Raw genomic sequence first — 144,179 nt, 5'->3', positions numbered from 1 at the left:
GCTCAACTTGGTCATGGGCTCATTCCTGAAGCAAGCACTGTGGGAATTTCATGGAAAAATAATGAAGGTTAACATTGATTGAGTACTTAATGTGTGTCAGGCACTTTTCCAAGCTCTTTTTCTATGTGATAAATATTATTTTGTCTATTTTACTGAAGAAGAAAATGAGGCATAGAAAGACTATATCCCAGAGCTAATAAGTGATAGAATGAAAAGTCAAACCAAGGTAGTTTTGCCCCAGTCCCCAATTATAAACCATTATACCCTGTTCTCTGTATAGCTTAGACCTGTATCCAGTGTTTACCTCTGGAATCACCTTTACATAAACCTCAATGGACTTGAGGTGGTGGAAGGATACTCACAAAGAAAACGTTACCCAAAAATTGGGAATGAATGCCTGCCGGCTATAATCAGTAAATCTCTGCTTTATCAAGTCATGATATTTTGTTAATATAACAGTTCTTATTTTTTCCCAATCAACACACCTTAAAGCTACTCTGTTACCATCAGTAAGAATCAATCACCTTTAGGGGTACCCATAAAATACTATGTGCTAAAAGGTAATTTTCAGGAAGAGGTAAAATCATGACTCATAAAAATATAAAATGAACATGTACTAAAGTCTTTATTTTACTCACGAAGAAACTGCAGATATTAAAAGTGGTACAAAGTAACAGTGAAGAAAGCACAAATTTATATGCAACAAAGAAATGTTTAATTGAATGTGCAGATGGGCACAAAACTTGTTTTTCTACAAGGGACAGAGAAGTCAGACCTCTATCAGAGAAGACAAAATTTGCATCTCTATAGGGGTTATTTTACATTGGTATCACTTAACTACATTTTGTAGAATGGTGAAATAGTTCAAAGATAATGAAAGGCTAGAATCTGATAACTGGGAATGGTGATCTCTAGACAATGTATAGCTGTGCACTGAAATAGTATTTTTCTATACATTTTTAAAAGTGTATATTTTTGTTGTAAGAACACTTAACATGAGCTCTACCCTCTTAACAGATTTTTTAAAATATGTTTTTATTGAATTTTATAAAGAGGGCAAGGGAGAGGGATAGAGAAATAGAAACATTGATGAGAGAGGAACATCATCGATTGACTGCCTCCTGCACACCCCCTACTGGGGATCGAGCCTGCAACCTGGGCATGTGCCCTGACCAGGAATTGAACTAGTGGCTTCTTGGTTCCTGGGTTGATGCTCAACTGCTGAGCCACACCAGTAGGACTTACAAATTTTTAAGAGTACAATATAGTATTGTTAACTATAGGCACAATATTGCAGGACAGAAAGAACTTATTCATCTTATATAATTGAAACATATGCACTTTGAATAGCATCTTAACATTTTCTCTTCTTTCCATCCCCTGACAACCACCAATCTACTCCCTGATCCTCTGTCTATTTCATATGCCTCATATAAGTGGAATCATGAAGTATTTGTCCTTCTTTGACTGGTTTACTTCACTTAGCATAATGTCCTCAAGGCTCATCCACGTTGTCACATATTGCAGAATTTCCTTCTTTTTAAAGGTTGAATAATATATCATTGTATAAAATATATTTTTAAAAAGCTTTTTTATCTATTCATCTGTCAATGAACATTTAGGTTATTTCTACCTCTTGACTGTTGTGAATAGTGCTACAATAAACATGAGAGTGTTAATATCTCTTTAAGTTCCTGATTTCAATTCTTTTGGATAAATACCCAAAAGTGAGATTTCTGGATCATATAGTAGTTCTATTTTTAATTTTTTGAGGCACCTCCATACTGTTTTCCATATGGTTATACCATTTTGCATTCCCGCCAACAGTGTACAAATGTTCCAGTTTCTCCACATCCTTGCTAACATTTGTTGTCTGTTTTTTATAATAACTATCCTAACATGTCTGAAGTGATATTTCATTGTGTTTTTCAACTGCATAGGGCAGATATCAGGAAAAGTACCAAATGTAGAACTTCCATTGTTCTCTCCCTGTAGAGTCATGGGCAGGATTACTTTCCCAGCATTAATGTGTGATAATATATATGGAAAAATTTTATTGGGGCTTGATTACATACTGCTCGTGTGGCTGACCTTATTTTTGAGCCCCTCCAGAGATAGAGCTGATACTTCATAATCCAAAGCTCCGACCATAAATAGTATTATTAGACTGTCTTGTGGCCAAGGTCTCTGGGCAAACAAAGATGTTCCAATGAGGCATGAGATTCCAAGGGCCTAGAGATCACCTCCTAGTAGCCAAAGGCAAAGGTTAGACCACTTTTTGGGTAAGGTTAATTCTTCCCTACACACAGGGTATAATCAAATTGTTTTAACTACTTTAACTTTCAGATCTGCAAATTACAAATATGAATAACAATATGAAATGCCCACACATATTGTATGCTTACCAAGTGTGATGCCCAGAATAAAAACTTTCATATACACTCTATCACTCAGTTTTGGGTTATATCATTCAATCCTGTGAGGTGGGCACTGTTAGGCCTGATCTATACATGAGAAAGTGACACTCAAGAGAGCTTGGGTAATTTATCAAGGACTCATAGGCATTGATAGAGTTAAATTCCAGCCTTTGTTGGATAGACTCCAAACCCTTTCTTTTAACCACAAGACTTCTTGCCTTCTAGTTAGCATACTTTGAATGAAATAATCCAGGCAAAGTATTGACATAAAATAGATTTTAAAAACTAAATAATTATACTGGTAGAATGGCTCTTTATACTATCAACAGTTAGAAAGAAGATGGTTGATCACTATTTTTGCCTGGGGCAACAAAGAAAACTTCAGAATAGAAATATCAGCCTTGGGAGAATAGGTAAGGAAAGCATGTTGGTGATGAAATGTTTTTCTTTTTTCCTAAGCTGTTGGCAGAGTCTCAATCATTACAAAGATGTTGAAATCTAATCTGTCTTGTGCAGTGGCTATAGTGAATATTTGTCTGTCTCCATTTGGGAAATTTCAATACTGTAATTTTCACCTGCCAAACTTCTACAGGAAGATTATGAGAATTAACAATGTGATTTGAAAGAGTTTATAGCTATTGCTCAAAGGTGAGGAATAAGAAACAAAGTGTTCCCAGAGAAACTAGTAAATATGCATGTTACTCAAAGGTGAATTTGCTCCACTAACTCCTGGGCTGGTAGAATTATTTTACAGTAGTGTCCCTTTCAATGTCATCTGAATAATACATGATTTTTATACTTTTGTTGTCTGCACAATTGTTTATCTAAGAGTTTTTAAAAATTAGTTATTTTTCATTTTTTAAAAAGAAATAGTGTGAAGAGGCAGGCTAATGAGTTGCGCAACCACAAGAATGGATCAGAAATGAGGAAAGCTTATATTGTATTTAAGTACTAATTATGGAGACGATAGAAATGCTACTAGAACCTAAAATCAACTTCTCATACCAGGACATTCTCTGTTTTCCATAAAGAGCAAGTCAAACTAAATCTACAATAATCTTGGAATATTCAATAATACCCTTAGCCTAAGTAATGGGCCATTCTTACAATGGTCAGTACCATCACTAATGAATGACTCCGTTTTAATATAGAACAATGTAAGCCCATATTTTGCTGTGATTGAAAACTTGTATTCAAATGCTGTCTATTCAGATACTGATTATTTGCCATAAACAGCCTCCTTTCTTGTTTTGAGGGGAACACAAACTAAGACGAGCATCAGCATTCAAAGAAAGGTCAGCAAAAGAAACAGTGATCCAGCAACCAGAAGGAAACACAGGAGAGTGATGCTCTGAGTCAGAGGACATCGGGCCCTTGAATGCCATCACGCCTGGTGGCCCAGCCTCTTCTGACAGCCCAGTAAACCATTGCTGTGTCTGATCAAGTTTAGTGCCAGGCCCCGCTTCTGTGCAACCACAAAATCTGCCTGCAAGGTTTGTGTAAACCCACAGGCCTCATTAAGTGGTCTTGAAAGTTGGTACCTTGGGGGTTGTGGGCAAAGAAGAGAGTGACTCTTCATGGCATGACCTGGAAAATTTCATTGGGAAAACGGAAAATGGGCAGGGGCTTGAGATGAGTAGGACTTCCACTATTGGGTGCATTTCCTCTAAAGCTGTAAGAATCCATTGAAAATATACCCATCATTTCTCTCTTCCCCCCCTCTGTTCCCCATACCTCTGTTAGAAATATTTAGGTGTTTCCAGAAGCCTTTTATGGTAAAGCACTTAGGTTTCCAGAAGACCAAAGCAGCTTTGAAGTCACTTGGGAAAGAATTGCTCTCTGTCCTGAAGTAAAGGGTTATCCCATGATAATGGTTTTCATTAATCTGAATTCTTAGAACGTGAAAAATTGTATGGCATTTCTTTCACAAGCTAACACTTTGGGGTTTTACTTTTATATGCAAATATTCAGCTTTGGGATCTGTATTCAACTTCACAATTAAATTTTTATGCAGAGCCAAATTAGATGTGCAAACTTATAGTATATTTTTAATTTTTGCTTATTTTAATTATGATTTTAGTCATCTCTGAAATAGAACATTTGTTTTCCTATAGATAGTTTGCAAAACAGAAAAAAAGAAATTTCAACATTGTTGATAGCACTTATAAGTTGCCTGAAAAAAAATATGGTAGAATTACCTTATTTCATTTTTTTTTCCTTTATTGATTAAGATACTACATATGTGTCCTTATCTCCCCATTGCCCCCCCCATACCCTTGTACTCATGCCCTCACCCCCCTGGTGTCTGTGTCCATTGGTTAGGCTTATATGCATGCATACAAGTTCTTTGGTTGATCTCTCACCCTTACCCCCACCTTCCCCTACCTTCCCTCTGAGGTTTGATGGTCTGATCGATGTTTCTCTGTCTCTGGATATGTTTTTGTTCATCAGTTTATGTTCATTATATTCCACAAATGAGTGAGATCATGTGATATTTATCTTTCTCTGAGTGGCTTATTTCACTTAGCATAATGCTCTCCAGTTCCATCCATGCTGTTGCAAATGGTAAGAACTCCTTCTTTTTAACCACAGCATAGTATTCCATTGTGTAGATGTACCACAGTTTTTTTAATCCATTCATCTGCTGATGGGCACTTAGGCTGTTTCCAAATCTTAGCTATGGTAAATTGTGCTGCTATGAATATAGGGGTGCATATATCCTTTCTGATTGGTGTTTCTAGCTTCTTGGGATATATTCTTAGAAATGGATCACTGGGTCAAATGGGAGTTCCATTTTTAACTTTTTTAGAAAACTACATACTGTTTTCCACAGTGGCTGCACCAGTCTGCATTCCCACCAGCAGTGCACAAGGGTTCCATTTTCTTCGCATCCTCGCCAGCACTTGTCATTTGTTGATTTGTTGATGATAGCCATTCTGACAGGTGTGAGGTGGTGCCTCATTGTCCTTTTGATTTGCATCTCTCTGATGATTAGTGACTTTGAGCATGTTTTAAACAAAATCAGAAATGAAAGAGGCAAAATAACAACAGACTCCACAGAAATACAAAGAATTGTTAAAAAATACTATGAACAACTCTATTCCAACAAACTAGACAACCTAGAGAAAGTGGACATATTCCTAGAAAAATAGAACCTTCAAAAACTCAATCAGGAAGAATAAAAAAAACTGAATAGGTTGATAACTACTGAAGAAATTGAAGTAGTAATCAAAAAGCTTTCAGCAAACAAAACCCTGGGCCAGACGCCTAAACAGGAGAGTTTTACCAAACATTCAAAGAAGAACTAAAACCTATCTTCTCAGACTATTCCAAAAAAATTCAAGAGGAAGGAACACTTCCAAGCTCATTCTATGAAGCCAGCATTACCCTAATACCAAAACCAGATAAAGATAACACAATGAAAGAAAATTACAGCCCAATAACCCTCATGAACATAGATGCCAAAATCCTCAACATAATTCTTGCAAATTGAATCCAGCAGTACATCAGAAAGATCTACACCATGACCAAGTAGGATTTATTCCAGGGATGCAAGGATGGTACAATATCTGCAAATCAATAAATGTGATACATCATATAAACAAAAACCACATAGTCATATCAATTGATGTAGAAAAAGCATTTGACAGAATCCAACACCCTTTATTCATAAAAACCCTCAGCAAAATGGGAATAGAGGGATCATACCTCAACGTAATAAAAGCCTTATATTACAAACCTACAGCCAACATCATACTCAATGTGCAAAAACTAAAACCATTTCCCATAAGAACAGAAACAAGACAGGGATCCCCACTTTTACCACTCCTGTTCAACATAGGACTGGAAGTGCTAGCCATAGCAATTAGACAAGAAGAAGAAATAAAAGGTATCCAAATTGGAAAAGAAGACATAAAACTGTCATTATTCGCAGATGACATGATACTGTACATAAAAAACCCTAAAGACTCCATCAAAAAATTATTAGACTTAATAAATGAATTCAGCAATGTAGTAGGATACAAAATTAACACCAAGAAACCTATGGTATTTTTATACACCAACTAGAGACCCCGTGCAGGAAATTCGTGCACAAGGCGGGTCCCCTCAGCCTAGGCTGCACCCTTTCATAATCTGGGACTGCTGGCTCCTAACTGCTCACCTGCCTGCCTGCCTTATTGCCCCTAACTGCCCCCCTGCAAGCCTGATCACCCCTAACCGCCTCTGCCTGCCAGCCTGATCGCCCCTAACTGCCCCCCTGCCTGCCTGGTCGCACCCAACTGCCCCCCTGCCTGCCTGGTCGCACCTCATTGCCCCCCTGCTGGCCTGGTCACCCCACCCCCAACTGCCCCCCTGCCAGCTGGGTTGCCCCCAACTGCGCCCCCCCCCTCCGACCAGGTCTCCCCCAACTGCCCTCCTGCTGACCTGGTCTCCCCCAACATCCCCCCCGCCAACCTGGTCTCCCCCAACAGCCCTCTCTGCCAGACTGGTCACCCCTCGCTGCCCCCTCTGTTGGCCTGGTTGCCCCTAACTGCCCCCCCCCCCCCGCTGGCCTGGTCACCCAATGCAGCCTGCTATTCTGTCATTTGTCATCCCTCACTAACCCCCCTGCTGGCCTTGTTGCCCCATGCAGCCTCCTGTTCAGTTGTTACTGTGAGGGCGTCCTGACCAATTTGCATATTATCCTTTTATTAGTATAGATAGTGAACTTACAGAAAGAGAGATTTAAAAAACAATCCCATTTACCATCTCACCAAAAAAAAAAAAAAATTAAGATGCCTAGGAATAAACTTAACTAAGGAGGTAAAAGACCTGTACTCACTCAGAAAACTATAGGACACTGAAAATAAAAAAGATAGAAGAAGACATAAACAGATGGAAGAACATACTATGTTCATGGATTGGTAGAATCAACATCATTAAAATGTCCATACTGCCAAAAGCAATCTATAGATTCAATGCACTCCCCACTAAAATACCAACACATATTTCACAGACCTAGAACAAGCTCGCCAAAAATTCATGTAGAATAAAAAAAGACCAATGCTATCTCCAATAAGGGTTTAATCTCCAACATTTACAGGGAACTCATACAACTTAACAGAAGGAAGATAAACAACCCAATCAAAAAATGGGCTAAGGACCTAAATAGATACTTTTTGAAAGAAGACATAAGGAAGGCCAAGAGACATATCTTATTTCATTTAAATTGAATGCTTTCTTTTGATAATTTTCTATGGGAAGACATACATATACATATGCTGTTTTAATAAAAATTTTCAAAAATATTTCCACCAAATTTCCCCACCTCCCTTTAAGAGGAAATAACTGTGCTTGAAGGAATCAAATATAAATTCACTATTTTCCATCAGTTTTTTCTTTTTCTTTCTTCCATTTTTATTTTTTAAAGTATTACATATGTCTCCTTTTTCCTCCCATCGACCCCTCCCAGGCCACTTCAAACCACCAAGACAAGCCCCCACCGCCCCAGTGTCTGTATCCATTGCATACAAGTTCTTTGGTTGATCTTTTACACCCCTCCCTCACCCTCCTCTGCCTTCCCTCTGAGGATTGATGGACTGTTCAGTGTTTCTCTGTCTCTGGATCTATTTTTGTTCATCAGTTTATGTTCATTATATTCCACAAATGAGTGAGATCATGTGATATTTATCTTTCTCTGAGTGGCTTATTTTGCTTAGCATAATGCTCTCCAGGTCCATCCATTCTGTTGCAAATGGTAAAAGTTCCTTCTTTTTTATAACAGTATAGTATTCCATTGTGTAGATATACCATGGTTTTTTAATCCGCTCATCTGCTTATGGGCATGTAGGCCATTTCCACTTCTTAGCTATTGTAAATTGTGCTGCTATGAACATAGGGGTGCATATGTCCTTTCTGATTGGTGATTCTGGTTTCTTGGGATATATTCCTAGAAGTGGGGCAGGGGTCCTCAAACTTTTTAAACAGGGGGCCAGTTCACTGTCCCTCAGACCATTGGAGGGCCGGACTATAGTTTAAAAAAAACAAAACTATGAACAAATTCCTATGCGCACTGCATAGGACGAGTCGGCTGCTAAGCAGGACAGGCATCGGCACCCAACGGGCTGGATAAATGTCCTTGGCGGGCCGCATGTGGCCCGTGGGCCTTAGTTTGAGGACCCCTGGATTACTGGGTCAAATGGAAGTTCCATTTTTAGCTTTTTGAGGAAACTCCATACTGTTTTCCACAGTAGCTGCACCAGTCTGCGTTCCCACCAGCAGTGCACAAGGGTTCCTTTTTCTCCACATCCTTGCCAGCACTTGTCCTTTGCTGATTTGTTGATGATAGCCATTCATTGTTGTTTTGATTTGCATCACTCAGATTATTAGTGTCATTGAGCATGTTTTAATATGTCTCTTGGCCTTCTGTATGTCCTCTTTAAAAAAGTATCTATTTAGGTCCTTTGCCCATTTTTTGATTGGGTTGTTTATCTTCCTTTTGTTAAGTTGTATGAGTTCCCTGTAAATGTTGGAGATTAAACCCTTATCAGAGATAGCATTGGCAAATATGTTCTCCCATGCAGTGGGCTTTCTTGTTGTTTTGTTGATGGTTTATTTTGCTGTGCAGAAGCTTTTTATTTTGATATAGTCCCATTTGTTTATTTTCTCCTTAATTTCCATTGCCCTAGGAGCTGTATCGGTAAAGATATTGCTACGACATACGTCTGATATTTTGCTGCCTGTGAATTCCTCTAGTATTTTTATGATTTCCCATCTTATGCTTAAGTCCTTTATCCATTTTGAGTTTATTTTTGTCTGTGGTGTAAGTTGGTGGTCTAGTTTCATTTTTTGTGTGTGTATCTGACCAGTTTTCCCAACACCATTTATTGAAGAGACTGTCTTGACTCCATTGTATGCTCTTGCCTCCTTTGTCAAATATTAATTGAGCATAAAGGCTTTGGTCAATTTCTGGGTTCTCTATTCTATTCCATTGATCTATATGTCTGTTCTTGTGCCAGTACCAGGCAGTTTTGAGAACAGTGGCTTTGTAATACAGCTTGATATCTGGTATTGAGATCCCTCCTACTTTATTCTTCTTTCTCAGGATTGCTGTGGCTGTTCAGGATCTTTTTTTTTTTATTCCAGATTAATTTTTTGAGCATTTGTTCTAGGTCTGTGAAATATGCTGTTGGTATTGTAATGTGGATTACATTTAATCTGTAAATTGCTTTGGGTAGTATGGACATTTTAATGATGTTGATTCTACCAATTCAAAAGCATGGTATATTCTTCCATTTATTTATGTCTTTCTCTATCTCTTTTTTCAGTGTCCTGTAGTTTTCTGAGTATAGGCCTTTTACCTCCTTAGTTAAGTTTATTCCTAGGTATCTTAATTTTTTTTTTTTTTTGTAGGCGTAAATGGGATTTTATTTTTAGTTTCTCTTTCTGTGAGTTCATTATTGGTGTAAAAAAAAAGCCATGAATTTCTGGGTGTTAATTTTGTATCCTGCTACATTGCCAAATTCATTTAATAAGTCTCATAGTTTTTGATGGAATCTTTAGGGTTTTCTATGTACAATAGCATGTCATCTGTGAATAATGACAGTTTTACTTCTTCTTTTCCAATTTGGATACCTTTTATGTCTTCTACTTTTCTGATCTTATGGCTAGCCCTTCCAGTACTATGTCGAACAGGAGTGGTGAGAGTGGGCATCCCTGTCTTGTTCCTGTTCTTAGGGGAAATGGTTTTAGTTTTTGCCCATTGAGTATGATGTTGGCTGTAGGTTTGTCAAAGATAGCTTTTGTTATGTTGAGTTAGGATCCCTGTATTCCCACTTTGCTGAGAGTTTTTATGAAGAAAGGGTGTTGGATTTTGTCAAATGCTTTTCTACATCAATTGATATGATTATATGATTTTTATCTCTCAATTGGTTTATGTGATGTATCAGGTTTATTGATTTGCAGATATTGTACTAGCCTTGCGTCCCCAGAATAAATCCCACTTGGTCATCGTGTATGATCTTTCTAATGTAATGCTGGATTCAACTTGCTAGAATTTTGTTGAGTATTTTAACATCTATGGTCACCAGGAATATTAGCCTGTAGTTCTCTTTTTTTGTAGTGTCTTTATCTGGTTTTGGAATTAGGGTAATGCTGGCTTCATAGAATGAGCTTGGAAGTGTTCCTTCCTCTTGAATTTTTTGGAATAGTCTGAGGAGGATAGGTTTTAGTTCTTTGAATGTTTGGTAGACCTCCCCTGGAAAGCCGTCCAGACCAGGGCTTTTGTTTGTTGGAAGATTTTTGATTACTGTTTCAATTTCTTTGGTAGTTATTGGCCTATTCAGTTCTTTTTTTATTCTTCCTGATTGAGATTTGGGAACTTGTATTTTTCTAAGAATATGTCCATTTCATCTAGGTTGCCCAATTTGTTGGAGTAGAGTTGTTCGTGGTATTTTTTTTTCCAATCCTTTGTATTTTTGTGGAGTCAGTTGTTACTTCACCTCTTTCATTTCTGATTTTGTTTATTTGGGTACTCTCTCTTTGTTTCCTGGTGAGCCTGCCTAGAAGTTCATCAATCTTGTTTATCCTTTTAAACAATCAGCTCTTGGTTTTATTGATTTTTGTATTGCTTTTTTATCTCTATGTCATTTATTTCCACTCTAATCTTTATTATTTCCTTCCTTCTGCTTACCATGGGCTTTTCTTGTTGCTCTCTTTACAATTCTTTAATTGTAGTGTTAGGTAATTTATTACCATGTTTTCTTTTCTTTTTTTTTTATTTGAGGTAGACCTGTAGAGCTATGAACTTCCCTCTCAGGACTGCTTTCACTGTGTCCCATAGATTTTGGATTGCTGTGTTTTCATTGTCATTTGTTACCAGGATGCTTTTTATTTCTTCTTTAATCTCTTTGGTAACCCAATCACTGTTGAATAGCATGCTATTTGGCCTCCAAGTGTTTGATTTTTTTCATTGTTTTTATTGTAGTTGATTTCTAGTTTTATGCCATTGTGATTTGAGAAGATGCCTGATATGATTTCTGTCTTCATGAATTTGAAGAGACTTTGCCTGTGTCCCAATATGTGTCTATCTTTGAAAATGTCCTGTGTGCACTTGAGAAGAATGTATATTCTGTAGCTTTGGGATGAAATGTTCTGAAGATGTCAATTAATTCCATCTGATCTAGTGAGTCATTTAGGATTCATGTGGTTTTTTTTTGCTGATTTTTTGTTTAGAGTATTTATCCAGTGGTGTCAGTGGGGGTACTAAAGTCCCCTACTATGATTGTATTGCTGTCGATATCACCCTTGGTATCTTCCAGAAGTTTTTTTTTTTTTAAGTATTTGGGTGCTCCTATATTGGGTGCATATATGTTTACCAGAGTTATATCCTCTTGTTGAATTCCTCCCTTTAGTGTTATGAAGTGGCCCCCTTTATCTCTTGTTATGGCCTTCATTTTGAGTTCTATTTTGTCAGATTTAAGTATTGCTACTCCAGCTTTCTTTTTTTTTAACTTCCATTTGCCTGAAAAAAATTTTCCATCCCTTCATTATCAGTCTGTGTGAGTCCTTTGTTCTGAGGTGGGTCTCTTGTAAACATCAGATATATGGGTCATGTTTTCTTGTCCATTCATCCACCCTATGTGTTTTGATTGGAGCATTTAATCCATTTACATTTAATTTTTTTATTGATAGGCACTTGCTTGTCCCGTTTTTATTCTTTATGCCTGTGTGCCTTCTTCCCTTCCTATTTCTTCTTTATATAGCAGCCCCTTTAGCATTTCTTGCATTGCTGGCTTGGTGGTAATAAACTCCCTTAGCTCCCCCCCTTTTTTTGTCTGTGAAGCTGCTGATTTCACCTTCAATTTTGAATGATAGCCTTCCTGGGTATAATATTCTTAGATTTAGTCCCTTGCTTTGCATCACTTTGTATATTTCATTCCATTCCCTTTCAGCCTGACGTGTTTCTGTTGAGAAATCAGTTGATAGTCTAATGGGAGATCCCTTATAGGTAACTTTCTCTCTCTCTCTCTCTGGCAGCCTTTATGATTCTTACTTTGTCATTGGCAGTGGTCGGCAAACTGCGGCTCGCGAGCCACATGCAGCTCTTTGGCCCCTTGAGTGTGGCTCTTCCACAAAATACCACGGCCTGGGTGAGTCTATTTTGAAGAAGTGGCATTAGAAGAAGTTTAAGTTTAAAAAATTTGGCTCTCAAAAGAAATTTCAATCATTGTACTGTTGATATTTGGCTCTGTTGACTAATGAGTTTGCCGACCACTGGTCATTGGTATTTGCCAATTTAATTATGATGTTTCTTGGTGTCAGTCTTTTTGGGTTCATCTTGTTTGGGACTCTGTTTCTTGGACTTGTTTGAGTTTTTCTTCCCAATATCAGGGAAGTTTTATGTCATAATTTCTTCAAACAGGTTTTCTATTCCTTGCTCCATTTCCTCTCCTTCTGGCACCGCTATTAATGTGGATGTTGTTTCATTTCTTGTTGTCCCAAAGCTCCCTTAGGCTCTCCTCCTGCTTTTTAAGATTGTTTTCCAGTTGCTGCTCTTCTTGGTTGTTTTCTTCTATCTTGTCTTCTGGCTCGCTGATTTGACCCTCAGCTTTTTCTACTTCACTGTTGATACTTTCCATTATGTTCTTTATTGTAGCTATGTCATTCTTCCTTTCTTCTTGGTTCTTCTTCATTTCCTTTTACACATTTTGTTTAATTTGTCTTCCATCCTTTTCAGCATCTTTATAACCATTGCTCTGAATTCTTTCTTTGACAAATTGCTTGCCTCCATTTTGTTTACTTCCTTTTCTGGTGATTCCTCCTTTTCTTTTGTTTGGGGGTTGTTCCTTTGTCTCCCCATTTTTGCTGTTCCTTTGTGGTTGTTTCTATGTATTAGATCCAAATTCTATGTGACCCATATTTTTTTGAGTTTTTGAGTAGATGTTTTGTGGGACCCAGTGGTGCACTCTCTCATGTTTTTTGGGATGGGCATTCTCGGGATGCCCCCTACTTGGGATATTTGGGTTCTCTTGGTGCAGTTGGGTCTTGAGTGTTATTGTCCCATTCGTGGTTGGACTCTTGTCTCAGGATGTCTGGTTATGTGGCTCACTCTCTACTATGTTGACCAAATAGCACAAAATACATCTCGACAAGACACGACACATAGGGAACAAAACACAAATGCACTCACAACACTGATAACCCCAATGAAAGTGCCCACCAGAGAAAAGAGAATTAGGGGAGAGAAAAGAGAGCAAAAATAATATTGAGAAAAGGATAAAATATAAGAGAGAGAAAAAAGAAGAAAGAAGAGGAAAAGAATATACATATATGGGGAAAAAACTCCACAAAACAAACAAAGAAACCAAAAAAATGCAAACAACAAACACCCAGAAAGAAGGGGAGGGTTACAGAATCTATAGAAGCAGAGCTTACTGTATATCCAGAAAGTAAGCTAAAAGAATTGAATGAATAGGGGAATGGCCATGGTTCAGTATAGAGGAGGTAGAAAGACAATGAGTGGATAAGAATAAAAGTAAAAAACAAAATAAATAAAAACAAAAAGATAATAAATATATAATTTTTTAATCTATCTATATATTCATCTATTTTTGGAAAAGGGGAATAGAGGAAAGAGCAGATAGGCTTAAGTTTAGTGAGTGAAACTAAGCAATTAGGAGAAGAGAGCAAGAGAGGAGAGGGAAAATAAAAGCATAAAATAATTGGCTAGCAAAGAAAGAGAAAAGAGAATGTTGCATGGACTTGGAACAGGGGAGAGGAAATTAGATATATGAGTAAGCCAACAGAGACTACAATAAAAATAACATCAATAAAGCAGATAATGATCAATTTTTTCAAGGAGTAAAAAGAAAGGAGGGAGAAAAACTAAAGCAGGGACAGGAGATGAGAAACAGGATGAAAAAGGGAGAAGTGAGAAAGAAAGGGGTGGGGAAAATGATAAAATAAAATAATGATAAAAAATAAAAAATAGAATGAAGAAAAATAATACAAAAGGTTAAAAATGAAAGAAAAAAATTTTAAGTAAAAGATAAAAAATAAAAAAGTGAAGTGTCATTTGCTTCAGCCAAGTTTTAATGTCCCATGGGGGCTGTTTTAAAACCCCTCTCTACTATTCTGTATTCCACTTCTCAGTTTTCTGTTAGGTAGTCAGCACCGTGTTGAAGTTCCCAGCCATCCACCACTCCTCTGTGTCTGTCTCCACAGCCTTGGTTGCAGGCATGTGGGACCAATCTGCCTGCTTTGTTTGTCTGCCTGCTTTCAGTCTTATTTACACAAGTGTCTATTTCTGAGACGGGCTTTAGTTGAGGGTCTTGCTTTATTGGTTTCCAGTACCAAACAGCCCTTCAACCCAGTCCCCCCAGGCTCCCTGGGGCTATTCAGATTCTTCATTTCCTCTGTAAAGCTCCAGGCTGGGTGCGGCTGCACTAGTTTCCCTGCAGGTACTGCTGGGAGGGGCTGGCTCTTCAGGAGAAAAATGGTTGCTTAGGGTTGGAGGTGCCAGAATGTCCCAGTGCCAAATTCCTGGTCACCTCTCCCTGTCCTACTCTTCTCCACAGCCTCTCCCCATCCTCCCCAAACCTCACTTCCACCTGCACCACAGCCTCAGTGAATGTTTGTAATTGAAAGGTCCTATAAACTGGGTTTAGCCAATAAAAGCAAGAAAAAGATAAAGTCAAAAGAATCATGCGACTGCTAGTTTCTTTCCCCCGGGACCTTGCGGCTCGGGCAGTTCTTCAGGCTGCCTTTCTGGGAGCAGCCTCTCATGGCTGTGGAATTAGATCTAGATTCCCCAGCTTCCAGAAGCCCTGTGGACCTCCCTTCCACATTTGGGTGTTACGTGTATCCCCAAGGGATGTGGACTTGGTGCAGCACAGGTTCCTTTTGACCCTCTCATCCCAATGGTCTCATGTGTCTCTCTCCAGCCCAGATTCCCTATTCTACCATTCTCCAGGCATCCTCTGTCCTTTCCAGCTGCAGATTGTCTCGCCAGCTGTGTTTAATTTTCCAATTCTGGTTGGATGTTATCTGATTTAATTGTCCCTTCTATCTGCTCCATGAGAAGGTGCAGGACATGTCTGCCTATTCAGCCAACATTTTGAAAAGTCTCATCAGTTTTTTCTTATAAGCTGAACACATACAATATTTTATCAAAAAGAGAGAAATGTATTTGCTATTATCATTGCTACATCAATCTATATTTTAAGGCATGCCAAGTTAAAATGCATTTTTGAGATTTAAATTTATCATAACCTTGTATGAACTCTTCTAATTCTCACTAATCTATATATTATATGCATTCAATATTTTAGATTTTTACCTAATCCAAAATGATGAGGTAGGAAAATTGACAAATTCAGGCTTTGATGGAATCTACTGTAATATTCATGGACTGATGAATTGGTTTTAAAAGCTAAAACAAAAAGATTCAATATTTTGATTTCTTTGAAATGAAAACTACTGTTGAAATTTAACCTTACTGGTGTATTGTGTATGCACATAAAATTACTCGATAATATCCAGGAAAATGAAATTTATTTAGGTAAACGATACCTGTAGATTTGTACCATCTTGAGACTGAATTATATGACACAACCTCACTGGGATCCTCCCATCAGGATTGAGAAGTTCTGAGTTCATATGGAAGCTTCTTTTAGATCTGGGAAATTCAGAGTTGGCCAACCCTACTCCCTCTGTCCTGATCCCCAACATAAGCATCGGTAGGTAGAACTCCAGAAGAAAGGGAAGGAAGGTAAATGACATTGTTACCTACAGATATCCTGCCCTCCTTGCTCCACAACCAGCTCTTCCTCTATAGAGGTTGGCTTACTGAGTCTAGAGATGATAAAACACAACAGGAACCCCAAAGAAAGCAAAGTTGGAATTTACAATCCCCTCTACCCTTCTGTAACACAGCCCTGTGTTTAGCACTTAGTGCATCACTGGAATAATGCTATTTAGGTGAGAAGGGAGCTTTCATGAAGTTGGCCCAAGAATTATTTTCAGAAAGGAAGAGAGAATGCATGCTTGGGAACATGCATTTCCTTCCCAAATGCATCAATCAAAGTAACTCTAGCTGTCTGAAGGCTCCTTTATTTAGTAAAAATCAATAGTCTGACATATCCTCACCATATTTTCTCATGAGCATGCTTTCAAGTTCCCTGTGGACCTTTCCCTAGGCCCCCTATCAGAACTTGCATTTTCCTTTTGAATGCACCATTTCACTGGAAGTCAAGTCATGCAGAAGAATGTTGCATCACTCAGTTAACCTCTGCCATAGGCAAAGACCTTTTCTCTAAGTCCGCAATGGGCACCTCGTCTGCCTTTTCTGGTTCATTTCTCCCCTCTTCGAGGTTAAATAAAAATATTACTGGATTGTTTTTCTTCTCAATGATAAAGAAATGTTGTCAAACTATTTTATGATATCAGGCAATTTATAGGTATATCATAGCCTGGGTTTTTCCAAAAGCAGAGTATGAGAAAAAATCTGAGTGCATAGACTATTTGAGATTCAGGGAAAAAGGAGAAAAAGAAGGGTTGCGGAGCTGGTATATCAGGGAAGAAGAAAAGGCCAATGCAAAAATGTGTTACTGAGAGCTCTTTCTAAATGATACCTACATTTGATAACCCAGGACATGCCCAAGAGACTTATGCGATGCATCTCAGAACTGTCTGCATAGGGCACAAAGAGGGAGCCTTTGTCTTTCAGTTGCAAACCCCACTGGCCAAGGCTGAATCTCACATGTTCATTCCCACATAGACTTTCTGGTTGTGTTTACATGAGGGCCAAGTGGGTTCTTCTAAGTGGCTCATGCTGTGGGGTCACAGAAACCTTAGGGCAAGAAGTAAGAGGCATGACATGTGGCGAGGCCCTGTCAGGTGCATCTGTGTGAAACTGCTGGAAACCACAGTACAGAACATGTGACCAAAATGCTGTGCTTCCTTGGGATTAATTCATTACGAAAAGCAAGCTGCTCCCTAAAACTAGATTAATTCCTACTTTGCAAAACTATTTTTGTTAGCTCATAAGCACTACATTAAAAATTTACTTTAGAATTTTCCCAAAGTTATCAAAAAATCAGCTATAATATAAAACTATCCAGTTTGTTCCAATGCCAAACAATGTTGTACATCATCTCTGTAAAGTAACATCTCATTACATCCATGGTTGATAAATTCATGGTTACTTTGGATTAGTTAGGAACTTTCTGGGTACCAATGAGAAAAACATGATCCAAAAGCAAAGAAAATAAAAGGGAAGCCTTAGTGGTTTGCATAATAGGTGAGAAGTCTTAGGGTAAAATTAATTTCAGGCTCAGTTATATCCAGGGTCACAAATGATGCCCCCAGGTGACCAAATGACCAAAGGCAACCCAAACCTTTCAACCTCGTAACTTGTGATTCAAAGTCTTATGTATCTATTTGGCCTATAGCCCAGTCACTGTAGGGAGGAATATGGGATACCTTGATTAGCAAGGCTTGGGTCAATTGGCCACTTTTGTGGCCCAGGTGATTTTCTGGGTTATCAGTCCCATCAGAAACACATGGGATTGGAGAGTGGCAGGTCCCAATACACAGAGATGTGCCGGGCTTTAAAAAAATAATGATATCCAATGCTTGCCTGTGAGTAAACTTTCCAGTAACAAAACTTCAAGCAACAAAACTTTTTGTGTTTTTTTCTCAAAAAATTTACATAAAAACATTTAACAGTCTCTTATGCTTTTCTGCTCCCCTTACTCCTTCCTTTTTCTTCTCAATTTTTTTCTACTCATTTTACATTGTTGTCCCCACAGAAAACTCATATTCGCAATCTAATATATAATCCTTCTATATTTTTTCTTCACGTTCATGAAGAAATCACAGCAAATATACATATGCATATTTATATATACACAGCTATGCATTTCTTAAATGATAATAAACTTTGCCCCCCCCGCCTCAGGGTAAAAGTTTGGTAATGTTTGGAGATACTTTTAGTTGTCATAACTGAAGGGGTGCTACTGGCATTTTGTGGGTGGAGGTTCAGGATGCTGCTAAACATCCTACAGTGTACAGGCAATTGCCCACAAGAAAAAATTATCTGGCCCAAAATGTCAATAATGTTGAGATTAAGGAACCCCAAGATATATACATGGATGTGAGTTTTAGTTATTATTTCTTTACTAGAGGCCTGGTGCACGAAATTTGTGCACGGGGTTGTGTGTCCCTCAGCCCAACCTGCACCCTCTCCAATCTGGGATCCATTGAGGGATGTCTGACTGCCCGTTTAGGCCCAATCCTACCAGGATCAGGCCTAAACGGGCAGTCGGACATCCCTCTCACAATCCAGGACTGCTGGCTCCCAACTGCTCGCCTGCCTGCCTTCCTGATTGTCCATAACCACTTATGCCTGCCAGCCTGATCACCCCCTAACCACTCCCCTGCCAGCCTGATTGATGCCTAACTGCTCCCCTGCCAGCCTGATTGCCCCTAACTGCCCTCCCCTGCAGGCCTGGTCATTCCTAACTGCCTTCCCCTGCAGGCCTGGTCCCCCCACCCCAACTGCCCTTCCCTGCAGGCCTGGTTCCCAACTTCCCTCCTCTGCCAGCCTGGTCACCCCTAACTGCCCTCCCCTGCAGGCTTGATCACCCCCAACTGCCCTCCCTTGCAGGCCTGGTCCCTCCCAACTGCCCTCTCCTGCTGGCCTGATTGCCCACAACTGCCCTCCCTTGCAGGCCTGGTCCCTCCCAACTGCCCTCTCCTGCTGGCCATCTTGTGGTGGCCATCTTGTGTCCACATGGGGGCAGCCATCTTTGACCACATGGGGGCAGCCATCTTGTGTGTTGGAGTGATGGTCAATCTGCATATTACTATTTTATTACATAGGATAGAGGCCCGGTGCACAGGTGGGGGCCAGCTGGTTTGCCCTGAAGGGTGTCCCGGATCAGGGTGGGGGTTCCCTTGGGGCATGTGGCAGCCTGGGTGAGGGGCCTGTGGTGGTTTGCAGGCCGGCCATGCCCCCTGCGACCCAAGCAGAGGCCCTGGTATCTGGGATTTATTTATCTTCTATAATTGAAATTTTGTAGCCTTGAGCGGAGGCCTGGGCCGGCCAGGAAGCTTGGCTTCCTCCATCGCTGGGGGCAACCCAAGCCTCCTGCTCTCTCCAGCTCCATGGCTGCTGCCATTTTTGTTGGGATTTATTTATCTTCTATAATTGAAACTTTGTAGCCCTGAGCGGAGGCCAGGGCCAGCCAGAGTGGGCGGGAAGCTTGGCTTCCTCCATTGCTGAGGAAACCCAAACCTCCTGCTCACTCGGTGGCTGCAGCCATCTTGGTTGGGTTAATTTTCATCCTTGCTCCTGATTGGCTGGTGGGTGTAGCTTGTGGGCGTAGCAGAGGTATGGTCAATTTGCATGTTTCTCTTTTATTAGTGTAGATAAAACCAAGATCATATTAAGCCCACTTACCCACATCTTGTTTCTCTCACTCAATAATAGCTAATTAAAATAACTCAAAATTAGTCATGATAGCATGAATTAATTATGTATGATGGTTGCTTAATATTTTATTACATGGATATAATCTCATCTCTTTAATCATGCATCAACTGATAAATACTCGCTTTCTTTTCTGGTTTAGATTTTTCCCCACTACATCCTTTTTTCTTAGTTTGGGGATCCCAGAAGCAAATCAAAGAGGAGGGTTTAAATTAAATATTTCTTTTTTGAAAGTGGACAGAACACCAGGAGGGAAGTGGGAAAGTGAGATAGGGAAGGGAAGTCAGCCCCTGGAGGGCACAGTATCCAGACTGCTTTTCCTGTGCACAATTGGAACTTAATCCTATTAGAGTTCTCAGAGCCAGTATAGAAAACATGCTTCCAGATTTCTCTATCCAACAATGAGGGAGCTGGGATGTTTAGATAAATTCACACCAGTGATTGGTTGTGGGCCAACCAAGGCTCCAGGAACAATCTCAGGCAAAGAAATGTATGTACTGTCTGTTGGAAGGCAGACTGGTGGGCAATGTTGCAGTTAAGTGAGCACATAGAAGCTGAACACTACTGACCATCTGCCATAATTCTTGATATACATATATTTATTTGTAGTTCTCTTATTTCTGTGGAATAGTCTTTTAGTAAAGGAATTGCTGAGCCAAACTATATATTTATATTAATTTTGATAGATGCTACCTGATTGCTTTCCAAAATAGCTGTCACAATCCACATTTCCACAAGCAAACTGTGAAAGCACTCTTTTGCTCACATCCCTACCAGCAAGAAATATTATGACCCTTTACAATTCTGCCAGTATGGAAAGTATAACATGATGTCCTGTTGCTTTAAAAAGTATTCTGACTAGTATTTTTGTATGTTGGCCAAATAGATTTACCCTCCTGTAAAATATCTCTTTATCCATTTTTGTAGGTGTTTTTTTTTTTCCTTTTTGACAACTCACCCATTCAAAGTGTATAATTCTAAGATTTTTGTATACACTGATTTGAGCAACCACATCATAATCAATTTTAGAACATTTAAACCACTTTTGAAAGAAAATCCTGCACCTATTAGAAGTCATTCTCAGTTTCTTCAAACCCCGAGTCCTAGACAGCAACTAACTTACTTTTTATCTCCCTGTATTTGTCTATTCTGGTCATTTCATATAAATGGAATAATACATGTGCCCTTTGTGACTGGCTTCTTTCACTTAGTATAATGGTCTTAGTGTTCATCCATTTTGTAGCAGGTATCAATATTTCATTCCTTTTTATTGCCAAATAATATTTCATTATATGGATAGGCCACATTTTATTCAAGAATGCATCAGTTAATGGTCATTGGGTTGTTTCCACTTTTTTACTATTATGAATAATACTTCTATGGACATTTATGTACAAGCATTTGATAGAAATATGTTTGCATTTATCTTGGGTATATAGCCAGGAATGGAAGTATTGGCTCACATGGTAATTCTATTTTTAATCTTTTGAGGGAGGTACTTCTATACCACAAGACAAGGTGAGAGTGATCTGGATTTTTAGTGTCAATATTTTAAAAAATATCTGATGAGTACTTCATTCCTTAAATAGTGGTTGAGCATCTGTCATGTGCCAGGTGCTGATCTAGGTGACAGGGCTACTGCAACGGAGGATAGACAACAAATAAATTGGGAAATAAAGAAATCACTATTTCAACTAGTGAAAAGTGCCAGGAAGAAAATAAAACCACAGGGAAGGCTATCCTAAGGAGATGCCTTTTGAAGCTGAAACCTGAAAGAAGATTCCCTACCTGGGTCCAGCATTAGAGGGTGAAATATGATGGATTTAAATCATAATAGCTGTCCTGTTCTCCTTTGGTCAGTGATTTGTTGAAAGGTGAGTGTGTGTCTCAGTTCTAGAAAAAGAGATGGGATGGTAAGTCTATTGGGGAGCTTCTTGGGAAGGAAAAGTTAAAATCTACCCAAAGAGAAAGCCCTTTTGTCTTTCCTTCCATTTTCTGCTCTAAACACTGTCTTAGGAGGATATTATATTTAGAGCTGGGTCAATAACAACAAGGAAGGTAAGAGACATGGTTCTTGATGACATCATTATACTGCTGAGCTAATTCTGAACCACTTACCAATATATTTCATGTAATAAAGTATAAATGTTTTTATGTTAGCTGGGTTTTCTGTGACTTGCATCACATAAAGAAGACATAAAGTGAATTAATGAATACTGATCTACATTTATACAAATTTTTTCTGAATCATTTATTGCATTTTTGTTATAATTCATTATGATATCCCAAACACATATCCTATTGACTAGTAATTAATAAATACTTATTAAAATTATTGAATAAATAAATGATGAATGGGGATGAAAATACAAAAATCAATATCTAAGATAAACCTTAGTGGACACACTTAGATAATCCTATATAATCTTATATAATAAAAGCCCAGTGACCGAATGGCAGAACGACCAGAATGACTGGTTGACCAGTCGCTATGATATGCACTGACCACCATGGGGCAGACGCTCAACTCAGGAGTTGCCCCCTGGTGGTCAGTGCGCTACCACAGTGGGAGTGCTGCTTGGCTGACTGAGATGAGCGGCAATCCCACAGCAGGCTGTTCCCCACAGGCCACGCCCCCAGCAGTGCACAAATCCCATGCACCAGGCCTCTAGTTGTTCCATAAAGCAATTTATTTTAATGCCTAAGATTAGCAAGTATTCACATATTGCAAATTGCCAAGCATATATTTGATTTGGTTAGATATATTCTACATTTAAGAAATGGAATGCAAATAAGCAGAGACTAAAAGCTTTTGCTGGCTCTGACATAATGTATTTTGGCAGGGGAAAAATGCAATAGTGGGACTAGAATAAAGAATTCAGTGTAAAGTGAAGAGACTGATCTAAAAATTCAGTTTGAATCATCCTTTAATATATCTCAATCACCCAGCATAATATATATATATATATAGCATTGTGAGGAATATATTGATCTATTATTCCCATTTGAAAATTAAATTCTCCCACATCAGTGCCACTTAAAGACCTTCTAAAGCAGCCTAGGATGCTTCATTCTTTAGTCCTTTCCAGTTAGCCTCTCATCACATTGTCTTAGATTAAAAGCTGTGCAGGCCCTAGCCAGGCACCTCAGTGGGCTGGAGCATTGTCCCATACACCAAAAGGTTGCAGGTTCGATCCCCGGTCGGGGCACATACGGGAGGCAACCAATTGATGTTTCTCTCTTACATTGATGCTTCTCTCTCTTCTCCTTCCTCTCTCTAAAATAAATAAATATATCATCAGGTGAGGATGTTAAAAAAAAACCATGCAGGAAGTCATTTAATGTAGGTAATAACTTTTACCTTGTTTACAGAAAATTTTTGCCAGCTAATATGTATAGATAGTAATCATGATTATACATGGTGTAGGAATGAAGGAAGTATGGCATACAAAAGTTAACATATCTATCAACAAAAATCTAAAACATGAGTACTCAGCTTGTCTCTCTCCCTCTCATTCATTTCCTTCCCATGAATTTTTAAAATATCTCCCTTTAAAACAACAAAATAATCTCTGTTAACCTTATATCTCACTCCAGCCAACTCCAAATCCCCCTTATATCCCTTATCTCCAAATTTCTTGAATTATCCATACTACCCTGAAGCAGATACACAGTCAGTGTCCAACTCAACTCACCTCAGTACTCAAGTTCCTGTATAGGCTTAATCCTACATTAAGCACCTGCGATACTCCAATTGGGCACTTAGCTCCAGTCTAGTGCAGAGCACACCAGAAATGTTGGGGAATTCATGCCTTTGTGATATCCTAGCCAATGATGAATAACAATTGGGTGATAAATATAAACTTCTGTGGTGAGATGAGTATAACTCTGAGGTATGTTCTTCATTGTCTTCCAGAGATCCCCGGTAGGGTTGATGGACAGTTGCTCACAGCAACAATATGTTCAGTATGTCACTCTTTTTTTGGGGGGGGTGGGCAAAGCTGTATAAATGCCATGTTTACATTATCTAGTCTTCCTTTTACTCCTTTCCTTTTTTAATTTATTTTTTAAATTTCTTTATTGATTAAGGTGTTATATATGTGCACTCTTCACTCCTTTACTCACTTATCCCTATTCCTTTCTTTTCTTTAAAAATATGTTTATATTGATTTTTGAGAGAATAGGGAGAGAGAAGAGAGAAGAGAGAAGAGAGAAGAGAGAAGAGAGAAGAGAGAAGAGAGAAGAGAGAAGAGAGAAGAGAGAAGAGAGAGAGAGAGAGAGAGAGAGAGAGAGAGAGAGAGAGAGAGAACAGTTGGTTGCCTCCTGTACACACCCCAACCAGGGACCAAACCCGCAACCTGGGCATGTGCCCTGACTGACAATTGAACCAGTGACACTTAGATGCATAGGACAATGCTCAACCAACTGAGACACACCAGCCAGGGTTCCCTTCCTTTCTTACTCCCCTTCATCCTTACTGTTGCTCTCTGGAATTGCCTCCCAAATAAACTACTTGAAGTCAAATCCATGTCTCAGAATCTGTTTCTGCAGAGACATACCCATTTCTATTTCATCAGTTCTCACTACTTTTCAACCACCCCCATATGGGTTCTGCCCCATCATGTCACTGAAGACCTCCATGTCAATGAATGCAAAGGATATTTTCAATCCTTACTTGTCTCTCAGTGACATTACACAAATTGACTGCATATACCTCTTGAAACACTCTCTTGACTTGGCACTATGTACCTACCATTGGTTCTCCTTTTACTTTTCTATTTGTTCCTGCCTGATCTCCCTTGTGGAGTCATCTGTCTCCAACTGACCATTAAATGTTAAAGTTTTTCAAGGGTCAATTCTAATCTACTCCTCTTCTCACTCTGGCTGATTTCATCTACATCTTCATCTTCAGTTACCTTAAGGGAATAACTCACACATTTGCATATTCAGCACAAACCTTTAGTCTGCACTCCAGACTTGCATATCTGATTGTCTTACTGTATTCCTATTTGATATCTTAAAGACATCTCAAACTCAACAGGATCCAAAGGAAAATATGACTTTTCCTCAAACACCCCGTACTATTTAATTGATCTCATGTCAGGGAATGTTAACACTATTCATCTAATTTTGAAAAGCTGAAACCTAGTAATTATTCTCAATTCACCTCTCTTCTTCTTCACCATTCCCCAAAACACATGTCTAATCCATCCTTAATTAAGTGAGTGTTCACTACTCCAAGTCAAGTCTCCTTCCATCACTGTTATCTCCCCTTTATCTTCTTCTACCTTGTCTTGGGGTGGTGAACACACAGTACAATATACAGATGATATATAATAGAATTGTATACCTGAAACCTACATAATTTTATTAATCAATGTTGCCCCAATAAATTCAATATTTTTAATCCTTTTGATTTTACCTCTTAAATTTTTTTGAACCATCAACTTTTTTTTAATCTTTCCATCATCTTCTAACCCCCTCTGCAAACACCTCCTAACTTACTGGCCCTCTTCCTCTCTACTGGTGTCTATGATCCATTCTCAACACTATAGTCAAAACAGTAGGATTGTGTCCATCTTAACCCCTCTCCACATAAAGCACTTTAATTTTATCTATCTATCTATCTATCTATCTATCTATCTATCTATCTATCTACCTATCTATCTACCTATCTATCTACCTACCTATTATTTCTCAATTACTATTTACATTCAATGTTATTTTGTATTAGTTCTAAGTGTACAGTATAGTGGTTAGATAATCATATTCTTTACAAAGTGGTACCCCCAATATTTCCAGTACCAACCTGGAATCTAACATAGTTATTACAATACTAGGGGCACAGTGCACTAATTCATGCACCTTGAAAGGAACTGTGGGCTGCGAGGCTGTGGTGGGCACAGCGGCAAGTCTTGGTCCATCCTCCACACCCCAGCCCGGCCCCTCCCGCTATGGCCCCTGGTCCCATCTGCCAGCAGCCTTGCTACAGCCGCTGCCGCTGCTCCCACATGCTTGGTGGCAGCTCCACATGATGGTGCCAGCCCTGCTTGTACCCGCTGATGGCACAGAGCTATTGGGGCTGGTGCCAGCAGTGGATGCAAACAGGGCCGGCACTGGCAGCGAGTGTGAGTGGAAGCTGCTGCCCCAGTCGCCCCTCAGGAGCAGGGGGAGGTGGAGAAGCCCTCAGGGGTGATCGGAGCCGGCAGCCGCCACTCACACCTACTGACAGTGCTGAGCAATCGGGACTGATACCGGACGCTGGCAGCAGGTGCAAGTGGTGGCTCTGGCACCAGCAGCAGGTGTAAGAGGTGGCTGCCAGCCCCATCAACCCTCAGGAGCAGGGGGAAGTGTAGAAACCCTGAGGGTCGATTGGGACTGGCAGCCATCGTTCATATCCACTGATGGTGCCAGCAGTGGGTGCGAGTGCCAGGCAAGACCACGGCACTCAGGAGCAAAGAATTTTCAGTAACCACCAGAGGCTCGCCCTGATGACAGTGACCGGTGCCCCACCTTGGTCTGGCACCCCCACTCACTTGCTCCACCATCCCACCACGGCTGATGCCCACCATGTTCTGTGCATGCCCCCTGGTGGTCAGTGCACGTCATAGCGACTGTTTGTTTGGTTATTCTGCTGTTTGGTCTATTTGCATATTATCCTTTTATTATATAGGATTATTCATAGTATTGCCTATGCTGTACTTTGTATCCCCATGACAATTTTGTGACTACCAATTTGTACTTCTTAATCCCTTCACTTTCACCTTTTTTCACCCTAAAGCACTTTAATTTTAAGCACTTTGAAATCATTACTCATCAAATAGACACAAAATCCATAATCGATGCCATAAGATCCTGCCCATATGGCCTCTACCTGTTTCTCCAGCCTCATTTGGTCCCAGACTTCCCCTCCATCTTCCTGATCTGGCTATAGTGACCTTCTTTTACTCCTTCACATATACTCCTTGACATGACAGTCTTTATATATACTCTTTTCTCTTATAAAATACTTCCTCCCGCCCTTCATTTGTTTCATATCTACTAATTTTTTACATCTTGAATTGTTACTTCCTTAGGGAGGTTTTTATTCACGACTTTGACCAGGCTAACGCCCCCTAATATAAGCATTCATCACCACACCTATTTGTGATATTGTGATTTATGAGAAATATGGTCATTCATATGACCATATATATTTGGTCTTCCTCCACAATTACTGGTTCTTGAAACTCTTGAAATTTCCCAAGTGTTTGAGAGTGAAAAAAATATATCTTTTTATTTTATTTTAATTAGGTGACTATTGGACCATACCTAAGGAAGGGGGTTGGGTGCCAGGAGAAGCAACCATGTAATTAGAGATTTGGGACTTTCAGTTTCACCCCCTGGCCTCCAGAAAGGGGAGAAGGGCTGGAGGTTGAAGCAGTCACTAGTCACCAATGATTTAATAACTTGGGCATGTGTAATGAAGCCTCCATAAAAACTCAAAAGGATGGGCATCCAGAGAGTTTCTAGGTTGGTGCACACACACATGGAGATGCAGGAAGAGTGGTGTCTGGAGAGGACATGGATGTTCTACACCCCTTCCCACATACCTTGCCCCCTGCATCTCTTCCACCGGGCTGTTCCTGAATTATATCCTTTTATAATAAGCCAGTGACCTAGTAACATATTTCTCTGAGTTCCGTGAGCGATTCTAGCAAATTAATTGAACCCAAGGAGGGGGTTGTGGGAACCTCCGATGTATTGCCGGTAAGTCAGAAGTACAGATAATAGCCTGTATTTGTGGCTGGTGTCTGAAGTGTGATATGGGTGTGTGTGTGGGGGGGGTGCAGTCTTGTAGGATTCAAACTATGGAATCTGATGTTCTCTCTGGATAGTTAATGTCAGAATTGAGTTGAATTCTTGTACACCCCCCTGGTGTTTGATAACTGTTTGTTGGTATGAGGGGAACACGATCCAGAAACCCAAAGTTTTTGTTAATCTTCACCTGAGGATATTTTTTACCATTGATTTTTTTTTTTTAGAGAGAGTGGAAGAGAGGGAGAGAGGGAAGGGGAGAGAGAAAGAGAGAGAGAAAGAGAAACATAGATGTGAGAGAGACACATCAATTGGTTGCCTCCTGGTTGACTGGGGCCAGGGATCAAACCTGCAACTCAGGTACATTCCCTTGACCAGGAATCACACCCACGACCCTTTGGTGTATGGGCCAACATTCTAACCATAGGAGACACACCGACCAGGGCTGGGAACCCAAAGTTACTATCTGTCTTGAGTTACAATTATTATAGTTGAGATTCACAATTATTTGTTCATTAAGTGAATAACTGCATTAAATGAATGAATGATGGAAAGCTACATCCCAAAGCTAGAAGAATTTTGTTGTCTCCTGTTATGAGCTGAACTGTGCCTCCCTCAAAATTCAAATACTGCCGAAACCGGTTTGGCTCAGTGGATAGAGCGTCGGCCTGCGGACTGAAAGGTCCCGGGTTCGATTCCGGTCAAGGGCGTGTACCTTGGTTGCGGGCACATCCCCAGTGGGAGGTGTGCAGGAGGCAGCTGATCGATGTTTCTAGCTCTCTATCCCTCTCCCTTCCTCTCTGTGAAATATCAATAAAATATATTTAAAAAAAATTCAAATACTGAAGCCCTAACCCCCAGTACCTCAAAATGTGATTGTATTTGGAAATAGGGCCTTTAAAGAGGTAATTAAGTGAAAATTGGGATTTTAGGATGGCTCTATAATCCAACATAACTGGTGTCCTTACAACACAGACAGAAGGACAATCATGTAAGGACACGGTGAGAGGTGTTAAAAGAAAGCAAACCTATGACATCTTGATCTCAGACTTCTAGCCTTCTGAACTGTAAAATAATAAATCTCTCTTGTTTAAGCCACCCAGTCTGTGGATTTTGTTATGGCAGCTCTAGCAAACTAACACATCTTGGTTATATGAATGGGTTGGTGTATACTATCTTAGAATGCATCCAACACTATCTTGTTCCTCAAGAACTTTCTCACATACTTTGCCACGTACAGTTTTTTTACTCTGCCAGGATGTTCCCATCTGCTCTAAATGAAGCAACATTCATCATTGTCCCATGTATTCAGCTTGAAAGCCAATCTTTATAAATTGGGGGTTGAAATGACCTTGGTGTTCTATGTAGTACCCGCACTATATGGGCAGAAATCAATAGTAATACAAAAGACAAAGTCTTTTTGGAAGCAACAGGCTGGACCTTTTAAGGAAGCTACCTTTGAGCTATTCCCAACACCTTTGTTGTTGGGGAATTTACAGTTTCTCTCGCTTTTTAAAGAACAAACAACAGTACTTCCTATAAATCCTTTAACCAAGAATTCTAATATTTCTATTCTTTCTGTTAGTTTATTTTAGAGCAGATGTGGTGATTGGTGAAGTCTCATGTTTGAAATGATAAGATGCTTTACATGGGAAGATGGCATTATTCAGTAGCAGGATATTGAGTTTTTTGTTTATTTTTTTAAAAAATTGCATTTTAGTTTATTAATTTCTTACAAGATAGCATTAATAGTAGGATGATTGTTCTCTTTGAATATGTTGTATTATTTCTATAAGTGGTGCTATAAGTGGTTAATAGCCTAACTCTAAAGCTAGCCATGTTTTCAAATATGATTAATATTACTCTGTCTTTTCCTTAATGCTCCATTAACTAGTGCAAAGTAAGTGATCCTACTGCCAAAACCTTTTCCATTAAATGGAAAATACATTTACTCACTTAGAGAATTAATTAAAGTCATATGGAATTTAGAGCAGAAGACTCTAACTTATGCATTTTGTTTTAGCGATTTAGAAAATACAGAACCATTTGTGCCCAGTGGGACTCCTGTATGCTTTCATGTCTTAAAACAAAAATACAGAAACAAGTATTTCAACTTTTTCTCAACTACTACAGTTTTCATGTGTATTATTATAACAAAATTCTAAGGTGTGTGTAAGAGCAATGAGCTACACTAAATTTCAAAACCTTTGGGTGGAGGGAGATTTTTCAGTGGGTTTTCTCCTGATTCCATAAATCTCTAATATTTTAGGAATTTGAGTATGAAGATTGGGTGTGGGGGGCTTGCCACCTGGGTAGCTGAGGTGATGGATGGCTATATCCCTGTCCTAAAAGAAATCCTATGCTTGTTAATTCAACAGCTGTGCCGAGCCAGGCACACCGGTGTGAAGTAAGGAGGCCCACCCATGAGTGGTTTCTTGTGCCAGGATTTGGGTGAAGAAGAAGAGACTGTGGTGGCTTAAGCAATGGAATATATTGAGGGTTTTTGTCCTCTACATGCCTTTTCTTGTTCCTTGGTTCAGTAACCATTTGTTGAACATCTGTGGGCCAAGCACCGAGTAGCTGATCTCGATCTACACACTATAACGTGGCACACAGAGAGGTGGCACTGGTCTTCTCTCACAGCTTGCTCCACAGAAGGCCGACTCCAAGGGCTGGTGTCTGTTTATGGCCATCCTTGAAGAAATTTGCTGAAAAGTCACTTGTCTCCAGAAGCACTGCTCCCCATCCAACATAGAAAATTTAAGGTCACTTTCATCTCTTTTCCAAAGCCTAGGGCATCAGTTCTCAAACTTGAACATGTATCAAAATTACCTGATGAACTTGTTAAAACAGAGATTGCTGGGCCTCTTCCCCAGAGTTCCAGATTCGGGGTACAACCCAGGAATTTGCATTGCTAACAAGTTCCCAGTTGATGATCGTGTAGGTCTTGGGACCACACTTTTTGAACCGCTGGGCTAGAACATAGCCAGCCCCAAGCAGCCAGAATTTCCATTGTTCTTACCTGGATATTACTCCAGGCCCTCTCAGCTCTTCTATTCCAAAGGCACCTCCCAAGAAGACACATGCACCTCTAAGTTTCACCACCCAAAATGCCCCATTCAAAATTGAAAAGATAAGCATCATCAGAAGGAGGTCTGCTGTCATTGTTTTATTACTAATTGCAGGAATTGTACCTCCATTTTAACAACAGACAATTTGTTGTTGAACATTTGCTATATGCCAAACATTGTGCTAGGACTTTGAATAATATTGAGGAAGCATACATTTAGTGCTTACCTGTGTGTTAAGCTCTAGTCACAGTCATTTATGTATATTATTTCATTTAATCCTACTACAGCTCGGTTTATAGATGAAGAAACTGAGGTATATAGAAGCTAATAATTTTCCCAGAGATATATGACATATAGCTAGTGACTAGTGGAACCAAAAACATAAAACCAAGAAAATGTGAGTATAGTACTTAACCATTAGTATATAGTATCTTTCAATATGTCTAGCTAACTAGCTAAATTTCATTTAATCTTCACAAGAACCTTTAAAATTAAGCATTGATAACCTCATCTATAATTGAAGCAAATGAAGTTTAAAGATATTAATAACTTGCCTACAGGTCAGGGATGGGTAGGAATGCAAGGCTGGCTGACTCCTGAGCACATGCTTCTAGCATATAGAGGTTTATACTTGCCTTAGCAGGTAGAGAGAGCCAGTGCTCATGTGTACCCTTGATTTACAAAGTGGCTGAAATGAAGGGGGAAGATTGGTTAGGGCCACCAGGATTCATATCACTGGAACAATTATGCGTCCAAGTCAAAGGGCTACAACAGCTCCTCCAAAAGACAGATGGTGACCAGAATTTCCCCAAGTGCCAAGAAGTTTAGTGTTGGGTCTTTGGTTCTCCAGAGTAAGATGACTATTCATAAGGGACCAATTGGGCCCACATTTGCATCCATCAATATTCAGGTATTTGCTGAGAGTCCAGAGTGTAACTTAGTGCAAAATCAGGCACCTCCCAATAGTGCCTCCTTCAAGTCTGAAGCTAATCATTCCTCCAGCTGCTAAAAAAGTTGGTGACTGACAGCTCACAGCTGAGTCTATCTCCAGAAATTGCCCTCTTCTGAAGAGAGCCACCTCATCTGAGGTCATGCCTCCTCAGGAGTTAGGCGGACACCCTCTATTCAATGAATGATTGATTCATGGGTGTAAAGGCCCAGGCGTCTGGTTGCAATTCAGGATATCTCTGTGAGGCCATCTCAGTCCCAGTGGTCCTAGGGTGACCAACCTGATTTTCCTAAGACATGAGACTGTAAGTGCTAATTAGACAGTCTCAGGCAAATTGGGACAAGTTGATCACCTTAAGAGATGCCCTTGTGATTATCTTTGATCCATCTCCTTTTTGCCCAAGCCTGCTTCCTTCTCTTCCCTCACAGGTTGATTTCAATACCATTTCCTAATATGTTTCCTGCATGCTAATCCTCTCCTCAGATTCTGTTTTTCAAGCTTTCCCTAAAACCTGACAAGTTTCCCCTAATACCTGTGACACCAGACTTTAGGAAAAATATTAAAGGGTACTGCCACCTCCCATAATTACTCCTCCTTCCCTCACCTGCTTAAGGATTTATAGGAAGGATCTAGAGAGATAGTGCCGAAGGTGATGGATAAAATGAAGCCAACTGGGATCATAGCCAAATATTTAATTCACTCAGCATCTCCAGTAGTTTAAATCTGTTTGTCAGTGAAGTCACAATATCTGAAACAGAGTGGAGTAAAGCTGACATATGCTATAATAAACACTTGTATTTTTTCATTTTAAAAATTATATTGAATTTATTGCTATGACATTGGATAATAAAATTATATAGGTTTCAAGTATACAATTTTATAATACATCATCTGTATATTGTATTGTGTGCTCACCATCCAAAGTCAAGGCTCCTGTCACCTTTTATCCCCCCTTTACCCTCTTCTACCTCCCACACCCCTCTTTCCTCTGGCAATCACTATACTGTTGTCTGTATCTATGAGATTTTTTTTTTGCTTAATCCATTCACTTATTTCACCCAGCTCCCCAACACCCCTACACTTTGACAGCTGTCAGTCTGTGTATTTTTTGTATTTATGAGTTTGTTTCTATGTGTTTGTTCACTAGATTAGACATATAAATTAAATAATATGGTATTTGTCTTTCTCTGGCTGGCTTATTTCACTTAGCATAATACTCTCCAGGTCCATCCATGCTGTCCCAAAAGGTAAGAATTCCTTCTTTTTCACAGCCGAATAGTATTCCATTGTGCAAATGTACCACAGCATTTTAATGCACTCATCTACTGATGGGCACTTGGGCTGCTTCCAAATTGTGGCTATTGTAAATAACACTGCTATGAACATATTGTTTCAAATTAGTGTTTTGGGTTTGTGGTTTTTTTTCAGATATATTCCCAGGAGTGGAATTGCTGGGTCATAAAACAGTTCCATTTTTAATTTTTGGAGGAAACTCCATACTGTTTTCTACAGTGACTGCACCAATCTGCATGCCCATCAACAGTGCACAAGGGTCCCTTTTTCTTCACATCTTCACCAGCACTTGTTCGTTGATTTATTGATGGTAGTCATTCTGACAGGTATTAGGTGATATCTCATTGTGTTTTTAATTTGCATCTCTCTGATGACTAGTGATGTTTGAGCATCTTTTCATGTGTCTCTTGGCCATCTGCATGTCCTCTTTGGAGAAGTGTCTATTCAGGCCCTCTGCCCATTTTTTAATTGGATTATATGTTTTCTTACTGTTGAGTTGTATACATTATTTACATATTCTTTATAAATTTTGGATATTAACCCCTGATTAGATATATCATTGGGGAATATGTGCTCCCATACAGTGGGTTGTCTTTTCATTTTGTTGGTTTCCTTTGCTGTGCAAAACTTTTTTGGTTGATGTTGTCCCATTTATTTTTTTTCTTTTGTTTCCTTTCCCAGAGGAGACATAGCAAAAAAAAAAAAATATTGCTATGAAAGATGTCCGAGATTTTAGTGCCTATGTTTTCTTCTAAGATTTTTCTGATTTCAAGTCTCACATTTAAGTCTTTAATCCATTTTGGGTTTATTCTTCTGTATGGTGTAAAAATGTGGTCTAGTTTCTTTCTTTCTTTCTTTCTTTCTTTCTTTCTTTCTTTCTTTCTTTCTTTCTTTCTTTCTTTTTTGCACATATCTGTCCAATTTTCTCAACACCATTTATTGAATAGACTGGCTTTACCCCATTGTATTGAACATGTGTAATTTTAACTTGTGGGAAAATCTGTCCATACTGAAAAACATCTTTAAAGACTTTCTTCCCCTCCCTCCCTTCCTCACTTTTGCTTTTGTCAGGGCTTTGGCTCTTGCCAGAACATCTACTAACACAAATGTTTTTGCTGAGCCTGACTCCCAAGGCCAGATGCAACATTATTGAATTCTAAATTTCGTATAAAATGGGCCATATAATCAAGGTGGAGATCCTTACCAAAAAAAATAATTAGCTTTGGGAATAGAAACCTCAGCAGAATCACAATAATTAAATTGACTCCCTGTTTTTATTTTATTGAGAACACTAAATTATATTGATCTTCTTTCAAAGCAGATGCTGATTCATGCAGCCCCTTGCAGATCTTTGGTGATGTGCTTACAGAAAAAGAAATAAAATTGAGAATTCCACCCTAGTCCACTATCAAATTTTGTAAAATTCCAACACTTGGATCTTCAAAGTGTGTGATTTCCAAGTGGGAGGACTTGACTGGGAAATCCTTTAACTATCTGGCAGGTCTCCCAACATGGAAGGAAAATGTACAAAGAAAACAAAATTAGTGTAGTTTCAGTTTTGCAAGATAAAAAAGTTCTAGAGGTCTGTTACACAATAATGTGAAATGATTAACACTACTGTTAAAAAAAAGTTAAAAGGCTAAATGTTATATTATGTATTTTTACCACATTAAAAAAAAAAGACAATGGGGCCCTAGCTGGTTTGGCTCAGTGGATAGAGCATCAGCCCGCAGACTGAAGGGTCCTGGGTTTGATTCCGGTACTTCGGTTGCGTGCTCAATCCCAGGCCCCAGTGAGGTCACATAGGGGAGGCAACCAGTTGATATGTCTCTCTCACATCCATGTTTCCCTCTCTCTGTCTCTCCCTCTTCCTTCCAGTCTCCCTAAACATCAATGGAAAAATATCCTCAGGTGAGGATTTAAAAAAAAAGACAATGGGGACCTCTAGGCCAAGTCTGAAGTAGCAGATGACCTACTTACTGCTTCTGCTTGTAGTTCAGACCTGATCCTCCCAGGAGGCCTATAGAGAAACCCGAGTTCTGAATGGCCCCCACTCTCAGTAAATGTTTCTCCCAGGCCCGCTCTTCTTCCTAATCTTCTGACCTTCTGACCTTGATTCCCCAGCCTGGACCTCAACTGTTTTTGTTCAATTTTCATCTCTCAGGACCACCCTGCTCCTCTGCACCAAAATGAATGTGCCTCCTCCCTGTCAAATGGTTTCCTCTTGGCCTGGCATTCACTTTGTGTTAGATCCCCTCATACAGGTGTCCATCTGTGTACTGAGCCAGAGGTCACCAGCAGCTCATGCTTTGGTGCTTTTGGCCCCCAAGCCTTTCAGAAGAGGGTTCTGTGCCTAAAATGTCCATCCCATCCTGATCCTCAGGAAGTTAGGCATATCCTCTTTTTTCCCCCTGACTAGAAAGCTCTGACATTTTTATTTCTATGATAGCATAAACAGTTTATTTTTAATTTAGTACTTTTTGATAAGCCTGGTAAAAGTGAGTTGATTCTGAGAATGACTTTTGTTTGAGCAAGGTTTTATTTATTGTGCACATATCCATTTTAGAAGTCATTGTTCACATTTTATGTATCAGAAAAAGTATAAAAGTTATTAAATAATTGCTGTAAGGTAATTTTATTGATTGTCCCCAAAGGAAAAGTAAAATAGTTTTCCAGTATTTATCTACTATGGAAATCAGTCTTTTAAAATATAAAAGACTTGGTGTTAGTGTAAAAAAATGAGCTGTATTTATCTACTATGGAAATCAGTCTTTTAAAATATGAAAGACTTGGTGTTAGTGTAAAAAAATGAGCTGTGGTATAAAATTATTTCTTTTGCTGTCAACAATGCTTTATTCAGTCTCATTTATATTTATGTTGCTTGTACTAGATTTATACCTCAAAAGAAAAACACAAATCTAGCTACTGTAACCTTCTTTGAGCTAATAGTTGACATGAAAGCTATCAATTCCAAAGCTATTTAGAGTTCCAGGTTTCTAAGAATAGATAATAAACTAAGTACAGCACAAGATTTATTTTTTAACTTCTATATTCATCAAGTTATATTTTTATGGGCAAAGTTGTAATATGCATTAAATGCACATATAATGATTTTACAGATTTGTACAAAAAACAAATATCCACCCAGCCATTGGCCCTTCCAGAGAAAATCACTTTCTCTTCTTCTAGTTGAATGTAGATGACATCACTTGAAGCCCTGGATCTGATTAACTATATCCCTTAACTTCTTTATAATTTCACCTACTGCACTCCCATTTGTTTTTAGTTGAGTTTCTATGACCTTCAACTGAAAGTTTTGGACAGGTACAATATCTTTCACGATGTTTCAATGTCTGCCTGAAAATAATGTAATTTATGCCACCTACAGATGCAAAAGGTCATCGACTATCATTTCACTTCAGCTATCTATTAATGTCTTGTATACCCTGTGAGTACCAGTGTGTCACCCAGTGTCCAATATAGCAAGAATGAGAATGGATAATATAAAAATATACACAAAAATTCCATCCACAAGTAACAATAGTGATAAATTCACATTTTCTCTGCATGCCATATCCTCTCCCTCAAAGATTTCATTTGGTTCTGAGCTATTCAGATAGGGAGAAATTGTACCAAAGATTTTCCCCAGTGTCTTATTTTTCACTCTTACTGATTTCCTCTTGATGGTGTATGCATTAATGCCTCTTTCTTAGAATTTTTTCACACTTAGCTTGTTTGTGACAACAATGTGAACCTCCCTTATTCATAATGTCTATTTCCCAGATGTAACTATTCTTGATCTTGAATATTTTTACATAACCACTTTAAAACTCATATTTCTTAAACAATTTCTAGTTATTCTTTTTAGAAGTTGGGAAATAAGTTCTCAATTTGAAATGTATGTCTATTATTTAGCCAATTCTGGTTTAATTTATTTTAAGATAAATGAGAATTTAGAATACCATAATGATACTCACTATTTTTTTGTGTGAGCCATGTCTGACTGTAGAGTATCCTTTAGAAAGTGTTTCTAAAGATAGCACTCATAAACTTCACATTCCTGTAAAATTGGGTTGTTTTAAACAGCAATTGAGAGTCTGTGTCTCACAGTTCTGTATCCACAGGGCCTGATGCATTTTCTATGTCCATAAAAAGAGGCCACAGAATAATGATTAATTTTACTTGGAAATAGTGTTGCCTGTCAAAAATACTTTTAGAGATTTGTGCAATCAATGTGGCTGATTTTGAAAACATTGGTAAAGTGGTGTTTATAAAATTTATTACTTCTATCATGCATGAGCCTTTGGGCTTATATGATCCTAGGGCTGGAGGAAAAAGAGACAATCATTCATTCAGTTTCACACTCCACAGTCAGTGTCATACAAGCAAGAAATAAGCTTTTATCTCAGAGCCAGGAGATGCTTGTAAGGCCAGAATTTTAAAATAAGGAGCTGGGCATCCATCACCACAAAGAGGCAATGTTTTTAGAGGTTCTAGAGGGGGAGGAGCAGGTACCCTTCAATCTTCACTACCTGATGATTAAGGTCTTAGGAGGACCCCCCAATCCTTGCCTGTCTCCCCTTTTACCCCATCAGAGAATTTTTTCAATGGGATCCATGACTTTGCCCCCTTTATTTTATCTTTTGCCCATTTTCCATTTTGAATATTTCTATTTGCTCTCTCTCCGAAAAGATGACTCTACAGCTAAATACAGTCTGATTATTTTTCTTTGAGCCTGTCTGATTTTAAAATATTTGTTAGCTTTTCAGTTATTTGATCTGGAGGCAAGTACAATGTGCATCCTAATTTAAGGACAATTTGTCAATAAAAAGATTAGGAATAATACACGAGCATATACAGATTCAATAATTGAGACAGACCCCAGCCTAACAGTGTCAATGACTTTTTCTCAAGGATTCTGTGAATACCTCCTTCCACCTGGAAAATATCCAGAAGGTGGAACAATGAGGCATTTCTTTAAAATCCAAACTCTTCTTCCTCTAGCCAGTGGAAAAATTGTTATAAACTGTCATCTATAAAGCAATGTGGAATTTCTGATCTTTAGAAAATTGAATGTCCACGGAGTCTGCGCAAAAGAAGCAGGCTTGTCTACACCAATGTCATTGTCCTTATTTTTCCTATTGGCCCAAAGACAGAGGATTTCCAGTTACAAGATTATAAGGGTACAACTCTAAGAATATGTTTTCCCTGAAGTAACTGTACATGGTAGATAATAAAAGGGATAGCCTTGGCATCAATAAGCAGTGTTTATAGATTTATAAAATTTATAGTAGATCATTCTAAAGCATTTTTCAGTTATACATTTTACATTGTATATCAATATAGCTGTGCCCTCTTAGAAGAATTTTCTCTCTTTTTGTTCTTTTCTTTTTGAAGGAAAAAGACTTAGTTTATAAAAAGACCTTTGTGAAACCCCCACTTTATATAATAAATCCCTTCACTCCTTCCACCATACCTCTCCTTCTAGGGATAGTGAGAAGGTTAAGTTGACTAACCCTATAATTCTAAGCTTTCTTGGCTTAAATTCTTACATGGGGTTAAGAACTCTGAACAGCTACACTGACACACTCATCTCTTGTTTTTCCAAAAGAATTTTATTCTTGACCTTCAAGAGTTGAAATAACTTGACAATAAAATGTTGAGGATTTTGTAGTAACTATTTCTTTACACTACAAATAGTTTTCCTCGGCATAAGAGCTTTCATTAGAGAAATTTCCAATGTAATGGGGTACATCCGCACAAACATTTTGACTCTCACTCTGGGATGGTATATGGAGAGACATGAGGTAAGATTTATGCTTCAATATTATTAGATAATTTCCTGCCAGACATTTTTTCTTGATGTTAAAATCATTCCAACATAGGGCCTTGCGTTCTATTCAGCTCTGAAGTCACTTTCATAACCACCTTATTGAGAAGCGGGCACAAACATGGATGAATTTATTTTGTTTCTAATCATTAATTTCAACCATGTGCTGTCATATCTCCTTTCCCTGGCGAATACTTAATGGATATTTTGGAAGATTCCATTACTTTTGGGTGGCTTTTAGTTACTTTAAGACCCACTCAGGTTACAACTTAAGCTGAGACAATGACTGCACTAGTGAGGAAAAGCTTAACTCTGAGACATGCTTTTCCCTATTCCACTCCCAGAACTAACTATAGAGAAAGGCAGGTAAAAAGACAAGGAAAGAGACAGGTGCCTCTTGACTTAAAGTGGCTATTTTCATCTTTGACTATCACAGTGTCACTGACTAACATTCAAAGGAGCTAAATACTAGTACTAGTACTGGCTCTCTGGTGGAATGGAAGTTTGAGGGTATGAGTTCTTAGGTATGGAAGATTTCAGGGGGTCTCTTTGTTACCCAAGACTCTGAAGAGACTGAGAGGTTCAGCTTTAGCCCTTTTCAACCTCTCCTCAGGTCCCATATCTTACTCACAGAAGAGTTCCAAATAATATATTTAGCTACCTATCCTTTCAAGGAGGTGGAGTTGAATTTTCAACCTTCACCCCAATGGGAACTAGGTTTAGTGACTTATTCTAATGAATGGAGAATGAGAAGGGAAAAGTGGGAACAGGAATTTTATGGTGAAAAAAATCATGTCAGACAGCACCTTATCCAAATCATTAAGGTTAATATCACCAGAGATAAGTCATGTGGACATAACTATCCCCTGGTGTGATGAGATGAAAAGGGCACTTCACCGCTGTGGTTCTTTCCTCCAAAATCAATTATTTTCATTCCAAATCCTAACAAAAAGTCAGACAAACCCAAAATGAGGAACACTCTATACACTAGCTGACCAGTGGTCTTCAAAACTGTTAAGATCAAGAAAAGACTGAGAAACTGTCACAGACCAGAGAGCCTAGGGGGACATGACAATAAAATGCTGTATGGTATATTGGATGGGATCCTGGAATACAAAAGGCACATTTGTGAAAAAAACTAGTGAAATCCAAATAAAATTTTAAAAAAGTAAAAAGAAGGACAGGAGAGAATCTGAAGAAAGATGAACTATGGATATAGAATACTGTGTTATTTTTATTATTCTCATATTACACAACACCTCAAGAAGTAAGGCAGATTTTACTTTCCTCTTTTGACCATGTCATTCAATGTTCACAACTTATTGGGCACAGTCCTAAACAGATTAGATATAATAACATGTAACTCATTTAATCCTTACAACATCCTTGAGTTGTAACTTAGTAACCAACTATTCCTTGGGTAGTTACTGTTTTCATCCCCATTTTCCAGCAAAAGATAATGAGACACAGAGACGTTAATTGACTCGCTCAAGTTAACACAACTAGTAAGTGGAGGAGTCTGACTATGAGCAAAGGTAGTTGGCTTCAAGTCTTGCCAATTGCCACTAAGCAACAGTGCCTTATGTCTTTGGACTCAGAGAGGCTAAGTGATTGGCTCAACGTCACAAAACCAATTGGTTCAAAACTGAGACTGGAATTGAGGTGTGCTCATTCTCAGTCCAGTGCTTTGCCCCTATTTCCAGGCACCACCAACCACACTTGTTTTTCCTTTTCTAAATCATAGTGAAATTCTTGGAATTTCAGGAGCCAATCTGAACATGCTCTCAATGGCCAAAAGAGGAACAATTTGAGCAACAAAATAAGGTAATATTGGATTATAACATGAAGTATCCTATATAATAAAAGGCTAATATGCAAGTTGTCCCCTCAGGAGTTCGACCAACCAGGAGTTTGACCACTTGCTATGACGTGCGCTGACCACCAGGAGGCAGTGTGGAATGAAGGAAGGCCCCAGCTGGCAGCTGGCAGCCAGGGAAGGAAGGCCCCGGCTGGCCCTGATCCCCAGCCAGGCCTAGAGACCCTACCCGTGTAAGAATTTTGTACACCAGGCCTCTGGTAAATAAATAGGTATGCATCCACACTGATATAGGAAAATGTTTAAATAACTAAATAAATGATGGGAAAAGGAATTCTTTGACTTTCACTCTTCCCAAACAACTCAAAAACAGCTAAGATGTCTCAATTACATATATTTGTGGTCCCAGGTTGGAAACTGAATAGGGAGAAAAACATTGTCATTGTTTTAGTTTCCTGACAAGATTCCAAAGATTGTCTCAGAAAATTTTTTAGGCTTTGTGGATATTGTCTTGGCAGTTCTTGACCTTTTTTTAATCCTTGAGGCTTAACTTTGTTTACACTGACTTTATACTTTTATTTTAGTATGTGTTCTCTGCAGTTGGACAATAGTGTTGATTGTCACCAGTTGCCTTCTTCAGAATGCTTTGTTTTAAAACAGAAGAATGACTTTCAAGATTTATAGGCTTTGTGGATGCTTTTAAAATTTTCCCCTAACTTTTAAACTCTCTTTCCTAGTATGGTATTCAGACTTAATCTGAAGGAGAAGGGTGAGTTCTAATTGTGGTCATAGTTTCTTTAAATATCTGTCAATATCTCAGGGTTTCCTGGGTTTTCATGGAAAGTGGTTTAAAACTCTTTAATTGGGAGACTGATCAGTTAGATTCATGATTCAATTGTATTATGGTTTGAAAACAATAAAACTGAGGAAAAGCATTTCCCAATTTAGCAATAATTATAATAACATAAAATTTGTCAAGGGCATTTGCATTTCTAAAGTGCTCTTATCCTTCTCCCTAGAGCCTCACAAAACCAGCAAGGTTGGTACTATTAACTGCCTCTTATAAGGGAAGAAATTGAGGTTAGACCCACATTTACTCAGCTAGTTGTGGGCTAAGCTGAGATACCATCGTTTCATGATACCTTGAATCTTTAAAAGGAAAGCAATGTAGTAGGGTAAAATCTTACCAATATGTCAATAATAATTGCTTTTGATAAGTACTACATATTATCAATTCTCCTTAGATATGCCACTTACATCAAAATGACAACAAAACCCATTTAGTAGTTTATATGGTAATAGAAGATGAAATAGGATCAAGACCAATAGTGGCCATTTATTATGATTTTATTCACATTTAAGAAGCAGAAAGTAAAAAGAAATCTTGGGATAATAATGGTAGGAGGCAAATCTACCATTACATAATGAGATACAATCTCTCAAAGATAAAATTTTTTAAAGGAAAGGCCACAGTGTCTTAAAAGCACCTAGCATAAAAATTGGTATTTGGTAATTATTTTTTAAAAGCAGGGCAGTAAGCAATACATCTGGGGATTGGTTGATCTTGGACTTCAGTCTCTGGGACTTAGTTGGGATGTTTAATGGGGATGATAAAATCTTTGCAAGGTTGATGTGCGTATTAGAAATTAGAAAATTTATGTCCCTTGCATAATACACTACCTTATACTCAATAATCATTATATTTTTGTTTATATTTTTATTAAATGAATATCCAGCTGCTGGATTTTAGAGAATCTTTGGATAAAAGCTTTCTTTTTCCTGAAGTAGAATGCATCAACCTTGAGAATTGTTTTTTCTTTACACTTGCTTTCATCTAATGCTTTTAAATTAATGTACCAAAGAATTCCTTGTTTAATGCTCATAAAACCACTTCTTAGGCTATTTACTTGGAAATGAATTCCACAGAGGGGAAAACATCAGGCAATAGGACAGGAGGAGAATTTTCTCTAAATATGATATCAAGGAAATGTTGCAAGCATTAAACCAGCAGGTTCTTCAGATGAAGAAGTACGTGCCCTTCAAATAATGACGAAAGCCATTTGAAGCAGAACAGTAGAGACAGGTCCAATTTGTTAAATAATCTTAAGAGGTAGAAGCACGAGTAACACTTCAAACATATTCAGCCTCTGCCTTCACACATGAAGGAGTTTTAGTCCAGTAACCATGGTTACCTTATATACTACTCAGGTACTCATAAAGTGAAAGAGAGGAGTGAAGAGTAAAGTTAAACCCTACTGAGATATACAAAGCAGAGACTGGTAATAGAATGGCTTTTCCTTTCACTTTGAAGATTTAGATTTGTATGGACACTTATGTAGTTATTTCTATATGTGTATTTTACCTATATCAGGACCATACTTTGACTAGGAAAAATAATACCTTATAATCTAAAATAGCAAAACTGTTCATAGAAAAAAAGTATACTAACTGTTGTGGGGCATTGGGAATAATCTGGATAAGTAGAGATGTGAGAGTAAGGGGGGAAGGAATCAATTAAATACCGTAGACAAATCTTAAGGAGCAATATAAATCACAGTGTTTATGAGAAGGACATACAATTACAGTTAAGGATACAAAAAAAATACAGGAACACCTCCCAAGCATAAATGAGTCCAAAGAGTTCAATTGTATTATTGCATGGTTAATGAATCGTTTGGTGCAAGCCTTCGTAGCTAGCTGTTGGGGGTTCTAGGACCCTGGCTGTGAGAAACAAATCCATTCTTGTCCTTGTTATGTTTTAAAGTCACTCAGTGACAGTTGTTTTCTCTGGCCTAAGTATTTTATTTTTATTTTTTTATTGATTTCAGAGAAGAAGGGAGAGATAGAAACATCAATGATGAGAAAGAAACATCAATCAGCTGCCTCCTGCATGCCCTCTACTGGGGATCAAGCCTGCAACCCGGGCATGTGCCCTGACTGGGAATCAAACTGTAACCTCCTGGTTCATATCTCAATGCTCAACCACTGCCCACACCGCCGGCTGGGTTGGCCTAAATATTGATGGGAATGAGTTTGGGTTCCATGGATAATTCTGAATCTTTTTGTTAGATTGTGCCCCTTTTTTCAACCCAATGTAGGAATGTTGATGCAAGAGAAAACTCAGCTCACAAGGGTATACTTTCCACCTCTGCTTCCCAGGTGAGGTTCTGAAATTCCCTCCCATTTTTTTCTAGAAGACAATGATTTTAGAAAGGCCCTTGATATTAGTTGAAAGTTTCACTAATATTTCATAGTTAGTTAACTGTTCTACTCTCTATAATGTCTAGTTTTCATTTTAAAAAGGATTGAACTAAAGCACCTACACAGCAAAAAGACAAGATTTTGAAGAAAAAGAATATTCTCTTGCCTCATCCCACATACTACCATTCAGTAATACTCCCAGGACTCTGTATTTTTAGTTCTTCTAGTGATTATTTCTATAATTTTTAGAATTATTTAGTAATATTTTTGACTTAACAAATTAAGACAATTTTATTGATACCTTTTATGAAATATGATATTACCTCATACACTATCTTCCACCTGTTTCCCATATTGTACATCAATTTTTGATAGTTATGTTATTATACTAAGTTTTCTTTTTGGTTACTTTTGTAATTTCAAATAATGTATTTATATCTCTATTCTTGTTCCATCAGGAATAAGAGACTAGTTAATATTTCAAACTTTATGTAAAATAACACTACTATGCTCCTGAAAAGGGGGGAAATGGTAATAGAAGACAAGTGAAACAAATATTTAAAAATAGATAAATGATAGATTTAAACCAAACATAAAAATATTCACATTAAATATAAATGGTCTAAACACTCCAAGTAGAAGACAAAAGTCATCAGATTAAATAAACAATCAAGACCCAATTATATACTACCTACAAGAAACTCGCTTTACATATAAAAATACAAATAAGTTAAAAATGAAAAGTTTGGAGCCTGGCCAGCATGGCTCAGTGTTTGAGCATCAACCTATGAACAAAGAGGCCATGGTTCAATTCCTGGTCATGGCATGTGCTCAGGTTGTGGGCTTGATCCCCAGTGGCGGGGGGGGGGGGGGGGCATTTGGGAGGCAGCCAATAATGATTCTCTCTCATCATTGATGTTTTTATCTATCTCTCCCTCTCCCTTCCTCTCTGAAATCAATAAAAATATATTTTAAAATAAATAAAAAATAGAAGTATGGAAAAAGATATATCATGATAACACTAATCAAAAGATATCTAGAGTGGCTATATTAATATCCAAGTACAATTGACCCTTGAACAACACGGGTTTAAACTGCATGGGTGGAATTTTTTTTCAATAACTACTATAAATGTGTTTTCCTTATGATTTTCTTAATAACATTTTCTTTTCTCTGGCTTACTTTATTGCAAGAATGCAGTATATAAGCCACAGAACATACAAAATATGTGATAATCAATTATTTGTATTATTGGTAAGGCTTCAGGTCAGCAGTAGGCTATTCGTACCTAAGTTTTGGGGGAGTCAAAATGTATACTCAGATTTTTTACTGCATGGGGGATTGGCACCCCTAACCCCCATGTTGTTCAAGGGTCAACTGTTTATTTCATAAAAAAGCATATTACCAACAATAAAAAGGTCAATTTTATAATGATAAAGGGATAAATTAATGAAGAGGACATTGCAGCTCTAAATGACCTTAAGCCTAAAACAGAGCTCACAATAAACGAAGCAAAAATTTATATAATTCCATGGAAAAATAAATACCCACAATTATAGTCAGAGATTTCAACATATCTATCTCAATAACTGATAGAACAAGAAGATAGAAAATCCACAAAGATATGGAAGACATAAGCAACATGATCAACCAACTTGATCTGACAATTATAGAACAAACTACCGGACAACAAGTGCACATGAAACATTTACCAAAATGGGTTATATTTTGGGCTATAAAACAAATGTCAATACATTTAAAAGGATTTAAATTATACAAAGTATATCATCTGGCCACAATGAAATTAAATGAGAAATAAAGATATCTTGAAAAATTCTCCAAGTATTTAGAAAGTAAATTCATCAGTTTGCAAGGGCTGCTATAATAATAACAACAAAACCCACAAACTGAATGGTTTAAACAGGATTGTTTCTTTCTGAGGACTGCAAGAGCAAATCTGTTCCATGCCTTTCTCCTAGTTTCCAGTGGTCTGCCAGAAATCTTTGGCATATTTCCCTGTGTGGGTGCCTCTGTGTCCAAATTTCCCCTTTTTATAAGAACACTGCTCAGATTAAATTAGGGCCCACCCTACTTGGGGTTAGGACTTCAATATCTTTGGAGGGGATACAATTTAACCCACTAAATAACACACTTCTAAGTAACCCATAAATCAAAGAAGTCATAAAGCGAGTAACTGAATTCAAGTGAAAACACAAAATACCAAAATTTTAGGATGCTGCTAAAGCAACACTTTGAGGAAAATTTTTATTACTAAACATATATTAAAAAAGAACAAAGGTCTCAGCATCCACCTTAAGAAACTAGAAAAAGAAGGGGAAATAAAACCCAAAGTAAATAGAAAAAAATATATAGTAAAGATTATCAGAAATCAATGAAGTAGAAAAACCAAAAAAACAAAAGTTGGTTCCTTGAGAATATCAATAAAATTGATAAACCTTTAGCCAAACTAGTCAAGGGAAAAGGGAGAAGACATAAATATTCATGTAAGGAGTGGAAGAGGTGGCATCACTACAGTCTCTACAGAGATTAAAAGGATAATAAGAGAATATTATGAACAAATTTATGCCAATAAAATCTATAACTTCAATGAAATAGGCAAATCCCTTAAAAAGCGCAAACTTATAGAGCCCATTCAAGAAGAAATTGGTAGCCTTAATAGCCATACATCTATTACATAAATTAGATTTTTAGTCTTATATCAGCCTAATTTTCATTCCTTTATAGTTATCCCATTGGTCTTCTCTTCTCCCTTCTTTTCTCTCCTCTCTTCCCCTCTCCTCCCCTCCCCTCTCCTCTCCTCTCCTCTCCTCTTTTCTCATCTCATCCCCTCTCTCCTCCTCCTCCTCCTCCTCCTCCTTCTTCCTCTTTCCTTCCCCCCCCCCCCCCCCCGCTCCCTGCACTCAAACTCGCTTAAAGTTTTTCCAATTAAAAATCTGTCACTGTGCCCGGCCGGTGTTGCCCAGTGGTTGAGCATTGACCCATGAACTAGGAAATTACTGGTTCGATTCCTGATCAGGGTGCATGCCTGTGTTGCAAGCTGATTCCCAGTAGGGGTCATGCAAGAGGCAACCAATAGATGATGTTTCTCTCTCATTGATATTTCCATCTCTCTATCTCTCACTCTTCTCTTTCTAAAAATCAATAAAAACATATTGCCCAGCTGATGTGGCTCAGTGGTTGAGCATCGACCTATGAACCAGGAGGTAATGGTTTGATTCTAGGTCAGGGCACATGCCCAGGTTGTGGGCTCAATCCCCAGTAGGGGGCATGTAGGAGGCAGTCGATCAAAGATTCTCTCTCATCATTGATATTGCTCTCTCTCTCCCTCTCCCTTCCTCTCTGAAATCAATAAACATACAGTATATCTTAAAAATAAATAAAAACATTTTAAAAATCTCTCACTGTATCCAATTTTTTGCATCAAATTGTTGCTCTATTTTATTTATCAGCCTTCACACCCAAACTTCTCAAAAGAATGCTCAATACTTGCAATTTCTATTTCTTCAGTTTCCTCTCACACCTCACATTCTCATTTTACAACTTCCATATGATCAAGACTGCTTTTACTGAGATTATTGGCAACCTTCATGTTGTTAAACCCAATGTACCATCTTCAAACTTCTGACTTAACATCTCACCACCTACCTTTGACACTAGTGTTCTCTCTCTCTGTTCTGAAACACCTCTTTCTTTTTCTTTGGTTTATGCACACCATATTTTTCTGGCCACTCTAAGCTCCTTTCCTTTTAATCAACTCTTAAATGTTAGTGTTCTTGATAAACTGGTCCTGTGCTCTCTTCTCTTCTTAATTCTTCTCTCTTCCTAGGTGATCTCATCAATCACCATGGCCTCATTGTCGTGTAGATGTCAGTGGCTTCAAACTAATACTCTCTGCTGAACTCTAGATACAGTTAGTGTCTCTGAGACATATCAAGCAAATTGTATCTAAATGTGAATTTATCATTTATCTTCCAAAATCTGCTTCTCCTTCAGTGTTTCCTATCTTAGTAGATGGCCCCCACAATCTTCCCAAATGCTAAAGGCAGAAACCTTGGAGTCAAAATGTGATTAATCTGTCACCCTCTATCAAATTATGTCATGGAAGTAAGAGAATGAGGTAACTACACCACAGGAGGTTGTGAACTGAAAGTGGTACTTCAGAGTCCAAGATTGTAGAGGTGGAAAAATTCCAGGCAATATTATATTTTAAAAGGTTACTAGGAGTATAGAAGGCTTAAGTGGATAGGGAAGTAAAGGTCACTAGATTGAGAAGTTTTGAGGTTGACATGTTGGAAGTTTCTACATCTTTCTAAGGGAAAAAAAGCCTAACTATCTATATACATTTAATCAAAGAACAGGAATTAATTTTCCCTTAATTAACATTCCCTCGGCACAAATGTTTTCCCAGGAGTTAGTTCTAAATGATTTCCTGCAACATACAGACAAATGCTGAGAAAAATAGTGATATTCTATACTGGTAAACATTAGACTGCATACATCTTTTTCCCAGTTAGGAGAAAAATGAGCTTTTCCTCCTAACATTGCCCTTTTGAAGGTAGAACTAATTTAAAAACTCTGGTCTCTTGGCAACCATAGCTGATTCACACATTTAGTGTGCATAGTAGATGTGCTTTTCTGAAAAGATTCAAAGTTACTATCTACGCTTCCCAGGGAATGTTTTTAAAATGTATTTAAACAGCATATAGCAAGGTATTTAACAGAGATAAGAGTCCTTTAATGTCAGTAGTCATATTCTATTCATAATCTTCATGACAATTAAATCTTCTCCAAGTTTCTTGACTGCCTACTCTTGCCTGGCTATAGTGGTAGAACATATGCTTGCTTATTTGCTTTAAGACAGAGATTTGCTTTCAGATTTGGTCTTCTGTACCACTCACAAGAAAATTTTAGTACATTGTGATTCATTATAACACTGTTCTTCTAGCCACTACACTGGTTGATGCATAAGTACATTCTGACTAAAGACCTACTCCCTTGTTCAGGATTCAACTTCTAAACTGAAGTCAAGAGTCACAACCTTTGTTGAAAAATCTCTTGTCACACTCAAGATTTATAAATTATAGTAGTAGAGGAAGCTGTCAAAAATGGCACAGTAAGCTGTTTGCAGGAAATTTAGTTGTGGCCAAGTGTGTGTGTGTGTGTGTGTATGTGTGTGTGTGTGTGTTGTTTTTTCTTTTTCAGGCAGAAATACAAATTCATGTAATTGCTTTCAACATACATCAGAAGTTCTCAAGTTTGATTTCTGTTTTTACCCCATAGGCTCTAACACTTAGTCAGGGGCTTTCAAGTGGATTGAATTTGATTTCTCTTATTTCCCTCCAAATAATGAATGTTATAAGTGCTTGGTCAGTAGTTTAAAAAAATTAGTAAAAACATTCTTACAGGCAAAGTGGAAAGAGCACAAAGAACTGGAGAGAGAAGTCAAGCAATTTTCAAATAAGCTTGAGGACAGAATTCCAGCCTGAGAAAGAAATTAATTAGAAAATTAAGTTCCTTCCAGATACAAGAGGTTTCAGGGACCATTTACAGTCTTTTGGCTCTATTCGGTCACCTTCTTTCTGTTCTTTTCATCTCTAACTGGAGTGTTTTCCAGTCATAGTTCTGTGGATAACTCTAATGAAATAAAAGAAGTGAAACTCCTTAAGACTGTCTTTCTGCTCTTTTGGCTTACCTGTGAGCTATCTCTAGCACAGGTCCAGATACACGTAGGCCCTCATTAAATATTTATAACATAAAGAAATTCATCTTTTGAAATAAGTTTCTTTAATGTTTCATCTTGTGACTCAACATACAAAATGTGCATAAATATAAATATTTAGTTTAAATATTATTAAAATCACCAGTGTGCATTCCCTGCTGATCAAAACATAGAACTTCTGCCCCCTAGAAGGCCTCCACCTGTCTCTTCCTGTTCTTAATGTCAGCCTACACTCTGCCAGTGACCACTATCCTGATTTTCATTATATTGATAGTTTTGCTTCCTTTGGGGGTATACTACATACTTTGTGTGTGTGTGTGTGTGTGTGTGTGTGTGTGTGTGTGTGTGTGTGTGTTACAAATAATAATATATTGTTATATTATTGTTATTATACTGAATAACAACGGTTTAAGTTGGCCTATTTTTGAAATATGCATCAATGGGATCATACAGTATGTAGCCTAGCTTTTTTAGCGCAGTCTTCTGTGCTTAAGATTTATCCATGCTGGATAGACATGAAAACTATTATGCTAAGCAAAATAAGACAGTTAGAGACAGACAAATATCACATGATATCCCTTCTATGTAGAATCTAAGGAACAAAATAAATTGATGAATAAAATCGGTCCAGAGGCATGGATGCATGGAACAGAATAACAGAGCTCAGTGGGGAGTGGAGTGGAGTGGAAGAGATTAACCAAAGAACATATATGCATATATGCATAGCCCATGGACACAGACAGTAGTGAAGGGAAGGCCTGGGATGGAACAGAGGTTGGGTGGAGGGGGCAAAAAGGGGGAAAATGGGGAATATATGTAGTACTCTTAACAACTAAAAAATGCTTTTTAAAAAGTACTATCAAGCCAGAGGATGCTCAGCACTGTAAATGGGGTAGGTTTATTTTTCTGAAATGAATTAAAAATCAAAAGTTCTGCCATAAAAAAAAATTTATTCATGCTGTTGTATGGATAGGGTAGTTCACTTTCTTGCTGTATAGCATACTATGGTATAGACCTATTTCCATTTGTCTTCAGTTCTTCTATTGAGTTGTTTCTGTTTGGAGCGTCTACTAATTATGCTATTGGAAACATTCTAAAGCAAGTTTTCTGGTGTAGGTAAGCATACATTTTTGTAGGATTTAGAAACCAGAAATGGAATTGCTAAGTCATGGACTATATACATTTTCAGCATTATTGTTAGACATTATTCAAAAGTGATTTTATAATGTATACTGCTATCAATGGTGCATGAAAATTGTATTGTTCAACATCCTCATTAATACATGCTTGGGCAAAAGTAGGTTTACAGTTGTTTGTATGGAATATAATAAAAAATAAACTCTGTGTTTCCTATATTCACAGTTGTAAACCTACTTTTGCCCCATCCTGTATTTGGCAGTGCCTTATAGCTCTAAAGTTTTTGCCATTCTGATACGTGTGTATTATCAGATGTTTTATTGTTGTCACTGATGCATATGTAGTGGCATCTTGTTGTGGTTTCAACTTCCATTTACCTAATAGCCAATGAGGTTGAGCACTTTCCATATGATATTGACCATTTAAATTTCCTCTATTGGGATATTGCCTGTGCAGGTGCTTTTCCTGTTTCCCCCTGTCATTGTCTGTCTAATTCTTATTCATTTGTAAAAGGTCGTTATATTTCAGTAGGAAAGTTGATCTTAATCATGTAATTTACCCTCGCCAGAAGCTGAAAGCATTAACATGTACATTTTATTCAGATGTACTTTATGGTATCAGTTTTCTTGGTGATTCACAGTGGCTACCTGTAAAATTGAAAAAGATTAGAATAATTAAGCTAAAATATATTTAATTTTTAACAGACCTGCTATTTTAATTTTTATGCAATTCTATTGTCAATGTTTTCCTTCTATTTTTCATTACTTGTAATAAGTTTACTTAGTGGTGATTTTATCACTTGAAAATCTCTATCAACCCATCCATATTATCTTTCTCAAGTACAAGGAAAAATTAAAGTATATTTTTCAATGAAACAATGTTTAACAATACTTAATATTAAGTTAAAAGAGATAGTATTCTAAAGTGATTAGCACATAGCAAGAACTCAGTAACACTAGTTAATAGACTCTATTTAAGACCGGCATTAATATTGCCTTCCTGTATCCTTATTCCCTAAATGTAGATAATCTATATCTTGTGAAAGTTCTAGCAACCAGAACTTTGATTAACTAGAATGCTTTATTTCATCTAAAATATTGTATAACTACACACTCATTCAAAATATAAAAGGGAAAAATCCAGTAGGGAGTGTGCAGGAGGCAGCTGATGGATGTTTCTCTCTCCCTCTCCCTTCCTCTCTCACTCTAGAATCAATAAAAGCATATTTTTTTAAAAAGAAGAAGCATTTATCTGAGAACAATACCAGTCCTCTGGGGGGCTTGGTTAAATATGGAACCCTTCCTCCTGTGGTTATATAAAAATTGCAAAAGGATATTCAGATAAATGAAGACATAACTTGAATTTTAAGAAATTATATATTTCTGGTTATTTTGTAACTCATCAAGCTGAAAACTTGCAAGACTAAATGAAAAATTTTACTGTTAGCTGTAGAAGGCAATTTCTGGCAACTATCCTTGAGAGTAAAAAATTCTAGTAAGATTATTTCTTCTGATTCTTTCCAAAGAATGTCTCTTTGCTTTACAACACACTTGGGACAGAAAGGCACCGAGAGCTCCTATTATTGATGTCTCCATGACATCATTTGAAACTGTGCTGGAGGAAACTTATGGACTTCAGAACCTCCTTCTTTAACAGTTATGCCCTAAGTTGCCCTCTTAGATATTTTACAAAATATAAATGATTAATGTTTTGATAGATACCATCAGTCTTAGAATAGTACAGAATCCTTTCGTCATAAATGTTCATTGAAAATCTAAGGTTCACCACCCTCTATGTGAAGACCCATAAGACTAACCTCTGAAATGCTTTATTAACTTTTTCTAACTTACGATTTTAGCTCTAGGGCACCAGAATTTTTATTTCTCTTTCTTTTCAGAGAACAGATTTGATAATAGATTTAAATATTATGCCCTCATACAAATTCAGCATGACAGAAAATGTATAGAGACTCTTTGAAAAGCTTAGAATTTGATGGGGTCCATTCATCAACCTTATGGAACTGGGTGTTAGCAGCATACTCCGTGTTTCTGCTTGGAGTTGGAGTACATATACTATGATTGTACTGGATCAAACTCTAAATGACTGAACTGTGAGAAAATATCTTTGCTGAATTTACATTACTATTCTAGATTAAGACATGATTATTTTTGTCATGAAGAGAAATGTAATGACCCAAATTCTGCCAGTAATATTTATAAATTACCAAGTGAACATGGAAATGGAATATTAAGATTATTAATTAAGCAAGGGTGCTTTTTAAAAATAAAACAAAAATTAGCCAATACTGGTTTGGCTCAGTGGATAGAGCGTCAGCCTGCGGACTGAAAGGTCCCAGGTTCGATTCCGGTCAAGGGCACGTAACTTGGTTGTGGGCACATCCCCAGTAGGAGGTGTGCAGGAGGCAGCTGATGGATGTTTCTCTCTCACCGATGTTTCTAACTCTCTATCCCTCTTCCTTCCTCTCTGTAAAAAATCAATAAAATATATTTTTAAAAAAATAAAAATAAAACAAAAATTAGATATTTCATGGCAAATTAACTCACATCACTGCCCACTAATGGCATGGTATATCAAGCTCTCATTTACTGAAGAGCAGAGAAAGGCTTCCTATAAAACCTACCTAGAAGGGTCCACATCTTAAAAAGGGGAGAGGGTGGTAGAGAAATTTTCCATGAGACATGAGTATAAACGTTAACAGTACAGGATCTGAGTTGATTTGCTTGGTTAAAATCTCAGTTTCTCTGCTTGATAGGATGGATCCTCAGTATGGTCTTCTGTTACTTATTTCAAAATTTTTTTGAAATATAGTGGCGATACATAAAATAATATTACAAAGCCATATACTTATTTATCAAAATAAACATATTAAAATTTTTGCATACTTTTTAAAATAGAACTGTGAAGACAAAAGTTGAAATCTCCTCTGTTCCCTTCCCCAGGCCATTCCTTTCATGAGTCTATAGTCTATAAATATGTGGGGTTTTTTGAGGGTGTTATATTTAAAACAATTGGATGTGTAAGAATTTGAGTTTGGCACCAGCAGGCTTTTGAGCTAATGGGTCTCAGCTTGCTGTGAAGAGTAAACTATATAGAGGCCAATATACAGGGGCCATGCTTGGCTCATTTATATAACAAAATAATGAGTCAAAATAAAACTGTGCTTTTTTCATTCTTTGTTCATAGCTTCATATGCAACCCCAAAGTGGTTATTTTTCATGTGAAAACCTTTGATGGTTAAGAGCAGGGACTTTGGATTCAGTCAGCATGAGTCCAATTCTGGCAATAAGACCTTGGGCAAGGTATGTAAACAGTTTACATTTTAATTTCCTAATTGAGAAAATGCAATTAATAATAGTCCCCTTACAGGTTTGATGTAAAAATAAGTAAAAGAACGCATGTAAAATATTGTCCCAGTGCCAAGAGTGCAGTAAACACTCAATAAAACCCCACCATTATTATTCTTGTTTCGTATATATGTCAGTTTAACGATATGAAGCTACTGCTTTTGCTTGTCAGTAATGGTCAAATATCAGCACTTTCATATAGTGCAACATAACACACAACACAAAAACCCCTCTGATTTGGGGAGTTGGTGGTTTACCATCAAGGCTTTGAGTGAATGAGCTGGAAGCCAGCACCTGCTTTCCTAACCCTTAGCTACATTTAGAATTCTGTGAGCCTAAAAGCATTTATCACATTGTACTATTTCTTCCATGATTGTGACCAAGGCTTTTCATGTCAAATTCTCCCTGTGCTTGTGCTGTCCTCATCAAGGAGTGAGCAAAGTACAGCCATGGGCTAAATTGGCTGCCACCTGTTTTTGTAAATAGTTTTATTGGAACACAGCTATGTTCATTCATTCATGTATGTATTATCTATGGTTGTTTTAACAGCAGAGTTGGGTAGTCGTAACAGACACTATATGGTCCACAAGGCAGAAAAATATTTACTCTCTGCCCCTTTACAGACAGGTTTGCCGATCCCTGGTCTAGAATGGAGATCTGCAAAATGGAGTACACATCTCTCAGTGATGGACAAAATGATCTATTTTAGTGCAGGGGAAGTAATTAAGATTCTTATTTATGGTTATTTTTCTCTTAAGAAAGGAAAAACTTAGATCTTCTAGTAGATCACATATGGGCTCACACTGATACCCTCAAACCTTCTATCTATCCTGTCCCTGAGACATCTGAAGAAAGCACTGTACCCCACAATGGGGAAGAGTAGACAGTGGTGCCTCTACCTTAATTTTCTTGCTGTCCATGTATCATGAAACGATGAAATTTGCAAATGCCCTTTCAATATGTCTTACAACTTGTATTATCCTGTGGTAATTAATGTGGACCGCCCAAATGGACAAGTGACTTTAAAAGAGCTAGTAAGCAATAATATTAATAAGATAATATTAATAATGTAAGCACCAGGGGGAAATGAGATCTGTATCAGTCATGTTAGGAATGAAAACAATTAAATCCAATCTAATAAAAATCAGCTAAGAAAAATGATCAAGATTACTTGAAGTGAAGGTTCTCATGTAGTTCAATTAAGAATAAAACTCTCATTAGGTATTATTGTGTTTAAGATATTGGTAAATGAAAATATGAAGCGTCCTAATTAGTAAGACTTTTAAGATCTATTTTATTCAATCTGTACATATTAAGTTTAAAGGTTTGCTTTCTTTTTTATCCTCACCTGAAAATATGTTTATTGATTTTAGAGAGAAGGGAAGGGAAGGAGAGAGAGAGAGAGAGAGAGAGAGAGAGAGAGAGAGAGAGAGAGAGATCGGTTGCTCCTGTACACGCCCTGACCAGGAATCCAACCCACACCCTTTTCATGTATAGGACAAGGCTTCAACTAACTGAGCCACACCAGCCAGGGCGTTTTGCTTTCTTTTTAAATGTACTAGTATATAGTGTTACCAGAACTGTAATATATGCATATAATTTAAAAATAAATATAACTTAAGTTATAATATAGATAGGTACTCAAATTTACCCCTTAGAGCAGTGTACAATAAATTAAATTGGGCACCATGAGTCCAGGCTTTTGTGTGATATAACTTCTTTTTAATGCTTGTATTCACTGGCTTTTCTCTGGGTGCCTTTCTCTTTCCTTTTCATGGCTGGGCTTACACCCACAATCTCCCTGTTCATCTCCTAAGCTGGTGAAGTCTCCAGGCCCTGCTGTATGATTACTGGTAACCTTTTTACTTAGAATGAACTTCCTCCAGACTGTGTATTAAATAACATGGGGGGGGAGCGCTGGGGGCTGTAGCTCTTTGGGAAGTAAGGTGTTAGTGTAGAAAAAATCATGCATGTCCTAGCTATATAATATTATAGTAAAACCAAGTTTCCCAACTAGCCCAGTACCCATATATTTATGTGCCAATAAACTTATGCTCCCAGCCTCAAGGGTGGAGGGCAGAGTTTAGGACAGCCAGAGACCACAGGTTGGTGGCCTCTGGCCAGAAGTTGCCTCTCCTTCTGGTTATGTCAGTTACTTTTATAAATATAATTTTTCTACTTGTGCCATGATGCATAAAAGGGTTGGGAAGCAATTAAAAGCCATAGGCAAACTCCTGACCTCATAGAGTTTGCATCCTACTATGAAACCATGCATAAAACAATAATTTGTATAATTATCATTTATAAATACTTCTTTACCTTTGTGATAAGTGCTAAGTACTAGATGCTAAGAAAGCATATTCTCGAGACCTATTGTATCTGAGAATAAGTAAAGGGGCACTTTGGTTGAAAATATACTTAAACTGAAAGCTACATAATGAGCAGAATATTTTCTGTTGGGAGTGGAGGATTGGAAGGAGAGTGAGAACATTAAATACCCTGGTAAGAATTTTGAATTTTATCTTACGAGCAATTGGAAACCATTGAAATGTTTAAACATGAGCAGATTTGGATTTTAAAAGGATATAGTTTGTGAATCAAATGAAAGGGACCAATTATTTTTAAGGAAGACTGGATTGTTGTAGAAACCCAATACTGTGGTGGGGCAATGTAGAGAACGTGAAGTACAGAATGTCAGACATAATTGTCTGGATTTGGGATATAGAGATGAAAAAGGAGGTATCAGGAGTGATTCCTGGGTCTTTGACTTTTCCAAACTGGGTGGGTGGGTGATGGTGCCATCCCCAGAGAGGAGAACCACTGGGATGGGAAAAAGAACATGTGTCCAGTTTGCTACATATTAAGATTAAAATGCTGCTTTTGCAACACCTCTATAAAGATGTGGAGTTGGGAATTAGGCATACAATTCTTTAACACATGGCTGGGGAGATGTACAATGAGTAATTCAAGCCAGAGAGTGAATGGCATGGGTGGAAAATAGGAATCAATAGGGGAGAAACAAAGGGATGGGACTAGGTTCAAGGTCAAATAGAAGAGACAAGAGGATTGGGAAGTAGTATTCAGAGTCTTAGGAAGATAAAAGTAGTGTCATGCCAGCAACATGAAGGGGATGCTTATAGAAGGGAGTGGTTACCATGTTTAATGATATAAAGAGCTCAAGAGGGATGGGAGCAGAAAATTTTCTGTGGCATCTAGTCATAATTACTCATAACATATCTAGGCATGAGAATCCTGATAACATGAGTGATAACATGAGTGATAGCTTTTGGTGGAAGCTGTGTTAGGAAGTGAATAAATGCTGGAAGAAAATTCAGACACAAAGATTAATGTAAAGGGAAAGGGAAAACAGTCGTTTCTTGGGGTGGAATAGAAATTGACTCAAATGAGATTTTCTTTCTATTTTACAGATGAGAGAGATGTGATCATTATTAAAAGCTAATAGAAACATCCTTTGCTCAAAAATCAGCTATGTTCTAATGTTAACACCATGGTATTCACATGGGGAATACTAGCCCGCCTAAATGGCTAGATATTCCTGTGTATGGAGGCAGGAAATTGGTTTAAATACTTAAACAATAGCACATGCTTTCTAGTAAACATACACACACACACACACACACACACACACACACACACACACACACACACACTAGAAGCCTGGTGCATGAAATTCGTGCCTGGGGTTGTGTGTCCCTCAGCCCAGCCTGCACCCTCTCCAATCTGGGACCCCTCGAGGGATGTCTGACTGCCCATTTAGGCCCGATCCCGGTAGGATTTGGCCTAAACGGGTAGTCGGACATCCCCCTCACAATCCAGGACTGTTGGCTCCCAACTGCTCGCCTGCCTGCCTTCCTGATTGCCCCTAACCACTTTTGCCTGCCAGCCTGATCACCCCCTAACCACTCCCCTGCCAGCCTGATTGATGCCTAACTACTCCCCTGCCAGCCTGATTGCCCCTAACTGCCTTCCCCTGCAGGCCTGGTCCCCCCAACTGCTCTCCCCTGCAGGCCTGGGTCCCCCCCAACTGCCCTCCCCTGCAGGCTTGATTGCCCCCAACTGCCCTCCCTTGCAGGCCTGGTCCCTCCCAACTGCCCTCCCCTGCAGGCTTGATTGCCCCCAACTGCCCTCCCTTGCAGGCCTGGTCCCTCCCAACTGCCCTCCCCTGCTGGCCATCTTATGGCAGCCATCTTGTGTCTACATGGGGGCAGCCATTTTTGACCACATGGGGGCAGCCATATTGTGTGTTGGAGTGATGGTCAATTTGCATATTACTCTTTTATGAGATAGGAGATATATAATTTCAATTCTCTATTCATATCTTATATCCATTCACTATTCAGCAAATATTTATTGAGCAAGTACTCTGTCAGTCTTTGAGAGAAGCTGGGGATACAGAGGTAGTAACCCCTAGCACACATTCTTGTGGGGAAGACAGACTATTTTCAGGTTTAAAGAAATAATCTACACTAATAAAAGAGTAAGATGCAAATTGACCGTAACTTCATGAGGCCCACCAGCCAATCAGAAGTGAGTATGCAAATTAACCCAACAAAGATGGCAGGTTAATTTGCATAAGCAGGTGCTGAGTGGCCGAGGGCAGGGTGGGGCACTTGCACGTTCTGCACTGCCCCAGCCACTCCGGGCCTCTGGGCAGCGTGGGAAGGCGGAAAGGTGGCTCGGGGCAGGAGTGAAGGAGGTGCCTGCAGCCAGGGGAAGGAAGACCCATTCTTGCATGAATCTTCGTGCATCAGGCCTCTAGGTTTTACATATTATATTTAAAACATATAATGATAATTTTAGAGTGATGTTTTTACAAATAAGTAAATGTGATTTTACATATGGTTAAGTGTTCTTAGTACAATAAATCAAGGCAAAGTGCAGAAAGAGACTGAGATTAAGGGGTAGGAGAATTTGAAAAGGGGTAGTCTAGGAAGGCCTTTCTGTGAATCAATGTTGGCCAGAGACCAGAATTATAAGGAAGGAGCCAGCCATGGAAAGACCTAGGAGGAGAGCATTCCAGAGAGAAGGGCCATAACACAGATATTTGAGAAAAGTGAAGAAAGGCAGCAGGATAAAATCTAGGTGGTGCCCCAGCCTGTGATGTACTATGTAAGGCATGATAAAGGCATTATACATGCTACTGGAAGTCATTGGAGGGTTGTTGGAAGGAAAATGACATAATTTTACCTGGACTTTGTTGTGAACTTTACTTGGCTTTTGCCAGTAATATCTTTCCATTATAACTTTAATAAAGGATCAGCTCTATTCCAAGGGTACAGTCGTCTGTCTTAACAGATTTTCCATGGGATTAGAGTCTTGCTTTGGTTGTTCTTAGTATGCAAACCAAGGTTATTCTTTTTTTCTTTTTTTGCTGTTCAAAATTTTTATTGGAATTTATTCTTCTGCATTGATATATTTATATAAATCCAGACAATAGCATTCCAAATATAAGCCAAGTAACACAGGAGGCATGGCCTGTATTGTAGATCCTATATTTTGTTCTAGCCTCCAGAACAGTCTAGCAGAACTAAAAGGATGAAAATTGCAAAGGAGGGTTTTGAAGTATATGACGGCAAATGTCCCTCTATAGCTGGGTGAGTTAAACTAAGGTTAATCTTGAGTGCAGCCTTGGAGAGAGGAATAAGTATGTGTTGTTATATTGTGATTTATGCCCATTTCCTACTGAAAGCAGCCAGCTGAAACGTGACAGAAGCGACGTGTGGCAGTGTCCAGATGTGTCAGCACCTTAGATATGTTGATTAACTAGATGGGGGGTCCTTTCACAATGTATATCAAATCATCACAATGTATACTTCAAATATCTTATAATTTTATCAGTTATACCTCAATAAAACTGGGGAAAATATATCTGTCATCTCCTTGCTTGCTGATGTGCAGGGAAGAAGAGAAGGAGACCTCCAGGACAGAATTTAATCATGACATTGAATTCAACTTGAGGTTGTATCTAGTTACCCATGAGGTCCAATCAACGCTGAAAGAAATCTCTGAGAATCCCAGGCCAGGTAGCAGGTGTTTCTTAAGAAGTGACTTCTCATAGAAAGACACATAAATCAGCAGAGTAGAAATTAGATTTGGGCTTTTTGGCATTTGGAATATGTCAGAACATTCACAGCCATCCCCCCTTCCCAACCTGATTTTGTTTTACTCATTTTGCATAAAAGTTTGCCTCTCACTTTGTATTTAAATCTATTGATGGGAAAGGATGCCTCAGAGCTGGCTTCTGACATTCTCATACAGCTTTTCCAAAGCCAACCTCATTAGTAATAGTAGTAAAATTTCTACAGGAAAATTACTGGACCTAGAAATTACAGAATGGCCCTAGAAATCTCAACAGAAAGCCAAGGGGGCATGTGATCTCAGTAAGTTCAGCTTAAGAATGCAAATAAATGCTTCCAAGTTCAAGGTTTCTTATTCTCTACACAGAGAAAAAGGGTATTGGTATTCTTTGGAATTAGGCTCAAGGACAGATTTGTGCTTAATAGTAGAACCACTCAGTTAAGTAACAGAGTGTGGTGGTGCAGTGGGTGAGGCAAATGGTGGAGGGGCAATCTTCTATAGATGGTGCAAGATCTCTTTTCTGTGCTTTGTGAAAGATGCTGTTTGTCGAGATATTTCAGTGTGCAACTCCAGGACTTAAGGTTTATAAGCCTGATCAATTCATTTCTAAGAATTGCTTTTCTTCTTTCCTGGAGGAGAAAAAGCACATTTCATTTCTGATATTCCTGGGAAAATGAGCTTTACAAATGCACTGCTAGGCTGTCAAGCAAGAAAGGAATCTACAAAGGCCAAGGGGAAGGGAAATTGGGCATCCCAGGAACTGAGGAGGGCTCAATGTGGCTTTCACCATGAGAGTATCTGATGACCCCCCTCAGGTTCTGTTTTAGGGAATACAATGGGGCCAAGAGGGCAGAAAATAAAACCTAGGAAATGCTAAGGTGGAGCCCTTAACAGGAAAACCCTCTATTAAGCTAAGAACTTGAGAGGACCCAAATAAATAGAATCAGAAACAAAAGGGTGAAGTGAGAACTGACACCACAGAAATACAAAGGATTGTAGGAAAATACTGTGAACAACTATATGCCAACAAGTTGGACAATGTGGATGAAATGGAAAAATTTCTAGAAAAATACAATCTTCCAAAACTGAATCAGGAAGAATCAGAAAACGAGAATAGGCCAGTAACAATTGATGAAATTGAAGCAATAATAATAATAATAATAATAATAATAATAATAATAAATAATAATAATAAACCTCCCAGCAAACAAAAGCCCTGGTCCGGAGAGCTTCACAGGGGAGTTTTACCGAACATTCAAAGAACTAACATCTATCCTCCTCAAACTATTCCAAAAAATCCAAGAGGAAGAAACACTTCTAAGTTCTTTTTATAAGGCCAGCATTATCCTAATTTCAAAACCAGATAGATGATACAAAGAAGAAGAATTACAGGTTAATATCCCTGATGAACATAGATGCTAAAATCTTGAACAAAATATTAGCAAATTGGATCCAGCAATATATTAAAAAGATCACACACTATGACCAAGTGGAATTTATTCCAGAGGTGCAAGGCTGGTACAATATTCACAAGTCAATAAACATGATATTTCACATAAATAAATTGAAAGACAAAAATCACATGATCATATCAATAGATGCAGAAAAAGCATTTGACAAATTCCAACACCAATTTTTGATAAAAACTCTCAGCAAAGTGGGAATAGAAGGATCATACCTCAACATAGTAAAGGCCATATATGACAAACCTACAGCCAACATCATATTGAATGGACAAAACTAAAACAATTTCCCCTAAGAACAGGAACACGACAGGGATGTCTGCTTTCACCATTCTTATTCAACATGGTACTGAAAGTACTAGCCACAGCAATCAGACAGGAATAAAACATAAAAGGCATCCAAATTGGAAAGGAGGAAGTAAAACTGTCATTATTTACATATGATATGATATTGTACATAGAAAACCCTAAAGACTCCACCAAAAATCTACTAGATTTAATAAATTAATTTGGTATTGTAGTAAGATACAAAAATAACACCCAGAAATCGATGGCATTTTTATACACCAACAATGAACTCTCAGAAAGAGAAACTAAAAAAAATCCCATTTGTCATTGCAACACAAAAATTAAGATACTTAGGAATAAACTAAACCAAGGAAGTAAAATATCTCAGAAATCTACAGGATGTTGGAAAAAGAAATAGAGGAAGATATAAAAAAAGTGGAAGAACATACAGTGTTCATGGGTTGGTAGACTTAACATCATTAAAATGTGCATACTATCCAAAACAATTTACAGATTCAATGCAATCCCTTTTAAAATACCAGTGGCATATTTCACAGATCTAGAATGAAGCCTCCAAAAATTTATATGGAACCAAAAAAGACCCCAAATAGCTGCAGCAATCTTGAGAAAGAAGAGCAAAGTTGGAGGAATCACAATAGCAGATATCAAGTTAAACTGCAAAGCCACTGTAATCAAAACAGCCTGGTACTTGCACAAGAACAGGCATATAGATCAATGGAATAGAACAGGGACCCCAGAAGTTGACCCAAGCCATTATGCTCAATTAATATTTGACAAAGGAGGCAAGAGCATACATTGGAGCAGAGACAGTCTCTTTAATAAATGGTGCTGGGAAAATTGGACAGATACATGCAAAAAAAAAAAAAAACACCTAAACTACACCACCAACTTACACCATACACAAGAATAAACTCAAAATGGATAAAATACTTAAATATTAGTCCTGAAATCATAAAAACCTTAGAATAAACCATAAGCAGCAAAATCTCAGCCACCTCTCGTAGCAATATGTTTGCTGATACATCTCCTAGGGCAAGGGAAACAAAGGAGAAAATACACAAATGGGACTACATCAAAACAAAAAGCTTCTGCACAGCAAAAGAAACCATTCACAAACTGAAAAGGGAGCCCACCGTATGGGAGAATATATTTGCCAATGATACATCTGATAAGGAGTTAATTTCCAAAATATATAAAGAATTCTTACAACTTAACAAAATGAAGATAAACAATCCAATTAAAAAATGGGCAAAGGATGTATATAGACACTTTTCTAAAGGGGACATACAGATGGCCAAGAGACATATGAAAAAAATGCTCAAAGTCACTAATCATCAGAGAGATGAAAATTAAAACAACAATGAGGTATTACCTCACACCTGTCAGAATGGCTATCAACAACAAATCAACAAATCATAAATGCTGGGAAGAATGTGGAGAAAATGGAACCTTAGTACACTGCTGCTGGGAATGCAGACTTGTGTAGCCACTGTGGAAAACAGTATGGACTTTCCTCAAAAAATTAAAAATGGAACTGCCATTTGACCCAGTGATCCCACTTCTAGGAATATATCCCAAGAAAACAGAAACACCAATCAGAAAGGATATATGCACCCCTATGTACATAGTGGCACAATTTACCATAGCTAAGATTTGGAAACAGCCTAAGTGCCCATCAGCAGATGAGTGGATTAAAAACTGTGGTACATCTACAAAATGGAATACTACGCTGTGGTAAAAAAAGGAGTTCCTACCATTGGCAACATCATGGATGGACCTGGAGAGCATTATGCTAAGTGAAATAAGCCAGTCAGAGAAAGATAATATCACATGATCTCACTCATTTATGGAATATAATGAACAACATAAACTGATGAACACGGACAGATCCAGAGACAGAGAAACACCGAACAGACCATCAAACTTCAGAGGGAAGGCAGGAGAGGGTGGGTGGGGGGGCCGAGGGGGTAAGAGATCAACCAAAGGACTTGTATGCATGCATATAAGCATAACCAATGGACACAGACAGTAGGGGAGTGAGGGCATGTGCTGGGGGGTAGGAGAGGCTGGGGAGAGGAAATGGGGGGAAAGGGAGACATATTTAATACTTTAAACAACAAAGTATTTAAATTAAAAAAAGCTGTGGTACATTTACACTATGGCATACTATGCAGCTGTAAAAAAGAAGGATCTCTTACCCTTTGAGACAGCATAGAGGAACCTGGGAAGTACTATGCTAAGCAAAATAAGTCATTCAGGGAAAGACAAGTATCTCATGATCTCACTCATATGTGGAATCTAATGAACAAAATAAACTGATGAACAAAATAGATCCAGAGACATAGAAGCATGGAACAGACTGACAAATCTCAGAGGGAAGGCAGGGTAAGTGGGTGTTTGGGGAGAGATTAACCAAAGAACTTATAGGCATATATATGCATAACCCATGGACACAGACAATAGTGTGGTGAAGGCCTGGGGCAATGCCAGGTGTAGTGTAGAGTGGGTCAATGGGAAAAAAGGGGGACATCTGTAATACTTTCAATAATAATGATAAATTTAAAAACATAAAAGTGTAAGGGAACAGCCTGGCTGGTGTGGCTCAGTGGTTGAGCGTGGACCTATGAACCAGGAGGTCAGGGTTCGATTCCTGGTCAGGGCACATGCCTGGGTTGCATGCTTGATCCCCAGTGTCAGGTGTGCAGGAGGCAGCCGAACAATGATTCTCTCTCATCACTGATGTTTCTCTCTCTCCCTCTCCCTTCCCCTCTGAAATCAATTAAAATAAATTTCTTTTAAAAAAAGTGTAAGGGAGCAGACATAGAAGTAACTGAGCCTTTCTGATGCAGTAATCGTTCATTCATGCATTCATTCATTCATTTAAAGTTCGCATGAGGTAAATGTGTTACCTTGGGTCTTAGCCAGGAGCAATGGTGAAGACCATGCAGTTTGCTAGGTGTGAGCTACCAAAGGGCTCCTTCTTATAACTATGCCACATGTGTTGCAGCTCCCCCTGATTTTGGGGTTCCTTGATTCAGCCAGATCCCTACTCTTTTCAGCTAGTTTCATTCATGAGAGATAGGAGAAACTAGACACTTGCATCCCTTTCACTTATCACCCAGACCCTGAAGCAGCACAGTATGATGGACAAGAGTGTGAGATCTGGCTTTGTGTCTTGGCTCTTCCACTTGTGGAGTGGTCAAGTTAATCTCTCTGGGCCTCTGCTTTTACAATTGATAAATGAGGATATTAATAATCTATACTAATAAAAGGGTAATATGCTAATTAGACGGGGAGACCTTCCAGACGTCCTTCCAGACAAAGCCATGGTGGTGGGGCCAAGGCAGAGGCTGTTAGGGGTGATCAGGCTGGCAGGGGAGGGCAGTTGGGGGTGAGCAGGCTGGCAGCGGGGGTCAGTTGAGGGCAAACAGGTCATCAAGGGTGGGCAGGTGGGGGAGAACAGGCTGGCGGGGAGGGGCAGTTGGGGTAATCAGGCTGGCAGGGGCGGGCAGTTAGGGGTGATCAGGCCAGAGGGGGGGGCAGTTGGGGTTGATCAGGCCAGCAGGCAGAGTGGTTAGGAGCGATCAGGCAGGCAGGCAGGTGAGCAGTTAGGAGCCAGCGGTCCCGGATTGCGAGAGGCATGTCCTAAACCAGCAGTTGGACATCCCCTGAGGGGTCCCAGATTGAAGAGGGTGCAGGCCGGGCTGAGGGACATGCCCCCCCCCCCCATGCATGAATTTTGTGCACCAGGCCATTAGTACTAAACAATAAATGAGATGATGTGTATAACATTTTATAACAGTGGTGGCATGTGTTAAACACTTAAATAGTGTTAGTTAGCATCGTCATCATCACCATGGTTATTGTTTCTGCCTTGTGTCCTTCTTTGCTTATGTTATTTGGACAATGTATGAATCTGTCTTTTCATCATTCTCATTGTTAAAACCAAGATGAGAACCAGACCTAAGTCATCAGCTTCTCTTTGCTCCTTCCTTGGTTCCTGTATCTCTCCTCTTAGTAGAGGGACTCTCCCAAGCCCCATCTCAATAGTCTAACAGCTGAAGGCATAAAGAAAGGGATAGATGAAAAGGATTATAATCAACCTGGCTCTCCAGGATGGGATGGGAGCCACACAGTGTGTCCTTAATGACTCATGGTTCTCTCCACATATCCACAAGTTCTGCTTCTACATGGAGAGTGGAATTGTGCTATTGCAAGGTATATTAATTAAAATATGGCTAGCTACTGTAACAAATCACAAAATGTGGAATTGTTCACATGCAAAATAAGTGTATTTCTCTATAAAGTCAAAAAGAGGTGTTCCTAATTGGCAGGAAGCTTCCTTTCTGCCATGTGGCTCTGCCATCTGCAACAAATGGCCTCCCAATTGCTAAGCTCATTTGCATGAAGTTCGCAGAGACGAAAGTGCTTGGAAGATCATATGGAGAGAGTTTCATGGGCCAGGTCTGCATGTGACCCACATCATTTCTACTACATTCCATTGGCTAAAACTCAGTCATATGGCCACACCTAACAGCAAAGGAGGCTGGGATAGGTAGACTAGTTAGGTAGGAGATTATTGGATTTGGTGAACAGCTGTAGAATGGGAAGGAAGAGGAGGGATGTGCCCAATGCAAATCACATTTTGCAGAATTTCTGTGGTATAGGGAGAGGGAAATGCCTGATTACTTGGAAAATCATTTGCAAGGTTTAGCCCAAGGCATGTCATATGGAAGAATATCCTGTCCTCTGAAAACTGATTTCACTGAGCAATGCTGAACATAGGATTGCTGAGGGTTTAACAAATTTAACAATCTATCCATAGGGGCACAATATGCGGTTCTAGGAAATCCTGGAGCATTTCATGTAGTGAGGCTAGGCATGAGATGCTAGAATTTCAGCTGTTGCTGGAGCTTCCTCAACTCCTCACCAGAAACAGGATATTAACACTCAGAATGGGACTGAATAGCAGACAGTCTCCTGACATTATCTGGTGCTTCCTTAGACTCTGGGCAAGCAGATGGGGCTTAGCAATAGGAGATTTTTGCATTCAATGCAGCACAAATTTGCCAGTTACTGTAGCTGCTGTTCTTACCATTGAGATACATGGAAGCCTCAACACTATCTAGGAGCTTGTTAGAATTGCAGAATCTCAGACTCCATCTCAGACCTAGTGAGTCACAATCTACAGTTTAGCATGATTACCGGGGAAATCCTATGCAATTTAAAATGTCAGAAGTTCTGCTTTAGAGCACTGACTTAAAATTGGCTGCAGAATGGGATCACCTGGGAAGCTTCAGAAATGCTAATGATTGGATCCATCTTCAGAGATTCTGCTCTAATTGGGTTGGTCTATGCTGCAGTGGTTGGCAAACTCATTAGTCACCAGAGCCAAATATCAACATATCAACAGGACAACGATTGAAATTTCTTTGGAGAGCCAAATTTTTTAAACTTAAACTTCTTCTAACGCCACTTCTTCAAAATAGACTCGCCCAGGCCGTGGTATTTTGTGAAGAGCCACACTCAAGGGGCCAAAGAGCCGCATGTGGCTCACGAGCCGCAGTTTGCCCACCACTGGTCTATGGCCTGAGCATTGGGTGTCATAAAATCTCCTCAGGTGATGCCTTTTGCGGTTAAGTTTGAGAACTACCCCTTTAAATGGCCACTCTTTCTCACCAAAGATTCCTCCTTGGTCAGTATGGGAACTTGTTTAAATAATTGTTTCAGCTTGTGTTTGATGTTGAATCTGACAGTCCAGATCCATTCACCTTAGACTGAAAAAGACTAGGAGTATTGTGTGGACCTTGATCAGCAGAGCAGCAGCTGACCATGACATCACAGCTGGGGGTGGGGTTATGGTCTTGCAAAAGCCTTGGGCTGGTAAACAATGCCTGCAATTTTTCCCTTAAAGTCCACTACAGGTACTCCCCCCGCCACCACCACTTTTTTTCTGATTGGCACAGTCTTGGATAGAAAAGAGGAATTTCAAATGAATTGTTTTCTATTCCCCTGTATCATTTTCTCAGAACACAAAATTGACATGATGCTCTGCTTCTGAGACAACCCCATATTTCAGTTTTGAAATCTGCACAGAAAGAGCTAACTTCACTGGCATTTTTTTTTCTGTCTCATGAAAGATTCTAACAATGATAGAGGACATCTCTTCCTTTAATTTTAAGCTCTGTCCCAATCCCATCATATGCTTAATAAATAATGAGATAGCAAACCTCAGTCACTCATGTATGTTTGGTAAGAATGGAGAACATGCAAGAAGATTACCCTCAGTGTTTAAAACTTGGCCTATATTTGCTCTTATGTTGTGTTGTCCTGTGTCCATTCATCTGTGGACTCTGAGCCAGAATCATCGTTATCCCCTGTGAACTTATTAGAAATGCAGATTCCACATCCCACCCCAGGTGTTTCAACAAGCTCTCCGGGTGGTTCTAATGAACATTCAATTGAGAAATGCTGGCCTATAGGTTAAAAGCTTAATTCAGGAAACAGACCAGTTTCTATCACCTTCTGTCCAGATAACTTTGGGTAAGTTTTTCAACCTCTGTGAGCCTCAGTTTTCTCATCTGTAAAGTAGTAATAATTCTAATGGTACCTAATATGTGGAATTGCTGTGAGTTCTACATGTGATAACACAAGAAGAGTAACTGTAGACATACAGCTAATGCCCTATGAGTTCTATTATTTATATGTACTTACGTATTGTGTATTATGTATTTATAAACAGTTTTCTATTAAGCACATCCCACATGCCAAAGCAGTTGCCTTAGGCAATGCCAGTACAAAGTGGCACAAGGCCCTACACTCACCCCCAAGGGCTTCTTGATCTAAACAAAGAGTCAAATAAGAAAAGCAGAGAGCTCCTAACTGGTGTAAATACGAGCTTTGATGGCTTTCTCTTTGAGGGACTAAAACATGTGCATGGAAGTGTGGGGATGGGGAAAAGGGTCTGGCTTTGTGGTATACATAGTGGTGAAGAACATGAAGGAGAGCAGAATATGCCACCCCAAAATGTATCTCTTGGGCATAGGGGTTATCGAGCTGATTATTTTTAAGGAACAACAGACACAGGAGAATCTCTGAAAACAAAGTAGAAGTTGCCCTTTTATGAGCAAAATACACATTTGTGAGAGGAATCTCCATTGGTAAGGGTGTCTCCCTCTCTATAACAGAAAGAGGATGGTGACTATAAATTTCTAGAAACTCATCAATGGAGAAGGCAAGGACTTAAATCTGTATAATAATCTTACCCTTGTTTACTGTGCTTTTGCTGGTTACCTCCCATAACTAATCCCCTCCCCACCTCGAACACCTTTTATCTCTAGCTGGGGATGGTATTTAAGGTGCTGGCTTTGGCCATTTCAGAGAGTTACTCAGTTTTCTTGGGTCTCTCTCACGTGTACAGGAAGTTTACATTTATTGAACTTCCGTTTGTTTTTATCCTGCTAATCTGTCTTTTATTAGAGGAGGTCTTATCAAAGAACCTAGGAATGTGGAGGGAAACATTATTTTTCCTCTCCTCTAAACATTACTTAAGAGTCTGAAAGCAGAAATTCCAATCCCAGGTCAGCCCCACCTGTGAGGCCCAAGAACACTTCACTTGTTACCTTTGGGCGTCGAGTTCTTAACTATGAAATAAGGGGGTGGTCCAGTATAATTTCTGACAGTCCTGCTGCAGATACCAAAATTTTAAGCTTCAAAACAAAGTAACCCAGCAGATATTGTAACCAGTTAAAAGAACAATTCAAAAAAATCAGCAGAAACATTTATAGATCAAGAAATATTAGAAAGAATGTGCAAATGGGGACTGGCCTTTGTTCCAGGAGTTCTGGGGAGGGAACTTTGAGTGATAGAAATGTCTCTGTTATTCAAGGTAGGCCCTTGTAAAAGAGATGACTCGGGATGGAGACCAATCATAGGATTCCAGGGGTGGGCAAACTTTTGACTCGAGGGCCACAATGGGTTCTTAAACTGGACCGGAGGGCCGGAACAAAAGCATGGATGGAGTGTTTGTGTGAACTAATATAAATTCAAAGTAAAGGAGCGGAGGGGAGAGCAAGAGAACCGGATAGAACAGCCGGATCCGGCCCACGGGCCGTAGTTTGCCCAAGGCTGGATTAGACTAACCATGTGATTCAAGGTTTGGGGCTTTGAGCCAGGTGATTTAAACCCAACCTTCAGGGGGTGAAGGATACTGGATAATGAGTTCTATCATGTAGCCTATGATCTAATCAATCATGCTTCTGTAATGATACCTCAGTAAAAACTCTGGAGACCAGGCTCTGGTGAGCTTTCTGGTTGGGAAATACATATGTGTATTGAGAGGATGATGTGCCCTGATTCCACAAGGGGAGGGCACGATAGCTCTGCATTTGATACCTTCCCGAACCTCACCCTATGTGTCTCCTCATTTGACTAGCCCTCATCTGTATACTTTATAATAATACTATAATAATAAATATAGAGGTTTTGAGTTCTGTAAGTCTTCTAGTGAATTAGCAAACATAAAGGAGTAGTGGGAATCCCTGAATTTGTAGCCAGTTGGTCAGAAGTGTGGGAGGCTTAAGGACTACCAACTTGCAGCTGACATCAGAAGTGAGGACAATTTTGGGGTCTGTGCCTTTAACCTACTGAGTCTACATTAATTATAGGTGGTTAACCTCAGAATGATATTGCAGAATTTTAGAGACAAAACCCTTCCTCCAGTGAGGGAGGGAAGTTGATGGGACTTTTGGAGGACAGAATTTGCATGTCCATGGACAATAGTTGTTTTGATATCAGTTATCCACAGCTTACAGTTATAACATAGCTTTCATTGACTCAAAATGAGATGATGGGGAAAGGTGATCTATAGATAATGCATACCTTCCCAATGAAGCACTAATTTTTATATATTTTCTTTACATACAGACGAAATGGAACTTAAGATGTCATTAAATCCAATCTCCTGCATCTAGGAGAGTCTATCTAAAACCAGCCCAAGCTGATCAATAAACAGTGGTCAGGTCCCAAATTTAAATAATCAGAGAAGATTAACTCCACCTCCATTGGCACCATAACCCAACATCACAAATCTCCCAGTTAGGAAATTCTTTCAAATGTGTAACTCAGCACAACCCTGTGCACCCTGTGAATATTAATAATCATGAAATTAGTAAATAACCAAAACCCCTCTGTTCAGATCCTCAAGGCTGGTGTATCCTCCATATAAAAGATGTGCATCTCATCCACAAATCAGCCTTCTATCATCTTCCCAGTCTTTCCCTCTCCCCTCCCCATACACACACTGCTCTCTGCATCGGGGCTTACTTCCCTGTATGCTCCCAACAGTTTATCCACATTATTTTTTTTTGTTTTGTTTTGCAGTCAGCTTCTGTTTTGTATGTGAAATTAGAAGTTCCTGTCATGCAAGTCACATCATGGGCATCCAAAGTCAGCATCTTCCATGTGACTCCAAGTCCCATGCTAGCTTGACGTACTGGGGATTCAAACATCTACAAAGAAAGAGGTACTTGGGTATAAGTCCTCACAGTCATGTGTAAGTCATCCTCTTAGGTTTAAAAATAACCAGAGCAGTGGTTCCCAGAGCCTGGTCCCTGGCCTATCAGCATCTTCTGGGAACTTGTTAGAGATACAAATTCTCAGGCACCGCCCCAAACCAGACCTTCAGAATCAGAAATACTTGGGGTGGTGTTTTAATAGGCCCTCCAGAGGATTGCAATGCACACTGAAGTGTGAGGACCACTGTATAGATTTTTAATTTTAATGGAATCTGAAACAGTCTGGAAAAAACCATTGCGCATAACGAAATTGTTTCTTGTTTCTGTTTCTGGTCATGACCTGGATACACAGCTTTACAGGCAGACTCGCCTGAGCTTTTAGGCTGAACCTAAGAGTTGTTCTACTCTCAGGTTTAGTCATCTCTTTGCCCCAGGAAAGACTGCCCCTTGAGCAGGAAAAGACCCATATAGAAATAATGGGAAGTTTAGAAATATCATTTTCATTCTAACCTACATTTTTGTTGGCTCCACATCTCCATCTGCATGTGGAAAGAGCTTCCAGTGGGCTCAGCTGGGCAAAACCACCACAGTGTCTCCTAGATGTTTTAAATGCTTGCTTCCAGATCACTAGACCCAATAAAATCTGGGGCAACAAACTCATCCCACCTACTTGCCTGACTTTAGCCATGGTTCGGAGGGCCCCTGTTACATACTGTTTCTTGCTATTAGCATCCTACTCCCTTCCTTGGTATGACTCATCTTCTGGCACTCGATCCTTTTCAACAAGAGGATGGACTTTTAATCATAGTACAAAACATACGATTCTCTCTTATGACATTTATTTAAACTTCTTTTCCAAACCTCCCTAAAGATTGCTGCCAGGAGTGGTGACACCTCTCAGATGCTCATCTTGAAACTGAAAGTGCCCTCTAAAAGTGAGTGGGGAGGATATTTTTAACTTGGGGAAATGTCTTACATTACTGTGGAATCTGGAAATAAATGCAGGAGGCTATCTTCAAACCGAGGCTATGTAATTAGGCACTTATGAAAATGACAGTCCGCAGGTGGCATACCACTTTGGAGGTATGATCACAAAACCAGCCCTCTCAAGAGATAAGGTAGAGGCCTCTAGTACTTAAATTAGTTTATCGTTAATTTGCCTTTGATTTTGGTGTAACATTTGCCCACTAGGAGGTAGAGAGTTGATGAGTTGAAAGTCACTGTTTTGCATAAGAGCTACTTTCGCTTCAGCAAATCTGTAGAACTGGCATACCCATGAACTCTGTCTGCAGCGTTCACACAGCAGACTCTGATATACACTGTAGGGGTCTTAGCTGTGGGAGGGGACATTTGGATTTGGAATACTGGTGTTCCCAGTAATGATTCCTCTACAAACATTTTCCCTCGCACTTGCAAACATTTCTTGGTACTGAGAGGGAGACATCCTTATAATCAGGGTGTAACTCTTAACAAAAGAATAACTTCTGTTTTTGGAGATTATCCTGTGTCTGCTGTTTCTCAAAATAAATGGCTCAAAATGATCTTTATGCCAAAGAGGCATATTTGGGTGTGCCATATTCTGCTCTCCTTCACTGTATATTAGAACCCTTTGGGGAGGTTCTAAGAAATCCTGATGCCCAGGTCATATTCCACACCAATGCAATAAGAATCTATAGGAACAGGATCCAGGTATCAATACTTTATAACCTCCCCAGGTGAGTCCAATGTGCAGACAAATTTGACAACTAGGGGGAAGAAGAGAGGACACGGGAAGGCATCACATTTCATCCACCTCCTCAATTTGGCCAAATCCTGTTCCTTCCAGTGAATAGAAATTGCTGCATCTCTGGCTAGACATTATGCTGGAACATAAGACATCCTGAGAACAAGATGCATTATGTTATTTGGGGATTGAGTGTGAAGATAAGCCTCAATCAGAAAGCCCAAAGTGAGCAGCTTCCCAGCCTGCCTTCAGGCTCTGTTTTTATAAATTCCTACTAAGCTATACTCTTTATCCTGGAAGGATTGTTCTTAACCTTGGTTGCACATTAAAATCACTAAAGAAGATTTTAAACGCTCAGTGCCCAGGCCACACTGCAGTCCATTTAAATCTGGAAGAGTGGAGAGCGGGGAGAGAGAAGGTGGTTGTTGTGGTGTGTGTTTTTTAATTGAAATCTGGGTTGAAATCATTATAGATTAATGTGCAGTGGTTTTAATTTGCATTTCCCTAATGGCTAGTGATGGTGAGCATCTTTTCATGTGTTTGTTTGTCATCTATAAATCCTCCTCAGTGAAATATCTGGTCATATCTTTTGACCATATTCTAATTAGATATTTGTATTTTTACTATTGAGTTTGAGCATTGTCTAGATAGCCTAGTTACTTTGTTAGATATAAGGTTTGCCAATATTTTCTGCCAGTCTGTGGTTTGTCTGATTCTCTTCACAAGGGCTTTCACAGAACAAAAGCTTTTAATTTTCATGAATTTATCCATTTTCCCTTTTATGGATTGTGCTTTTGATATAAAGTCTAAGAACTTGCTACCTAGCCCTAGATCTTGAAGATCTTCCCATATGTTTTCTTCTAAAAGTTTATAGTTTTACATTTAAAACTATGATCCATTTTGAGTTAATTTTTATACAGGATGTGGGATTTAGATGTAGGGGTTTTCTTTTGTTTTGTTCCAGCCTATGGATGTCTAAGCATCAGTATTTTTTTAACAGCTATCCAAGGTTATTTCAATGTGCTTTCAAGGTTGAAAACCAGTGGCCTGGTGATTGAAGGACACGCCTGTTAGAAACTGAATCCTAAGATCTTTTCATGAGCATCACAATAAGATTAAAAAAGAATACAGAAATGTGTGCTTTTAGCATAGCACTGTCCAATAGAAGTACATAATTTTAAATTTTCTAGTAAACCATTAAAATTAAAACTAGGTAAAATTAATTCTAATATATTTTATTTAACCCAATGTATCAACAAATGATTTCAACTTGCAATCAAAATACAAATAACTGAGACATTTCACATTCTTTGTTCTGAAATAAGTCTTTGAACTACAGTGTGTATTTTACATTTATAGCACATCCTTTTTTAAAAAATATATTTTATTGATTTTTTACAGAGAGGAAGGGAGAGGAATAGAGAGTTAGAAGCATCAATGAGAGAGAAACATCGATCAGCTGCCTCCTGCACACCCCCTTCTGGGGACGTGCCCGCAATCAAGGTACATGCCCTTGACCGGAATCGAACCCGGGACCCTTCAGTGCACAGGCCGACGCTCTATCCACTGAGCCAAACTGGTTAGGGCTATAGCACATCTTAATTGAACTCACCACATTCAAGTACTCAACAGCCACATGTGGTTATGGCTACCAAATTGAAAAATACAGTTTTAAAGCAAGACAGTCTTGTTCCCTACCCCCTGTTCTTTGCATGTTCACTGACTGAATGTTAAATTTCTGCAGCATTCTACCTGGCATAAATGTAAGACTACTCACTCCAAATAATAGAGGCTGTATTTAGAAAACCCGTTTCTGCTTATGGCAGAAAGAAACAAGTCTCTTCCAAACAAATGCACTCCTGGAGGAATATGCTGTCATAAATATTTATGTTGGACTGACAGTGATGGGCCCACAGCCTTGGAGTCATGATGTCCTCCCCCAAGCTTTGATTCTTATCTTATTTTCCATCAACTAGAGTTATTAAATTCACATGAGTTTTCACAGTCTTCTAAATTCATGAGGGCCTTGTTTATAGATGGAACTGTGCAGCAGTGAGGGTGGGACAAGGTAAATCTTACATGTCATCATTTACTGTCTCAGGAATAAATTGCTGAGTAGGACTGATTTCCAGTCTACAAATGAAAGGATGCCAGTTTAAATAAATGCACCCTTAGCCATATGACATAGACTAGAACAGAATTTCTCATGCTTAGCACAGTTGCCATTTTGGATTGGACCATTCTTTGTTGTGGAGGGTTGTCCTGTGCACTGTAGGGTGTTTAGCATCATCTCTGGTTTCTACTATCCACACATTCTACAGTGTAACAACCCAAAATGTGTCCAGACATTGTCAGATGTCACCTAGAGGTCAACATTTCCATAGCTGAGAATCACTGGGCTAGAATAAATTAATTTCTGATTCGTGTATGCTTGTGTGTGTGTGTGTGTGGGGGGGTATTTTTGGCCTAATTTGAAATTTTACATGACTAACTGCATGTGAACTGTTAAAAGATAAACTGGGGCATATTAATTTTTATGAGCTTATTTGAGCAAAAATCAATTCAAGTTGTCCAGTATCCAATCTAACAGATAGAAAGGGGCTCTAAGGAGCTGTACAAAATGAAAGACTTTTATAGGCAGAAGGGAGCAGGAACAAGGAAGTTATTCTAGGCAAAAAAGCAGGTTGTTATTGCAAGGTCACTTTCCTCTAGGGGAGGGCAAGGGACTATCAGGCAGGTTATCTAACTAGTGCTGATCAAGTGATTCCTGATTGACTGGGTTAAGATTCCATTTTGGGGAGAGCTGAAACTGTAATTAAGTTAAGCAGAGGTTTAGGGACATGGGGCTTAGCATAAGCTACTCCATTTTGGGCTTGTTGTCTTGCTTTTTTTTTTTTAAACACTTCACTTCAATATTATGGAATAGTTTACTCCCTAATTTGGAAGGAAATTATGTTTTTAAAAAGTACCTGTGACAGTTTTTAATCAGTTAGAAAATAATACCCTTAGTTTCAGATCATGGTACTAAGGACTCCTTGAGACAAAGAAATAGGATACAGAAATTCTCATCTAATCTTTGATATAAGATTTATCTTTGAAATAGACCTCTATTCTCTGCTTGATGAATTCCTACTCCTCCTGTAAGGCCAGCTCAGATGCCTTCTCATTTGTGAAGTCTTTGCTAATTTCCCAAGAAAAATGATACCTTTGTCAGAGGTCTCCTTGCTTTTTGCTGAAGCTCTGCTAAAAGCATGTATTCATTATGACTGTCATCCCTGCACAGTGAGTGAACAAATGAATGATTACAAATGACATTACAGGTAGAAGCTGGAGGGTGAGGCACAGCCAACTCTTATTAAACCAAGAAGCTCATTTCATGTACACACAGACAACGGACAGACCAAAAGTAACCAGTAAATAGATAATGCTTTGAACATGGCCAAGAAGCTTTCAAAAAATTTAAAAATTAATGAAAAGGATTGACAGCATCCATAAAGAGAATACTAAAGACCAGAGTAGTTATGAAATATGGTACTGCTCATAACCTTAAGTAAACTTGAATCAGTGTTGTAAATTCATCTAATCTCGTAATCAGTGCCTTTCAAGATATATGAATTATTCACAGTAAATGTCGTTTACAGTCAATAGTCTCAATTGCCCTGGCCAGTGTGGCTCAGTTGGTTGGGCATTGTCCCCTGTACTGAAGGGTTGCCAGTTTGATTTCTGGTCGGGGTACATGCCCGGGTTGAGGTCTCGACCCCGTGTGTGTGTGTGTGGTGGGGGGGGTCATGTGGGAGGTAGCCAATCAATGTGTTGTTCTCACATCCATGTTTCTCTCTCCCTCTCCTTCCTCTCTCTATAAAAATAAAAATATTTTAGAAAAAGAGTATGAATTAAAAAGTTATTAGGTAGAAGCTGTTGGTTTAGAGACTTTGAGGCTATCTTTGAGGAATTGAGAAGTAACTGACTTTTTGGTCTCATTCTGATCTGCCATTTTTATTTTTGGGGGTCTGCTAAGCTACAAATAGCAGATGACATGAAGAAGGGAAGAAACTTTATATACCTTCACTTGAAGAAAAGGAATGAAAAGTTAAGCGTGACAATCTTAACCATTGTTCAGCATTCCTCCCCTCTTCTTCCCAAAGGGGAGCCTAAGGTTTTCCATCTAAAGGGCTGAGCAGCGAAGTTGTTTTAGAGTATGTCATTTAATCAACCTTGAACTTCAGCTCCCACTCTTCTTGCCAAAGAGGAACAAATGGGCAGGTAGAGACAAAGACCACAGCACAGATGTGTGACTGGCTCATGGGATGTTATCAGAGGCTATCCAGGGAGAAAATGCATGGTTTTGCAGCTACTGGTTCCAAACCACTTACAAATCACAGAGGGGTGAACATGGGGTGAGTGGAGGAGAATACCAGCTTCTAGTATGGGGCAAATCTACAAATACCAACTGACCACTTATTCTGTGAGAGGCATGGTAGTGATACACTACAAGCCTGTGGGAGAAACAAGAAACAAGACTAAGTAAGATACAGTTCCTAAAGATACAAAACTTATTTATATTAGTTTCCATGTGGCTCTTCTTGGGACCAGCCTGATAGCACACAAACCATAGTTTTCTATTTCCTGCTCTACTTGCATTTGTTTATGTGACTCCCAGCTTACAAGAGAGGAAGGATGGGAAAGATCTGGACACAGCACACTGGGGCTTGGATCTTAGCCGTGTTGCTCACTATTTTTATAACCTTGGCCAAGTCACGTCACCTCGATGTGCCTCAGTTTCCTCATCTGTAAAGAGAGAACAATGATAGTACCTATTATGTAGGTTTGTCATGAAGATTAAATTATAATATATTTAAAGTACTTAGAACAGTAACTGGCATATAGTGAGCACTCAAAAAGTACTCTTATTGTACCATACCACCAGAACTTTTATTTTGTTAAATTAACACATTAAAAACAATCATCATTTTAAAAATAAAAATAATACCAGGCCACAGCAGGAAAAGGAAGATTATTTATTTTACATGTTAAAATATGTTTTTATTGATTTCATAGAGGAAGGGAGAGGGAGAGAGAAACAGAAACATCATTGATGAGAGAGAATCATCAATTGGCTGCCTCCTGCACTGGGGATCGAGCCCACAACCCAGGCATGTGCCCTGACTGAGAATAGAACCCTGACCTCCTGGTTCATAGGTAGATGCTCGGCCACTGAGCCACACTGGTGGGGTGGAAGATTATTTTTAAGAATAGCTTCAATAAAGATTGCAAAGACCTAATTTATAAGATGTTGAGGAAATATATTGGCTTCAAGTTCATTGTTCACATGCAGATAGTAGCCTATTTGCCACTGAGCATGTTTATCTGTAAGTAGCAATTGACCCTGCCAAAATGAAGAAATGGATCAGGTCATGGAATGAAAACTAATAGAAATGAAATGATTTCTAGAAGTAATGCAAATAAGCAACAACAATACATATATAATTTCCTATTTTTTTAGCAAAATTGATTCAAACTTGTCATGTGTTTGAAAAGTTGTTTTCAAGAAGCTTGAACAGCAACTTCAAGTCCAACAAGAAAAGAGTTTTAATATAGTCTCTTCGAGATGGTTGTCAGAAAGGTCAGCAGAGAAGTTTTGTAATGTGAACATCTCAGCATTGCTTTCAAATTAGTGCTAGCACATATTCTAAATGCAAGAAACCAAAGAATTAGCTGTCAGAAAACTGATGATAGGGGAAAAGGGTCATGAGACCCTCTTGCAGTAAAAATAATCATATCATGCTTCTCTTTTTGCTTTGCTATGTAGGAAACAGGGTGTTAGGTGGAAGAGGGAAGAATCTTTGACCCGAGGAAGAAGAGCAAAATGTTATGAAATCTGTGTAAGCATGTGACTTTTCTGTTTGTGGTTCTGATGGGAAGAAGCAACTCATCAGCTGAAAAGAGACAAATGGAAAAAATTATTTGGTTCTAAAATGGCTTCAGAATATGAGTTTACATCCTTAGATCAGGATTTTGCAATCTCAGCACTATTGACATTTGGGGCTGGATGATTATTTGTTGTAGTGGCTGCCTATGCACTATGGGATGTTGAACAGTATCCCTGGTGTCTACTCACTAGATACCAATAGAACCTGCCCCGACTTTGCAATTTTGAGGATCAAAAATGTCACTAGACATTGACGATTGTCCCCTTGATAGAGGGGCAAAAATCACAGCCCATTGAAAACCACTAGATGGTCTGACCCAGAACAGAAGAGTTAGAGCAGTGCTTCCCAAATTATCTATAGTGAAATACAATTCTTTTTGTATTTCACTATAGAAAATTTTGTATTTCACTATAGATACAAATAAAATAAAATTATTCTGTAAAGTTGGCAAAAAGTTTCTGAATGCTCACTCTCTATTTCTGTACTTATATGGACCAGTAATGAACACTAGACTGGCCTAGCCCTCAGTACCACTAATTTTGATGACATTAGGGTTAAAGAGAGAAAACAATGCATTAAATCAAGAAATACTTGCAGCATACACTATTCCCCCATTATCCTTGGGGATATATTCCAGGAACCCCCAATGGATGCCTGAAACTACAGATAATATGAAGCCCTATGTATACTATTTTGTCCTATTCATACATACCTATGATAAAGTTTAATTTCTAGATTAGGTACAGTAAGAGATTAACAATAACTAATAATAAAATAGAACAGTTATAATAATACTAGAGACCCGGTGCACAAAATTCGTGCACAGGGGTGTGTGTCCCTCAGCCCAGCCTGCACCCTCTCCAATCTGGAACACCTCAAGGGATGTCTGACTGCCCGTTTAAGCCCAATCCCAGCAGTCGGACATCCCTCTCACAATCCAGGACTGCTGGCTCCCAACTGCTCGCCTGCCTGCCTTCCTGATAGCCCCTAACCGCTTCTGCCTGCCAGCCTGATCACCCCCTAACCACTCCCCTGCCAGCCTGATTGATGCCTAACTGCTCCCCTGCCAGCCTGTTTTCCCCTAACTGCCCTCCCCTGCAGGCCTGGTCACCCCTAACTGCCCTCCCCTGCAGGCCTGGTCACCCCTAACTGCCCTCCCCTGCAGGCCTTGTTCCCCCCAACTACCCTCCCCTGCAGGCCTGGGTCCCTCCCAACTGCCTTTCCCTGCAGGCCTGGTTGCCCCCAACTTCCCTCCTCTGCCAGCTTGGTCACCCCTAACTGCCCTCCCTTGCGAGCTTGATCGCGCCCAACTGCCCTCCCTTGCAGGCCTGGTCCCTCCCAACTTCCCTCTCCTGCTGGCCTGATCGCCCACAACTGCCCTCCCTTGCAGGCCTGGTTCCTCCCAACTGCCCTCCCTTGCTGGCCATCTTGTGGTGGCCATCTTGTGTCCACATGGGGGCAGGATCTTTGACCACATGGGGGCAGCCATCTTGTGTGTTGGAGTGATGGTCAATCTGCATATTACTCTTTTATTAGATAGGATAGAGGCCTGGTGCATGGGTGGGGGCCGGCTGGTTTGCCCTGAAGGGTGTCCCGGATCAGGGTGGGGGTTCCCTTGGGGCATGGGGTGGCCTGGGCAAGGGGCCTGTGGTGGTTTGCAGGCCGGCCATGCCCCCTGGCGACCCAAGCGGAGGCCCTGGTATCTGGGGTTTATTTATCTTCTACAATTGAAACTTTGTAGCCTGGAGTGGAGCCAAGCCTTCTGCTTGCTCTGTGGCAGCAGCCATTTCTGTTGGGATTTATGTATCTTCTATCATTGAAACTTTGTAGCCTTAAGCGAGGCCTGGGCTGGCCAGGGTGTGCGGAAGGCTTGGCTTCCTCCATCACTGGGGGCAACCCTAGCCTCCTGCTCTTTCCAGCTCCGTGGCTGCTGCCATTTCTGTTTGGGTTTATGTATCTTCTATCATTGAAACTTTGTACCTTTGAGTGGAGGCCTAGGCCGGCAAGGGCAGGCGGAAAGCTTGGCTTCCTCCATTGCTGGGAAACCCAAGCCTCCCTCCTGCTCTCTGTGGCCGTAGCCATCTTGGTTGGGTTTATTTGCATAATCGCTCCTGATTGGCTGGTGGGCATGGCTGGTGGGCATGGCTTGTGGCTGTAGCGGAGTGATGGTTAGTTTGCATATTACTCTTTTATAAGATAGGATGCTATAATAAATGCTATGTGAATGTGGTCTCTCTCTCTCTCAAAATATCTTATACTATACTTACCCTCCTTCTTGTGATGACATGAGATGACAAAATGCATATGAGATGAAGTGAGGTGAATGGCATAGACATTGTGACCTAATGTTAGGGTACCTTTGACCTGGCTATATGTCAGGAGATGATCATCTGCTTTGGGTGGTCCTGGGTCATCAAGGTATGATCATGTTGATGGTTGGATGTCAAGAGCAGACAATGTTGATGTTTTGGGGAAATTTCATATTTTTAGACCATAGTCAACAAGTAACTAAAAATGTGTAAAGTAAAGTCACAGCTAACGGTGAACTACTGTAGTAAGAAATTATTAAGTTTTTATATTTGTTCAAATTTTTGTCACCTTTAAATTACATGATTTAGGTCAGCTTTAGTGGGTTTATTGGTCACTTTTATTGAATTGTTAAAAGGAATAAATGCCTTTGGAAAAGCTTGATCATTTATAGCTATTATGTATGGCAAAGCTGGCTGTGAAGACTCCAGCTGAGATAAAACATTTGACTTTTAGATAGTCCGTCATTTCTCTGATTCATTTCTTTATTCATTAATTCAACATGTATTTGTTCAACAACCCACATGGTACCAGGCATTGGGCTGGGCCCTGGGGATCCCAAGATGAGTGAGGGAGAAATTTCACCTCTGAGGGAGGATAGTGGCATCCAGAAACCTTCCTGGAGAAAGTGACACCCAGCAGAACCCAAGGCATAAATAACAATCCACTGAGTGAAGCAAAGGAGCTGAGAGTGTGTTTCTGGCAGAGGGTACTGCTTGGGAGACAGTCAGCAGTTATTCATGACCCTTCCAGGGAACTGAAAGTAAAACATGGCTGGAGTTGAGAATTGAAGAGGAAGAGGCAAAGATGACGCTGTAGAAATACTGAAGGGGTCAAATCATGAAGCCCTTGTCAGTGAACAGTAACACTAGCATCACCTGGGAGATTTTTGTAAATAGAGACTCCCAGGCTGTTCCCCAGATCGTTGATGAGGCAGTGGAATATTCTAGGATGGGTTGGAAACTACACACTATAAGCTAAATCTGACCTACCACTTATTTTATAAAGTTCTATTGCAACATAGGGCACACACTTAGATTGTTTATGGCTGTGTAGAGGAGGAAAAATCATTTTCCTTCTACCTTTTTAGGTTCTTGGCTGATATCCCTCCTGTACTCAGGAAAACTGAGTAACTCTCTGAAATGGAAATACCATCCCCAGCTAAAGACAAAAGACTTTTTTTGGGATGGCGGTCAGTTGTGGGACATGACCAGGAAAAGCAGAATACAAAGGTAAGGTTGCTATGCAAATTTAAATTGATGCCTTCTCCACTGATACGAGTTTCTGGAGATCTAGAGTCACTCCTTCCTTCCTGGTACAGAGAGGGAGACACAAATGGAGATTTCCCTTAGAAATGTATATGTTCATTACAAGAGGAGAACTTCCACTCTGTTCTCCTGTGTCTGCTGTTTCTCAGAAATAATCAGCTCAAATGTCTTCTCCACAACAACTACAACAACAAAAATGTTAATGTGTCATGTCATGGATGTGTTAACTAACCTTATTGTAATAACAATTTCATCACATTGTATACCTTAAACTTACACAATGTTTTCTGTTAATTATATCTCAACCTGGGAAAATTAGAATGTATTCTATTAGGTGTAGTAAATGCATTTTTAAAAAATATATTTTTATTTATTTCAGAGAGGAAAGGAGAGGGAGAGAGAAACATCAATGATGAGAGAGAATCATTGATCAGCTGCCTCCTGCACGCCCCCACTGGGGATTGAGCCTGCATGTGCCCTTGATCAGAATCAAACCCGGGACCCTTCAGTCCACAGGCCAACCAACACTATTCACTGAGCCAAACCGACTAGGGCTTAAATGCATTTTTGAATTAAGATATTTTCAACTTACGATTGGTTCATTGGGACATAATACCATTGTAAGTAGAGGAACATCTGCCCTCTGGCATGAAGTGAAGTCCTCAGCAGAATTTCTGCCTTCAGAGAAACATCAAGATGGAAAATAAGACTCAAAAAGGAAATGCCATTAACACACAGAGAGACAGGCTGAGATGAAACGATTATATGCAGTTATATCCAAGTCTGCCAATACTTTAAAAATGCCATTAACTTTACACATACTTACATGCAATAAAGTCCCCTAAGTTAGGATACGCATACTGCCCTTGAGGTCTACTTGGATTTGCCCTTTGTGAAGAAAAGCCAACAAAGATGGGTGTGTTTCCTGGAGGTGGTAACTGCCTGTGAGCCAGGAGCTCAGGCTCAAAGCTGTGTGTGGGTTGGCTGAAATCCTGCAGAGCAGAGCAATAAGGCTGGCTCTCACAGTGAGCTTTCATCTCAGTGAATTGCAAAAGTGTTTCACATATTTAACAGATCCACAGAAAGATAACAGACAAATATTGCTCCAAATAGAGATGAGAAGGAAGGGGGAGTCAGACATATGCAATCTGGCCATGACTAAAATATAAACTAGCTGTAGGGGGTAAAATACAACATGGAAATGCAAATCCACAGAAAGTACATATGAATATCACATTTTCTTTATCCATTCATCCATTGGTGGACACTTAGGTTGTTTCCGTATCTTGGCTATGGTAAATTATGCTTTTGAACAGGGGAATGCATATATCTATTTCAGTTAGTGTTTTCATTTTCTTCAGATAAATACTGAGAAGTGGAATTGCTGGGTCATATGGTAGTTCTATTTTTAATCTTTTTGAGGAGCCTCCACACTGTTTGCCATAGTGGCTGCACTAGTCTGTATCCCCACCAACAGTGCACAAAGGTTCCCTTTTCTCCACATCCTTGCCAACACTTGTTGTCTCATGTCTTTTTGATACTAGCATTGTAACAGGTGTAAGGTGATACTCATTGTGACTTAGATTTGTATTTCCCTAATGATTAGTGATATTGAGTATCTTTACATGTACCTGTTGGTCACTTTTATAGAACACTGTCTATTCAGATTTTTTCCCTTTTTAAAATTGTTTTGTTGTTGTTTTTTGTTATTTATTTGTATGAGTTCTTCATGTATCTTGGATACTATCACCTTATCAGATACGATTTGCAAATATTTTCTCTCATTCCATAGGTTTCCTTTTCATTTTATTGATGGTTTGCTGTGCAGAAGATTTTTAGTTTGACATAGTCTCACTTGTTTCTTTCTACTTTTGTTGCCTTTATTTTTGGAATCAAATAAAAATAATCATTGCCAAGACAGATGTCAAGGAGCTTACTGCCTTTGTTTTCTTGTAGGAGTTTTATGTTTTCAGGTCTTAAATTTCAGTCAATCAATTTTGAGTTAGTGTTTGTGTGTGGTTTGAGGCAGTGATCTAGTTTCATTCTTTTGCATGTGGCTGTCCAGTTTTCCTAACACCATTTATTGAAGAGACTTTTCTTCCTCCATTGTATATTCTTATCTCTTTTGTTGTAAATTAATTTACGATATATGCATGGGTTTATTTCTAGGTTCTTTTTACTGTTCCATTGGTCTAATGTCTGTTTTTATGCCAGTAACATACTGTTTTGATTACTGTAGCTTTGTAATATAGTTTATAATCAGGGGGCATAATGCTATCAGCTTTGTTCTTCTTTCTCAAGTTTACTTTGGCTATTCAGGATCTTTTGTATTTCCATACAAATTTAAATTTTTTTTCTATTTCTGTGAAAAAGTGCCATTGGAAATTTGATAGAAATTGCATTGAATCTATAGATTGTTTTGGATAGTATGTTTATTTAAACAATATTAATTCTTCCAATCAAGGAGCAGAATCTCTATTTGTCTTCTGTTTCTTTCATTAATGTCATAATTTTCAGTGTACAGGTATTTCACCTCCTTAGTTAAATTTATTCCTAGGTATTTTATTCTCTTTCATGCAATGATAAATGGTATTTTATTAATTTATTTTTCTGATAGGTCATTATTAATGTATAGAAACACAAAATATTACATATTGATTTTGTATCTTGCAACTTTACTGAATTCATTGATTAGATATAATAATAGTTTTTTGGAAGAGTCTTTATGGTTCTCTATCTAATACCATGTTATTTGAAAATTGTGACAGTTTTACTTCTTCTTTTACAATTTGGATGCCTTTTATTTTTATTTCTTGCCTAATTTCTCTGACTAGGACTTCCAATACAATGTGGAATAAAAGTGGTGAGAGTGGGAAGAGAGGGACCTTTTCTGAGCAAATGTTGACCTGAGAGCCAGTGTGAAGAGGTGAAGGTGGGTGGTTGAGTTGGAGAATTCAAGGCAGAGATATAACCAGACCATAGAGGGAGAGAGGGGGAATTAATGAGGCAGGAAGGGGTTGGAAGGGCCAGATCATTCAGGAATTTGTAGGCCCAGTTAAGAAATTTAATCATGGGCTAAGATCCATGGAAGCCACTTCAGGGCTTTAATCTGGGGAGTGACATGAGCGGATGTGCAATTTCAATGGGTCCTGAATATCCTTGAATGCAATATGGAGATAGAACTGCAGAGTCTAAGGGGACATCACAGATACTTCCTGCGATTGTTGCAGAAGTCCAGGTGAGAGATACTGTAGATCAAAGAAGTGTGTGTGGGGGGGGGGGGGAAGGGGAGCTGGCAGAGGAGAGGGAGAGAATTAAAGAGGGGAGGGGTCCTATGGGGTCAAGGATAAAGGTCAGGTTTGTAGCTGGTATAAATGGATGGGGGTGGTGCCATCCATTGAGATGGGGACTGGAAGACTAGGTGCAGGGGAAGATCATGAGTGGCTTTTGATATTTTGTGATGAATACCTGGAACTGCAGAGTTGATGGTAGATATACACTGAGTGGCCAGATTATTATGATCTCTGAATGCATAATAATCTGGCCACTCAGTGTATATCCTATATAATAAAAGGCTAATATGCAAATTGCCCTCTTGACCAGAAGTTTGACCAGCAGGCAGACTGGCCAACTGCCCTTTTCCCCTCCCCCTGGCCAGGTTGACCGGACCCCACCCATGCACGAATTCATGCACCAGGCCTCTAATCCTATCTAATAAGAGTAACATGCAAATTGACTGCCACTCCAACACACAAGATGGCTGCCCCCATGTGGTCAAAGATGGCTGCCCCCATGTGGACACAAGATGGCCGGCAGGGGAGGGCAGTTGTGGGCGATCAGGCCATCAGGGGAGGGCAGTTAGGGGTGACCAGACCAGCAGAGGAGGGCAGTTGTGGGCAATCAGGCCAGCAGGGGAGGGCAGTTGGGGGTGACCAGGCCTGCAGGGGAGGGCAGTTGGGGTGACCAGGCCAGCAGAGGAGGGCAGTTGGGGGCGACCAGGTCTGCAGGGGAGGACAGTTGGGGGGTGGGGGACCCAGGCCTGCAGGGGAGGGCAGTTGGAGGGAACCAGGCCAGGAGGGGAGAGCAGTTAGGGTGACTGGGTCGGCAGGGAAGGGCAGTTAGGGGTGACCAGGCCAGCAGAGGAGGGCAGTTGGGGGCGACCAGGTCTGCAGGGGAGGACAGTTGGGGGGTGGGGGACCCAGGCCTGCAGGGGAGAGCAGTTGGAGGGAACCAGGCCAGGAGGGGAGAGCAGTTAGGGGTGACTGGGTCGGCAGGGAAGGGCAGTTAGGGGTGACCAGGCCAGCAGAGGAGGGCAGTTGGGGGCGACCAGGTCTGCAGGGGAGGACAGTTGGGGGGTGGGGGACCCAGGCCTGCAGGGGAGGGCAGGTGGGAGTGACCAGGCCTGCAGGAGAGGGCAGTTGGGGGCAACCAGGCTGACAGGGGAGGGCAGTTAGGGGTGACCAGGCCTACAGGGGAGGGCAGTTAGGGGTTACCGAGTCAGCAGGGGAGGGCAGTTGGGGACGACCAGGCCTGCAGGGGAGGACAGTTAGGGGTGACCAGGCTGGCAGGGGAGGGCAGTTGGGGGTTACTGGGCCAGCAGGGGAGAGCAGTTGGGGGCAATCGGGCTGGCAGGGGAGCAGTTAGGCATTGATCAGGCTGGCAGGAGAGTGGTTAGGGGGTGATCAGGCTGGCAGGCAGAAGTGGTTAGGGGCAATCAGGAAGGGAGGTAGGTGAGCAGTTGGGAGCCAGCAGTCCTGGATTGTGAGAGGGATATCCGAGATTGGAGAGGGTGCAGGCTGCGCTGAGGGACATCCCCCCCCGTGCACCAATTTCGTGCACTGGGCCTCTAGTGTACACACACACACACACACACACACACACACACACACACACACACACACACACACACACTGAGTGGCCAGATTACTATGTGTTCAGAGAGCCTAATAATCTGGCCAGTGTATATGTCTAGACTTAGAACAGATGTGTTGTTAGATTATCCAAGGGTTAATGGCTTACTGATGCTAAGTGTAGCCCTGGGTTTGGAGGAGATTCCAGTTCTAACTTTAACATCTTAAAGACTTGGTGGAGGAAGATGAGCCAGTAAAGGACACTAAGGAGTGTTGATGGAAGAAAAACAGGATTTCATTGTCTCAGAAATCTAGTGGTTGGTAGCCCAATGCTGCTGTAGGAGCTCACTTCAAATTCAGGCTGAAGCATGTCCATTGATGAAGTGACAAGGGGGTAATTGCTGGACTTCAGCAAGTACTATTTTGTTAGAGTGATGGAAATAGACATTAGAATGGAAGAAAAATCAGGGAGCGAGATAGAAGTGGAGATATGGTGAGGAAGGAGCCTTCCTAAAGAGGTTTGTCTAAGACGAAGACCAGATTTCAGTTCTGATTTTGGCCCTATGTGAGCAACCTCACTTAATCTCTCAATCTTAGAACATTACATCCTCCCCAAATACAAATCAAATTCTTTGTTGTCAACATTAAAGTTTGGACTCACTAAGCTATGGGTTACTATATCCATCTCTATCTGCCTCTGGGGTCCCATGTTGTTCTGCATCAGGATACTTTGAGTTGCTGGTGAAAATTTGAGTGAGAAAGAGCTGAAGATTGTTGTAAAGTAACGGGTAGTCCTAGCTGGAGCTCTCCCCACAGGAGATCTTCTGTTTCCTAGAAATTATGTCCTTTCGGAAAGGAGACCATGCCCACCACAGTAGGTGTGGCACTTCTTGTTAGGTTACCCTTTTCTTTGTAACTCAATTTTTATTTTCTCTGATGGGTTTGTATCTCTACCTCTTTTCCTGTTTAGAAGATAGACCTGTCTTATTCATTTTACTTCAATGGAGCAGTAGCTGCCACCGGGAGGTTGTGTGTTCTAGTGGAAAGGGGATCATACCAACCCTCAACCATGCCAATTGCACCAGGACCTCCTCACAAGGACTGCCTTCCATGTATGTGCTCAGTAGCCAGACAGGAAGGTATGGGGGTGGAGATAGGGATGCAGGGAGGCGGGGATGGAGTAGCTCTGGTGATAGGTTTCACCATGGAGCCCCCTGCTGTGACAGACTCGACTGCTAAGTCTGAGGAAAAGAGAGCTCCAGTGAAGAGAAGCCAGACCCTGACATGGGGCCAGGAAAAGGAACACAGTTAGGACAGGTCACCTGATGAAACAAGTGCATCTTTGGAAGCTTGCAGGGATGTCCTTATAAAAATGCAAAGCAAGTGTGAAAGAAATTAATGTGATCTTTAAAAAGATCCGAGTGAGCCTGAACATTGGTTTTAAGATGTTGTATCAATTAGAGACCAGAGATTTTTTTTCCTGATGATATTTATTTCATAAATGTAGTTATTTTTCTAAAACATATTAAAATAGAAAACATGTTCTTCTGATCAATTTATACAAAGAAAATACCAATATAGTAATAAAATACTGAAAATATATGAAAAGCACCAGAACATTAGAGAAATTACACTGGCAACAATTCTAGGAATATATTTTTTTGCAATTGTACAATAAAGTGCTATTAAATCCAGTCAAAATTAGTGGCAATATATAAAAAGTTATGCTATCATTATGAAATTTGAGGCTAGGTTTACCAGCAATTGCATTTTTAGGCAACTTGCAGATCAAACTAATGATATCTCAATGTTTTCATGCAAAAATCTATTCATTTCCATCAAGTGAAAACAATCTAAATCTACATATACGTTGGTTCTTGGTAATTTGGTCATGAAAAAGTAATGACGTGATTCAAAATAAAATAATTATAGAGTACCAAAAATAATCATACAAATGTGATTAAATAAAATCAAACAAGACAGAAAATCACATGTAAAAACAGTGGTTAATCAAGACAGGTACACAAGTTTAATGCCTTTGATTTTTACAGTAACTTTTCAGTAATCTTGCTAGTCACACTTAACAGACACACAAATGTTAATAAGATATGTTATTAAATTCAACTGACCAGATATTAAGGAAGAACTTTTAGTGAATCAATGTAATTTTTATATGAAAAATTAAAGGGACACTGTTAGGATAGTACATTTCCAATTTTGACTAATTGTTTCCTCATTTATTTGCTGAGGAACAAAAACATATATTTTGGTATTTGATTAATATTAAAGCCAGAAATCTAACATATAAGGGAAAACCGCTGTGCACAAACACAGGGGGATCCTATGGATAGTACTTAGGGTGGACTGCAGTCACTTTCACGTCTGGAGTTGGCAAACTGAAACAGAAAAACCCAAATTAAGAGAGTATCAGACCAGTGTCCTTTTAAGGACTCTATTATATGGCTCTTCATAACTCAGTCTTGGAATCATCAGCTTCTCCAGATGAAAACTATCAACACTACAGTTCACCAATTAAAAAAAAAATCTCCAAACATGGCTCAATTAAGACTCACAATTTATTTTACAGGCAGACTATTTTTTCTTTCATATAAAGTAGATTTACATGTGAACCAACACGGACTGAAACTGGTGATATTAATGAGGGCAAACTAATTTAATAGCAAGGTGCTTCTTGTTAGGAATTTAAGAACCGCCTGGGTATGACTGTGACAAGGCAGAGCATCAGGCAAGTAGCTGAGCCCTGGTCTGAAGGTTTTCCAGCTCATCACAAGTTCTTTCATACTCTTAAGTGAAGAGCTGACACTTGAGTTTTGCTTTTTTTTTCATGCTTCTAGATACTCCGGTCTTTTGTGAAGTTCCTTTTCATGGCTGACTTGAACAAGGAACTGAAATGGAAACGAATTCTACTGCTATGTGTCTCGAAAACTAACTCTGCAAAAATTTTGATCTAACTCCTTTAAGGAAACAGGGTGAAGATGGTGCAATAGGTGACCAGGGTTTTATAACAAACGAAGCAAATGGGTGAGGGTACAGCCATAGTGAGCAACATGAAAATGGCATAAAAAAGACTGGAAAGTGGAACTGAAGAGATTTTCCCTCTGGACATCACCAATAGAATGAAAAGAAAATCTAACCAAACTTAAGTTTTCGAAATTCTATCTAAAGAAGAGTGTTCAGAAAAAAAATCCCAGCCCTGGCCTGTGTGGCTCAGTTGGTTGCGCATCGTCCCATGCACCAAGAGAGTGTTAGTTCGATTCCTGGTCATGGCACATGCCTGGGTTGTGGGCTCCTTCCCCAGCAGAGGACGTGTAGGAGGCAGCCAATTGATGTTTGTCTCTCACATCGATGTTCTCTCTCTACCTCTCCCTTCCTCTCTCTCTAAAATTGGTAAAAAACATGTTTAAGAAAAAGTCTGGCCCTAGTTGGTTTGGCTCGGTAGATAAGAGCATCAGCCTGCGGACTGAAGGGTCCCGGTTCGATTCTGGTCAAGGGCACACGCGCGGGTTGTGGGCTCAATCCGCAGTACGGGGGCGTGCAGGAGGCAGCTGATCAATGATTCTCTCTCTTCATTGATGTTTCTATCTCTCTCCCTCTCTGAAATCAATAAAAATATATATTTAAAAAAAAGAAGAAAAAGTCTGAGACTAATAAAATGCAGGCTGTTAAGGAAGATAGAAAAGAAAGGCAAAAGGTGGCTAGGCATTAAGTAGTTTTACATTCCAAAAGAATATTGACTAGCATCTTCAGAAGTAACTCTCAAAATTACAAAGTCATGATTATAGAAATTACTCTGTATGTTTTGTTCCAATATACATGTTCTATATACACAGTATAAAAAAGCTAATACGTCGGCTCAGCTATAATAATCATGTCATAAAAAATCAGATTACATTCTTTTGGCTGCAACAAAGCATGTTATAATTTTCAGTTCTGCTAACATATACACAAGATAAAACTTAAGCTTTAAAAGTATTCAAATCAAAAGAAAAATAAGTTATATCTAAACTATTAATTTACACAACAAATATGCTTTTACTTATTTTACTAACCAGCTATACTCTCATCAATTTCTTAAGTGTTTCTTTATTCTAACAGTTTGTTTTCAAGATGTGTATCTGTTCCCCTTTAAGGGTTGCACATTTCCTTTTAGGAAGCACAGATGTGTGACACTGTTAGTAGCATGGTGGAGAAGTTCTGGGTTTTACTTTTTCCAACTAATGGACGAAAGAGTCATGTTTCCTACCAAGCACCACTTCTTTAGCTGTACAACAAATAGAAGAAAGAGATGACAAAAGCAAGCAAGAGCACTGTTAAGGAAAGCAGCAGCTGCTGGAACCAGATACAACGCTGAACTTGGTCTTCAAGCTTTCTATTGCTTTCTAGTAAACGATTGAGCTAAACGGGGAAAAAAGGATGAAAGATTTGTATTAATAAAACTGTACATCAAACACGTGAATGACAAACAGGAATATTAGAAATCCACACATTTACAGGATGGGTCCATTGATTCTGAAAGGCTGGGAGCTGGAAATGCAACGAGGAATTAGATTCATTTGGTGAACAGACGTGCATTGGCTTACCCCTGTTTTGAAAAGGTCTAATTTCTAGTTGAGAAAGGAGCAAAGTAATCACTCCCTGGAAGTAGCAGAAGCGGCTACTCAGAAAGGGGACTCCATCCTCTGTCTTTTTGTAAGATTTTGATGGGCCTGGCCAGCGTTGCTCAGTGGTTGAGAGTGGACCTATGAACCAGGAGGTCACGGTTCAATTCCTGGTCAGGGCACATGCCCGGGTTGCGGGCTCGATCTCCAGCAGAGGGCATGCAGGAGGTAGCCGATTGATGTTTCTCTGTCATCCATGTTTCTCTCTTTCCCTCTTTAAAATCAATAAAAAATCTTTGAAAAAAAAAATAAAATGGCCAGAGCTTTTAAAAAGTTAGTATATCTCCAAAAGTAACTCGCAGCTTACCATTTGTGATTTCGTTTCCCTTTACAAAGAAGAATGCATTTCTGTTGTGTCTATGCCAAAAGTTTTCCTTATGTCAGTGGGAAAAAAATGGATTTCTAATGTTAATTAGCATTAACAACATTGTTTTAGTTAGGAAGAATGAGCACTTACTTGTAGACACATATCTTCACTGGTTTTATCTGACATGTTAAAAGCACCATCTTTTAATGTAAGACTGATTGGTTTACTGCTCTCAACAATATGGCATCTTAACCTACGAAAATCCAAAGGAAACATAACTTCTTAAAATTTTTAATTTTTAAAAATAAAAGTAAAATATAAAATTTTTAAAAACCCACAGAAGTATATGTAACACAGGTAAAAATACTCATTCCTCTACCCAGATTTACCTAACGTAGCAGTGTATTTATCTTTGAAGGGGACAGAATTTGGCACAAATATTATCTTGAGCTCAGTAAAAAAAAAATACCAAAAAAACAGCAGACACAGGAAAAACTCTGAAAACAAAGAAGTTACCCCTTTGTAAGAAAGAGTTACATTTACAAGGGAATCTCCATTTGTAAGGGTGTCTCCCTCTCTGTACCAGGAAGAAGACTAAATCTGTAGACTCTCATCAATGGAGAAGGCACTGACCTAAATCTACATAACAGTCTTATCCTTGTTTCCTATGCTTTTCCTGATAACCTCCCATAACTGGATCCTTTACCCCAACATCATCTTAACTGTAGATGGTATTTAAGGTGGTGGCCTGGGCCACCTGGGGGAGTTTTATTGTTTTCTGGATCTCTCCCATGCACACAGAAGAATCTATAATAATAAAAGCGTAATATGCTAATTAGACCATATGTCCTTCCGGACAACCTTTCTGATGAAGCCACCACGGCGGCAGGGGCCAAGGCAGAGGCAGTCGCTACAGCAGCGGGGCCGAGCCCTTTGCACGGATTTTATGCATCGGGCCTCTAGTATACATATATTAAACTTGTTTTTCTCCTGTTATCTGTGTTCCATTGTGGGGTGGGGGCTCTCAGCCAAGAACCTAGAAAGGTAAAGCAAAATTTATTTTTCCTTCCCTACAGTATGGTGACCTACTATGGGACCTGCTGAGACACCATACTCATTTGGGAGCCTGCAGGTTGGATCCTGGAAAACTGGCAGAAGCTGGCAAAGGTAAGAATTCTTTAAAAAGTCAGTTCTCCTAGATCTCACTCCAGTGCCAGACTGAGAGGGGAAAGTCCTTGTCTCCTCCTTTCCAAATTTAGATTAGAAGGAGAAATATTTGTGTGAATTAGTTCCTTCGGTTTTGGTATAGTGGTTTTGGTAGAGATTTTTGTTGCATACTCTTATTTTCTTTTTTGTTGTTGTTGTTAATCCTCACCTGAATATGTTTTTTCCATTGTTTTCAGAGTGAGTGAAAGGGAGGGGGGTAGGGGGGGAGAGAGAAGAGAGAGAGATCCATTGGTTGCCTCCCACATGCACCCCAACTGGGGGCGGGGAGCAAATTCACAACCCAGGTGCCCTTGACCAGGAATTGAACCCTTGACCCTTTGGTGCATGGGCCCACACACTAACCACTGACCCATACTGGCCAGGGCAGTAATCTTATTTTCTATTGATCCTTTCCCCTCCCAGAGACAGTCATTGTTTTCTTTTGTGTCATTTGTCTTAAGGCAAAGAACCATATGCCCGATGAAGTTTTCCTTTTGTCTTATTCTATGTCTTGAGAGCTTGGCTTTGTGAACAGTTAAGGATATTCTCTCTGGAGAGATGCATGCATCTGGTGACCAGCTGAATAGGCTTGGGGATCAGAGACACAAAGTAATAAGTGGCATTCTCTGTGGGACTGTGCCAGCTCCCATGGGAGTTTATCATAGGGGGCCCTGGTCTATAAGGAACATTTGTTGTCTCAACCTTCATTGTCTCCTAAGTGCTAGAAAAGTCCCATTCCAGTAGCACCTGCCTGGTGTCAGAGATTAGCGGGTCTGTGATTGGGGGCATCTCACATTTCTTGTGGGAAACCAGAGACATGCTTGCACTATACTATTTTACTGCCTGAGACAATGAAGATTTTTGCTTTCTTAATATAGCTAACTCTGCAAGTGAACTTTTTGATCTTGTGAGGACTACATTTTTTAAACCCTCTTTAGGGATACCTCTTGCATCCATGGTTAAACCATAAAAAGGCTTATTGGTTTGAGTCGCTATTGAGATTAATATAAGAACCTACTGATCAGTGGCCAGGTGATAGATCCTTTGAAATGTAAAACCTTCCACGTTTGAAAAAATTTTAGACCGCTCTCATCCTAAACAATTTCTTACTGGCACCTATGGAAAGACCAAATTGAAAGGACGGAAAAGAGTATGACAAAGTCCCTAGCCTTAGGGACTTCCTTATCAAGATGAAATTATAGGGCTCTCTTTCCCTCTACTTTCAGAAGATATCTATCAAATTTAGAGAAGAGTTAAAAAAGATCAGTGGCCATTCAGTCCCTAATCACAGGGACCTTGACTGACTGCTAAATCACATTCTTCCCACCCATGATTATACTGAAGCTATCAGACAATATCTGTGTGTTGACACATCCAGATTCTTGTGACTGGCCAGAAAGCAAGTGTCTGCTATTAGCAACCACCTTGAGAAACTCCAGGTCTCATTCACCTGGGCACCCCCACAGCCTCGCAGAACTCAGGGCCCACACTAGATGCCTCAATGCCTGCCAAACACTAAGAAGGTGCATGTCTTTTTTTCTGATCTTTCCCACCACATTTCAATGCCTATGAGTAAGAAGCATACCTGTGCTCCATCACTTTGTTCCTGGGAACTTCTTTCCAGAACTGAGCCAGTTCTGCTGGGCCTGTGCCAGATGTCTGTTCCATTTCTGCAGCCATTATCAGAAACCGGTCTTGGGCAGAGACTGCAAAGCCTGTGTTCAAAAGGGCAAATTATTTGAACAGGAATCTTTACTAAAGTTTAGGTGTGTGGCTTAAGGCGTTATTCTAGAAAAAAAGGAAAATAGGGATATGGAACTACCGTAAAAAAGGGAAAAAGTTCTAAACAATGAGTTCTTTTTTGAAATTAATTTCAACTGGTATCAGCTGAAACGATTTTACTTGTTAAAAAACAAGTGACAATTATTTAATGCTGGGAAGGACTTGGGAGACCCATTTGCCCATTTCATTTTACATGTGGGAGAACAGGTGCCTACAGTGCAATGGCTGACAACTTACCCCCGTGTGGAGATACAACTATATCAATTGATGCTCCAGGGTCACAGCTGCTGTTGCTAGGCTTGACTCTGTATTTTTCCGGAGCAGTTGTTCTCACCTGTTTATAAATACAGTAGTCACATAATAACCTCTATGCTTTTTGGGGAAATGGCTTATAAGGGACTTTTAACAAAATTAGCAGTTAATAACCAAAATTTACAAAATAAGCTTTGATAATTATGCATAGAATGTATCTTTGCTCACCATTAGGAAAAAAGCATCTCAAGCTATTTAAAAAATATTTACTCATTTTTAGGTCCAATTGTCACTTAGCCTTCCCCTTAAATAAAATAAGTACTCTATCTGTTAAATATTTATCATGTGCTAATCACCTGAATTAACACAAATTCAAAAACCTGAATCCACATGTTACAATAGTGTTCAAAAATTTAAAAAAACAGCTGATAATCAAAGGACAACCAGACATCCTAGTGGTTCAATTTAAATTAAAAAGAGGACTTAAGGAAGTAATACCTACAATATGGGATGGTGGTGGACTCAGTCTTATGACACTTAATGCTCAATATCAGGTTAATATCCAGTATAAACTAATACTCCTGAATATACTATACTTAGGAGAAAATGCACATTTGATTTTATAATTTTATTTTAAGAAATATTATTAAGAACTAATCATATAATGAAGAGTGATTTCCTTGGGTTTTTTATTTACAACGAATGTTAAACCCTGGAATTAATTTGGGCATTAGCCTGTTATTGTAATTAAAAGATTGAAATACAGATCCCAGGAAAAATTTTGGATAAGCTAAGGCATTATAACATGCCTAAAAAAGATCATAAATAAAACCATTGTGTAAGTTCAAAATTATCAATCTTTCAATTAATATTGTCTAAAATCACTTTCCATGTCAAATTTTCACACATAATTTATCCTATATTTCAAAAATTACCTTAAATGCCACTATGTTTTTAGTTACATTTGTCAACACTATTAAAGTTTTTTTCTCTCCAGATTCTGTACTTCCAAAATACAGTTCTTCCGCTGGGCTAAGTAATGACAAAAACATAAGACATCTGTATTATTCAAAATAAATGACAATCTAATCCAGCTTGAAGAAAAACATTTGGTTAATATTTTATGCTCATTTGCATAAATAAATTTTATCAAAAAAGACAAGATTACAAAATAATTACCTAATATATTTTGTACGTTAGTCTTATTAATCCAATGCATGCTATTTTAAAAGTCCTATGGTTTCCCCAAAATCAAAAGCAAAATAGGAAGGAACAGAGAGAATTAGAAAGATTCTGAATTAGTCCTATAATAGCTCCAACTTAAGGTACACTTACTTGAACTCTTTGGAAGGTTATAGATAATAATCAAAGCAAAGACGGAATTGCTGCCTCAACTTCATCTAATTACAACAGATTAGAGTGGAGCATATTTTTATACACCAACAGAGAAGAGCACAACTTCAAAAGAAAGATCATTAGAGATGTATTCAAGTAACAGAATAATTTCTTACTAATAAAGGCCTTTTCTGTGTAATAGGGAAGAAGGAAAATAAACACAAATAAAATCTAGGGTGAGAAGTGCAGGAAGAACTTGTCCAACAGTAAAATCAGAGAGCCTCAAAATGCAAATTTTACTGTTCTTGGCTACTGTAATGCCCGTGACCTAAAATGAAAACACAAACACTTCAGCAAAGTTGTCCAAACTGGATCAGGTGCCTCCAAACAATGGGAAGGACAGTATTTTTGTTTTTGTTTTAGATAAAAAGGTGAATTCTTCAGATAGCTCTTGACGTAGAGATGCACCTTTAAATAGATTCATGTTATGACAGGAATGTCTTCACATCAGAGATGTTTATTCATTTAGAGAACATACATTTTTAAGGAAGTGCTCTCCCAGTAGGGCTTTGCCCAGCTTTGGATAAGACCGTAAATGAGCAGGGCTGTTGGTTTCCTTTTCGGACTCAACCTGAAGTATGCCACAGAAAAGTCAGGAAGGTTTTGGATATCAGAACTGCTCCCAGAAACCAGCACAGAAACTGTGAGAAGCTCTGGGGAGGGAGACATAGGATGGGTCCTTGGGTGCGTGTGGAAGCCCTGTGACTTTCCTGGGACAGAGGCAGGGAATGGCAGAGACCCAAGTTCCACTTTGGCTTTCTCCCTAAAGAGCTCTTCCGGCAAGACCTTGGTATTTATAAGCCTTGATATTACAAATATAAATGTAAATATTTATAACGTATGGTTTTGACAAGCCTCTAGTGAAAAAATGGAGTGACTTCCAAACCAGTAGAGGGAAAAATGGGAAACAAACTTTAAAGAGGTAAAATGGCAAAGAAAACATGGTAAACTGAACATTCATGTTTGTTTCTGTTTCTCTTTCTTCCTCTCTCACATACATACATGACAAATCCAAATATAACAGTAATCATAATACGTGTAAACAAACTAATCTTGTCATTTTGAGAATCTCCGATTCAATTTGTTAAAACTCTGGCTGCATTGTTCATAACAGACATACCTAAACAATTACATAGAAAAGTTTCAAGTAAAGGCATAGAAAATGATATATTAGGTCATCACTAAAGAAAGATGGCATAGCAACATTAATATAAGGCTAAATAGATTTACCAACCGAAAAGCATCATTGGAGAGAAAGAGGTCTTTACATAATGATAAAGAAACAATCCTGAATCTTTTGGATTGCACAACCTAGAAACAAGAGATGGGCTGAAATGTGGCTTTAACAAAACTATTTTTCTGGTTCAGCTTTAGCTTTTGGAAGGTCAAATCGATAAATACCTACATTTCAATGTTGTTTCTGTAATCTGTGAACTTGTGTGAAGTCTAACAGTATCAGTAAAATGAGAAAAATACATGTCATTCAGATTTACTGTTACTATAAGAATATCCTATCTCAGTGGTCGGTAAACTCATGAGTCAACAGAACGGCAAACCGCGGCTCACGAGCCACAGGTTGCCGACCACTGTCGTATCTAATAAAAGAGTAATATGCAAATTAAACGCCACTCTGCGACAAAGATGGCGGTGCCATAGCGGCCGGAAGAGGGGTGGGGATGCTGGTGGCATTGCCACGGCCGCGTGGAGGGAGAGCCTCTGGCCAGAGGCCAGGGCGTGGGATGCTGGCATCGTTGCAGGCTGGGCTGAGGGACCCCGCCCCCGTGCATGAATTTCGTGCACCGGGCCTCTAGTTCACTCTTATTACCTGATATATGAGGGCCTTTTAAACACACTGAATGGAAAATAATATAAAGGTAGCTAAAACTATCCATTATGTCTGGAAACCAAGGTCTTCAGATAACCCTTAATTTTGTATTTCGCCAGTTTCAAAAACATTATAGAAGTTTTCTTACTTTGCAGTTCCCTCAAGATGATCAAAATATGTTATGAAGGCATAGCTAATAAAATCTTCCATTATTACCTGATGTGTAATAAGGGCCCTTTAAATACACTCAATGGTTTTTTGAAAGCTTTAGTCTTGCAATCACCTTTTTCATTTTCTTCTGCTTTGGAAGTAGATTCAGTTAGGTTAATCTAAAGATTAAAAAATATGAAGAAAAGATCAAGAAATTTATTTTCATACTTGACGGTTGGGCAGGTCATTAGGTCAAAAAGTAAACATTATATTGATTCAATGCAAATTATAATCTTTAATGTAGCTTTACTATACCTAAATTATATAATTAATATATATTAATGTTACATTAACATACAATTTGAGTGCCTACTATAAATGATTATAGAAAATATAACATGGTCCTTCCCTTAAGAGTCTTTGGATTTGTTTTAAATTATAATGTATTTATCAAGCCCCTGATTATAAGAAGACAACTAAGTGCTTTTTAAAATATGAAACAAAGAGAGGAAGTAGATCAAGAAGGTAAAGTTTTAATTTTACTTCAGATAAATAAAAATATTTTAGATAACACTGTCAAGAGCATTTTGCCAATTTTTATACAAAAGTATGGAATCACCCCATCCCATCCTTTCTCTGTACATACAAAGATGCAGAAGGACAGAAAGTTGTGATTTACCCAAAATCGCATAGCAAGCTATTAGTAGAACTGGGGCTAGACCACAGCTTTTGACTTAATTTCATCTTATTATTAAAATTACCTTTTTCAGAAGAGCTGTTTGTTCTTCATTAAAAATTGCTTCCAAGATATCTTTGCCATCACTTTCTGTATCTTCCTTACTCGAAGCTTCATCCTCACTGGCAATAGGCCCATTTTCACACAACGGTGTCTGGAAGTCATCATCTACTAGTGGTGGGTAGCTGTATTTGAAAGGATCCTAGAAGAAAAGGAATTTTGGATCAGCTTGCTAAAGGGTGGGTAGAAAAAGAATTCTCTTAGTAAAGTTGAAATCTATTCATTTGGCCAAGGAAATAGACTGAATCAGACAGTGAAATTTAAAACAAACCAGAAAAGGAAAAAGTAATCAGTGGTGTGAGACAATTGGCCAGCCATCTGTAAAACAAGCAAACTGGATCTTTAGCTCACACTTTACACCAAAAAGAATTTCAGATGGATGAAAGCTTTAAGTGTGTCTGCAAGTCTGTGTGTGTATTTATTTTTTAAAACCATATAAGCTCCAGAGCAACACACAAGAGGATAAAAAAAAACACTCCAAAACCTAAGCAGGGATAGCCTTTCTAAGCATAGAACAAAAAATAGAAGGCATGCAAATATTGATAAAAATTGAGCACACTAAGATAAAACTTTTAAAAAAGGGCCACAAACTGAGAAAATGTGCACCACACATAGAATAAAAAAACAGCTTTTGTTAATATATACAAGAAAAGAATAACCTAACAGAACAAGGAATAAAGGAACAATACAGTTCACAGAAAAATAATGAAGGCTGCCTTTTAAGTCATTAAAACATGCTCAGCATCACTGACAATAAAAGAAATGAAAATTAAAACTAATGAAATATTTTTCACCCAAAACTGGCAAAAACAATACTATGTGGTGTTGGCAGGAATGTGGTTCAAATGTTCTCACACATTATTGGTAAATGACCACAATCTCTTTAGAGGAAATTGGCAACAGCTATAAAAATTAAACACTAAATATACCCATTGACCTAATTTTACTTCCAGGAGTTTATCCTATATATATTCTGCCGCACCCGCTCATCAAGAATTATTTACAAGGATAGTCACTGCAGCACTATTAGTAATGGCAAAAAATTAGAAAATAAGTAATGTACCTTCAAAAGAGAACTGATTAAATAAGTTGTTATAGCCACACAGTGGAATGTCCTGCAATGGCTAATGAGTCAGGTAGACCTCTATGAATCAATATGGTATAACCTAAAAATAAATGATGTAAAAAACCCCACAATATAATATATATGACATGTGACCATTATGTAAAACTAGAGGCCCGGTGCACGAAATTCATGCACTTGGGGGCAGAGGGTCCCTCAGCCAAGCCTGCCCCCTCTCACAGATTGGGAGCCCTTAGGAGATGTCCTACTGACGGGGAGCGGGCCTAAGCCGCAGTCTGGCCTTCCTCTGCGGGAGGTGACTGGGCTGATCAGGGGAAGGTGCCAGCCCCATCACCCCGCTGCTGCTGCCACTGTTGCAGCCGCCAAGGTGTTTTCATCAACATGGACTCCAGTCCCTGCATCATGAAAAAAATGACAACTTTCTTGAGGCATTTTCAAGATGTGTCTTTCATAGGATATGACATTTCTTTTCTTTTTTATCCTCACCTGAGGATATGTTTCCATTGATTTTTAGAGAGCTTGGAAGAGAGAGGGAAAGACAGAGAGAAATATCAATGTGAGAGGGACACCTCGATTGGTTGCCTCCTGCATGAGCCCTGACCTGGGCCCCAGCCAGGGAGGAGCCTGCAACCTAGGTACATGCCCTTGTTCAGAATCGAACCCGGACCCTGCGGTTGGCAGGCCGAGGCTCTATCCACTGAGCCAAACTGGCTAGGGTAGGATATGACATTTCTTAGCCCTCCAGCAGCAGACCTTAGTTTTTTCCTCCAGGAGTGTGGTGGAAAAACCCTAGATCACCTCGGATTCTTATAACCCAAGTTACCAAGAACACTGTGAGAGGCAGCTTACAGGGAGCTTAGCCAATGAACCTTCAGAAAAGGTGTTTCCTCTGCAGCTCATGTGCAGAGGACCCCCTGCATTGTGTCCGCAGGCCTTCTGTCCACTGGGCTGGGGGCATGCCCCAAGCCACACTGTGGGGGCCACCGGGGGCATGCTCCCAGCCCAGAGGCCCCACGTTCTGTCAGCTGCGCTTCTGTCTGCTGGGCTGGGGGCGTGCCCCGAGCCATGTGGTGGCGGCTCTGAGCACGCCCCCAGCCCAGCGGCCCCGCATTCTGTCTGCTGGGCTTCTGCCCCCTTGGCCTGGGGCATGTCCAAAGCTGCGTAGAGGTAGCTCGAGCGCACCCCCGGCTCAGTGGCCCAAGGTCTGTCTGCTGGGCGTCTGTCCACTTGGCGTGTCCCAAGCCGCGCGGCCCAGCACCCACTTTCTGTCAGCTGCGCTTCTGTCCGCTGGGCTGGGGGCCCAGCGTTCTGTCGGCAGCCCTTCCTCCCTCTGAGGCCTGGGGGTGGGACGCTAGCATCCCGCCCTGGCACTATGGGTGCCACCATCTTTGTCGTGGAGTGACGGTTAATTTGCATATTACTCTTTTATTAGATAGGATAGTATAATGGACACAATATCTCCAGAAGGAGAGAAAACTTGGAAACAGTGACTGCCCCTGGGGCAGTGACCTGTGGAGGGAGACATACTTTTCACTGTACTGTTATACTTTTCAATCTTTGGTATTCTTTTCTGTTAAAAAAAATGTGTGTGTATTACTTTTTGAAAACAAACAAAAAAAAAAAAGAAAAAATTAGTAGTCCTAACTACAATTTTGACTACAGTCTAAAGAAATATACTGCTAACATCAGAGAATGGGAAATAAAATAACCTTTTATATCTCTAAAAAGAAAAATAAATTTTACTAAATGCTATTAATTTTAAGATAATTCTATGGGCAAATGTTAAAAAATGTCAAATCAATAAAAATCACCATTTTAACTAAGGGTAGTACTTGAACTGAACCACAGTCTGGTTTTTCTTGGTTAAAATATGAAATATGAAGTCTCAGAATAGGAAAGCATCAAACTTCAAATAAAAAAATATTAGTTCAAGTTTTTTTAATCAAAGAAAACAAACAAGGACATACCAAAACTTTTCATCTTGCTATCCCCTTGGTTCTGGTTGAATACAATTTTGCCAGGAAGGCAGTATATAAAGAAGATTATAAAAATCAAGTAGAAATATTGTCAATCAAGTTAACCCAAGGCATACCATTTCTATAGGTTTTACAGTTTATAAATAGTCATTATCACAATATGTTTCATTGTTATATGGTATTAAGAATTTAACACATACCTACTTATTCCTGATCTCTTATTTGTAAGTAGTAAAATCATTTGCAAAATCTTGATAGTATACATTATATTTTATTTATTTTTAAATATTTTTATTTCAGAGAGGAAGGGAAAGGGAGAGATAGATAGAAACATCAATGATGAGAGAGAATCATTGTTAGCTGCCTCCTGCACACCCCCCCACTGGGGACCAAGCCTGTAACCCAGGCATGTGCCCTGACTGGGAATCCAACTGTTGACCTCCTGGTTCATAGGTCGATGCTCAACCACTGAGCTACGCTGGCTGGGCTACATTATCTTTTATTTTTTTTTATTTTTTTTAAAATATATTTTATTGATTTTTTACAGAGAGGAAGGGAGAGGGATAGAGAGTTAGAAACATCGATGAGAGAGAGACATCGATCAGCTGCCTCCTGCACAGCCCCCACTGTGCCCGCAACCAAGGTACATGCCCTTGACCGGAATCGAACCCGGGACCCTTCAGTCTGCAGGCCGACGCTCTATCCACTGAGCCAAACCGGTTAGGGCTACATTATCTTTTAAATGAAAAAGATTATTTAATAGTAAACAATTGGAAACTAAAGACACATCAAAAAGAAACTAATACCTAATGGTTATTAATTAACTTATGGTTCATCTCTAGACACTGGAATATTTTGCAGTCAGAAATAAGAGTAAGACAGCTTGTCACATATTGATTTGAAATTATCTCTGAGACAGGTAAAGAAAAAAGCAGGATACATAATAGTGTATAAATATACTACTTGTTTAAAAGAGAGGGGAAGAAGGAAGTATTACATATATACTGTATTTGCTTATACATATATTCTACAGTTGCTTATATAGGCAATACAGATCCCTGGGGAAAAAATAAGAAATAATGGAACTGGGGAGGGGCACAGGGTGACTGAAATAGCAGTAGAAAGACTTTTACTGAACACTTGTTTCTAAATACTGAATACATTTTTACTGAATACTTTTCCGTTCAAACCCATTCAAAAATAGCAATGTAACAACTTGAAAACTTAAAAAATGTAACACTGCTTATTATTTTGGTGAATCTATGAGCTTCCTTTGGATATTATGACAATGCTTTTCCTTATTCCTTGAGGAAAGAATACAGCCATGGCCCAGTCTTATTTTAGGAACAAGTTTCAAGTACTATACTTACAGTTCCACCCATGTGGGGAGGCAGGTATTCTATACTGACATAGTCTTGGACTTCATGTTTATTTGTAAACTTCAACAAACTCACTGCTTCTGGACCGAGCCAGGATTTCACAATTTTGAAAGCAGCTGAAGAAAAAAAGTTACTTTATTAAATTCTTTTCATTCTCTTTCTCAATTAATTTACTGTAGGTGCTAACTCTGGTCTTCTGAAAATAGGTTAGGCTATAATTTGTTAATAGGTATATTCCCATGGCATGATACTTAACATTGTCTAATTCCTATAGGCATTTACACTGTGACTTTCCCTTACAGATTTCAATGGTCCATAAAGATTCAAGAAGATTCAATTACTCTAATGTTCTCAAATATACTCATCAGAGTTTTGGCCTCTGCACAGATCCATCAGTAATCCCAACTACTAAGATTTCCAGACACTAAATCAAACAGCATTGATTCAGGGAATAACTGCACAATATTATGGGAAGAGTCATTTGCCTTATGTTTCTGATAAAACTCCCAGTCTGGAAAACTTTCTGAAATGGGAAGTCAGGAAGAGAAGTAGGCCACCTCATAATGGGTGTGAGCTGGACCCAGATTTCCATCCTAATCCTAACCTTCTCTGCCTCTCTCTCAAGTCCTCCAATCTACGTAATTGTGAGGAATTGACAGAATCAGCAAGAATAAACTGTTATCAAACCCAGCTGTTTAATAATTATAATCTGTTCTGTCATGTCATTCTGTAAATACTTAATTTTTTAAACCTTCTTTCCATTGTGACATTCCAAACACATTTTAAAGAAATTAAAAGAGGAATCCTGCATTAAATTTGCAAAAGCATCAATTTAAATCAAGAAATAAAACAGTATAATAATGGAAGGAGACTTGACTTGGGGTGGTGAATACACAATATAATGTATAGATGATGTTACAGAATCGTACACCTGAAACCTATATAAGTGTATTAACCAATGTCACCCCAATAAATTCAATAAAAAAGAGAAAAAAAGAAATAAAACAGCATAACAAATGCTGAATATAGTTCAGAAAATTATATTTTTACTTTGGCTAATTGTGCTTAAATTTTTTACATAACATTTGCATTTTCATTTCTATCTAAAAAGTCTGAGTTGACATATTTAAAGTTATACTGCTTGAATTATCTAAAGTGCTCTATCTGTTAGTTTAGAACAGTGTTATCTATATACACTGAGTAGCGAGATTATTATGATCTCTGAACGCATAATAATCTGGCCACTCAGTGTATATAAAAGCCTAAGTGACCAAACAACCGAACGACTGAACAACCGGTCAACCAGTCGCTATGATGTGCACTGACCACCAGGGGCAGACACTCAATGCAGGAGCTGCCCCTTGGTAGTCAGTGTGCTCCCACAGCCAACCTCCCATGGTTCTCCCCCCCCTCCCGGCCGACTGGCCCCAATCCAGACTGGGCAAGACGGCCCCAATTGCTGGCCAGGTTGAGGGACCCACCCGTGCACGAATTCGTGCACTAGGCCTCTAGCTGAGATATAATTTACATACCATAAAATTTATCCTTTTAAAGTATACACATCAATGGTTTTTAGTATATTCACAGAGTTGCACAACCATCACCACTCTCTTAATTTTAGAACATTTTCATCACACCAAAAAGAAACCCTCACTTATCAATGTCTCCTTGTCTTGTCTTCTCCCATTCCATGGTAAACACTAATCTACTTTCTGTCTATATGGACTTGCCTATTTCGGACATTTCATATAAATAGAATCATACAATGTTTTTTTTCTACTGGTTTTGTTCACTTACTTAGCATGTTTTTAAGGTTCATCCATGACATAGCATTTAAAAGGTATTTAATTCCCTTTTATGACTGAATAATTGTCCATTTTATGGATATATAACACTTGTTTATCCATTCATCAGTTATGAATATTTGGGTTGTTTCCACTTTGCACTATTATGAGTGAAGCTGCTATGAACATTTGTGTACAAGTTCGTGTGTGAGCATATGGTTTCACTTCTCTTGAAGATATATAGCTAGGAGTGGAATTGCTGGGCCATATGGTAATTTTATGTTTAACTTCTTTGAAGAACTGCCATTTTTTCATTCTCACCAGCAATGTATGAGGGTTCCAATTTTTCCACATCCTCGTCAACACTTGCTACTATCTGTCTCTTTGATTATACTCATCCTAGTGGGTATGAAGTACTATCTTATTTGATTTTGACTTGAATTAAGGACTAATGTTGAGCATCTTGTCATGTGTTCATTGCTGTTTACACATCTTCTTTGGAAAAATGTCTGTTCAAATCTTTCACCTTTTTAATTGAGCTATTTGCTTTTTTATTGTTGCATTATAAAAGTTACTTCTATACTCTACATCTAAGTCCCTTATCAGATGTATAATTTGTAAATATCTTATTCTATTCTGACAGCTGTCTTTTCACCTTCTTGGTGGTATACTTTGGAGCACAAACAATTTAAATAGTAATGAAGTCCGAAGTATTTTTTCCTTTTGTCCCATGTGGGTTTTTGTTTTTTTTTTGGTGTCATATCTAAAAAAATAATACCTAATCAAGGTCACAAAGATTTACTCATATGGTTTATTATAAGAGTTTTATAGTTTTAACTCTTACATTTGAGTTGGCTTTTGTATATGATGAGAGGTAGAGATCCACCTACATTCTTTTGAATGCAGATATTCAGTTGTCCCAGTACTTTTTATTAAAAAGACTATTCATTCTCTACTGAATTGTCTTGGCACCACTGTCAACAATTAACCATTAATGTTAGAGTTTCCTTTTGGACTCTCAATTCTATGTATCTGTCTAGCCTTATGTCTGTACCACATCTTAATTGCTATAGCTTTGTAGTGAGTTTTGGAATAAAAACATGGGGCCCAAACAGTATGGCTCAGTACTTCAGCATTGACCCATGAACCAAGAGGTCACTAGTTCGATTCCTGGTCAGGGCACATACCCAGGTTTTGGGTTTAATCCCCTGTTGAGGCACATATAGGAAACAACCAATCGATGTTTCTTTCTCTCTCTTCCTCTCTCTAAAATCAAGAAAGACTTTTTTAAAATAGTGTGAGTCCTCCCAATTTCATTGTTCTTTTTTAAGATTATTTTTACTACTCTGAGTCTCCTGCATTTCCATATCAATTATAAAGTCAACTGATTGCTAATTACTGTAAAAAAAAAAGGCAGCTGAGATTTTGACAGGGGCTGCATTAAATTTGTGGATCAATTCAGGAAGTATCGTCATATTAACAATATTAGGTCTTCCAATCCTTGAATAAGAGATGTTTACCTAGGTCTTTAATATCTTTCAGTGGTGTTACGTAGTTTTCAGTTTACAAGTATCAAACTTCTTTTATTAATTTTATTTTTAAGTATTTTATTCTTTGTGATGCTATTATAAATGAAATTTTCTTAATTTCATTTTTGGATAATTCATTGCGAGTATATAGAAATACAATTGATTTTGTGTATTAAGTTTGCATCCTGCCACCTTGCTGAACTCATTTATTAGTTCTAATAAGTTTCTGTGTGTTTGCATTCCTTAAAATTTTGCATATATAAGATTATGTCAGCTGCAACTATTGTTAGTATTGCTTCATGTTAGCTGTGGGTTTTCACAAATGCAGGTTTTACCTAGATGCCCTTTATCAGGCTCTGGAGGTTCTCTTCTGAGTAGTGAAGACTTAACCTTACTCAAAGAAAGGTCTGGCCTTGGTCTTTAGCTGCTGGGAGATAATCTTCATGCTTGACACGACTGTCTTTGTTTGTCTGGGGGCCTTGGGTCACACAGGAACAATATGACTTAGAGGGGGGGCTTTGCATCACATAGTATCAGTAAACCTCTGGGAAGACGGGGTAAACACTGTGGTAAATCAGTCTGGCCTATGTAATGAAACCCCAATAAAAACTCTGAGCCCTGAAGTTTGGGTGATCTTTTCTGATTGGCATTACCCCATGGGTACTGCCACATATTGATGCTGGAATACTAACTTCCTCCACATTTGGTATTTCCCTGGATTTGATTCTATGTTTTTCTTCCCTTTGCTAATTTTAATCTGAATCTTTTCCCTGTAATAAACTGTAGCTGCGAGTATACCTGCTTTCAGTGAGTTCTGTAAGTCATCCTAGTAAACCTGAGGGAGACTGGTTTGGGGAACCCCTTGACCTTACAGTTTTTCAGAAGTGATGGTAGTCTGTGTGGACTACTGTGGTCCCCCTAACTTCACAGTTGCTTCAACGATTTGTGCCTTCTATTCCTAGTTTCTTGAGTGTGTTTATCAGGAGACTACTGAATTTTTTCAAATGCTTTTTCTGTGTCTATTGAGAGGATCATTTTTTTTTCTTTTAGCCTATTAATATGGTGGATAACACTGTTTGATTTTCTTTTGTTGAACTGATTTTGCATTCCTGAGATAAATCCCACTTGGTCATGGTGTATAATCCTTTTTATATGTTGCTAGATTCAGTTTGCTAGTACTTTATTGAGGATTGGTCCATCTATATTCATACAAGATAGTGGTCCATAGTTTTCCTGTGATGTTTGTGATTAGGCATATACTTGCTCATATTTACAAAGGATTGGTGTTGCTTCTGTATGTTTGGTAGAATTTACCAGTGAAGCCATTTGGACCTGGGCTTTTCTTTGTGAGATTTTTGATAACCAGTGTTTTCCAATAATTTGAAAAACATATATTATGACTGTCATCCTAGGGCAGTGGTCAGCAAACTGCAGCTCGCGAGCCACATGCGGCTCTTTGGCCCCGTGGTTGTGGCTCTTCCACAAAATACCATGGCCTGGGCGAGTCTATTTTGAAGAAGTGGCGTTAGAAGAAGTTTAAGTTTAAAAAATTTGGCTCTCAAAAGAAATTTCAATCGTTGTACTGTTGCTATTTGGCTCTGTTGACTAATGAGTTTGCCGACCACTGTCCTAGGGGTATGTGACTACAGAGATTTGGAGTACATTTCAGATTCATCCCACCTTCCTCCTCAACACCTGAAGCCCATGAGAAAACCTAGCTAAGGCCTGTGTTTCATGAAATACCCCACCTGTGGGAGATAAACTGAGGCTTCAGACTACAGTTTTACCTGAATGGTTGACTATCCTGAGACTGGTTTGAGAGAAGACTAGTGGGTGACCCTATGGGGTAGAAAAATTAGACTAGTTTGCCTTGGAACAGCCTTTGAATGGTTTAGATCTAGCCACTAAAGAGTATACACCAAGCACAATATAAACATTTTTTTAAACAACCACAGCAATGTGGCGAAGTTGGCAAAGAAAAAAGGAAATCAGACATTCCGTTTTAGAAAGTATAGGTAATAAATATACTCACCGTTCATTATCCAAGGCATATCAAAGATCACTATTTTTGCTGAAAGATGAAAAAAAAAATCGTTGAATGTGACTTAGTACCACTATAGTAATATCACATATATCTAACCTAGAAAAAATGATGATCTGAATGTAACAAAAAACGGAGCTGACTCTTTTCTAAGTCAGTGAAGGGTGAGTGGTGCTAGAACTAAACCAACTTCTCAAAACAGTGAGGAGCCCAGCCAAGGAGAATAGCTTATAGGAAATAAATATTGCATTATCACTGTCCTTTGGCAAGTAGCTTGGCCTTTTGTTTGTTTATTGTTTTTGTTGTTTGCATAAAGGTACAAAAGAAAATTGTTAAGTGGGTAAATGGAGTCTGGATGTGGCATGTCATATTACTGTTGAAGTCCACTGAACTTTAAAACAGTTTCAATGTCAGATTCAAATGCAGTACACTATCGTCGTTTTCTCAATGACAATTTGTAAATAGCAAATGGTAACACAATGTACTTTATGTGTCAGTATTGCTTATCACAGAGTCCACTTTATCAATATTAATCTGTTTCTTGTATGTAGGACATTCCATATAATAAATGTTTTCTTTCATTTGAAATTGTCTTTTAGAGAGAGGAGGGGAGAGAGGGAGAGAGAGAGAGAGAGAAATATCAATTTGTTGTTCCACTTATGCATTCATTGGTTGATTCTTATATGTGCCCTGACCTGGGACTGAATCCACAACCTTGCCATATCGGGACAATGCTCTAATCAACTGAGCTACCCAGCCAAGGTCAATGTAATAAATATTTTAAAGGAATTTCTGAATTGAAAGATTAGTAAAAATGGGTTAATCTTTGAAATAAGTGTATGTTTTTATGTACGTGTGTGTGTGTTTGTGTGTGTGTGTGTGTGTATGTTATAGGATACCATATGTACAGTTTAGAACTTAAACTCTTAAAACTAACTCTAAAGGACATGATTATTTATGAAAATTTCCCCCTATGCCTATTACAATATGTGCTTAAACTTCTATGAACACATTTAAGCTCTTCATCAGAAAACAATGTTTCAGCTATTAAAGTCTATAATAATATAAAGCTCCACAATTTTCAGACATTGTTTACAGTTTCTACATTTCATCCCATATAATAAAAGCCTAATATGCTAAGTATCTGTTTGACCAGTCGCTATGATGTGCACTGACCACCAGGGGGCAGATGCTCTGATCGGTATGTTAACTTGCTGCTGGGTTCCTGCGACAGGGACTGGGCAAGATGGGCCAGACATGCCCTGCAGCCCTCCCACGGTCCCTCCCCAGTCCTGATCGGGCACCGGTGGGGTCCCTCAGACTGGCCTGCACCCTCTCACAATCCAGAACCCCTCGGGGGATGTCGGAGGGCCGGTTTTGGCCCGATCCCTGAAGGCCAGGCCGAGGGACCCCACCAGTGCATGGGCCTCTAGTATGTTTATAAAGGAATAAGTTACTTACAGAGGTATTTAGGGTAATAAACCTTAAAGCAGTTGATGATAAAGCGTACAAAATCCATGTCCTAAAAAAAGATTACACATTTAAATTTTTAAGACTGTCCACATTAGAGAATTTTAAACTGCATATTTCTAAAAGTGATAAATTATTAAATACAAATGATATAATTATTAAATTCTTTAAAAAAAGCTCATGTATAAATACATAGATTCCCAAGGATTAAGGTCTTAAGTCATTAAGCTAATTATAATAATCAGTCCTAAAACTAAGTTAAAGAAATCAGAAGCTTAAGCATCATTCATGTTACCTCAAACTAGTTAGATCTCAGGCTGCTAAGATAGCATGGAATTATAAAATGGAGCTAAAAGCAATCCTCATAGAGAAACTCTAAAAAATCTGCTGAATAATTAAAGAATTAATGAATCATGTATAAAGTTTATAACCTGACCATGTGGGATAATAAAACATATGTATATAAATTCCGCAACATTTGATTTTAAAGCTAATTTCTATACTTCATAATAGCTTGAATAAAACATATTTTATTAATCTTTTGTTCCATAATTAATCTTATCATATTGGCCTGCTCTATTTTACTTCAAGATTCTTTCCTCTTATTTAGAGATCTAGAATGAGAATTAGAATTTCTCAGTTTACATTCAAGTATTGTTTTTTAACTTCCATTTCTGGAAGCCTTTATAAGCATAGTTAACTGTTAGGCTCCACTGCATTGAACACAGTAACATGAAATTAGGCTATTAGGGTTACTACTCATATGGATCATTTTATTACATGTTATTCCATGGCCATAAGCTGACTTACTAATCCTGACCAGCCTTCTTATAAGGACTACTAGAGGCCCGGTGCACGAAATTCGTGCACGGGCGGGGGGGGGGGGGGGCTGTCCCTTGGCCCAGCCTGCACCCTCTCCAATCTGGGACCCCTTGAGGGATGCCCATTGGGATCGGGCTTAAACGGGCAGTCGGACATCCCTCTCACAATCCAGGACTGCTGGCTCCCAACTGCTCGCCTGCCTGCCTTCCTGATTGCCCCTAAACGCTCTGCCTGCCAGCCTGATTGATGCCTAACTGTTCCCCTGCCAGCCTGTTTTCCCCTAACTGCCCTCCCCTGCAGGCCTGGTAACCCCTAACTGCCCTCCCCTGCAGGCCTGGTCCCCCCCAACTGCTCTCCCTTGCAGGCCTGGGTCCCTCCCAACTGCCCTTCCCTGCAGGCCTGGTCGCCCCCAACTTCCCTCCTCTGCCGGCTTGATCACCCTAACTGCCCTCCCCTGCAGGCTTGATCGCCCCAAACTGCCCTCCCTTGCAGGCCTGGTCCCTCCCAACTGCCCTCCCCTGCTGGCCATCTTGTGGTGGCCATCTTGTGTCCACATGGGGGCAGGATCTTTGACCACATGGGAGTAGCCATCTTGTGTGTTGGAGTGATGGTCAATCTGCATATTACTCTTTTATTAGATAGGATAGAGGCCTGGTGCACTGGTGGGGGCCAGCTGGTTTGCCCTGAAGGATGTCCGGGATCAGGGTGGGGGTTCCCTTGGGGCGTGGGGCGGCCTGGGTGAGGGGCCTGTGGTGTTTTGCAGGCCGGCCACGCCCCCTGGTGACCCAAGCAGAGGCCCTGGTATCTGGGGTTTATTTATCTTCTACAATTGAAACTTTGTAGCCTGGAGCAGAGCCAAGCCTTCTGCTTGCTCTGTGGCGGCAGACATTTCTACTGGGATTTATGTATCTTCTATAATTGAAACTTTGTAGCCTTAAGTGGAGGCCTGGGCCGGCCAGGGTGTGCGGAAAGCTTGGCTTCCTCCATCGCCAGGGGCAACCCTAGCCTCCTGCTCTTTCCAGCTCCATGGCTGCCGCCATTTCTGTTTGGGTTTATGTATCTTCTATCATTGAAACTTTGTAGCCTTGAGTGGAGGCCTAGGCCAGCAAGAGCAGGCGGAAAGCTTGGCTTCCTCCATCGCCGTGCTCCCTCCTGCTCTCTGTGGCCGTAGCCATCTTGGTTGGGTTTATTTGCATTTTCGCTCCTGATTGGTTGGTGGGCGTGGCTGGTGGGTGTAGCGGATGGTTAAATTTGCATATTACTCTTTTATTAGATAGGATAGGATGAAAGCTACATATAACCAGGCAAACTTAAAGCCATCAATTCTGAAAGGTGGGTTGTCCTAGAGATGAGAGTCTATTAAGTCATTCCTAGTAGGTGAGTTGCAGCATCTTTAACTTTAGTAAACTGTACAGTAAGCTTCCTTAACTATCTTAAGCATTTATTATGGGATAAATCCTACTATGTAATAACACCTTTATAACTAATCATTATACCCACTGTGCAGAGAGTTTAATAATTTTTAGTCAAGGGTTAAAGAAATATCTCAATAAGTCCTTATATATAAATTTGGTTACCTAGTATATGATCTGTGCCCTCCAGAGACTTTGCCTAAAAAGTTTTTATCTGATATTCTTGTTTTCATCTTTTCTGTAATTGAATGGCCTTGCGCATAAAATCCCAAGTTACTGTTAATTCACGTGGATTTGATAGGATGCCACTGGTGTACATATATTAGTGGGTACTACATAAAAAAGCTCTATGAAATGATTGGTCTACATTCTGTGAGAATATTTTCAAGGACGCTATACATTATCTTGTAAAATGCCCTCCCTTTGAGGACTCATGAAAGACTTTTCTCTCTACTTTAAGTATCAGGAATGCATATATTTTTCCTAAGACACTGGTTTTAAATTATAATCTCTGAATTTAAATGATTCCATTTTTTTCAGGTAGGCAGCTGAAAGCTTAGAGCCAAATTACTGGCCCAACTCTAAAAAGTAATTCTTTAAATTTCTTGCCTTGTAATTCTGCATACATCTTTATAAGCCAACTTAAATCTTTCATGAATTATTAGGGTCATATATAAAAATAATTCAATACGATTCAAGTATTTTAAAACAATATTATTTAAATATTTAGTCATGCAAATAAACCTTATTTATAAATTAAAGATAATGAGAAAGCATATCTTTTATAGCTTGAAAAAAAAATCAGACAGTTCAAGTCAAGTCTTTGCCCCTATATTTGGCAATAAAAAACATTAACATTTATTTTTCATTATTCTGGGTAAATACTTAGAAATTACTGCACATAAAAGATAACAGAATCATGATTTATTTTTATGAAATATTATTTACCTAGGCATTTTGATTTATATTTTGGGCATAAAACGATTTACTCTGTAATCTAAAACTCACTGACACAGAACTACACTGAAAAAAATCCAGGGCAATGAGCTCTTTAAATATAAAGATAGAAAGATGGGGGGAAAAAGTCTGTGGTTCCACCACCCAAAACTCATCTCTACTTCTCTCTAGTGGTTCTCTCTATTATGTATTTTGTTTATCTGTTGTTGTTGTTTTTTAATGTCTAAGACTTTTTGAGGGCTAGGTTTCACTGTGATATAACCCTGTTGCCTTTTCCATTTAAAAGAGGTATTTTCCAATATTACTGCAAATTATTTATAAACACCATTATACATACTCCCATAAATGAGTACACCTCAATTTACCATTTCACCATGTTGACGTATACATTTTTCTAACTTTTCATTATTTTAAATGACACTCTGAAAAAAACATTTGATAGCAATGTACTCAGGATTCTGTACTCAGGATTCTGTACTCAGGATTCTTTTTCTGTACTCAGGATTCTTTCTTTAGAATAAATTTCCAGAAGATAGTTACCAGGCAAAGAATATGAATGTGAACACTTTAAGATTCTTAACATACTTTGTCAAGTGGATTTTCAAAAAGGTTTTAACACTGCCCTAGGCAGGTGTGCAAATGACACTTCACAGCTACCAGAATTAGCCATGGTTTGAAGTTAAGAGACATCAGTTCTAGTAAATGTGCTAATGGATCCCCATCCCTGCTGAAGGGTTTGTAGTTACCATTAAGGTCACAAGGGCCCAAAAATAAGGACGGGTAGCTTTTACTTATTTTTTAAGCTTGGGAAAATCACCTGGAGACAGCTGTTTTCCAAAGCTAACCAAATCAAACAAACAAAAAATCCAAACAAGCAAACAAAGGACCCCAAACAAAATCACAAAAGTGCTGTATGTGCAAAACTCAGCTGGACATCTCGCAACGTTAAAACACGGTATGAATCTAACGGTACAACAGAGCAGATGTCACTTTGCTCAGTATTTACTGAGTGCATTATGCTGTGCCAGGCACAGGGTTAGGTGTTGTAGGATAAGAGCTTTGATAGAAAAGGTCACTGTTACCACATCTACTCAGTACCCTGCCAGCCTCCACATCCTACATTTATATTCTGGGTATCAGACAAGGAGCATTTCTGGGAAATTACAGTTTCAATGCCAAACACTGAAGTAAATTTATTTCTTTGCAAATTGTATTCTATATTTGACTTCACTCACAATTCAGGGGGGGGGGATAAATTCCCAACATAACCTTGTTATTAGCTCAATTTTATAGCAATATTTGGTGGGGGGGGGAATGGCAGGGAGGATAGGAGAGGGAGCACACCATGATAAACAATCACTTAGAATTTTAAAAAGTGCTTACTATGCTATTGATTCCAGTTTCTGACAGGTCAAACATCACTGTGATGGGTTTCCCATTTTCTCTTTTAGCATAACGTTCCAGCCAGAATGCGATAAGCTTCTTTTTGTCCAATATGGTTTTATGGTCTTTTACATGATACTTCACCCTGATCCACACTTTGAGGAGAACATTAGATAAAACATAAAAAATTATGACTTTATAATATTATTGTATACATATATCATTCTATCCCTTTTCATTTTTCCATTTATAATTCATTTTATTTCTCAGATCAAAAATATCTCTTCCTTTTTAAAAATGACAACTAATGCGCACTTGGGAACCTTAAAGAAGAGTAGCAGGAAGGAAACTATTTTTCCCATCCCCTTAAGAAATAAGTAAACTTCACTAGTAAGTAAGGGGGAAAGAAAATACAGGTGAACAAACAATATGTGGTCATAACCTAAGAGTACTCTTCACCATGCTTCACAAAAAAAAGGCATTTGCCCTGACTGGTTTGGCTCCGTGGATAGAGCATCGGCCTGTGGACTGAACGGTCCTGGGCTCGATTCCAGTCAAGGGCGTGTACCTTGGTTGCAGGCACATCCTCAGTGCGGGATGTGCAGGAGGCAGCTGATCGATGTTTCTCTCTCATTGATGTTTCTAGCTCTCTATCCCTCTCCCTTCCTCTCTGTGAAAAATCAATAAAATATATTTAAAAAAAACACAAAAAACAAACACAAAAAAAAACCAAAAACAAGCCATTGGTTCTATCAAGCACTAGAGAAAATGTTCCTTCAGTGGAAAAGCCACACAGAGGCACTATGCCAGTGTGAGCCTGTGTCCTGAATGTGGGCGGAGTGTGGTGTTCAGAGTGGTGGCAGCTGAGACAAAAAGTGATGAGTGGTGAGAGGAGAAGCTAAATAGACAGAGTGGGTGTGAAGGACCCTGAGTGATATACTAAGGTGTTTTTGATTTTCCTATCGACAACATCTCTCAGGCAGCAGCCCAGAGGGGAGAGAGGAAGAGGCAGAGAAGGAAACGCAACAGGTAATGCCCTGGGAAGGGATTAGGGAGAAGGGGGCAGTGAGGGACTAAACTGAGGAAGTGCTGGTGAACATGGAGAGGGGTTCACTGAAGCTCTGGCAGACGGAAGAGTATATGTTTTTTGGCCTGAGCTGGGCAGTACAGAGACAGAGCAGGGGGTGGGACACAGATGTTCAGCTGTGTGCTGTGTTGAGGGCAGCAGGCCAGCAATCATTCTGGTGGCACCGGTCAGTGAGGGTCAGTGAGGTATGTGAATGTGGCCTGGGATGTTGTGGGCTTGCCGCTGTTGGGGAGGGAAGGAAGCTGAGGCTGTCAAGGTACTTGAGATCACCCTCAGAGACTGTATCAGCTGGAAAGTAAAAGAGGCGCAGGAAGGAATGAAGCCAAGGAAGCAAATTTAAGGGAAGGTGGAAAGGGAGAAATGAGAAAGACCAAGAAGGAGGAGCCAGTGATAGGAGGAAAATGCAAAAAGAATACTAAACTGTTCCAACAGGAAGAGACCACACACGACAGAGGGCGAGCAAATTGCACTGACTCTGCTTGGGATGGGGTTCTGACACTCCTGCCGAGGCTTAGCCTTGGTACTAAACCAAGCTGGATTTTGGGTTACGGGGAGGGAAGAAAGTCCTTGGGACAGCAGGGATGAGTGCCCCTGTTCTTCCTGCTATCACACAGATTGAAAAAGAAGCTAGAGGGGCAGACTGGGAAACTTGAAAAAAAGTCCATTTATTAACCATTGGGGCCCATCAAAAAAGTTTTTCTGTAAAAATACTAGGTTGAATTTTAATATCACAGTCAAATTACAAAGAAGATAATGGCTCTGAATTACATAATTTTGGCTGTGTGAGAGGATGTAGCATTTGCCTTTGCTGTCCGTTTTATTATAATGCACACAGCAGTATAACTACTAAGTATCTGATGCTCAGTCAAGATGGCCCTAACAATCCCCAGTTACAGGAAACTTGCAAAGACAGAAAGTGCTGCCTCTTACTAATTCTGTTGAGATAGATAAGTACATCTCAAAGTCTTGAAAAACCAGTACATAAGTTAAATATACTCACACAACTTGTTGCCTTCTTTGTCATAACCATGGAGATAAATACCACCAATTTCCAGTAACCATCTGGGAATAGAGGCTTCAGTCAGATCTAAAAAGTGATAAATGTTGATGAGTAATTGTAACTTAGGCACCTTTTAAAAAAGAAAACTCACAATGTAAAGGTTAAAGTTCTAATAGAAAAAAAAAGATAAAGCTTATTCAAACATCTGGATAGAATGGCAATAAAAATGGTGTTTCTTACTAAGTAAACAAACTACATAAAAGCATAGATGAGAGAAATGAAAAACATCCATCGCCCTCTGACGTCAGTAATTATTTATGTAGACACATTTCCATGTTCTGTGTTCCACATAAAGACTTGCAAACAAATATTATCACTACTGGCCAATCTCAAGAGAACATGTCAGCAAATATCCACATGACAGCTTCAGAAATAATGAAAAATCACTGTGGTTTCTTTTGCAAAATACGATTTTTCTACGAAGTTTGATATCCAGCAGAGTTTAATACATTTTATAATCTTGGGGCAATTGGAAAATACTTAAAAATGCTAGCTCCTTTAGCAAGAGGAACAAAAGGGGCCTGTTTAGTCTCTAGTGAGGCTGATAACCAATGGAGCAAGGTGGCAAGTGCCAAGGCTTTTGTTACATTCACTGCTAGTTCACCTAGAACTTTCAAAGGTTCCTGTATCCTCCCCCACTCCCTATTATCATCTTCCTGCTGTTTGCAACTAGAAACAAGCAATTCTATGTAAGAAAAACTACTAAGTGTAAAAGTTCATTCTGTATGTAAGTGATTTAGAAAGATCAGATTTATATTTATAAATGTTTCAGTTTGTTGAAATTACCTAGTTTTGACATTTCCAAGCAAATTATTTTTAAACAATATTCCTTCTGAAGGATTCCTTCTATAAGAGGAAGAGCGGGGAGAGTGTCTGCTCTGGATTTATTTGTTGGTTATTCTGTATAAGTCTCCAGACTCAGTCACTGCAGAGTTTATAATCTTCAAGGTCAGAAAATCCTTCTTTATACCCCATCAAAACCAAAAGTTATGCCAGTTTCTTGGTAAATTTTTAGAAGAGAGATAATGGGTAACCTTGCCTGAGAAGAGTCCTTTATATACTTGAAGACTATTATAAACACCCCCTCTACGTTTTAAAACTCCTGTTTGTGGAGAAAATTTTAATCTTGAAGTGAGCCTTCAAATGAAGCAGTTAAAAGAAGGCTGCCAAAGGCATCCTTGAGGATAAGCTTGCTTTTTGGGGACCCCCTTTCATTAATTCTATAAGGAACCACTATTAGCACAAGGAACTCTGGGGGTAAAGACATACGTCAACAACAGAGAGAAATAGGCAAATAGTAGCTCCATATGTCCGGGCCTGAGAGTGAAGATGCTGTCTTGCTATTGTTTAATAGTACCGAACTAAACAAGCACAGGTTATGAGACTGCTGTGAGTGAAGAATCAGTGTGATTCTGCTCCTTGGTGACCTGATTGCCTTTCGAATGATCCACCCTACACTTAAGTCTTATGACACTCCTTTCAAAGTGTTAGTGGGACTGTGTAAAACATCGTATTCTTTTTTTTTTTTTAAATATATTTTATTGATTTTTTACAGAGAGGAAGGAAGAGGGATAGAGAGTTAGAAACATCGATGAGAGAGACACATCGATCAGCTGCCTCTTGCACACCTCCTACTGGGGGTGCCCGCAACCAAGTCACGTGCCCTTGACCGGAATCGAACCTGGGACCTTTCAGTCCGCAGGCCGACGCTCTATCCACTGAGCCAAACCGGTTTTGGCTAAAACATCGTATTCTGATGTTGATGATGACTGCCAAGGATATTTGCAAATATGCTATTACTTACTGGTAAAAGTAAACCAGTAACATTTGTACAGGGGACAGTATACTGCCAAGGTTAAATTGAACAGCTTACCGTTGACAGCCATTTCTTTCCTCCACTGAAAACTCTCATCGATCATCTTCAATGTTTCATCTACAACGTCATGTCTCCAACATAAGTAACTTTCAACCCAGTTATCATCTTGTTGTAGCCTTTCAACATCACGTGGATCATATTTGTCTGACTTATCTAGGGGACAAACAGAAATAAATATCCAAGTCAGATAGATTCTGCAATGAATAATAACAAACACTAATGCCAAAGGAATAGAAAGAGCCGGAAGAGAAAGCTAAGCTATTTGAAGATAGAACAGGGATATAGTTCAGATGAAAATGCTACTTAAAGGATTAATTAATTTCTAAGTGTGAAGACAATAAAGTTATCTAAAGACTGTAGGTTTACTTTAAACAAACCACCAAAGATTTAAAAAAATAATACCATAGTAAAATATTTTGCACAACACTCTCTAAAACTATAAACCAATGTCTGGGAAGATCAATTATGTTACCTGAACTTGAAATCCTTACCTTAGTCAATGAAATATAAAGAACTAAGTTGTACTTAAGACATGTTTGGCAAGTGTCTTTTAAAAAAATTAACTAAATACAAAATGGAAAACTGACCATTAAGCAGCAGTTAACATTTCCTGGGAATAATTGTTTTCAATAATTTCTCATTATCTGTTTACAAACATGCTATGAACCTACCAACCTGTATATCTGATATTCCTACTTCCATATCCTTTTATTTTTCTGTACCTGAAATTTCTTGGTCTCCATACAACCACCTATGAACAAATTCTACCATTCTGCAAGACTCCTTTCAAATGGTTCCTCTTCCATGAAAATTTCCCAGAGCCCACAAGTCATTCCTTCCCACCTGTGAACAGCTCAGGACTTGAACTGAGGCTTTAGGGCACTTAACACTTTTCCCCTTGAGTCAGTTACTGGCATGCATGCCATATCTTCTCATATAGAGACCGTAACAGCATTGTCTATTGATTCTAAAAATCCCCCAAAGCAGATTATAGTAGTGCTGATGAAAAGGCCTTCACGAAACATTTGTTTGACACAATCTATTCCTTTTCTATTTTTATTTTCTCGGTTAATGGTACCCTCCCAGAGCCCAAACAAGAAGTTTCAGAAAATTCTCTGGCTCCTTCATCTTCATTTTATTTTTGCATCTATTAGTTGCCAGGTTTCATAGATTCTATATCCTCCATTTTCTGGGACTTATGTCAGACCCACAGAGATAATAGCTTAAAGGGCAGGAAAATACAAAGTGCATTCAGAGAATTATCTTCTTTGAGTCTCAGTTTTCTTATCTTTAAGCTACTTTATGTACTCACAGGGTTGCTTGAGGATCAGATGAAAATGTATATATGAAAGTACTTGAAAGTTTAAAGCACTATAGAATACAAGATTTGGCCATAAATCATGCATATTTAGAGTGTTACCTTGGAAATGGCTTTCAATATCTGGGCTCTATTTTTCTGATTGATCTACCCAATGAATGGTTCTTCAGTAGGTAAACCTTAAAAAATATTTTTAGCTCTGTTATTTGAAAATCTAACACTATTCAAAACGAAACTTTTCCTGAATTATAATTTATAAACATGAGTTGGATATAAAACACTTTATGCTGTTTAGTAACAAGAGAGCCCCTGGGAGTACCTGTCCCCTGAAGAAGCACCATCCATTTTGGTTTCTGGACAGCCCGCTGCACTGGACCAATGAAGTGTTTTCCTTGAAATTACAGGCTGATTTCATTCATTTTCAAGAAAATTTCTGCCCAATATCCAAGTCAGAATAACCAATTTACTTGCCAGTTGTTCTTTCAAATAAAAGTGGTGGTCTATAAAAAAGTGACTAATTTAGCTGCCAACTCAAGCATGTAGAAGTGTTTGATGCATCCTTCCCGATTTTATTACAGAGAACATTAGAAAACACATACTCAAGGGTCAAGTATTAATAAATTTACTGCTTCATTAGGGGGTTTCTAAAATAAAATTGACTTAAAAAGACTGAAAATGCTGATAATGAAGACTACAATGACCACTAGCTTTGATTTGGGCTGAGGAGCCAGATGGATTCATATGTGGATATGTAAGAGATATATCTTAGATGACACATCTGTCTACTGATCTGTACAGGTCTTTCAATGTTAATAGTTTATAATTTTTCCATAAAAGAAAATGTCATACATTTCTTCCATTAGATTATTACAATTTAGAGATTTTTGTGTTGCTATCATAAAACAATAACGATAGATTGGCAAACCTCACATCTATTTTTCTTGCCATATTGATAACTAGGTCATTTTATACACTGTAGAATTATAAAATAACTAGAGAGCCAGTGCACAAAATTCGTGCATAGAGGGGGGCGGTCCCTCAGCCCAGCCTGCACCCTCGTCATCTGGGACCCCTCAGGGGATGTCCAACTGCCAGTTTAGGCCTGCGGGATTGGGCCTAAACCAGCAGTTGGACATAAACCTTGCAATCTGGGACCACTGGTTCCTAACCGCTTGCCTCCATACCTGCCTAACCACTCTGCCTGCCTGCCTCATCGCCTCTAACCACTCACCTGCCTGCCTCATCACCACTAACCCCTCTGCCTGCCTGATCGCCCCTAACCACTCGCCTGCCTGCCTGATCGTCCCTAACTACTCTGCCTACCTGCCTGATTGCCCCTAACTGCTCGCCTGCCTGCCTGATTGCCCCTAACCACCTCTGCCTTGGCCCCTGCTGCTTCAGCTTCCTCCGGAAGGACGTCTGTAATGATGTCCAGAAGGTCCTTCAGCTGTCCAGTCTAATTAGCATATTATGCTTTTATTATTATAGATAGTGGAGATCAAGTCTTTTCCCTGATTTTATGGGAATTATGTAGAAGTTTCACAATTAAACATGACATTTACTGTAGGCTTTTAGAAGATACACTTAAAGTTTTCCAAATGTTTTGTTTGTTTGCTTTTCATAAAGTTGAATTAAAGCCAGTTTGGTTTCTCTGTATTGAAATAAACATTTTCCTCATTAATTTTGTTAATGAATATACTATGTTTGTCTTGGCTTAAACAAATATAGAAAAATGAAAAAGAAACAAATATGGTTATCTAAAGAGGGGAGAAAAGGCACAAGAGATGAAAGACACTTTTCAATGTTGATCTTCTTTGATTGCTGAACTGTATCTATTCAAACATTTCATTGAGAAGCATGATGGTAATGTGATAAGATTCTCTGCTGCATTTTCTGACTATGAATCATGTCTGCATTCCTGGGACTAACAAAACTGCCTGCACCTTATGTGTATGTGGATAACTTCATGGTGGCGGGTGGTGAGAATCATAGAGATCTATGACTACAAACTGAATTTCTTTAATAGTCACTGATCTATTTAGGCTTTTGACTTCTCAGAGACAATTTTGGTGGTCTTTCTTTCTCCAAAAAGTTTTACATTTAATCTAAGTTTAATAACTTAATGTGATAATGCTGGGCATTGTATTATTCTCTTTTTTTAAAATTAGCCCATTTTATTTTTTTTATTGTTTAAAGTGTTACATATAGTACATATATCTCCTTTTTTTCCGCAATGACCTTCCCCCAGCCTCTCCTACCCCGTCACATGCCCTCATCCCACACCCCCAGTGTCTTGTGTCCATTGGTATGCTTATATGCATGCATACAAGTCCTTTGGTTGATCTCTTTCCCCCCTCCCCAACACTCCCCAGCCTTCCCGCTGTAATTTGACAGTCTGTTCGGTGCTTTACTGCCTCTGTATCTATCTTTGTTCATCAGGTTATAATGGTCTTTATTTTCCATAAATGAGTGAGATCATGTGGTATTTTTTTTTCATTGCCTGGCTTATTTCACTTAACATAATTATTCTCTTATTTTAAAAATCTCTGTTATATACTAGAGGCCCAGTGCACGAATTCGTGCACTAGTGGGGTCTCTTGGCCTGGCCTGCAGGATCAGGCCGAAACCGGCTCTCCAATATCTTGAGGGGTCCTGGATTGTGAGAGGGTGCAGGCCAGGCTCAGGGACCCCACCGGTGCACGATCAAGGCTGGGGAGGGACATGGGAAGTTGGCCAGCCGGGGAGTGACCGTGGGAGGGATCCAAGGCATGTCCGGCCCATCTCACTCAGTCCCGATTGGCTGGACCCCAGCAGCAAGCTAACCTACCGGTCAAGGCATCTGCCCCCTGCTGGTCAGTGCACATCATAGTGAGTGGTTGAGCAGCCTTAGCATGTCATTAGCATATTACGCTTTGATTGGTTGAACGGACGACCAGACACAGCATATTAGGCTTTCATTATATAGGAGATATATATATATATTTTAGAGGCCCAGCACATGAAATTCGTGCATGGGTAGGGTCCCTAGGCCTGGCCTGCGATCAGGGCTGATCTTCCCTGGCTGCCGGCAGCTGGCCTCGCCCCTGCCACCCACATCTGCTGCCACCCACCCCCGGTTCCCCGTTCCCCATCGGGCAATCAGAGCCTGCGAGCTGGGCGGGTGGAGAGATGGAGAGGCTGGCCGTTCCCGCCTGCTTGCTGGCCCCACCCCCCACTGCTGGTCACCCTCTGTGTGGGGGGCAACCGGTAGGGCGATCAGGGCCCCACTCGCTTGCACCTGCCTTGGCTTGGCGCTGCCTGCATCTGCTGCCATGCACTCCCGGTTCCCCATTCCCCATCGGGTGATCGGAGCCTGCGGGTTGGGAGCAACTCCTGCATTGAGCATCTGCCCCTTGGTGGTCAGTGAGCATCACAGCGACTGGTCGTTCCGCTGTCCAGTCTATTTGCATATTATGCATATGTATGTTTTATATATATATATATATATATATATATATATATATATATATATATGTATATGTATATATGTGTGTGTGTGTGTGTGTATATTTATATCTGCTCTTATTCCTAGTGTATTCTTTGCCTTCTCCTTTTCTTTGTAATCAATCATTTTATTTTACTAGTTCTTTAAAAAATCATTTTATTATATCTATTATCCTTTTTCCCTATGCCATGACTACTCTTATTTCCTTCCTTCTGCTTTCTCTGTATTACCTTTTGGTCACTTTGTAGCTCTTTGAATTGAATCTTTAGCTGATTTTTATTTGGGCCTTGTTTTTTATTAATGCACATAAGATAATTTATGGTTGCTCAGTTTTAAGTATTTTGTAATTTCCATTGTGATATCCTCAATAGCCCACAGGTTATTTAGCAGAAGAATTACAAACTTTGTTAGGAAGATGTTAACCTATGGGTTATTCAGAGGTGTGTTATTTCAGTATCCTAGCATTTGATTTGTTTTTAAGTACCTGTTTATTGTGACTTCTAACGGTTTCTTAATGGTGTGCGAACATGGTCTGTATGATCAAGCTGCTCTGGAATTTCTGAGACTTTCTTTATGACTTAATATGTGGTGAGTGTTTAAAAGTTCCAAATCAAAAAATATATATTCAAAAGAATATATTCTCTATTTGCTGGATAGGAGAGTCTGTACACTCACACATACATATATACTTATCATCAACTTTGTTCTGGGGTGTTAAAATCTAAAATCTTAGGGATTTCTTGCTTGCTTGTTCTCAGTATTTCTGAAAGAGGTTTGTCAAAACCATTCAATATTTTTGTGGATTTCTTGAGTTTCCCTTATAATTCTGGGATCTTTTGCTTTATGTATTTTAAGGCTGTATCGTTAGATACTTTGTATGCTGTTCCTAACTGTTATACCTTTTTTGATTCCTTTTATCTCTAGTAGTATCCCTTTTTATATGTATTTTACCCTAAATAGCATTTTGTCTAATGAAAGTACAGATTACATAGGATTACTCTGATTAATATTTGTTTTATATATACATATATATTTTCCATCTCTTTATTTCAACTTTTCTACATTAATTTCTTTTAAAGTAGTCTATTATAGGCAGCATGCAATTAAGATTTAAAAAATCTGCTCTGATAACAAGTATATATTTGTTCATATTTGTGGTAACTATCAATAAAGGTTGGATTATTTCTGCTGTTTCACTGTATTTTCTAGTTACTAGGTTGCTTGTTTCCCTCCTTCCTGCTTCCTGCTGGAGAGAGAATGTTTTCTCCATTCCCCTTTTCATGCCCCCACTGCATAATTTGATGTCAAAAAGGCACAGAAAAGTACAAGAAAGGAAAATTACAGGCCAATTTGTGAAAACAGATTCAACACTCCTAAATAAAGTATTAGTTAACTGATTCCACCGATATGTTTTAAAAATCTGACTAATAAAATGTACCACACTATTAAAAGAAAAATACCAGATGCGATTAATGTGTTCAGTAGATGACCAAAATGCATTCAGTAAAATTCAACCATCGGTCATGATGGTAACAAAACAAATCAACCACCAAAAACCCAAACTAATAAACCAGGACTAGAAGGAAATATCTTTACTTTGATAAAGGATCTCTACAGAGACTATGCTTCATGGTGACATGTTTGGAGCCATCTTTCTAAGATCAGGAATAAGACAAGTAGGCTTTTATCATTGTTTTTACTCAATACTAAAGGCTCCAGTCAGTGTAAATAACCGCATTTGAAGAATTAGAAAGTTAGGAAGGAAACTGTCATTATTTCAAGATGATATTATTGTACTAGTATATGCAGAAATTCTAAACTAATCTAGAGATAAACTATCAATACTAAGATGAGTTAATAAGGTTTCTGAGTTCAATATTAATGCAAAAAAACCCAAATGCACTTTCTACAAACCAGCAACAATCATTTAGAAAATAAATTCTTAGAGGACACCATTTAAACAACAAAAATAAAAATATGCCCTAGCCGGCTTGGCTCAGTGGATAGAGCGTCAGCCTGCGGACTGAAGAGTCCCAGGTTCAATTCCGGCCAAGGGCACATGCCTAAGTTGCGGGCTCGATCCCCAATGAGGGGCATGCAGGAGGCAGCCTATCAGTGATTCTCTCTCATTATTGATGTTTCTATCTCTCTCGTTCTCCCTTCCTCTCTGAAATCAATAAAGAAATACACACACACACACACACACACACACACACACACACATATATATACATATATATACATAAATAAAAATATTTTCCAAAAAAATTACAAAAACATGTAAACCTGGGAATAAATTTAACAAAATGGGTTCACCTTTTTTTTTTTTTTTTCAAATTTTTATTAAGGTATTATATGTGTACATATAAAATGGGTTCACCTTTATCGAGAAAATTATAAATCTTTCAACAAGAAAGACTTTAGCAGATAGGAAGATATACCAGGTTATTGGATTGGAAGTTTGAGCCATGATAATGTCAAGTCTCCCACAATTGATCTTCTGATTTAACACAATTCCACTCTAAATCCCAATAAAATCCTGAAACATGATAAGCTAATTCTATAATTTACATGGAGGAACAAATCACCAAGAGCAAGAAGTGATTTTCACAGAAGCGGAAACCAAATGGCCCATAGAGATTTGAAGAAATGCTCAATCTGACTGGTACTCAAAAATGCAAATTAAAACCACAATGACATATTCCAACATCCCCATCAGATGGGGAAAAAATAACAATGGCAAATTTTAGGCTATGGAAAAACGAGGACACTCAATACTGCTGATTAAAATAAAACTGGTACAATCTGGGGAATAGTTTGGCATAACCTGGTAAAGTTGAACATGTGCCTATTCTATGACCCACCCATTTCATTGTTGGGTACAAATTCTAGAGCAGCAGTTCTCAAGATTTTTGGTCTCAGGCCCCCTTTTACACTCTTAAAAATAACTGAGGACCCCAAAGAGTCTTTTTGTTTATATGGGTTATATTTATTGGTAGTTACTATAATAGGTATTAAAGTCGAGAAAAATTTTATACATGAGAACACATAAGCACTCATTCTATCAGGTGTCAGAGCAATGACATCATCATATGTAACCTCTACAAAACACCACCGTCTGCTTGTGAGAGAATGACAATGAAAAAGGAAAATGATGCTTTAGTGTTATGAAAATAGTATTGACCTCTCAAACACCTTAAAGTGGTCTCAGGGAACTACAATTGCTGGACCAACTTTCAGAATGACTGCCTTAGAGAAAGTCCAAGCACCACATAACCATGAGAATGTTCACAGCAGCATTGTACATAATAGCAAAACCTAGAAATAACCCCAAATCCATCAACTGGTATATTCATCGCATGAACTACTACGCAGATATAAAAAGGAATAAATGACAGTATGGTTCTATTAGCCAAGATGAATGACTCTTGAGCAACAGAAGCAAGCCATGAAAAAATATACTCAGCTTTTATTTAAAGTTCAAGAAGAAGTAAACTTAATAAAGTACTGGTGAAGAATACGTTATAGGTGGTAAAGCTAATGAAAAGCAAGAGAATGAGTAAGACCAAATGCAGCACAAGCAGCTGCCTAGAGGGTGCACAGGAAGGGATAAAGGACAAATGCAGGATGATCAGGGATGGGATACATAGCAAGTTTTATTGCTGAGTGGTGAGTACACGAGTGTTTATTTTATTCATGCTTTACACATTTTGCCCTTATGAGACATTTCGAAATTTAAAAAATAATAAACCAAGACAAAACAAAAATTAAAAGACTAGAAAAATTTATTGGATGAGAGAAAATTATTTAACTTAATAGCAATGGAAGCAACCACAAAGGAATGGGTAATTTTGAATACATTCAAAAAATAGAAAAAAAGTAAAACTGACATAAACAAGAAAACTCCAAACCAATTATAAAGCCATAGTAATAAAAAAGTTTAATCTCACTAGTAATCAAATGCAAACTAAAACAGAACCATAAGTTAAGAAATGATGACACTAAATATGGGTAAGGCTATGGTGAAACTAACTTTTTTACGGGCTGTTGGGAATGAATCTTGGTGAAACTTCCATTGAGTAAAGTTTAGCAGACATGAAATGAAGTATCTTAAAAATACACTATAATAATCAGAATTCTACTTTTAGACATGAGTCGTAAGGAAATAATCTGAACTACTGTACAAAAAATTGTATTAAGAAATGTCCAATACTAACTTAAAGAGTAAGAAAATTATCTTTAATTTATAGAAATGAATATTGATAATATAAAATGTTGCTGATTTTATATATCTGGGGAAAGAAAATCATGTCAGTAAGAAATGCAACACAAAATTACACACAGAACGGTTTTTTTTGTTTGTTTTTTAAATATTTTATTGATTTTTTACAGAGAGGAAGGGAGAGAGATAGAGTTAGAAACATCGATGAGAGAGAAACATCGATCAGCTGCCTCCTGCACACTTCCCACTAGGTATGTGCCCGCAACCAAGGTATATGCCCTTGACCGGAATCGAACCTGGGACCCTTGAGTCCGCAGGCCGATGCTCTATCCACTGAGCCAAACCGGTTAGGGCCACAGAACGGTTTTTTAACTATTTTTTTTTTATGTACAGAAAAATAGATAGGAAAGAATGCTTCTATTGTTAGAGCTATCTCTGCATGATGAGCTTATGGGGGATTCCTCAGTTGTTTTTGGTATCCAAATTCGTTTTAATGAATTCTTATACTTGTAAAGGCAGAAAACAAACCTAAAATAACAAAGCCCACAAAACCGTCAATAGCTCTCCAAACTCACCCAGCACAAAGGCATCACTTAGGTGTCCAAGGTTCTCTACACTATTGTTCTTAGCTTACCCTCCCCAGACTCCTCCAAATGGACTCTCTCTGGCTTCCTGAACATGCCCTCATGCCTTCTCACTTCAGCAACTTAGCTCACATTCTCTGCCTGGATCGCATTCTCCACCTGGCCAAGTGCCACTATCTTTAAAAGTCCATGAGAAACACTTTTTTCTGTGAAATTTTTCCTAACTTTGCTAGCTTAGCCACCCCAACTAGATGCGATTTTTCCTTGTTTGACTCCTACAGAAATGACTATAGCACTCTTTCTACAATTTGTCTTAACTTTAGCTGTTAGTTCTGTTTTAATGCTCCTACTAGATTCTAGGAGTGCGAGAAGGGGCTCTATCCTTCTTCAGCTCTTTCTCTAATACTGACACACTGTTTCGCAGCATTAAACACATACTGAGCATTTGAGGAACTGAATAAATTATTGTCACAATGGATTAGTCTTTCGCTTTGGCCACAAGAAGGAAGAGAGAACAGGAAATGTTACTCATTTGAAACTCAGCATGGAATTTATCGCAGAAACAATGATAAAAAAAATGGGTTATTAATGAATAAAACAATAATGGACTTGTATTTCATTCTTTTGCCAGCTACAAATCTATCCATAATTGGTAACTTCATTTCTATGGAAACAAAAATGCGCTTTGAATTCCCAAAAATCTACCTCCAAAGAGTTTCTGGAGTACAGCCAGTGCTTAAAATGATATACTTGCAGATAATATTTTCCTTTAGAAAAAACACTGTGTTGCTTAAATCTGCCTTAAGCCTCTTCTGAAATGACAACAGAAAGGGTGAAATAAAACAGGAAAAAGGAAAGTGGATGTTCTAAACACCTGAAACTTTAAGGGGAGAAAGTCTTCAAAGGTTATTTTCTTTTCCATGAAAATCTTTACATTAATTAAATTAATATTTACAAAGTCTGTGCAGATAACCCACCCATGAGTTCACACATACCTAAGCGTGTATATTTAAGGACAAACCCTCCCTATATTTAATAGCACACAGGGCTTTACTTAGAAACAACGCTGTCTTCATCAGACATATTGTGAGGGCTGCTCTTTGCCAGATTTTGGTGGGGGAGGGAAGCTGGTTAGGACAGCTCTTAACACTGCCTTGGACCAATCTCTCCAAGTATATATTTAAGCATTGCTCCATATCCATTCATTCAATGAATATGTATTGAGAACTGTGCTAGGTATACAAAGGTTAGTATGGCCTTGCCCTCAATGCCCACAGGTTGCCCCAGACCTATATACATTCTACTGGAGGGACTGAACAATAAGCAAGTAAACAAATGAACAAGATAATTATAGGTTATGGTAAGACCTGCAAAGGAGATGAAATAAACAAGACAGGGAGGCTATTCAATAATCACCACAGGCCACTCAGATACATTTCAACCAAGATGGAAAAGAAAATAAAGACCTAGCCACGCACACTACCTGGGCAAGAGCCTTCCAGGCATAAAGAAGTAGAAAGGTTTCCAGATAGAAACAGACTCAGTTTGTTTGAAGAGCATAAAAGAAGCAGTGTGGCTGGTCATGTTTTTCAAACTGTGGGGTATGTTTGTAAGTTGTGATAACAATTTTGTGGGTCACTGCATCAGGGAGTTACAGGTGTTCAGAATAAGCATTCTTTAACAAATTTTTGCTTCAGTTTTGTGTGTGCACATGTACTGGATTGCAATGTATAATACATTTCCTACTGCGGGCAGTGAAGAAATCTGTACTAAGCAAGAAGAGTGGGAACAGAGGAGGATGGAGGGGTGGGTAAGACCTAGGGCATGCATGGCCTTTGTACTGAGGCCACCATAAAGAATGAGGATTTTTATTCTAAACAAAGTAGGAAGGTACTGAAGGGTTTCAAGCTGGGAGTGACATGATTTAATTCGACAGGATGGTGTGGCCAAAAGATTACTATAGTGAAATGCAAAGATCTGAGCACCTGCCCTGGCCTAGCCACTAACACTAGAGATTTTGAGCAAGTCACTTACTCTAACTTTACTTTCTTCATTTTACAAATAGAAGGTTGGAGCAAGATGACCTTTGAGATCTTGTCTATTGCTACATTCCTATGAGTACATTGGGGGCAAGTAAATAACTACTGTGGAGACACTAGGTCAAGTTTTATGTTACTTCTTAAAATATTATGAACTATGTAGCCATAAAAGTCTCATTTCTATAGAAAGAAATTTTAGAATTATTTCTTTACTGGAACCAGCTATGTGATTAGAAATGAGATCTCTGGACTCAAGGTGAATCAGGTGCTTTTGCAACTCTCTGGTGCAAAGTTTAAGATGAGAAGGGATTAAAATATATCCTGACCAGGTTTTTTTGGGGGGTGGGGGTGGGGGAACAGATTCCTTTTTTGTTCTAGGTCATCAACTGACATAATCTAGGGCAGTCTATAGTTGCAGGGAACCTCTTCTTAGCACTAAAGTCAAGATGTGTAAGCATAACTCCTTTCACAGTAACCGAAATGAATATCGAGGCAAAATATTCATTGACAGACTACTTTATGCTAACCCTATGCTAGACAGTTTGATACATGCTTTTTTAAAATTATGTTTTTATTGTCTAAAGTTTTACATATGTGTTCTTTTTCCCCAATTGACCTCCCACCCAGCCATTCCCACCCCAGGCAAGCCCCCAACGCCCCAGTGCCTGTGTCCATTGGTTATGCGAATATGTGATATATGCTTTTTATTTAATACTCCTAACCCAATTATTTCCATTTTACAGCAATGGAAACAGAAAAGACAATTACCTATTAAGTGGGCTCAGAAAAGACAAGTAAACTTATCAAGTGGCAGGATTAGTATTAGAATATTATATCATGTTTATAACAAATTTTCCTGCATGCTTTTAAAATTACAAGGATTAAATCATAGGTTTTAACTGGACAACTCAAGTATCTGCGACATATGGGCATAGAATGTTCAAGCAATAAATCAATTCTGGACGCTCAGGTACTTTGCTAGGTACAGTGTGAGATGAAAAGATGAGAACCTATTCCAGCACTGGAGAGCTTACGCAGCTGGTAGCATGCTGGGTTAGTTGTATGACCTGGAATTAAACAAACTATCCAAGGAATTTGGATCCCCACCTAAGCACACGTGAATAGGATTATGGCAGTTTCCAGGGTCATTTTCACGATTGCTGCTGGTGAAGTAATCAGCAGAGGAACCAGGGACTGGACAGTGTCACCAGTGCCGTGGACGTGGAAAGTGTCCTGCAAGTTCCATAAACTTGTGATGCTAGATACACTGATTTCCAACTTACATTAACCCTATAGCAAGCAATGGACGCATCAGCCGCCCCATTGGAGCAGTGTGCATGCCATGTTAAGGAGAGGAAAACCTTGGAAACGTGCAGGGCACCTTCCCCGTGAGGGTCGAAATGGTCCCTAACACTTCCCACAGAGACACCCGCAAACACTCCAGCAGCAAAGCTGGGGATGCTCACTGCACACCTGCCTCAACACCGAGAACGCGGTACCCACCTGTCACATACTCGGCTTCGAACCTTCTTCGGGTCTCAGAGATGAGCTTGGCTTTATTCTGGGCGTGACACTGGAAGGGAGACAAGAGACGCTAAGCAAGCGCACCATCCCGCTTCCCCTTGGCTCAGCCTACCTGCACCTGGGAGCGTCCCCCCCGCCTTCACCCTGAGCTCAGAGGATTCCGGGTCCCAGGAGGAGGCAGGCAGCGCTGCGGTGCGCTCAGCTTCTCACCTCGGCCATGGTCGCGGGCGTAGACGTGATGGCCGTCTCCGTCCTCACTTCCACCGCTGCCGTCCCAGTATCTCCGCACCCGCGGGCCGGCCTGGAGGTAGAGAGGGAAGGGCGGGAGGTGGAGGCGGTCGCGTGACACCGGAAGGCGGGCGGAGGTGTAGCTGCGCTGCCCAATCCAATACGGCCGCCCAAGTCTGGAGGCGGGACCATGTCCTAAACCTTGCCTACCATTCGCTTCTTTGTCGCGCCCCGCCCCCTGCGTCCCTGCACTGCGGACCCACCCCCGCCAGCCTTGGACAGAAGGCGCTCCCCCCCTCCCCCCAAGAACTCCGCCCGAGCAAGCTCCGCCTACTATTCCGCTTTCACAATGTTCCCCGGAGGCCCCGCCTCCTCCGCCCCCTCCGCCTCCCTCGGCAACCAGCTCCCAGCCGGCTCAGCTGGCTCCACCTCCTCAGAGCTGAAGGCTGCCTCCAGTCCAGCCCTCCCAAGATGCAACGCGCGGGCGGGAGGTTTGGAGCCTCCGGAAGTGTGTGCGTGGGTGGAACCTCGGGAACTTGGGGACTATAGGCTGCAGGGTCCCCGGGCGCTGAGGTAGGGCCTGTGAGTGTTTCCTTACCCGACCTTCCTGGAGGGGGCGGCGGGGCTGGGGGTGCTTCCTTGTCGTATTTGCGGGAGAGCAGGGAGAAAGCGGGCGTCCCCGGGCCTGTGTCCACCATCCCTTGGATGTGCATCATCCTGTGGAAGGATAACTAGATTTTAAGTGCTTGCTCTATTTGGGGATATTTCACTTGGAAGTTTCTCCACCCCTGCAACATCTTTCTTACTTGGCACTTAACAAATATATCATTGAAATCTTTGAAACATAAAGTGAAGAGATGTAAATTGTATAGTTTATTAAGATGATTGTTCTCAAAACAAGGGGGGAAAATTTTGCCTCCCAGGGACAACTGGAAGTGTCTTGGAGGCGTTGTTTTTTTAAAAAATATTTTTATTGATTTCAGAGAGGGAGAGGGAGAGAGAAAATCATTGATCAGCTGCCTTCTGCACGCCCCATATTGGGGATCCAGCCAGCAACCCAGGCATGTGCCCTGACAGAATCTAAGCATGACCTCCTACTTCATAGGTGGATGCTCAACCACCCCTGCCTGACTGGAGGCGTTTTTTGTTGTCACAGCTGGGAGGGGACCTGCTACTGGCATCTGGTGGGTGGAAGCTAAGGGTACTGCTAAATTTGCAGTGCACAGGACAACCCCCACAAGTTATGCAGAGCAAATTATCAGTAAGTGCCAAAGTTGAGAAAGATTGACTCATAAGTTACCAGGACAAATGTTTATGGCTGTTGGTTAAAAATTTGAAAGGAAAATTTCACATTCAATGATATTAACTTTTTCTTTATTTAAAGGTACTGAAAACTGCAAACCTTGTAAGAACAGTCCCCATGTTTCCACCATCCATAGTCAACCGTGATTGACACTTTAGCATCTTTCACCCATTTTGTTTACATTTTTTTAAAGAAAAAAATGAATACATTGCTTACAAAGTATTTGGGTATTTCTTAATATTTTAGATACAAGCACACCTCATTTTTTCTGTTTTTTTAAAAAATATATTTTTATTGATTTCAGAGAGGAAGGGAGAGAGAGAGATAGAAAAATAAATGATGAGAGAGAATCATTGATCAGCTGCCTCCTGCACGTCCCCTACTAGAGATTGAGCCCACAACCTGGGCATGTGCCGTTGACCAGAATCGAACCCGGGACCCGTCAGTCCCCAGGCCAATGCTCTATCCACTGATCCAAACCAGCTAGGGCAGGCACACCTTGTTTTATTGCACTTTGCTATATTGTGCTTCGCAGGTGTTACGTTTTTACAAATTGAAAGCAAGACCCTCCACCAGCAAAAAGATTATGACCTGCTGTATTGCGATACTGGCTTTATTACCATGATCTGGAACTGAACCCGCAATATCTGTGACGTATGCCTGTATAGCTAAGGTCTTCCTCTGGCTCCATTCCCCTACCCTGAAATCTATCCCCTTCTCTAGAATAAAATCATTCAAAATGTGGCATGAACCTTTACAACTTTGTGTGGTTGTTTTTTTTTTTTAATTTTTTGGGCCAGGCTGTCTGGATTTGAATCCTGACTCTTTCACTTTTTTGTAGGCCTTTGAGAAGATCCTGAAACTTCCTGCCTCAGTTTTCCCATCTGTAGAATGGAATAATAGTGCCTGTGGCATAAGGATGTTGTGAGGAATAAATGAGTGACTCCAAAGTCCAACAGTACCTGGTACAGAAAAAGCATTCAGAATATAGCCATTGTAAGGTAAACAGAAAATACATAATGCTGTTTTATGTGTTTTGATTTAGATAAATAATGTACTGCCATAGATATTTTTTGCAACATTTTTTCTCATTTTATTTTTGAAATCTAGCCATGGTGATATACATAGATCTAACTTATTTCTTTTAACTTGTTATGATAGTCCATCTGTATTTATACATTTCATTATTGGTGATCATTGAAGGTTTTGCTATTTTTTTTATATTGCACATAATAACACTGAACATTCTAGAGCAATGTCTTTGTGAATTATGTAGGATTGCTTCTCTTGGGTCATACTTAGAAATGAAATTACTGGTTATATGCATTTCCATTTATTGCCATATTGCCTTCCAAAGTCGCCTTTCCCTTTAATTAAGTACTCATAATTATCTCCTAATTAATGGCTCTGCCTTCAGTGTGACCTCACCCGTCTTCAACACTGTCACCCAAATCTTTATAATTCAGAAATATAATACTGTGATTTCTATTTTTTAAATCTTTTGGTTGTTTATCATTGCATAGAGAAAGTTAGAAGTCCTTAGTATGACATAGAAAACCTTCTTTAACTTAAACTTTCCTAACTCTGTTATTGGATCACCATTCCCCATATTCACCTGTATCTTAAGATCAACTAAATATTGTTGGGAAAGGGAAAGGGGAGATTAATTCTGGGGAGGCCTCAACAAAAGACTTCTAGTCATATAGGTAGAAAAAAGTTTTAACACTGGTTCTGTAGCCAAGTTAATTTACTCAGGTAATAATGTCTATATGTTGAAAAAAGGACATCAATCAGTATTATGCTGTTAAGATTATGTTTAATATGATTAGTTTAAATTTTTATTTAGCTTTCTTAATGCTACCTTTTTTCCCCAAAGATACTTTATATTGGTCACAATTGGTATGGCTTCTTAGAGACATTTTGAGATTTTACCTACAGATCATATTACCAGACTGGTAGTAACTAAAAGAGTTCTGAAATACACAGTGTCCAAATGAATTTAGTAGCTTTTAAAGGCAACATTGTGTATTTGTTTGGGAGACTGGTGGAAAAAAAAACAGGTGAGGATAATTTATTGCCAACCTATTATACTTAGGCTGTTATGTATTGTTTTTCTAGTATACCACACATTTTATGTATAAAACTAGAGGTCCAGTGCACGGATTTGTGCACCGGTGGGGTCCCTCAGCCTGGCCTGCAGGGATTGGGCTGAAACCGGCTCTCCGACATCCCCTGAAGGGTCCCAGATTGCAAGAGGGCGGTTCTTGGGTGATGCACCCCAGAATCGGGCTCCCTCCTCTCTGGTTCCGGGTGCGTCACCCGAGAACCTCTGCTGCCAAGTGACCACAGCTCGGCAGCTCCTGCATTGAGCGTCTGCCCCCTGGTGGTCAGTGTGCGTCATAGCTATTGGCTGGTTGGTTGGTCGGCCAGTCACTTTAGCTTTTATATATATAGATATATACAGTAAAACCTCAATATAATGGACTAATTCAGAACATCAGCTGGCATGTGTTTAAATGGCTGCAGAAAGTCATGCCATGTGACAACAGAAATAATTACCCCTCTAGATGCAGTGTGATCACGTGCTAATCATTCCCCAAACATTGTTTACTAGGGGTTAACTCTTGGATTTAAATATGTAGACTATAGTTGTAGATAGGTAATATTTACTTATGTCTGTGAAATTACTAGTGTTTCTTTTTCAACATATGGCTTATTTGCTAAAATTTGTTAAAATAAGTGAATTAATAACAAAAAAAATAACCTGTTAATTTAATTATAAGCAAATCTTGGTGAAAAGCATTTTAAGCCCTGGCTGGTGTAGCTCATTTGGTTGAAGCAACATCCCATACACAAAGGTTGTGGATTAATTCTTGGTCAGGGAACATACGTAGGCAGCCCAATGGATGTATCTCTCTTATATCTATATTTCTCTTTCTCCTCCCTCTCTCCCTTCCTTCCTCTCTAAAAAAAAAAATTAAAAAGAACAAAAAGCAGTTTAAAATTAACAGGGTGTTAATTTTCACATAGGACTTACAGACCAGAAATTTAAATCTGAAGTCCATTAAGTCAACAATTTGCTGTACTGTCAACTTTGGTGTAAAGTAATATGGGACAGGAAAAGCTCATACTAATTGCGTACTATTTTGCATTGTAAATAATCTGTTTCCAAATATCCTTCCCCTCCATAGTTGGAGTAGGAGGTAAAATTTAACTGGTTTGAGTTACCTCTTTTTTTTTTCTGCAGCCATTGTTTTAAGGGTACAGATGATGAACAGGCTGAAATATGATAATCAGGGTTTGATTAATCAGGGCTTATTTATATTGGTTTAGGAACCTCCAAAATGAACTTGAGTTTCACTTGTTTCCAGATTATTTCTATCTAAAAAATAAAAATAAAATTGCCATTTATTCCATAGGTTTAAAGGTTTATTTTATGAATATATGCTAAGAACTTTTACTCTTAAAACAAATATTTCATTAGTATAAAATAGAAGATATACACATATTTGTGCATTTAACAGGCCTTGCGATTACAGAAAGTTTGAGGAAAAAGTTGTCTTCAAAAATTCATGACATATTAGTAGCTTCTAATTTTTAACTCTAAGGTAGCCCATTTAAATAACATTGAAAATATGCATGTTTTTGAAATAGTATTTAAAAATAAAAAATAATGACCTTTTATATAACAGTCATTTGTGTTTTTAAATCTGAGTCTAAGCCCATGAGAGTAAATTTAATTATAAGCAAATTGCTTATAGCTCATGCTGAAAGAATGTTGGGTTAGGATTACGGCAAGGCTTTGAATATCATGCCGAATTTTATAACAGTGGTTTGTAACATTTATCTCTATGTCATTCATATGTTCAATATGTTTAGCATCTATATTTCCAGGTAGTAATTCAAGGACCATGGTTCTATTGAAAAGGGCGTGGATGTGCATACAAGGTTTTTAAATTAGGAGGCAGTTATCAGATAAAGTTTATGTTTCAGAACAATAACTGAGACAGCATAAATAAATTGATCTATTGGAGGGGGGGGGGGGACTAGACTAAGGAAGACCAGTTAGGAGCTATAACCTCAGCCGAAGTGAGAAGATGAAACCCTGAACTCTCCTAATGGCATTTGGAATAGATAGTTTGAAGATAGAGGTTTCCAAGTTAAACAACTTGGGTGATTTATTGCATTAAAAGAATAGAAGATAGCCCTGGCTGGTTTGGTTCAGTGGATAGAGCGTCGGCCTGCGGACTGAAGGGTCCCAGGATCGATTCAGGTCAAGGGCACATGCTGGGGTTGGGGGCTCAATCCCCAGTAGGGGGCATGCAGGAGGCAGCCGATCAATGATTCTCATCATTGATGTTTCTATCTTTCTCTCTCCCTCTCTCTTCCTCTCTGAAACCAATAAAAAAAAATATATATATATATATATAGAATAGAATATAAGGGGCCTGATTTTCCTAAGTCATAACTTTGTCAGGGTGTGATAATACATACTCTAAAGTTTAGTGAAGGGGAAGAGTCTACTAACCTTTTAACTGTCAGATTCTCCTTCCTCCTGTCACACTTGGATATTAGTGAATCAGAGCACTGTGTTGGTTAAATATTACCTGTGGCATTTAATATGAAAATAACAAAATATTTTCTATTCAGAAGTTATTTTTGGTTATTTTAGCTACTAATATATTAATGCATGTATGAATATTGATTTTTTTGCTCAAACTTTCAGTAATTTCAAGGCTTATTAAATTCACATATATGTTTATATCTTTTATTTTTTGCTAATTTAACATTTGTTTTAAGAGTAAAAGCTCTTAGCACATGTTCATAAAATAAACCTTTAAATCTGTGGAATAAGTAGCAATTTTATTTTTAAGAATTTTATTTTTAAAAACTTTTTTAGTAGGTAGTAAAAGACAATGTGCTCTTAGATCTTTATCTCTGAATATCTCATCTTATACTTTTCCTTTTTTGGATATCTTCTAAGAGTCCATACATGTCTGTGGAAAATTTGAAATACAGGAATTACTATTCATACATTTTGGTATAATGTAACTAAATGTTTATTTCCTTTAAAGTAAAAGGTAGTTTCACATGTAAAAGCCACACCTTTGATTTACCTACCTTATCTTTACTAGAGAAGCTGAAACTACTTTGCCCCATATCTTTGACAGTAATTGCCTAACAACACACCAATAAGCCAGTGACATCTGCTAGTTTGTATTATGATACATTATCTTCAGTTATTTCACATCATAGATTTCATAAAGTCCTGAAAAATAATATCAATATAATTAAAAAAACTAAAGCCATAGTGGAATGTATTTGTGTGTCACTGCATTACAGACAGATTTAGCAGCTTAAAGCCACAGACGTTTATGATCTCAAAATCTCTGAGAATCAGGAATTTGGGAGCACCTTAGCTGGATGATTCTGGCACAAGATCTCTTAAAGGGGCTGAACTAACTAAAGGTTTGAATGGAGCTAGAGGATCTGACCCCAAGAAGGCTCACTCACATGACTGTTGTCAAAAGTCCTCAGTCCCTTGCTGTCTTTTGGCAGGAAGCCATAGTTCCTTTCCCTGTGCATATCTCCATGGGATTTCTTTTTTTTTAAATATATTTTATTGATATTTTACAGAGAGGAAGGGAGAGGGATAGAGAGCTAGAAACATCGATGAGAGAGAAACATCGATCAGCTGCCTCCTGCACACCTCCCACTGGGGATGTGCCCGCAACCAAGGTACATGCCCTTGACCGGAATCGAACCCAGGACCCTTTAGTCCGCAGGCCGACGCTCTATCCACTGAGCCAAACCGGTTTCGGCTCCATGGGATTTCTTGAGTGTGTTAATGCTATGGCAGGTGGCTTTCCCCAGTGCAAGTGATCCAAGGAAGCCAAAGTGCTCTATGACCCAATCTGGAAAGTCACACACTATCACTTTTGCCACATTCTGTTGGCTAGAAGTGAGTCATAATGACCAGTCCTCACTCAAGGAGAGAATCAAGTGTCACCTTTTGATGACAGGAGTTTCAAAGAATTTGTGAACATGTTTTAAAACCACAAGTGATGTATTTGGAAATTAAACAATAAGGTTTTCAAGTAGAGGCTGACTAATCTAATCTGCTTTTAGGTAAAACCTCCTCCAAATCAGTCATTTCTCTAAAATGCAGGCTACATTAAACTTGTAGATTATGGTTCAGTGATACTTTATTATTGGATTCTTGGCAGATATTCTAATATATAAAAAGCCAGGGGCCATCATGACCGAAACAACCGGACGGAAGACCGAACATAGGGCAACCAGGCCGGCAGGGGGGTTAGTGAGGGATGACCAAATGACCGAACAGCAGGCTGTGTGGGGCGACCAGGCCAGCAGGGGGGCAGTGAGGGGCAACCAGGCCGGTGAGGGGGGGCAGTTGGGGTGACCAGGCCAGTAGGGGGGCAGTTGGGGGCAACCAGGCTGGCGGGGGGGGGGCAGTTGGGGGTGACCAGGCCAGTAGGGGGGCAGTTGGGGGCAACCAGGCTGGCGGGGGGGGGCAGTTGGGGGTGACCAGGCCAGTGGGGGGGCAGTGAGGGGCAACCAGGCCGGCGAGGGGGGGCAGTTGGGGGTGACCAGGCCAGCAGGGGGACAGTTGGGGGCAACCAGGCTGGCAGGGGGGGGCAGTTGGGGGTGACCAGGCCAGCAGGGGGGCAGTTGGGGGCAACCAGGCTGGCACGGGGGCAGTTGGGGGTGACCAGGCCAGTGGGGGGGCAGTGAGGGGCAACCAGGCCAGCAGAGGGGGGCAGTTAGGGGTGACCAGGCTGGCAGGGGGGATAGTTTGGGGCAACCAGGCTGGCAGGGGGGGCAGTGAAGGGCGACCAGGCTGGCAGAGGGGGGCAGTTAGGGGTGACCAGGCCAGCAGGGCGGGCAGTTGGGGGCGACCAGGCCGGCAGGGGGCAGTTGGGGGCGACCAGGCTGGAAGGGGAGCACAGTAAGGGGCGACCAGGCTTGTGGGGGGGCAGTGAGGGGTGAATAGGCCAGCGGGGGGGCAGTGAGGGGCGATCAGGCCAGCAGGCAGGTGAACGCTTAGGAGCCAGCAGTCCAGGATTTTGAGAGGGATGTCTGACTGCTGGTTTAGGCCTGATCCCCGGGCGTCCCGGATTGGAGAGGGTGCAGGCGGGCTGAGGGGAACCCCCTTCCCCCTGTGCACTAATTTCGTGCACTGGGCCTCTAGTTTATAATAAAAGAACAAAACCTAAGCCTTTGGAATTTGCTTCTCATTCAACAGGGGAAAACAATATTATTTACTTATAAATTACTTAGTTTTTATTTCTCTCTTTTTTTTTAAGTCTCAACGGAGGATATTTTTCCATTGATTTTTAGAGAGTGGAAGAGAGATGGAAAGACAGAGAAATATTGATGTGAGAGGAACACATCGGTTGGCTGCCTCCGGCATGCGCCCCAACCAGGGCCTGGCTGGGGAGGAGTCTGCAACCAAGGTACCATGCCCTTGACCAGAATCGAACCCTGGACCCTTCGGTCTGCAGGCTGATGCTCTATCCACTGAGCCAAACTGGCCAGGGCTTATTTATTTCTGAAATAGTTGAATTCCCTGGTGGAAATGATCCATAGGTAGGAGAAAAGAAAGAGTATGAATTATTTATAGTGGAGAGGGACCTTTCAGTATTCACAAGCCATGAAAGTATGAAGCTGTTCTTCTGATATTTCTAAGGTTAGGTACTATATAAACCTATATAAACTAGAGCCAGCCATGATGATGATGATAATGATACTAACTTACCTTTACTGAGTACTTTCTCTATGCCAGTTTCTATTTCAAGTGGGTTATATTAGTTAATTCCAATACTCTGTGAGGTAGATACTTTTACTATACTCCATTATATAGATGTGGATGTGAGGCACAAAGGGGTTAAGTAACTTGCCTTAAGTCATTCATCTAGTAAAAGGCAAGCCCAGGTCTCTAACCATGTGCTAAGCATTCAGTAAATGTTACAGGAATGACTCAGCAAATAGAGCCACTGAATAAAGAGAGATCAACATATTTTTCTTATACGAATGTTCAATGTGTGTGTGTAGAGGGGTGGTGTTCCTTTGTTCTTTATTCTATTTGGCTAATTCTGTTAAGTTGCCTTTTTTTTTTAAATATATTTTATTGATTTTTTACAGAGAGGAAGAGAGAGGGATAGAGAGTTAGAAACATTGATGAGAGAGAGACATCGATCAGCTGCCTCCTGCACGCCCCCCACTGGGGATGTGCTCGCAACCCAGGTACATGCCCCTGACCGGAATCGAACCTGGGACCCTTCAGTCCGCAGGCTGACGCTCTATCCACTGAGCCAAACCGGTTAGGGCAAGTTGCCTTTTTTTTTATAACTGGTGTTTAGAGTAAGGGAAGCTATGCCGGGACAGTGTGGTGGTTACAAGTGTAGATTCTGGAATTAGAGGTCCCCTCTTCCAAATCTAGTGCCATTGCTGATCAGTATTGCAACCTTGGCAATTTTTTGACCTTCACTAAGGTTTTCTTGTTTAAAATATGGGATAATAAGAATACTTGCTTTAAAAGGATAGTTGTGTTATCAGTGCAAGTGGAGTTCTAGGGGTGCCTGGAGGAAAAGAATTTCCTGAGGACCCCTGGGAGGATGGGGTTTCATGGAAAGCTTTATTGATGATGTAAAATTCAGAGTGTTCCCCTCCAAGGTCCCATGTCTGCCCTGTCTTGCCACGGAAGAAGTCCTGTCTTGTCTTCAGCAGGCCCAGAATGAAGGCCACTGCTCAGAATTTCTGTTTCATGTTCAAGTCCAGTCCAGTCCTGCATCTGGCTAGCTTAGCTTGTGTTCCCGGCTGCAGTCCATTGTGTGGGGGTCCGCATGGCCATGGGACATGCATCTGCTTAAGGCCACAAGGCTATGGAGACAGAACAGAGGAGCATATGGGTGAGTGCGGGTTACGTAGCGAAAGAGAGAGCAAGAGAAGGACTAGGTAGACAAGAGGACAAGAGAAGGAACTCTGGAGATTTTAACCTTCCAAAATTTCACAGGCTTCTGATGGGGTCCACAACCTAACCAACCCATTGTTTCCAGGCAAGTTCTTTCTTACATCACCCCAGCTTCTCTGTGCATGCGCCCAACCCCCCTCCATTTGATCCCTTTCCCCAGTGGTCTGCAAGGATGGGCCTGTGGTTCCCTGGGAAGCGTGAAGTTATAGTTCCCTTGTGAAGCTGCCCAGATGACCATGTTTCTAATATGTGGCCTCCCCTTTGCTCTCTTGCTTTATTAATATTAACTAATTCTGATGATAACATTAGCATTAAGTAAAATAATGTGTGTATTGTACCTGGCATATAATAAGCACGAATTATTTAATTCTTGTGTTCATTATAATATTGTTAATCCACTATTTTTTTCTACTTTGAATAAGAATAGTGACTTAGGTCTTAAAACTGCATTGTTTTTGCAAAGTAAGATTTAAGATTTCTGTTACTCCTATGGATATTTTTTTTAAAAGCCAGGTTACAGCATCTCCTGTTTTTCTTTCTGGGCTTTCATTTTCGTCATAGGGTCTGTATGAGCTCTTGTCTCAGGAAAGCAGGGATGCAAGTGCCTGGGCTATGGGGGCAGTCTAATTTGAACCACTGACTGAATTGTCATTGTGAAGGAAATGGGGAAACCAGAT

The 144,179-nt window shown here is 39.4% G+C and overlaps 1 protein-coding gene across 4 annotated transcripts; it reads right to left on the bottom strand.

The window, feature by feature from the left end:
* Positions 1 to 77,876: 77,876 nt before the first annotated feature.
* MOSPD2 (motile sperm domain containing 2) lies at positions 77,877 to 133,331 on the bottom strand. Of its 4 annotated transcripts, none has more exons than XM_080652600.1 (15): positions 133,187 to 133,331; positions 132,956 to 133,025; positions 119,803 to 119,958; positions 117,870 to 117,956; positions 115,783 to 115,937; positions 111,200 to 111,260; positions 109,730 to 109,768; positions 104,376 to 104,500; positions 99,911 to 100,087; positions 99,216 to 99,328; positions 96,715 to 96,811; positions 95,765 to 95,861; positions 95,331 to 95,460; positions 92,690 to 92,792; positions 77,877 to 77,986 (listed from the first exon to the last, which is right to left on the bottom strand). In XM_080652600.1, exons 1-15 carry the CDS (start codon positions 133,193 to 133,195, stop codon positions 77,954 to 77,956), a joined length of 1,452 nt encoding a protein of 483 aa, XP_080508726.1. In that variant the 5' UTR covers positions 133,196 to 133,331; the 3' UTR covers positions 77,877 to 77,953. The 4 variants fall into 4 exon arrangements, with proteins under 4 accessions (XP_080508726.1, XP_080508724.1, XP_080508725.1 ...); XM_080652598.1 differs by lacking the exon at positions 77,877 to 77,986 and adding an exon at positions 89,033 to 91,969; XM_080652599.1 differs by lacking the exon at positions 77,877 to 77,986 and adding an exon at positions 89,033 to 89,949.
* Between the last annotated feature and the right edge of the window lie 10,848 nt (positions 133,332 to 144,179).

The sequence above is a fragment of the Plecotus auritus genome, assembly GCF_963455305.1.
Source record: "Plecotus auritus genome assembly, chromosome: X".
Lineage (NCBI taxonomy): Eukaryota > Metazoa > Chordata > Mammalia > Chiroptera > Vespertilionidae > Plecotus > Plecotus auritus.
Note: the sequence above shows the minus strand (reverse complement) of the source record. Positions and strands in the feature narration are given on the sequence as shown.

Bases quoted from the DNA above. Each gene is read 5' to 3' on its own strand.
- MOSPD2 (XM_080652598.1), bottom strand. The intron at 104,501-109,729 runs GTGAGTATATTT...TTTTTTCTTCAG, and splicing joins TATGCCTTGGATAATGAACG to CTGCTTTCAAAATTGTGAAA. The intron at 96,812-99,215 runs GTAATAATGGAA...GTCATTACTTAG, and splicing joins GGGCCCTTATTACACATCAG to CCCAGCGGAAGAACTGTATT.